This window comes from Periplaneta americana, chromosome 15 (assembly GCF_040183065.1).
Source record: "Periplaneta americana isolate PAMFEO1 chromosome 15, P.americana_PAMFEO1_priV1, whole genome shotgun sequence".
Classification (NCBI taxonomy): Eukaryota; Metazoa; Arthropoda; class Insecta; order Blattodea; family Blattidae; genus Periplaneta; species Periplaneta americana.
In genome coordinates this window covers 1,141,206-1,285,384 of record NC_091131.1, presented here as the reverse complement: position 1 = coordinate 1,285,384, position 144,179 = coordinate 1,141,206, and the positions used below count along the sequence as shown (strand labels likewise).

The 144,179-nt window shown below is 39.0% G+C and overlaps 4 protein-coding genes across 10 annotated transcripts; 2 read left to right on the top strand and 2 right to left on the bottom strand.

Annotated features, from left to right (window-relative positions):
- The first annotated feature begins 4,944 nt into the window (after positions 1-4,944).
- Positions 4,945-10,963, top strand: LOC138715797 (translational activator of cytochrome c oxidase 1-like). 2 transcript variants are annotated; one of them, XM_069848880.1, is made up of 5 exons: positions 4,945-5,412; positions 5,828-5,940; positions 9,022-9,155; positions 9,230-9,395; positions 10,702-10,963. In XM_069848880.1, the coding sequence occupies exons 1-5, from the start codon at positions 5,217-5,219 to the stop codon at positions 10,900-10,902; spliced, it is 810 nt and encodes a 269-aa protein (XP_069704981.1). In that variant the 5' UTR covers positions 4,945-5,216; the 3' UTR covers positions 10,903-10,963. The 2 variants fall into 2 exon arrangements, with proteins under 2 accessions (XP_069704981.1, XP_069704983.1); XM_069848882.1 differs by having other exon boundaries at positions 4,949-5,113.
- Positions 10,964-17,902: 6,939 nt separating this feature from the next.
- On the bottom strand, positions 17,903-37,987 carry LOC138715796 (ABC transporter F family member 4-like). Of its 2 annotated transcripts, XM_069848879.1 has the most exons (5): positions 37,893-37,987; positions 37,654-37,814; positions 36,619-36,741; positions 30,247-30,412; positions 17,903-20,668 (listed from the first exon to the last, which is right to left on the bottom strand). In XM_069848879.1, the coding sequence occupies exons 2-5, from the start codon at positions 37,718-37,720 to the stop codon at positions 18,769-18,771; spliced, it is 2,256 nt and encodes a 751-aa protein (XP_069704980.1). In that variant the 5' UTR covers positions 37,721-37,814; positions 37,893-37,987; the 3' UTR covers positions 17,903-18,768. The 2 variants fall into 2 exon arrangements, with proteins under 2 accessions (XP_069704980.1, XP_069704979.1); XM_069848878.1 differs by having other exon boundaries at positions 37,654-37,920.
- A 3,792-nt stretch (positions 37,988-41,779) lies between these two features.
- LOC138715795 (trace amine-associated receptor 1) lies at positions 41,780-84,064 on the bottom strand. Of its 5 annotated transcripts, none has more exons than XM_069848873.1 (7): positions 83,899-84,064; positions 64,365-64,700; positions 51,492-51,608; positions 49,578-49,847; positions 48,391-48,519; positions 43,345-43,470; positions 41,780-42,141 (listed from the first exon to the last, which is right to left on the bottom strand). In XM_069848873.1, the coding sequence occupies exons 1-7, from the start codon at positions 84,022-84,024 to the stop codon at positions 41,887-41,889; spliced, it is 1,359 nt and encodes a 452-aa protein (XP_069704974.1). In that variant the 5' UTR covers positions 84,025-84,064; the 3' UTR covers positions 41,780-41,886. The 5 variants fall into 5 exon arrangements, with proteins under 5 accessions (XP_069704974.1, XP_069704976.1, XP_069704977.1 ...); XM_069848875.1 differs by having other exon boundaries at positions 83,864-83,899; XM_069848876.1 differs by lacking the exon at positions 83,899-84,064 and adding an exon at positions 83,339-83,403.
- A 5,851-nt stretch (positions 84,065-89,915) lies between these two features.
- prom (prominin) lies at positions 89,916-141,128 on the top strand. The gene is made up of 16 exons (XM_069848672.1): positions 89,916-90,249; positions 94,900-94,955; positions 98,683-98,885; positions 100,328-100,515; positions 107,124-107,219; positions 110,722-110,960; positions 112,967-113,273; positions 114,546-114,645; positions 118,225-118,464; positions 118,736-118,961; positions 121,751-121,915; positions 123,529-123,663; positions 125,344-125,502; positions 125,661-125,794; positions 132,218-132,274; positions 141,045-141,128. The coding sequence occupies exons 1-16, from the start codon at positions 89,916-89,918 to the stop codon at positions 141,067-141,069; spliced, it is 2,664 nt and encodes an 887-aa protein (XP_069704773.1). The 3' UTR covers positions 141,070-141,128.
- Positions 141,129-144,179: the final 3,051 nt, after the last annotated feature.

The window sequence follows — 144,179 nt, the reverse complement described above, 5'->3', positions numbered from 1 at the left end:
TGGCCGAAATTTCACGAAAAAATTTCTTCCCCCATGAGGACTCGAACCAGCGCGCATTCCGTAACGCCAGTCTAGGCAGGACGCCACGGCGCGGGAGAGAACATAGTACAGTATTAATAAATATACCGTAACAAATAATAATATTATAACACAAAATTTAAAATTCTGATAATGTAAACTGTAAAAAAAAATACAATAATGGCTCCTCCCGTGACAAAATTCTGCGTACGCGACTGGTTTGCCGTAATTTTCCTAAGCCAACTCTGTTCTAAGTAAAAATTACATTTTGTAATTTTAACACTCGGAAAATTAATGTTTGCTGCATTGTGTGATGCTATTTCAAAATTCAACAAGAGCTTTGAAATGATTAACTACTTTCCAATATTTGGAGACATAATTTCTTCAGGAAGTATCACATGTTATTACATGTTTGGGTATTAGCATTTGGCAAAACACAAGTGACCACAAAAAATATTGAAAGCATTAACACACGAATGTATTGCATACATTTGATAGATATGGTTGGCAACATAATAAAAAGCACCGTCAACCAAAACAATTATTATGCATTCATTATTCATGAGAAAAGTTCGATTTCTTTTGCAAGTTAAGACAATTTTACTGTTGTCCACTACGAAAACTGTTCTCCAATGTCTGCAACTACATTTTCGACAGAAGCATGTTATAAGGCTTCATCGATGGAAGAAGAAACAGGAGAACGCATTTTACAAAGTTTCCTATAAACTGCCTGCTAGATCCGATCAATTTCAGATTCCCTCCCCCCCCCCCCCCAATTTTGGCGCTAATCGACTTTGGAAGTGACCATCAATACCTTTAAGATAAACGTTGATAAAACAGAATAGGCCTATCATGACGATTGGAGAGAGGTTTTAGAAGGTTTGATTCAAATAACTATTTTCTTTTTATCTTAGCGTAGTTTTTGGCATTCAGGAGAAGCAATAAGCTATTTGCAAAACAATGGCAACTTTTTCGGTCATGTGATTGTACAAGGCGGCCTGAAATAAGACCTGGTGATGGCAGAATAATCCAGCCAAAAGGAATTCACAGTCATTATGTGGGTAGGACTGTTCAAAATGAGCTTGAACAACTTCTTGGAATCCAACTAAAAATGAAATCATCAACAAGATTAAGAAAGCTATATATTTTATCAAGGATACTTGACTGTACAGCTGATGTTAGCCACCAAGAACAGTTGTCATTCACGTTAAGATTTGCTGATTGCACTAAAGAACTCATTCAAGTCAAGGAACATTTCCTTTCTTTCTGTCCAGTATTTGATTCAACGGAGAAGGGCTAGCTACTTCACTTCAAGAACAAGGTTACAATAATGGTGCCAAACATGGTTGGAAAGAAGAAAGGAGTGCAAAATAGAATTCTAGAGAAGTACTCCAAGGACAGTCTTCAATCCTTGTGTGTGTCAATCAATTAACTTAGTTATTGGTCATGTCGTCTCATTTTCAGTGAAGAACGTAGGCTATATCTGGTGTATTGTAACGTTTATTTGTCCTCGTCTATAATTCTACAAAAAGGTGGAACATTCTTAAGGATAGTGACATAACCTAACTCTTCAAGAGATTTGTGAAACAGTGTGGGAATGCAGTTCACTACCAACTGGCAGAACTATGCAATGCACTACTTCATATTCAAGAAGAGTTGAACGACCCAAAAACCACATCTGAAGCAAAATCTCTAGAATCACTATGATATCTTTTGATTTTATAGTTTCTTTGATGATTTTATATGACGTGTTGTTCCAAATTAATCTTTTGAGTAAAAGCATGCAAATGATGGACACGGATTTACCTGAGGTTTCTCTAATGAAGAAATGTGAAGAGTTTCTGGAAGATTATCGTGACTCTGGTTATGCCACAGCTATTACAACAGCCAAAGACACACTTGACAATGATCCAAGAAAAATAAGAGCCAATTTCATTATGAAGCAAAATGTGAAGTCTCTCTTGATCCTGAAATGCACTTCAAAACCACAGCATTTTATCCATCATTATCCTGCATGCAACGAATATTCGATCAGCTGGATACACACAGTGAAGTTTGGGGATTCCTGTACAAGATGCAGAAATTATCAGATCCTCAGTGTCTGAAATGAAAATGCCTTAACCTCAAAGAAATTCTTCTGGATCACACTTCAGGAGAAAGTGATGTTAACTGTCATGAGCTCTACTATGAACTAATACATTTATAAGCAGTAGTGAAGAATGACAACATAGAAACCTCCATTCAATCTTTGAATTTAATTTTCAAACACAACATGGAGGACTGTTTTCTCAACATTTGGATATGTCTCAGGATTTTGTTGACTATACTTATCTCAGTGGCAAGTGGAGAGCATAGCTTCAGTAAGTTAACATTATTAAAAAAATACTTGCGCTCTACAATGAGCCAGGACTGCTTGTCAGCTTTAGCTAGCATCGCTACTGAGTGTGAAGATGTAAAAAAATTGAATCTATCTTATATGATTAATACTTTCCCAGATAGCAAAACCAAGAGCTAACAATTTGTGTGACGATATTGGGTAGTTTAACTTTTTGTAGTGTGGCGAAACTGCCTCCTTTAAAAAAATCTTGACAAGAGCAAATTAAAAGGTAATGTAAAATTTTGAAAGTAATGATATTATAGGTGTTTTGGTTAAACGAGCGTTGAGCGGATTCCGCCGATTTTGGAATAGACACCGACGCACTTAGGTTAGGTTAGGTTAGGTTAGTTTAGGCTTTTATTATCCCGTCAAGATGAAGGTGAAAGCGATTGAGTGTGATTTTTTGTTTTCTATGTTGGCAGTTCAAGTACGTCGGTGTCTATTCCAAAATTGGCGGAATCCGCTCAACGCTCGTTTCACCAGGATGGAGTCTTCAAATGTGGTAAGTCAATTATTATAATGCATTATTTTAGGTTCAGTGAAAACCTTGAAAACCCGGGGGTGCCAACATCATAAGTGGTCCTGTATAAGAAATTAATTTGGGCCAGCCTGAGTAATAGTAGCAGTAGTAGAGCAACAGTAGCAGTACTGGTGAATGTTTTTACACTAATCCTAAACATCTTGACGGGATAATAAAAGCCTAAACTATCCTAACCTAAGTGCGTCGGTGTCTATTCCAAAATCGGCGGAAGTCGCTCAACGCTCGTTTAACCAAATTTTGTCGCACGGATACTTTGTTAAGTCCCAGAAAGGAGGCAATGCGCATGACCAGAGGACGAGCGACCTGGTCCCCAAGAGGACTAGTCGAGGTAATAAAATTAGTTTTGTTTCGTTGTATGTCTGATCATGCTCACTGCCTCCTTTGTGGAATATAGTATCTGTGCAACAAAACTTTTTTCTAAGGTTGTACAACAGCAACTATAGCTCTCTGAAAGAGTCTGTTTCCCGCCCCTACACTGTACTGCGGACTAGGTGAACCACAGCCCTATGGAGAAAACATAAAAAACGGCAGACCTATAGGCACCGTACTTCAGAATAATGCCTCACTTTACAAAAGCAAAATCCAGTCAGTATGCAATGTGAACCTACAGCACAGCCAAAGAAAATCTAATTTCAATATCGGTTATTACATAATATTTTGGAGCAGTAACTTATAGTTTCCGTATAAACAAAATAATTCATTCGATATGAAATAAAAATGTATTTCTACACATTACAGTTCTACTTACCAGAATAACTTGAGGTCGCAATGAAGTTTCCTGGATTACAGATATTACATTATTAAGACACATTTCGCAGACATCTCAACATGAACATCACACATCTACTATCTAGTGCTCTAATGGAAAGTCTGGTAGCAAGTTTTCTCCACATAATATCGGTTCTACTATAACTTGACAGAAAGTCAAAAAGTTCATTTGCAGAGTTTTTTCTACACAATAAAATTGTCGCCACTATAATTTGACAAAAAGTCAATAATTAATTTCCAAGGCACGTTAAAGATCTTATAAATCAAATAAGACGTTTTTCAGTCCCATTAATTCACGTCAGATTATAATTATACACCGCAAACACAATACCACTGTACAAGCTTCCATTTTTGAAACAAAACTCATTCAAACATGCGAACATATTTCAATCCCATCCAAAGAATAAGCGTTATTACAAAGAATATGAGCATGGGGGGAGAAGAAGAAGAAGAAGAATATAATTTGTTACTAGTCTAGATTTGTTACATAGACATCTTTTATTTCTTAGCTCTTGAAAGGAAAACAGTCTTGTGAGGAGCATAAGTTTCTATTTAGATAATAGAGTTGGCCAGATTTTATTTACTGTTTCAATATGCAGGAATCGCTGTAATTTACGGTTATGTATTATTCTCAGATCATGTAAAATAATAACAGGAAATATTACTATTAAATACACCGACCTTCAAATGATATAACACGCAAAAGTGGCATATGTGTTAGCAATTGAGTCTATCTATTAATATGTAAAAACGTAACAGCTGTACCGTAGTAATGGAACACGCACAATATGCATTGGTCAAAGCGGGGCCAAAGCGGAATCTTAATGAAACAATATTTTTTTCGCATAATACGATGTCCACTACACAATTCAGAAACATTGTATTTATGGTTCAGGAAAAATTCTCGTTTTTTACGAAAACATTCGTCTTGTTGTTAACTGATTTACAGTACTTAGCCTTGACTTGGCCTATAAATATCAAATTACATTAATTTGGAAAAAGGGGGAGGGGACTTTAGAAAGTCACGTTCCCATGTACGTGTGTAAAAGGGGCCATACTATAGTATAGAGCTCACTGGCCATTGCACAGTCTTCTAGATTTAGGAGGCTGTGACCTGGCCATGGATTGCAGGCAAAAAGAATTAATTCTCTTGCTCTGTTAGAAAATGTGTAGTTCAGCATCATTCTACAGTTCTCTTTAATACGGATAAACGTCAATGGTTGGAATTTCATGATCACACTGATAAACTGGGCATTTGAAACGGAAAGAATTGATCGTTATTTATCGCAACTGAAAGCATAGGAAAAAAAAATATCCCTCGTTTTGAGAACTGAGAATGGACATTTCTTTCTACATATTCGATCGGTCAACACTTGTAATAGAGGTTATGGTGGTCAATCGTGTGTTATGTGAGATATTTTGATTCTGTATGCTTTGAATAGTTTTGTTTGTACATAGTAGAACAGGAAGATTATATAATATTCTTCATAATTTAATAAGGACATTTCTACAATGTTAAAAATAATACGTAGTTTTCCTTTTAAATCTCGAATTAACTGGGAAGAAAATTACTATAACCTCAAACAGTGCAAGCGGCATGCCGGACACAGTAAATGGGCTAATATAAAACATATTAAAGGCTCGAAGGATGCTCAGAAGGCTCAAACATTCCAGAAAATGTCAAGACTGATACGATTAGCAATTCAAGGAAAGTTTCATTGCAGCAACTAAAAATGTATATTCTAACCTCTAGTATGCACTGAATTACTGTCCGTCCGAGTGGTTATGTCGCATCCTGGCTCTGGATAACTTTCAGAACACGGATTCCTTCCTTTCCCTCTTATTTCAAAATTCCAATCTTGTGTACACAAAATAAATTATTGGCACTGAAAAGTGCCTTTTCGTAAGTATGATGATGCGCATTTGACAAACGCAGACAAATCTGCTATTTTTAGTATTTTAAGATATAATTAGTGAGGAATCCGTATACTGAAATTTTTCCGGCAATCTGAAAGTCAGACATTTAACTAGAGAAAGAATTAAAACATGAAGTCATAATATGTAACAGTTGTGTAAGAATTTAAGAAGAGGCAAAGTAAATTAAAATCATTTTTACTTTCCAGAAGGTGGAAATGCTGATCCCAATTTCAATGTGCAATTGGCGAACACAATTGCACAAGCCAAGAGACACAACATGCCACAGGTTTCCATACAAAATGCGCTGAAACAAGCCCAGGTAAGACTAAAATAACGATCGTAAAGCAGATGTGGCCACAGATTGTTAAGTACCTAGGCTGGCCTCTACAAAAATTAAGTCAGCAAAGTAACAAAATTGTAGGCCTAATGCATGAAGTGGAAGAGAACCATTTAAGAATGTTTCGTAAGTCCAATCCTCAGTAATTTATATATTATTTTAATGTACCAAAGTACATATGATATTTCCATGCAGATATTCCGCGTCATCATACAATGAAAGAGTAATGGAACGGAGAAAAATTCTCTCTGGCGCCGGGATTTGAACCTGGGTTTTCAGCTCTATGTGCTGATGCTTTATCCACTAAGCCACACCAGATACCCACCCCGGCGTCGGACAGAATCATCTCAGTTTTAAGTTCCAACTCTTGGGTTCCCTCTTGTGGCCGCCCTCTGCACTACGTCATAGATGTCTATGAACGTAGGACTGAAGTCCACACATGTGCTGAGGTGCACTCGTTATGAGTGACTAGTTGGCCAGGATCCGACGGAATAAGCGCCGTCTTACGCATATCATACATATTATTTTAATGTACCGAAGTACATATGATATTTCCATGCAGATATTCTGCGTCATCAAACGATGAAAGAGTAATGGAACGGAGAAAAATTCTCTCCGGCGCCGGGGTGGGTATCCAGTGTGGCTTAGTGGATAAAGCATCAGCACGTAGAGCTGAAAACCCAGATTCAAATCCCAGCGCCGGAGAGAATTTTTCTCCGTTCCATTACTCTTTCATGGTATCTCAGTAATTTAGCTTAATGCTATTAATGGGCTGCATTTCGGTGAACTAATCAAATCTGATTAGCTGTTAAACCAAGCACTTCAACCCACTTGGTTACTGCTACCGTAAGTCTCCCAACATAAACATGCTTTCCTCGAGTGAAGTCGATTGTTTTAAGCATTCTATAGATTTATGAAAAAGTCAGCTTAAATTCGGTTAATTTACAGCAACCAACTAGGCCTAATTTGTTTTATGGAGTATTTTTCATGCCATTTTTTCCAGATCTAACCTGATGTGTGACTAGAATGTTAAATCTACGGTACAATATTGTAAAGGAAACAAAACAATTTCGGTGTACAACTTACAACAGCATGTGCTGTGCTGACTCAGATTGCCACTTCCACCCGATTAGTTTCTCTCTCTTGCTTCTCCCAGTGTTGCTGTGGTTTCCAGCATCTTTGATTCCCTTTCCACCTTCATATTTTAAAGGTAGCAGAAGTATTGGTGAGTACACTTGTTTGGCTGTTGTCTAAACTTGGGTACTCAACTGGTGAGTGACTAGTGACCATTTCGATATTGTATAGAATCTATTTCTAATTTCAAAATCCAGCCATATCACTTATCCCTTCACTCTGTTGGCCTTTTATAATTATGCCACACAAACTTACGCACCGTGCATGTGTATCCCTCTCTGACCACCGTAGGCCATTGTCGACGTCATACACATTCATTAATCGCATACCAATATTGTTTTATTCTTGTTTGGTTTTTGGTTGAACTGGTTTATACTTAATTGCTTACATTCAATTACATAGTATGTTGAATTGGTTAAATTATAAGGAGACCAGGAAAGGAATAGCCGTGACTTAACACCTTGACAATAGGCATACATAACTGACACACAATTCTTCAATTGACCAACACACAATGACACTACCCTGTACATGTTTCATTTGCTGTAGCACAATCTAATAAAATTTCGAAAGCACAATTTCCCAATTTCAAACAGATTAACTCTTAGTGGAAAAAGAGTCAGAATAGGCCTACTGGCTTGAACCAAATCAATATCAGCATGAAGTTTGCACACCTTATTCATGTGACATAAAATACCGTCTCAGTATTGAAAGGCATTTCATTTTAGACTGCCATTCAGATAGTGAAATAATCAGTTTGAATGTTATTTCACTCAGGGCGATTGTTTTCAGGTTTGAAATGATTGGTAGGATTGTTGTAATTCTTAACTCTGCTATGATGAGTTTGAATTAATATCAAATTGTTTTTAGTGCTTCATAAAAAGTTTGAAATGATTGGTTTAAAGTATCACACATTGACAAAAGGTTTCAAACATAATGGTTTGCTGAAAATTTCTCTTCCATGTAAAATAACTTGTATAATTAAATTGTATTTAAAAAAATAAAAAAAATAAAATTGTATCTGAAAAACCTAATTTGAATTCTTTAGATCCTAAAAATCGGGAACTTAATCATAACCTAAAGATATCAGAACACAGCCATAGAATGTTCAGAAAATCTATCAGAGCATTAACTCTACCCAACTCTATCCAAATGTTCCGTCAGTACAATGGCAGACTATGGTTGCATGTTCCTGATGGTTCAGCTCGCCATAACTTGAGTATCAGCTTCTTCCCCAGGGGTAGAACTGCAGTTTGTTTACAATGCTGACTGCCACACGAACATTATCAGCAATTGTCTCCAAGGAACCTACGAAATATAATACTGCAACTGTTCTATTTACAATGATAACCAGTTTCTTAACGGTTAACATCACATACTTATCAATGGATGCGGAACACCTCAAAATCTGTGCTTCATTGGCTGACCATGATAATATCTTTGAAAAATATAGGAGTGGAAGAGGTCAAATGACTTTATTGTCAAACGCCTGGCATTAGAAAACAGCAACTTACCAACTAAAAGGGCCATGTTCGTAAAGGTCACATGATATGCTCTGGAATTAACAGCTGTTTCAGAAATGTAATCCTAATAAGGCAACAACAAAAAATATTTGTAATTTTTTCAAAAGCAGAAGAAAATGCTGACTGAATATGTATCTTATGATACTGTCTTTAAGACAGAAATACTGTAAAAGTTCTGAGTTCTGATGAAGGAGAGTTCCTTGACGATTATAAAGCAAGTAATACCTCTTTTTTTTTTTTCTTTTGCATTTCAATTTGGTAATATATCCTTTTTCTCCTATAACTAGCACCAGACTATAGTTAATAAATATTCATCCAGTCGATATGAGGAACCTTGCGATGGCAAACTGAAGCTGACCAAATCACTTCTCAGTGCTGAGCTCTGCATGTGCATCTTTACTTTCAGGTACCGAAGACAAATGCAAAAGCAGGCCAGTATGAAATCAGAGGTCCAGGGGGCTGCACCATCATAGTGTGCACCCTGACTGACAACCCTGCCAGAGTGAGGGCCACCCTCAACACGATCGTGAGGAAGGCAAAGTAAGTCTGACAACACCGTTAGAAATGCATGGATGTTCACTCTCTTGCGTGGAAGTTCAACAATATTTTGGCAGTTCTTCATTCGTAGATGGTGCAATTGGGGGACTGTTCCATCACAAAGGGGTGATTAAGGCAAGTCCCCCCGAGAACACGTCCCTGGAAACAGCTGTGGATCATGCCATAGAAGTCGGAGCGGAGGACGTGGCTGAAGTGGACTCCCTGGAAGATAGAGTCCTGCAGGTATGCATAAAAAAGAAAACACTTTCAATTCAGAATAATGTCATCATGCTCAATCATATCATCATTGTACCTTGGCATGGTAACATGATGACAGCATAACGAAGTTTGGCTTCTTTTTTTGTTGCCAAGAATTTAACTAAAGACGAGCCACCGGCGTAGCTCAGGCGCTTACCTGCTGATCCAGAGTTGCACCCAGGTGCGGGTTCGATTCAGCTTGGGCGGATTACCTGGTTGGACTTTCTCCAAGCTTTTCCCCAGCCATAAGGCGAATGTCAAGTTTTCATGGACATCCTGCCACCCAGACAGTGCACATGTTTGTTTCGTATACTATTGTTCATGTTCAGCATCTGCAAGTCACTGGTTGGATACACTACACCTACTGTTCCTGCCAGAGAGCTCTCTGTGGTCTAGCCATCTCAGAAGACAAGGTTTCTTCACAGGGAATTCTATAGAGCAGCAAACAGCCAGTTAGGGATATGCCACAGGCTTTCTTTCTTCCTGAAGGTTATTGGACCCAAGGCAAGCATGGTGCTCAGAGAGGATGAAGTGCGACAGAAATTAATAAAAGCAATATAGTAAATCTTCTTGCATACCTTTTTTTTTTCTTTAGTGCTGGCAAAATTCCTGTGCTTTCCATGTTAATTTGTTTCGTTTTTCTACACTTATATGATCATATTTTAAACCTGTGGAGATACAAAATGTTATTCATGCATTCTAAATTAATTTTCCTCGAAATTAGGTTTGCCATGAAAATGTAATAATGCGAAAATACAGCACATATTCATTGTTAAGATGCGACCCACTTTGAAATTCAAAGCTGCCCACACTTGCCTTCAACAATCCTGAGTCCTTTAATACACTGTTACTGTGAAATGCTTTGTAACACATGGTGATATAACTGAACAAATTATGGAACAGTTATGTTATTAAATGAAGATCACATGGTAACAACAAGATCAGTCAATGTCGTAAAATTTTCTGGATTGGAGTTTGAAATGTAATAATCAGCCAAATTTGACTCTAAGCTCCGAAGATTTCCTACAAATAATCTGACATTCTTCAAGAATATATGTTATAAATTTAAGTACTGTATTAGACTCAAAGATGGCTTAACTATGAAGTTACGAATTTCTCTACTAAATTGACTCAACTCATTCTCCCCATATAGTCTTCAAATGCGACAAGTATTACATATGTCATTTCTCTCTCTTATGCGTTTTTTCCTTCAGACCTCCATAAATGAAGTTGTACCATATGGATTACCTTCACTTTGCAGTGTACCATATGGATTACCTTCACTTTGCAGTTCCTGTGCGAGGCCAGCCTGCTGCACCGGGTGAGGGGCAAGCTGGAGAAGCTGCAGTACAGCATCAAGACGGCAGAGTGCGAGTTCATTGCCCTGCACCATGTTGCACTCAGCGACGCCGACCTAGAGGCTGTGGGCAAACTGTACAACAAGCTGGAAGAGGACCCTGATGTTGTGCAGCTCTTCGACAATATCGTCTGACATGCCTCAACTGATAATGTAGGAAAGAGTAATCAGTGTGGAATTGTATGTACATTTTGAAGACTGAAAAAAAAAAAAAAAAAAAGACAACAAATAAATAAATAAACAGGCAATCCTCAACTGTCTTAGATTATATTTTCATTCATTCTTCCTGTCCACCAGTTCCCATTGTGAATAGAATTCAAACTGCCGTTATCATGTAAGTCTACCTTGTGATAGAAGATTAATTTCAAACTGGGCTTCACCACCTTTTACTTTTCATTGACTTTAAGAAAAGATAGACTGGCGTAATTTTTTAGTTTTAAATAGTGGAGAAGAAAGCTACTCTTCGTCATGCCACACCCCTAGTACACTAAAGATCTGTGTGGAGTTTTAGGTCTACAAAATCAAGCAGAAACTTTTAATACATGCAGGATGTCCCAAAATTCGCGCACACAGATTACATCGTGTGAATCCTGAATTAAAATGCAGACGTTAATGACAAAATTTCGTCTGAAAAATATTTAATTGGACAATATTTTGGAAATAAGTGTTGCTCTTGTGATCCTAGCACAAGCTATCTGTAGATGAATACAAGACAGAAATTAATCAGCAATATTATCTATGACCCTCTGCCAATGCTGGGCAACTTTTCGATTCTGCATCTGAAGAACTCTGCTGGTTTGGAGTTAAAGAAGTCGTCAAGCCAAGCTTGTAAAGCATCTTCTTCTTGAAGATTGTTGGAAAGAGTCCAGAAAAGCTGGAAATCCGAGGGCACAAGATCGAGAGATGTGGAATCACTTCCCAACCAAGTTCTAGGATAGCTGCTTTCGTCATGTTAGCGGAGTGCGGGCTGCATTATCATGTTGCAGCAGCACTTGGTGCAGTCTTCCCGGTCATTTTTTATCAATTGCGACCACAAGGCGTCTGAATTGTTGGTAATAAAATGTCAGCAGTTATGATTACATGCCTTCTTTATCCCACCAGACGTACATATATCATCATCTTCTGTGGATGGACACTAACTTTTGTACGGGGTGTTGAAAAGACAACCATTTTCTTACAGGGCTTTCTCCCCATACATGGTACGAGCCACCTCCGCTGCTTTTGCTCCTCTATTCAACTCAAACAGAAGTGTTTGTTTTTTTTCCACTTAACACTCCATTTTTTTAGCCCACAAATAGCACAAACTTTCTTCAAATCTGCAAAATTCAAGGCATATTTACAAGCACAACACTCCAAATAACAAACGATAAAGAATTGTCTAACAACGCGGTGTTGTGATGAAAAACACGCATCAACCTAATAAATGTTCAGTTCGCTTATCAGGTTCTTCTTATCTGCAGTCTTCCTCCTAATCCGCCCAGTTTCCATCATTCTCCTTCAAAGTTATTACAAGTAATTCATAATAATTCTGAAAACGATACAGCTAGGTAAATGTAAACCAAATTGGAATGGTATAGAATTAAACAGCATTTAATTACAAACCTGTTCTATTTCAACACCACGATTTCAGTGTGGTTGATATGGCAGCAATCACCCAACTTACTGAACTGGCAGAGAGAGCGATGGTATAGTGCACACACTCTGTTGGTAGGAAAACTAACACACTGATGCATCCATTGTTATTTATATAGACTTCCAATATGTTTACTTGTGAACAGTGTAATGGGATACTACTGTTTCCTCTACCAATATTCCACCATAGCTCCACATACCATCATGCAGGGGTGGTTATTCAGGTGAAGTAGATAAAGTGTCACTTCACGTATTTACGTGTAAAACACAATTTTATGTCATATTAATAATTAATTCTAGTTATTACCTTTACCGTATTTCTAAAATAAAAAAAGTTTTCTTTTCAGTTGTTATAAAGTGTTTAGTTGTATAAATAGTATCTGTAACCGTCCGCTGAATAGAATAATGTCAACTGTTACGAGCGCCGAGCAGTGACTATAGGAATTTATAATACTGTAGAGGTGAAATTATTTGGGCTCCCATTCTCATACAGCACTTGGTTTCCATGGTAACGTGACATCAAGCACTAAAGAAAGATTGTATGAGTGAAGTGCGTTTCTGAGTCTTTCAGTTACAGAGAACTGTCAGACTTGTTGTAGGTGGAGTAACAAGTTTGCCGATCTAACGGTACTAATAATAAAGGAGGGTTGAAGCTTGTCTCCGAGGCTGGGGGCTATTGTTGAAGGGCAGTGAAATTTTACAGTATATACTACCTGACTCGGGAATAGTATCCTCATTCCTTGTGTCCAAGCAGCCACCCCTGCAGTGGTAAATTAGTTGGCTCTATATTATTTCATCAGGAATACACCTCACATGTTTTCGCAAAGTTTAAAAGCTGTTTTTCCGCGGCGTGTTTCTTCTCATGAGCTCATGACCTTACCTGTTTTGTTCCAGCTCTTGTATTTGAAAGTTTAATGCGCACGTAAGTGTACACATGTAGTTTAATATTGTGTACGTATATATTAACTTATTATTTAATGTATTTACAGTATATTAGTCATAAGTGTATATAGTGTATTCATCCTACATCATAGTGCATACTATATGTTTAATCACTATAGTGCTATTATACAAATTCTTAGGTACATAGAAAATGTTGATAAATGAGTGCGAAATATGTATCCCAAAAATGACACGGTTTGTAATTTATTAGAAATGTCGTTTTGTGGACTTAAATATGAGGATAAAAAAGATGTTTTAAATTCTGGACGACCTACGGTTCCATTTGTTATTTGTTTTAAAAAGTGCTAAGAAAATAGAGAAGTTGTATAAAATAACTTTAAAAAATTCTTCCGATGAAAAAAGCTTTTCTGTTTGAAAAGATAGAAAATTTCACTTGGAATGCTACATCACAGGAGAGACTTTCATCATTAGCCCCATAGCTTTGCATAGAGATATACTGTCCACCCTCAGTTAAACTCAGACATTTTATGAAGACATCATCGACAGGTTTGCTGCTTTAAAATGTAGGAGGATTGACTTGGTATGCAAGAAATTGGGTGAGTCCTGAAATAATTAATTTTCCTGTTTGCATGTGTTCTAGAACTATTAAAACTGAACGTAGTTTACGAATAGTAGGCCTACTTATTATATTGGTAAAACTCTTCATGCATTTGTGTATATGAACAGCACTTCACCCATTTTTTTTACGGCGAGCCGCTACTGCCATCACGCGATGCTATGCTATGTAGTTTGCACCAAGAACAAGGCTCAAGCGTCAGCTAAAACTGCAGCTCCACCGCACTACTCCTAGATGATGCATTGCGCTCTAAACAATCAGCTATCCTTATCTGGGTGTGAACTGAATGCCAGCAGTTGCTGCCAATAAACTTCTTCTCTATAATGGATACAACAGACACACAAACTTAAGAACTACGACTGATTTCTTTGCAACAGATACAGAAAACAATGCCACGCATAGGCTATGTTGTTATTATTGTAGTTGATTTGTACCTGTAGCTTCCCAATGAATGCCACACATAAGCATTCCCCTTCATGTTTGTTTGCTGTTGCCACATAATGGCGCAGGATTCAGAACAATTTCACACGACTGTCCACAAGTAGCATATGTTTACTGCACATGCGCAGTGTGTTGTATGCGAAACTTATACAAAAACGGAGCTCCAAATTTTATTTTCGTATCTGCACAAAAAATTCCGAGCAAGTGTTCAGTTTGCACCTACAGCACACCAGCATGATGGCAGCAGTGGGGATGATTAAATGAAATGGGTATAATGCCAATGGGGGGGGGGGGGGAAGCAAAATTGCAGGCGTACTTGCTGGGGATGGAATTAAGCAACTTGAAGCATCTCCACTTCTCATGATGTGCTTCACTACATAATGAACTCATTCCACCATAAGTCAGTTTATTAAAAGTGATCAACAATATAAATTATTCATACATAAATATAATAAATTATGTTTATTTCTTTCTTAGCTTCGATCTCCTGCATGTTGCTTGGGGTCCCACACAGTAAAAATTGCGCTCGTTTCATAATTTTCATACGAGCGTCTTAATTACCATTATAGGCAAGTTTCATATGACTTTTTAAGGTTATTTTAAGACGCTTTATCAACATCTTTGGTTATTTAGCGTCTGAATGAGATGAAGGTGATAATGCCGGTGAAATGTTCTAACTTGAAATTATTCAAAAGTAGATCATGTTATGGTTATGTAAGTGAGTAGTGAACTGACCTGAATTGTGAGATGTGCGCAGACGCGAAAGTATTGATTTTTTCCAAGGCCGAATGTCATTGACCTTGATATAACATAGAGAATAAGATTAGTCTTGATATAACCTTGAAATTGATTTAGAATTGAAAAACGAGATGACAAACTGAATTTATTTGAATATTATTTACAATTAGCGCTAATTATTATAGTAACAGAACATAACCATCTGCGAAAGTATTGGATTTCCAGCCTCCGTGACTTTTCGCTAATTGTCTTTCAATTGCATATCCGAGAATAATCGATACTTGCGGTTTTATAATGGTAAAAAGATGATTTGACATTGGCTGAACACCTGAACTTCAATGAATAGGTGTACTTTAATGAGGTGCATTAAAGGGCTACTACCAGGTGTATAATTACTACATTTTGGCATGGTCGAGCATAAAATCTTTTAAAGTTTTTCATTAAGTACAACAGACATACCAAAAGGAACCCGATAAAATTTTACAGAAACATACACATTTAATATTTGTCGAAATCGTTAAGCCTGGCAGCCCCCTTAGTGCTATTCGACAGGAGTAGGCTATGTGCTGGCACTGGGTTTCCCTTTGTCCCTTCGTCATCATCATCATTCACACCTATTCCCTACACTTACACATACACTAAGTACACGACACAACTCTTCACAGATACACATCATGCATAACATGGCCCACCGAAGTGATGTGTAACTTGAAAATGGGTCACAGTCCTGCCATCTATCCGCAGTATACAGAACCCGAAACACGAAAGTGAAGTGGGTAGGCATTACACACACACACACACACACACACACACACACACACACACACACACACACACACACACACACACACACACACACACACACACACACACACACACACACACACACACACACACACACACACACACACACACACACACACACACACACACACACACACACACACACACACACACACACACACACACACACACACACACACACACACACACACACACACACACACACACACACACACACACACACACACACACACACACACACACACACACACACACACACACACACACACACACACACACACACACACACACACACACACACACACACACACACACACACACACACACACACACACACACACACACACACACACACACACACACACACACACACACACACACACACACACACACACACACACACACACACACACACACACACACACACACACACACACACACACACACACACACACACACACACACACACACACACACACACACACACACACACACACACACACACACACACACACACACACACACACACACACACACACACACACACACACACACACACACACACACACACACACACACACACACACACACACACACACACACACACACACACACACACACACACACACACACACACACACACACACACACACACACACACACACACACACACACACACACACACACACACACACACACACACACACACACACACACACACACACACACACACACACACACACACACACACACACACACACACACACACACACACACACACACACACACACACACACACACACACACACACACACACACACACACACACACACACACACACACACACACACACACACACACACACACACACACACACACACACACACACACACACACACACACACACACACACACACACACACACACACACACACACACACACACACACACACACACACACACACACACACACACACACACACACACACACACACACACACACACACACACACACACACACACACACACACACACACACACACACACACACACACACACACACACACACACACACACACACACACACACACACACACACACACACACACACACACACACACACACACACACACACACACACACACACACACACACACACACACACACACACACACACACACACACACACACACACACACACACACACACACACACACACACACACACACACACACACACACACACACACACACACACACACACACACACACACACACACACACACACACACACACACACACACACACACACACACACACACACACACACACACACACACACACACACACACACACACACACACACACACACACACACACACACACACACACACACACACACACACACACACACACACACACACACACACACACACACACACACACACACACACACACACACACACACACACACACACACACACACACACACACACACACACACACACACACACACACACACACACACACACACACACACACACACACACACACACACACACACACACACACACACACACACACACACACACACACACACACACACACACACACACACACACACACACACACACACACACACACACACACACACACACACACACACACACACACACACACACACACACACACACACACACACACACACACACACACACACACACACACACCTGTCGAAATTGTAAATAGTTATGATGGCACATATGACATGAAGTTATAGTCTTGGTGTTCCAAACAACTGTACAGACGTAGCAAAATTGAAGATTTTTTAAATATATTTTTACAAAATATGATTCTTCAATTTAGACTACAGTTGACATTTTTGCGTATTTCCAAATTATTAGCAAAATTGAAGATTTGTATTGTATAATTTTAGAAAATTTAACTCTTTAATTTGGACTACATTTGATATTTTTGCATATTTACAAACTATTAGCAAAACTGAAGGTTTTTATTATATATTTTTACAAGATTCGATTCTTCAATTTGAAATACAGTTGACATTTTGGATATTTCCAAATTATTAGCAAAACTGAAGATTTTTATTTTATAGTTTTACAAAATTTGACCTTCAATTTAGACTGTAGTTGACATTTTTGCTAATTTATAAATTATTAGCAAGATTGAAGATTTTTATTATATATTTTTACAAAATTCAATTTAAACTAAAGTTGACATTTTTGCATATTTCTGTTTACTGTAATGATATAAATATGCAAAATTGTCAACTGTAGTCTAAATTGAAAAGTCAAATTTTGTGAACAGAATTATCATAAAAATCGTCAATTTTATTAATAATTTGTCCACGTCTGTACATTACAACCATAAACATTTGTCAGGAATAGTTTAACCAATTACCTGCAGGCTAGGATGGAACTTTGAAGAAATTAAATCCAGTGATTGGAGCTATCAAACCGTAAGTCTGTAAGTATAGTAAGCGAGGACAAATACTTTTCCATCCGCTGAAAACAATTCATAAAGTAAATTAATCTGAGCAGGACTGGGAGACATATCGCAGTACAGAACAAAGTAATACTACTGCAATGCATTTTATAAAGAAATGGATAATCAACATCAGTTATCAGCTGAAAGGGACTGACGACATGACCAAACAATTAGGTTCAGTTATTCATTCACAGCAAGTTTTGGTTTCATATTTCTTTCAATAAATTCTCATCCAGCAGCAATTCTCTCTTCTTCGTTTTGACGTCACCTCCTCTGGGGTGCTGCAGTGACGGTAGGGAAAACCTGCTTCACTTGAACCCCCTGTGATTTTTATATCCGGCACTCAGGCTGACTGCCCAGTTCTCATCGAAACTCCCTGTCCAAGCAATGAAATGTATTGCCATAGCCTTGCAACTTGTGCACGTTGGATCCCTTGAACCTGATCAGAGCAGGATCCACCAGCCTGGCAAACATGCCGGCTCTCATGTTCTTGATGCTGTATGAATCCCCTCCAGAGTCTGAAGACGGCTTACAATTCTCTACATTGTCGTTATGAATCTGCAACACTTCATATTCTTCTGTTTTGTGTTTTTTCTGCAAGACTTCGCTTTCTGTGCTGAAGGAAACTTTCTTCCTCTTCCTTCCCTTTTCCTCGTTGTCAGCACCAGTACCATCCTGACCACATTGCACCACTTGTGATAGTTTGGTTTCTCGCTTCATTCTCTTTGCTTGTTTTGCAGCATCTCGTTCTTCCGACTCCACCACTTCCATTTCAATGACATTTCCGACAAGTATATTGTTTTCACTATCTTCAGAAGATCCTTCATATTCCAGCAATTTCTCTTTCTCTTTCTTTTTCTTTGCCATCTTGGTTTTATACTCTGTACACTCATCAAGGGTTATGCTTTCATCTGTATTTTTATTCTTCTTCTTCTTCTGCTCTCTCTCCTCCACAGGAAGCTGCAGTGAAGTGTCTGCATTGCTCCTAGTTTCTTCTTCTACATTCTTCTTCTTCTTCCGTTCTCTTTCCTCCACAGGAAGCTGCAGTGAAGTGTCTGCATTGCTCCTAGTTTCTTCTTCTACATTCTTCTTCTTCTTCCGTTCTCTTTCCTCCACAGGAAGCTGCAGTGAAGTGTCTGCATTGCTCCTAGTTTCTTCTTCTACATTCTTCTTCTTCTTCCGTTCTCTTTCCTCCACAGGAAGCTGCAGTGAAGTGTCTGCATTGCTCCTAGTTTCTTCTTCTACATTCTTCTTCTTCTTCCGTTCTCTTTCCTCCACAGGAAGCTGCAGTGAAGTGTCTGCATCGCTCCTAGTTTCTTCTTCTACATTCTTCTTCTTCTTCTTCCGTTCTCTTTCCTCCACAGGAAGCTGCAGTGAAGTGTCTGCATCGCTCCTAGTTTCTTCTTCTACATTCTTCTTCTTCTTCTTCCGTTCTCTTTCCTCCACAGGAAGCTGCAGTGAAGTGTCTGCATCGCTCCTAGTTTCTTCTTCTACATTCTTCTTCTTCTTCTTCCGTTCTCTTTCCTCCACAGGAAGCTGCAGTGAAGTGTCTGCATCGCTCCTAGTTTCTTCTTCTACATTCTTCTTCTTCCGTTCTCTTTCCTCCACAGGAAGCTGCAGTGAAGTGTCTGCATCGCTCCTAGTTTCTTCTTCTACATTCTTCTTCTTCTTCCGTTCTCTTTCCTCCACAGGAAGCTGCAGTGAAGTGTCTGCATCGCTCCTAGTTTCTTCTTCTACATTCTTCTTCTTCTTCTTCCGTTCTCTTTCCTCCACAGGAAGCTGCAGTGAAGTGTCTGCATCGCTCCTAGTTTCTTCTTCTACATTCTTCTTCTTCTTCCGTTCTCTTTCCTCCACAGGAAGCTGCAGTGAAGTGTCTGCATCGCTCCTAGTTTCTTCTTCTATATTCTTCTTCTTCTTCTTCTTCTTCTTCTTCTTCCGCTCTCTCTCCTCCATAGAAAGCTGCTGTGAAATGTCTGCACCACTCCTAGTTTCTTCTTCTGTATTTCCCTCTATGCTACATTTTTCTTTTCTGCTCCTCCTCTTCGTTTCAGTCCCATAACCTTCTTCTAGCCTCTGTAATTTCTTCTGCTTCTTTTTCTCTTCATCTGAACTGCACTGCCTTGGTCTTCCTTCTGTTACATCATCCATTCCTTTTTCCCGGTCATCGGAGTCACAACTGCTCTTCTGCTTCATGCCAAGTATGCAGGCCAGGTCCTTGCTGGTGTAATTGCTCAGATCTTTTCCTCGAGTGAATTTTTTGTAACTGCAACAGCAAGATGACATTTGCTCAGTCACTCCTCAACCCACAGCATTGCAGTCCAGAGAAGGAATACAGCAACACAACTGGCCCTGCTGTAAGGACAAACAATGTGACCCTGCCAATGAAGGAGGGATGAACTGAGTTGAGATAGCACAAAGGTAACAGTTTCGTATCCCTCCTCTGGACCACATACAATCATAGACACATGTATTTTCAATGGATCCCTCTAAGCACACAATAATGAACCAAGATATGTACTCAGTATCTTAGTACGCACTTAGAAACACTTTTCATAATCTGTTGCAATATACAGTAGTTGAGATACAATGTTTAGTAGCAATATCTCAGCTTCTCCTTGTTATTGTTTTCCACTCAATCTCATCTAACAATGATGTATGATTTTGGTTTAAAAAGGTAGTGTACAATTATCCCAAGGAAAAATGGCCGGACTCTAGTTTGGGTCAAAATCAAAGTTTTAACATGCAGTTCACTCATTGTCGTTTCAAAGGAAGAAAGGTATGTGGCCTCCTAATTGATAACCGATAATCGAGGGTTAATAGGAGAAAAGTTTGAGGCAGAAAATAGGAAAGACTGGAGAAAGCTACGCTTGCAGTGGAAGACCTGCCCTTGGACAGAACTCTAAATGAATGAATGAATTAAGGGTTAATTGAATGTTTGTCACATGGACGATCATTGCAACACTCTGTGATAGAACTCTGGTCTCATGCAGCAGATTAGGGTTCAATCCTGACTGGAAGCTTTTTCTTTACTGTATAATTTTTTCATTCCCTGTGATTTATCATTTCTAAGTTTATACAATTTTTTTTTGTATGGCAACACAAGACAATTCTTTTAAGAATAACTCTATTACTAAATTACACTGGTAAAATCTTTTCAGACAGAACCATCTCTTGAAATATCTCTATTTATTAAAATGTGTTCTCTTCAACACCTTGGAAAAACCGGTCATATGCACCCCTGCCGATGCACAGTGGGTCAGACTGTGAATCTGGCTAGACAAAAGTATTTTTCATCATTAAAAAATCGTGATTTATTCCTTGTGTATTATTCACAAGTAACTGTTCCTCAATTCCCTGCACTACAAACGCACAGTACAGGCCCCAATCTGAGGTATCTCCACATCTTGCTGAGTCGTTCAGAGGGTGGAAGTGTGTGTTTGTATCTCTGTTCCTTGAGTGTTTCTTGTGGCGTTTTCAAATGAAGCATGCAGCTGAAGATATGGAAATTTATATTTTAACAGGTTTCAGTAATTATTTGCAATAAGTACTTGATAATTTTAATAATATTGCTTCTATAAGAAACTTAACAATTATTTTACATTTAATGTCTTTGGTGTATTCTTCAACATAGTATGTCATGCAACATCATAATCTAAATTGCCTAAAATGTTGTGCAAGATCTCTAGTTTATGGTAAGTATAAAATTATTTGCACATTGTTGCAATTTAATTAGATATTTTACATTTTAGAGGTCGGTGTGCAATCAGTTATCACGTGGTTACAATTATATGAAGAACTGGGTTTGAAGATTCTGGAAAAATAAATGCTTAGTAACTACATAAAAATGAAAATAGGAATGCAAGAATGTTCTAGGAAAGGGATGTAAAAGATATAGTAGATGAAAGCAGATCCATATAAGTAAAGAACAATTTCGTATTAAGTATTCTGATTGGTTGGAAAAGAAATACAATTTTCTAAATTGGTATATGATTCAAGACTCGCTAGAAAAACAGGCACTGTAATATTTTTCTGCCTTATCACATTATTAGGGAAACAAAAACAACTATTGCCCACTTCAGGAAACTGCTGCAACAATAAAAACAGTCACATTGCAAGGTACATATAAGACAAGGTACTAAAACAAACCATTTCTGAAAACGAAACAGTTTACAATAATATTCAAGTGGTGATGTGACTCCGATCTCTTTGTTGTTTTGATTGCTCCATTACAATTGTATTCTGAACACAATGGTGACAATGACAAGACTCGACTTTCGTCTACGAGACTGTGCAGGCCAGTTAAACTATTGTTTGAAAAGAAGACTACCAAACTGATGAGAAGGGAAGTTAGTATAATTGAAAGTTAAATAATATCCTTGAAACCAACTACAATAACAGTTAGTCACAAAGAGATTGAGGTACATCATAAACTGTTAAGGTTGACGCTCACTGGCACGAACCGACTGGAACGGAAATCTACAGCAGTCCGTTTTCCGCGGAAGCTCTGACGCTCACTGCTCGGAATATTCCGGTACAGTCGACAGGCAGTCTGGTTTAAACATGGAGTGGGATAGTAGTTCCGAAGATTATTTTATTTTACTGAGTCTTTAGCTGATGAGGAAGGAAAAAAGAAAAGAAAATATGGGTCCATAATTAGAGCCCGGATTTTATGTAATGTGAAAATGAGAACTATGTAGACTACATAAATATGAAGCTAAAAATGACGAAGTATGTAGATAATAAATAAAAAAAACGTTGGTAATTTAAAATCTAAGCTTTATTAGATGTATTTTTGCACACTAATAAAAAATTACAGGTGCACATGTGATTGAACTTCATTTAATTATTGTTTGGAGGCGCAATTAATAATTAAATATTTTTCCATATTTTCTGAGGTCATTGATCGTCTCGTCAACAGCAACCCATACGTACGAATCATCAAGTCCATCTCTAATCGTTTCCATTGTGTCAATGTAGCAGGAGTTCAAATATTTTTTCCGGAGTGTTGATTCATGCGAAATATTGAAGTTGCAGTATTTGCGTAGGAATGCTTGGAACTTTGGAACTCCAAGTTTATATACTGTACGTTTGCAGCAACCATTGCCATGCACAAATTTTTATTAAATTCACTTGTAGAAGACGAATGTTTCAGCACCACTTGTGTAAGAACAACTTGTTTCTTTTCGAAGGAGCACGTTTTTTATTTCTCACATGAAGTCCAATTTTTAAATGCTATTCTAATTGTGACTTCATGGAGCACCCAATGCGTTTGTCACACACTTTGGACTGCAGGATTTTACCATTTTAGTAAAGGAATCGTCAATTGAAAACCAGTCTTTTAACTTGGATGTGAATGGCAGTAGGCTTGCTACTTGTATTACCTGATGTCAAAATAAGTTTCTTAAAAAAAAAAAAAAACAGAAAAAACTATTGTTTTATTTTAGAGCAACTGATTGGGGGTGTTTGTGCGAAACAGTCATACCCACAGGGTAATTTTCATTCTTTCCTTCACTACGTTAGCAGTACAATGACCCACCATTCGCATTGGTATTTGTACCTACTTTACCGTTACTTCTCAAGGGATATAGCCTACAAACTATTAGCATTGCAAAGAGATGTCCATTTTTTGACAGAATACGTTATTTTTTCAATTATTAAATTATATTTATGCACTAGAGACGAAGGTATAAGCTTTATAAACAATTTTAAAAAATAACTTAAGAATTATGTAGAGAGAAAATTGGTGAAAAAATGTATTTATTCTTTCAAAATATGCAATATCCTTCAAAATATGTAAAAATATATTACACTTACTTACTTACTTATTGGCTTTTAAGGAATCCGGAGGATCATTGCCGCCCTCACATAAGCCTGCCATTGATCCCTATCCTGTGCAAGATTAGTCCCTATCCTGAGCAAGATTAATCCAGTCTCTACCATCATATCCCACCTCCCTCAAATCCATTTTAATATTATCTTCCCATCTACGTCTCGGCCTCCCCAAAGGTCTTTTTCCCACCGGCCTCCCAACTAACACTCTATATGCATTTCTGAATTCGCCCATATGTGCTACATGCCCTGCCCATCTCAAAAGTCTGGATTTAATGTTCCTAATTATGTCAGGTGAAGAATACAATGCGTGCAGTTCTGTGTTGTGTAACTTTCTCCAATCTCCTGAACTTCATCCCTCTTAGCCCCAAATATTTTCCTAAGAACCTTTTTCTCAAACACCCTTAATCTCTGTTCCTCGCTCAAAGTGAGAGTCCAAGCTTAACAACCATATAGAACAACCGATAATATAACTGTTTTATAAATTCTAACTTTCAGATTTTTTGACAGCAGACTAGATGACAAAAGCTTCTCAACCGAATAATAACAGGCATTTCCCATATTTATTCTGTGTTTAATTTCCTCCTGAGTGTCATTTATATTTGTTACTGTTGCTCCAAGATATTTTAATTTTTCCACCTCTTCGAAGGATGAATCTCCATTTTTTATATTTCCATTTCGTACAATATTCTGGTCACGAGACATAATCATATACTTTGTCTTTTCGGGATTTACTTCCAACCCTATCGCTTTACTTGCTTCAAGTAGAATTTCCGTGTTTTCCCTAATCGTTTGTGTATTTTCTCCTAACATATTCACGTCATCCACATAGACAAGAAGCTGATGTAACCCGTTCAATTCCAAACCCTCTCTGTTATCCTGAACTTTCCTAATCGCATATTCTAGAGCAAAGCTAAAAAGTAGAGGTGACATGCATCTCCCTGCTTTAGCCCGCAGTGAATTGGAAAAGCATCAGATAGAAACTGGCCTATACGGACTCTGCTGTAAGTTTCACTAAGATACATTTTAATTAATCGAACTAGTTTCTTGGGAATACCAAATTCAATAAGAATATTATATAAAACTTCTCTCTTAACCGAGTCATATGCCATTTTTAAATCTATGAATAACTGATGTACTGTACCCTTATACTCCCATTTTTTTTTCCAATATCTGTCGAATACAAAAAATCTGATCAATAGTCGATCTATTATGCCTAAAACCGCACTGATGATACCCAATAATTTCATCTACATATGGAGTTAATCTTCTCAAATGAATATTCGACAAAATTTTATACGACGTCAACAAAAGTGATATTCCTCGAAAGTTACTACAGTTAGTTGTCACCCTTCTTAAAGACAGGTATGATTATGGACTCCTTTCATTGTTCTGGTACAATTTCCTTTTCCCAAATTGCAAGTACAAGTTTATAAATTTCGCTAGATAATGTGCTTCCACCCTCTTGTATTAATTCTGCTGGAATTTGATCAATACCTGGAGACTTGTACTTTTTTAGATTTTCTATTGCAATTTCGACTTCAGAAAGTGTGGGTTCGGGTATAAATGGCTCAGCAGTTTGTATTTCAATTTCGTCCTGATCATTTCTATTTGGCCTATGTATATTTAGTAGTTGCCTAAAATAATTTTTCCATCTGTTCAAGATTGAATGAAAGTCTGCAAGCAAGTCACCATTCTCATCCTGATCACGTTTACCCTTGCCTGATATCCGTTTTTAAATTCCTTTATACTCTTATATAAATCTCGAATGTTTTTATTCTTACTATTTGTTTCTAACTCATTCAGTTTTTCCTTCAAGTAATCTCTCTTTTTATTCCTAAGTGTATGACTTGCTTCCCGTCTTTCATTGAAATAATTATCTCTATTCTCCTCAACTGGATCCTGTATGCCAAAATATTTATTATGCACCAAAATATGTAAAAACATTTAAAACTTCGGAATAATGATCCCTTTAATATGATTCGCGGACTTTTAGCTTTCCTTATAGCTACATATGTAGAAACGGAATATGTAATTACATACAATCCGGGCTCTAGTCATAACATTATAAAAAAGTGTTTTGATTAATTTAACCATCTTTTCCCAGATTTGTGTAAAGATCAAGTAATGTTTTTTTTAGTACTTTCGTATGAGCGAAGAAAAATGTTTAAAACTTCATCTGTTATTAGCACCTGAAATAATGAAGGGAAACATCACATTTCGAAGGCCAATCAGCACAGAAGCGCGATTAGCACTGTTAAAATTAACTTTTCATCACCCATTTTAAGAATAATCTGTCTGGACAACGCACCAGCACATGTTGAGTGGGAAAGTACTGAGAACTGCCAACACACATTACTCCAAAGACCAGCGAAGACATACGAATGCTGGCGATCGTCATCAGCCGTCTCGGAAATTCCGCTAGGGTCGTATCACGAGAACCCTGTCCGTCAGGACCGGCAGCCGGTTGCTTCCGTTCGGACAAGTGAGCGTTTGCCATTTAAATACATGCATATGTCTCTCGCAGAATATTTCCGGTTCGTTCCGTTCCGGTCGGTTCGTGCCAGTGAGCGTCAACCTTTAGTCATGATGGCAGATGGAAAAATCTGCAAAGCTATTACAGACACATTGGCGCACGTATGCGGTGCTGATCAACACTATAAATCTGGACTTTCAACTCTTCATTGCCAGATTTGGTTTTTCGAATGTCTCTTGTACACTTCATATATGAAATGAAAACAAATGACTTCGTCTATAAGGGGCCTTGGACAACAACAAATGGAAGCTATTCATTTAACATTATTTTATACGAATATAATTGCATGATGGGAATATCTAAAATATGTTTATCAATATTAACATAGAGAATGTTTCTGTTTTTGTATGAAGTAATCTCAGAAGCTAATTAACCGATTTGTATAATTATTATTTCACCATTGGAAAGTGTAGTTTCTCTAGATGGACATAATGCTATAATGTTATTACAGTAACTTCTGAGCGAATCGAGGACAGGTAAGATTAAAATAGATTCTTATGCACAGAAAACGTGATAGGCTATTCAGTATATTTTTTTCCTGTATTTCTTAAAATAAAGTTTATGTACCACATTCAGAGAATTAAAGAACAACGAGAGTGCATTGATTTTGTTTGCAGTAATAGTATGTTAGCTTAGAATCCCCTTATTTTATAATCCAAATTTTAACTATGCTCAATTGAATTGCGTTAAAATGGATAAAATGTATAAACTATGCAATAAATGCAGTGCAAAAAAAATTGGGTAATGAGCCAAGCACATTATGTTGCGCTGTTGTAAAAGTTGTTCCTCCTGAGATTCAAGAGCCCCCACAACAAATTAAAAACATACTTATTGGAGTACATCCATTATCAACATACTTTTTACGACACTGTATCAACGTCTTAAGTTATTTAGCGTCTGAATGAGATGAAGGTGATAATGCAGGTGAAATGAGTCCATAGTTACTCAGCATTTGCTCATACTGGGTTGAGGGAAAACCCAGGGAAAAACCTCAACCAGGTAACGTGCCTCGACCGGGATAGTATCAATCTTAAAAGTAGAGTTGACTGAACAACTCCAGGAAGTACTGCATGATAATAACAGTTAAATTCAAAGTTTTAAATATAACTTTCAAAATGATTCAGGAGCAAACAATTGAAGAGTCCGCTGCAAGAATGATGGATGTCACTTTCTTGTCGAAAATGAACCAAGACTGTCAATGCATAGCTTAAGACATACAGAATGTACATACAGAGTTATATGGCATTAACACTGATAGTCATTGTCCAGTAATGATCGGAAAATCACAGTTAAGCTTTGAGCGCTAAGCATTTCAAACTTTCAATTGCTTCTCCTGCAAAATGTATTCCAAATGAATCATCATTCTTGCAGTGGACTCTTCAATTTACAACTTACAAAAAGCTATGAATAATATTATAATTCACTAAGTAATTACAAAACTGTATTTAGGTTTGTCAATATTTAATTCTAAGAAGTGCAGCGAAGCACACGGGTATGGCTAGTTTACCATGAGAATAAACTCATTGTTGGAACTGAACTCCTGGTCTGAGATAGTAAATCTGTATTTAACAATAAATTGTTTTGGTGTTTTACAATGTACTCTTCACTTAGACAACTTGCAATAAACTGTATTTCCCCTATATATAATTATATACCCAGTAGAATCCCTCTTAATGGCACCAAAAGGACTAGGCCACTTCCGGATACGAGATTTTGCCAGATAATTAAATAAATATTTATAAAAGATTAGCTGTTCATATTTTATGATGCCAAATGTTGAATTGCAACTATGTAACACTTCTTTCTCAATCACCTGATCATAACTAAATAACATAAAAACTGTGTGGATATTCACACAACACAAATAATACACTTATTTTAGGTTCGAATATTAACTGAACATGAAATTTAGTACGAACTTCCTAATGTGGCAACACTGTTGGCCCAGGCTGAGACAACGTAGGAGGTTTAAACTTTTTTTTGCCCGGCTAAAAGTGCCGTTGTTTTGGTTAATTGGGTGCTGGTTACGAGGGGTTTTACTGTACATTTTAAAAATTACGTTAAATTGCTTGTGTCTGTAGCACACTGTCCCCCGGATGGTGCTAAACTAGCAACAATATCGGCATGCTTTACAAGTAATGAAAAATATCCAGCCAAGATGCAATTTTGAAAGGTCTGCAGTGGGTTTGGTGAGATGTTCCACACAGAGGTCGTCACCAATACATGGAGAGTATGATGTACCAAGTTTACCTTCTCTCTATAAATGCACGTGGACTTATAATGCGGTATAATTTTATATCCGACATTAGGAGGTGAATGTGAGGGTTAATCAGATAATAAAAATTAAATTAAATTGGAAAGCATGTGCAAAACTTCCTTCCTAGTACTTTTTCTTTTTTATTATTTATTACTGTTACCCCGGCAGACCTCCCATTTGTCACGCAGAAGGCCCGGGTTTGAGTCCCAGTCAGGTCTGGGCTTTCTCATTGAAAAATCCATAGTGACACTTGTGGAGCACAAGGTTGCAGTTGGGATTTTTCTCGGGGTCCTCCCATTAGGCATCTATATCATTCCATAGCATTCTCCAGTCGCTGGCTGGCCTAGGGACAAGAGAGGGTGCCTGCTCGAAACCTGTGTAAGCAGCAAACCTTAGTGTAGTCAGCTGGGAATGCGCCTAGCTTAAGGGTTAGCACAATGGATCGCAGTGCTGGGCAACAGTGCCCTCCTCCCGAAAATTCCATTCCATTCTTATTACAGTTATTATTTCAAACCTTCGATCGTGTACACATTGCATGTATTGTACGTTTTAAGAGAATGGCCGTTGCTCAAGTTCTAAAAAATTGGAGTCATATACTATAAGCCCAAAATCCATAAAATTGTTATAATAACAGAAATTTCGAAAAAGAAAATAGCCTCCTACAGATAAGCAAAGCTACATAAAACTGGACAATAATGTCCATTCTGGTCATTTCAGATTTATCTGTTTTGGAGCATAGTTCAGTCCCACACCATTTTATGGTGTGCAACTTGGCGACGGATGTGTTAAAGTGCTAATACACACGATTCTGGATGAGATTGGCAAGTCACTTTGGCAGTCTCGAAGTAAGCAGGTGAAGTTACTGTGATGCAGTTCCTGAACAGTGGGTCCCAACTGATGTGCAGAATTAAGACGTAAACGCCAAACACTTCCCAGATACAAGTACAGTGAGTGAACCTTATTTAAGTGCGAAAAAGTCTAGAACAAGAAATCCGTTTGCTTAGTTGGGATAAGTATATGCATTTTAAAATGCTTATATTTAATAATTTGTAATGGAATTGGTTGCCATTCTAGTACATCAACGAGAGCAAGAAGTTTACGTTGCAGCTGATCACTCAGTGCCCGCTCAGGCATCATTCATCAGTGTGTTGTTTTTACAACTATTTCATTGTTACTGATATTATTACTATCACGTGTTCGTAAGTGCAGTATTACTCACTGGACACGAGCCCTGGACTGCTGAGATCGCACCTCCAGCGATGCAGAGCTCTTGTCCGCACTGTCGGGTGTGGCAGCACTGTGTGAACTGCTGAGCTGCTCCAGGAAGCTCTCGAACTCGGACTGCTGCTCTAGCCACTTATCTCCAGTCTCCTTGTACCCAATACCTGACAACATGAAACAGCAACACTCCTCAGCAATGATAACTCGTGTGTGTATCCAATGCCTACCCACTTCCCTTACATGATTCGGGTTCGCTTGTGATTGTTGTTAATATTGAAATCATTATTGCTTTTTTTTAATTTCGGAGGATTAATAGAAGAATGCAGAATGCTAATAAATGTTGTTGTTGTTTTCTAATGCCAGGCATTTGACAATAAAGTCATTTGACCTCTTGCACTCCAATATTTTTCAAAGATATTGTCATGGTTAGCCACTGATGCACAGATTTTGAGATGTTCTGAATCCATTTCTTGATTTGAGTTGCACAATGGGCAGTTAGGGGACTGATATATTCCAATTCTATGCAGGTGTTTGGCCAAACAGTCATGGCCTGTTGCCAATCTAAATGCAGCTACAGATGATTTGCGTGGTAAATCGGGAATTAACTGTGGATTATGATGCAGAGAGTTCCATTTTTTCCCTTGAGATTGCGTTATCAAATTTTGTTTGTTGAAGTCTAAGTATGTAGATTTAATAAATCTTTTCACAGAGTAATACGTAGATTTAGTAACAGGTCTGCAAGTAGCAGTGCTGCCCTTCTTTGCTAAAGCATCCGCATTCTCGTTTCCCAGGATTCCACAATGGGACGGTATCCATTGGAATACAATTCTTTTACAATGTCACTATGGTCTTGAGAACATTTTAAACAAGAATACTTACTTGATCAATTATAAGGTCTGAAACAAGGTCTTTATCACAGATTGACATATCACATCTAATTATGTTTGAAAGGAAGATATTAAGGACAATTTTTGGTCCAGTGTAAGAACATGGAGAGTAGCGAAAAAGATATAATCATGAATTATATGATCCGGGAAAGTACCAACAAAGAAATACAGCCTTTAGATCAAATAGAGATAAAAGCGGCCATCTGTGCAACAAAAAACAAGAAAGCTTCGGAACTGGACGGTGTCTTCAATGAAAACTTAAAGAACAGCTGCGACATACTACTCCACATACGGACGCGATTTTCAACAAGTGCCTTATAACAGGACACGTGCCGGAAAGATGGAGAGAATCAAACATAAAAATTCTATACAAGGGTAAAGGGGACAAGGAGGCTCCGGACTCATACAGGGGCATTGCCCTCGGAAACAACATATATAAAGTTTATGCCAAAATCCTATACAACAGACTCAACGCAGAAGCGGATACATACATTCCAGAACAGTTCAGTATTAAAAACCAGCTAGGCCTGTAATGGCAGATCATTGTGCTGACCACACATTGCCTCCAGTCAGGCTGGATGATCATTCACCTCTGCTAAGGCATATGGATTTGAGACTAACAGCAAGCTGGCCATGGGCAGTCACAACACGAATTATGAAAATAATGCGAAAAAGAAAATGAATTGTACTCTGTTTTCACCTACCAGAACAAGTCGTTAATTAAACTTTGCCTTTCCCACGGCTTGTGACAGTCACAAACATTTCAGAAGTTTGGGCTCGCACTGCTTCTCGCCAGTTGTTCTGTGGGGTGAGGTAAAGCTCCAAGTCAGCTGAGTCTTTCTTCTTTACTACATTACATGCCCATCTTGGTTATGTGTACCAACGACTCAAGTATGTTACAATAATTCTGGACATCCACCATATGTGTGTATACGTAAATATATATTTGCATTCAAACTTTGTCAGTTGCGGAGATTTTTCTTCATTAGGCAAGCAGTTATTCGTAACTTCTAACCCACGAAAAGTCTCATCAACTCCATTCCTACCATCGCAATTCGTCTAATTTCTAATTAGCCTATATGTAATTACGATAATTTTAAAGATATGGTGCAAATTATGACGTCATTGGTGACATAAGTTATTACATTTAAGAAGGAGGTATGGCGAATGACACATCGATATGTAGAGTCGTGCGGTAGATCATAGTCCTTCTGACATTTGAAACTTTTTGACATCTGAAAGTTTGTTGGTTCAGATCTGGGCATGGCATGTGAACGACTGATTATTCAGTTCAGTTTAGCTCATAATTTGAGGAACATGGAGTGTGTTTTACTTTTTGAATGCTTTTGTAGTTTTTGGAGCGAAGTGTAAGGTAGTGGTCTGAGAAATATAATTGTTCCTGTGGATTTATGTATGTGAAAAGAAGACAATTACTACGAAATTTACATGGTTGGGTTGTTGGATCATTTCTGTTCAACAGAGTATTGCACTGATTTAGGCATAGCTGCATGGTTTAGTGTACATTGGAAAACACGTGTTCTGAAGTTCATTTCAATATTAGCCTAATAGAATAAATAATAGAAGAAAAAGCACTGATTCAATATGAAAAACTTATCAGATTACCAGGAAACAATTGGCATTCATACAGTCCTCTCTGTCGATTGAAAACTCAAAAAAGTTTCATATCCATGGTTCAAGAATTAAAACAGAAAATCAACGTCCCGAATTTATCACAAAACTTACAAATTAAACCAAACCCTTTAACTCTATTAAATATAGAATATAATCTAAATTTAACAGAAGAAATACTGAAATCAGAAGTAAACACTGAAATAATGAAACAATTGTCCTTAGAGACAATTAATATTAGGTACCCTCCACAAAACTGGCTTCATTTATACACCGACGGATCCTTGATCTCCAGAGAACAAGGTGCCGGTGCAGGTGTTACGTGCTGTCTCTTCTCACTTTATAGATCTCTTGGGTATGGAACAACAAGTTTTGATAGAGGAATCATTGCAATAAGTGAAAGTCTCAGGAATCTTCACTGCCACATCAATAAATTTAAGAATGCTGTTATATTGTCAGACTCCAAAGCAGCTATTCTATCAATAGTCTCTAGACACACACCTTCATCTCAGATAGGGTCAATTCCATGATAGGTTGGACATTGAAGTTAAAAATTAAATTTCGTGTTCAATATATGTTCTTTATATAATTTTCTTCAGGAAAGTTCAAATTTTCAGAAATTAACAGAAAAGTTCGATTTATTTAATTCATCTTTGTTTTACATACATCCGAAGTGAATATTTTTAGTGTGTACTTTTGATCTGTCAAATTTACTTTGGCACTATGTTGCCAAACCATAACTTAAAATTAATAAACAAGGCTGTTCTCTGTTGTAATTCTATTAACGGAAAGAGAAGACTTTAAAATCAGTGTCAATTTACTTTTTTGAATGTCAGTGAGTTTAAAAATTTGCTATTTTAAAATAAGTGTTTTTATGTAACACCCGTCACAGAATATGCTTAAAGTTACTCTCTTGCTCTCAGTTTTTTGTCCTGAAGGCAACAATTTTTGAAAGCAAAGTCAAAATATGATGCCAAAAGTACAGTGTTTTTAATTTTTTTTTAAACTAAAAATAACAAGTGTTTTAATGTGACGGGTGTTACAAAATTAGAGCATAGAGAACACAGGAATTCTGTATTTTGATTTATTGCAGGTAGTTCCCACAACACATTATTAAATAGGTTTCAAATGTTGGTAAATCTGAATTTTAAGTCGTCAATACCTGTTTCCTCCAAAAGCTTACTTGTCTGAAAGATTTCCCACCAAATTTACATTAAGCTGAATGTTTGGTCGAAAGTTCTGATTTACATAAAAATTATAGGCTACAAAGGTAAATGTACTTATGGTCTATTTTAGGTAATCATAGTACTTTTCTATTCTGTAACATTATTTCTTGCTTACTTAACAAGGAATGAATTACTGAAGATATTAACCACTAGCATAACCTAAAAATAAATGCAGATTAAGCTGCTGCATTTTTAGGATATACGAAGCTGCATGTTAACCATGCAATTATTTATTTTAACGTTTTGAGATAGCTGGATACCGTATATATTTATTGCAGAATGGGGAAATCAGCAGCTGAGAGGCAAGCTGAATGCCGTAGGCGAAGAAAATTAAATAAAGATAAAATTCTGTGGTGTTCGAGTAAAGGAGGATAAGTAATTTTTTGTATCGATGGAATTTTGTTCCCCAGATGAACACACAAGTTAAATTATACAAGTTAGTGTGCAAAAATGAAAAGAATACTAGCAGTTGTTGTGTTTTGTGTAGAAAAGTATTTTCAGTAAGAGTTCCAAGTTTAATTTTCATTTATCTCCAAGCTCATTTTATGACATCTCCCTTTACCCAACCAACACAGATATGAAGACTATTTGCAGAAGGAGAGAGAGAGAGGGGGGAGGGGGGAGAGAGAGAGAGAGGGAGGAAGGGAGGGGGGAGAGAGAGGGGGGGGAGGGAGAGAGAGAGAGCGAGAGAGAGAGGGAGAGTTAGTTTACTGCTCACAGTAGGAAAACAAAACTGAAAGTTTGAAACTAAAGGGCAAGAAAAGCTGCATTATTAAACACTAGTGTTTTCAGTGAAACGAAATTCCAGTCACTAGGAAAAGCTGTCCAAATAGTAAAAATTGAGACAGCTCTGAGTATGATGCTGCTTAAGTTGTTGTATTTTGTTTTGTAATTACAGTTTTAGTAAAATTTATTAAATTCCATTGTGAGAAATATAAATTTATATTTAGCATTTGTTGAAGTGAGCATATATACTAAAAAGTAAATTTATGTTAGGAACAACAGTTTAATATCAAAAGCGAATCTGTACTTCTAGCCACACTATTTTGATTTTATGGCTGTATTTTTTATTGTTTCTATTAAATATTTGTATAAATTTACTTTAGAGCGTCAGAAGTACAATTTTGAAGCTGTCAACATCATATATGTAATTTACTAAGTGAAAGTTAACTTAAAAAAAATTGCACACTTTGAAAACATATGTCTACCATTGATATTAGGCTACCAGTACTCTTAAGTCTATGTAGTGAACTACAGAAAATATATGTTCTATGATTGGAACCAAAAAAAAAAACCAAATGTGAAATTTCTTCAGACAAGTAACACCCGTCACATTATTAAGTAACACCCGTCACATAAGGTTAATTAAATTGTAAGTGTAGGGCTTAATATTTTAATTACATCCATTACATCACTCGATTCCTTGAACTTTCCTCTCATTGAAAATAGGTAACACAATTAATTCAAACTGTGAACTTCACAGAGTTATCAGTTAAACTGTATCATTAATTTATGCATGTCTTTTTCATGTTACACCCGTCACATTGTTTATTTCACTTATATCACCTGACAAATAATGTTTAGAAAAAAAATAATTACTTGTGTCTGACAAGCAAGAAGTGGAGATTCATTGGAGTATAAAAGAACTAGTAAAAATATTTTATTAATTGTTGTATTCCAATTAAATTTCGAAGAATCTCTTTCTGAAAGTAACACCCGTCACAGTGGAATTGACCATAGCAGAAATAAATAAAATGCTCTCTCAACTAATAACACTTCCAATGGATACCATCCCATTGTGGAATCCTGGGAAACGAGAATGCAGGTGCTTTAGCAAAGAAGGGCAGCACTGCTACTTACAGACCTGTTACTAAATCTACGTATTACTATGTGAAAAGATTTATTAAATCTACATACTTAGACTTCAACAAACAAAATTTGATAACACAATCTCAAGGGAAAAAATGGAACTCTCTGCATCATAATCCACAGTTGGTTCCCGATTTACCACGCAAATCGTCTGTAGCTGCATTTAGATTGGCAACAGGCCATGACTGTTTGGCCAAACACCTGCGTAGAATTGGAATATATCAGTCCCCTAACTGCCCATTGTGCAACTCAAATCAAGAAATGGATTCAGAACATCTAAAAATCTGTGCTTCAGTGGCTAACCATGACAATATCTTTGAAAAATATTGGAGTGCAAGAGGTCAAATGACTTTATTGTCAAATGCCTGGCATTAGAAAACAACAACATATTAGCCTAATACACTTTGTGATTATGTCTGCGATTTTGGATTTTATTATGGCTCTGTAATTCTTCTTAATTTGTTGTGTACCTTTTTAACTTTTGTGTTGTGTAAGATAGACGGCTGTGATTTATTGCTGATGTCGAGAACGTTTTTGTAGCCTACAGGCTTCAGTGGCCATATGGGATTAATCTTACACAGTCACCATTTTCCTAAAAAATTTTATGAAAATCACAGAATTTTTTGTGTTCTGTACGGGTTTTTTTAATTATGTTGTAGTATATGATGTCTCAAAGTTACGTTGGTGCAATGAATATTTTGGGATTTAGGAGGCGGATTACCATAACCAAACCTGATCATATCACAGTTCTCAACTCACACTTGGTGTCGCTCTTGTAGCGGACTTTGATGTGTTCCGTGATGCCCTGTTCATTAACGCCCAATCCACTTCCAGGCTTCCAGCCCATCTTCTCCAGCATGCGTTGTCCAAATTTGCTTTCATCTGTCAGAAAAATAGCGATGACAGATTACATTTTAAAAATCTACTGAATGGAACACAAAACATACAACACCAATCGGCTCTTCTCACCTATCTCACATGTAAATGTTGCAAATTGAGATAATTTTACGTTTCAGGAGTGTAACTCCTAGGAGACGTCTTAATACATGAAAAATCACCTTAATTACATGTGAAATCATTCTGAAAATAAAATGACAGCAAAAAAAGGCAGAAATTCTTTAAATGTAACTGTCACATTAATTTTCACAGTTTATTATATTTTATGTATTATTAAGGGCCCGGATACTTATATTTTTGTACATAGAAACTTAATCTGCCACAGAAATGGCGTCGTGCGCAATGTTCTAATTGACCTGTCCCGTATGGTTTGCGCAGTTACCGGTGTAGGGGCTTGGGTTTAACAGTGTGAAATCTTAGCCTAACTGTACCACCCCTACTTGTCTGTTATGTTTTTCAGCGGAGATTTTTGGCAAGAGAGCGAAAGACTATTTCATCAATTTAGCTGTTCCCCCGTTATTCGTAAATTAAACATATGCTAATTTTAGAGGTGTAATACAATTTTAGCACACGAAATCGATTTAGTTCTCAATGAAATTATGTTCTATGAATTCAAAGCCGAAACTAATTAATTCCCAGTCCTCAAGAAAAATACTTATAAATTGTTGCTGGAACAGCCTCCATATATTCAATGCTACTTTCTTAAAGTGGAATCCTCTTATAACAACATTTATATAAACAAAATTAGGGACAACATAACCTCTTCCAAGATTAATAGAATTTCTTTTACCCTTTTTGCATTTTATAGAAACATCGTAACTATTGTACAGCAGTTACAATAATATTTAATATATTAATTTTCAGCGTAAATGTAAAAGCAGAAATGAAGTAACGTACCTTGGCTCCAGAAATTACCGCAAGGATTCAATGTCCACTTGACACGTTTCTTCCTCTCGGCAAGCATTTTTAATTATTTAATTTCGCATTAAAGTTCAAAAATACCAAATTAATACAGTATGATGAATGTCACTGCTTCGCCTTTCTCTTCTATATCATTCCTACAAGCAACGGAACTATATTAATTCTTTTAGAAATTATACATTATTCAGTAAGAACTGCACGTGTTTTGTACCTACATTGCCAATCGTCTGTAGTCAGTGTCGCCAACACAGCAATTGTATCCCCTTCAATCTATAAAATCCCGAAATCCGTCAGAATCCGACAAAATTAAAAAAGAAAAGAAAATTAAGACAACTCGTATGTTAAAGATAAGAAATTGATAATACGTATGATAAAATATGATTAAAATCATTATTATAGACTAGTAATTAATTACAAAATGTAAGAAGAAAACTTACCCGGATTATAAAGTTGAGATCACTGTTTTCCAGTCTAAGAACCTCGCAACCAGTGATCCCAACATTATAGAACTCAATGCTCGCAACACCGAGTTAGATCAGCTGTTTGAGAATAAGGTGCTTATGAAAATATTTGGGTCAAAGAGGGATGAAGTTAAAGCAGAATGGAGAAAGTTACACTACACAGAACTGTACGCATTGTATTCTTCACATGACATAATTAGGAACATTAAATCCAGACGTTTGAGATGGGCAGGGCATGTAGCACGTATGGACAAATCCAGAAATGCATATAGAGTGTTAGTTGGGAGGCCGGAGGGAAAAAGACCTTTAGGGAGGCCGAGACGTAGATGGGAAGATATTAAAATGGATTTGAGGGAGGTGGTATATGATGATAGAGAATGGATTAATCTTGCTCAGAATAGGGACCAATGGCGGGCTTATGTGAGGGCGGCAATGAACCTCCGGGTTCTTTAAAAGCCAGTAAGTAAGTCCTAACATTGTTTCGAAAAATTGAAACTCGGCTACAACATGCAACAGAAAAATGAGAAAGTGCAAAAATATGTGTTTTAGGGATTGAATTTAAAGATTGTTTGAAAAGATAAATGATATCTTTTTTTTTACCTTTGAAAACATTGTTGAATCTCTGCATCAATTACTAGTGGCGCTGCGCTATTTTTCCTTTGGAAGTCCTAAGCATACTGAAAAGGATGGAAGATTTCGAAGGTGTCCATAAATCTACTATAAACCTATTGAGCATTGTACTGTGTGTGGCAGACAGTCTCCTGGTAAGATTTACAGATTGAAAGAATAATATAGGTAATAGGAAAACATTCACCAAAGGGTAAATACGTATGCGAAGCAACATGATACCGTACACAAGTAAATTGATAAATAGGCAGAAAGAAACTTACCAGTAAGCAAAAAGTAGATACATAAGAAATGAAGGAGTAATTGGATGTAAATTATCAAGTCAAAATACTGTAAAATGCGCTCCTTAAAAATATTATAAAGTAAAAATAAACTTCACAAATCTTGGTGCTCTTTCAATGGCTACTGTGACGTCGACACCAACCTGATAATTCCATTTGTAATTTTCTAGACGTGGAGTCACAGTTGGAGTGATCAATAACATTATTCAGAAGAGCTGCGTCATAAGAAGATACACTCACAGTTCATACTGGGCACATTGCCACTGTAAGAAACTTTTTCTTTAAGAGAAATCCCATTTTCCTCTCTTATGTACTCAAAAAATTGCAACAGATACTTAGATTTAAAGGAATTAGCAAGAATAGTGAAATTCCATCGGCTACAAAACGTGAAGACAAAAGTTGCAAACAAGGTAATTACAAAAGTTCATTTTTGAGAATTATCCATTTTATGCTTCACATCGCGATATGACCTACGGGCCATGTCAAACACTTACTGGTTTCTCCCATACAATTCTTTGTGGCCTACTATGGTTTGTGTACCAATTCTGTAAACTCTGAAATAAAATACACTTGATAAAACTTCTTCAGAAATAAACACAATGGAGTTCTGTACATATTCAACATCTTATAGATTTTTCACAACAGGCCAAGGCTACCCCACAACACAATGTTAAGGCCGGCAGCATACTGACGGTGCTGCAGCCTCATAAGAATGCGTCCGTCATATCGAACCTGTCCGAGACAATGCTGCCGGCCTTACAGTACCAACCTGGAGGAAGATGTCCTCAGTCCCTGCGGTGATGCACCGGGCCAATCCGAAGAAGACAACGCCGCTGTAGTGTTCCTCTTAAAGCACGGTGCTGAGGATCAGGGTGTTACTAGGATCTCTCAAAAACGGTATTCCTGAAATAGTCATCATCCTATGCATGCCTTCTTCTGCCTCGAACTTTTCTCCCGTTCACTATTCCTTTTAGTGCATCCTTCAGTAGGCAGTTATGTTTGCAGATTTAGGAAAGATAAATGCGGCAGCTTCCCATTGCTGTCTGCACACCACTCTCTCTTTCGCAATCTTAAAAGATCTCAGAGGCCCCAGCGTGGAGGTGAGGAGAGTGGATTTGACAATTAGGTCCTCCGGACTTCACCGAAATTCACCGCAAGGGTTAAATGTCATTTCTGTCAGGGTTTTTGACGCGATCAGAGAACGGGAAATCCCAATTAGCCTTTGCTCCCCAGTTGAAACAAACCCATTTGAAACATTGTGTGTATACACGCAAACATGGCGACACTGAAATGACTTTCATTGGATTCGAAATAATAACCAAAGGCGCAATAGGAACTCCTTATTTTGTTTTTGCTTCTCGAGTTCAATGACTATAAACGGAGATTGCATTTGCCCGGAATGAATGGCTTCGGTTTTTCAAGTGTTTCCTTGAAGTCATCTGGAGAGCCCGGCTCAGAGAAATGCATATTAACAGAGGGAAAAAACATGAAACAATATGAAGATTTTTATGTGGAAATATTATCAAATATGAACATTTTTGGGCGTCAACTGCATTCTACACCAACTTTCGAAGACAGGTATGAACCTCATAAGTGATACCAATAAGGAATGACTCATGAGGCAACTAGGCCAGAAGATGGAGTAGAGTGAATCGTGAAAATTCTTGTTCCTATAATGCCAGCAGGAATTGTTTTGAGCAGTGGTCGTCAGCACTCGCTGAAATGGGTAACGGGTAAGCAGTGCATCGTAATATGCTGTCGTGCAGCAGGAAGAGGGCGAGAGCATACCCGTCAGCTGCCACGGATGCACCACAGTGCAGTCTCTTATCTGTGGGTAAGAGACACTAGCTCGAGTCTGCATTGTGGCGATGACAGCTGCTTTAGAGCATGGAATTTCACACTTTGCCTGTCTATAGCTATGCCGTGAGATCCCACAGGCATTATTATTATTCATACAAATTATGACAACAAAACGAAGAAATGGTGGTTATAGCAGTGAATGGTGGGATAAAATCGTGCCAATATAACGAAGAATATTTCACCGCACACTGGGCAGACAAAGCTACGAATCTGACGCATTTCCAACTGAGATTTTGGGAAGCCACATCCAAGAAAAGCAATACTGTCAGCGACCAAAATATTTTTGGTGAAAAAAAAAAAAAAAAGACAACTGAAGTGCCCTGAATCCGAGTCCGTATTTAGGTTTTCTGTACCACGTCAGGGTTTCTGAAATTTAAAAAATTATAACCAAAAAAGTCAAAATTGGCATAGCAGTGTAATAATACTAACAACTCGAAACATTACGAAGCTAAGCAGACACCCAACACATTCAAAACCCAAAGCGCAACGGTAATTACAACGAGGAACTGAGTAACACCGCACCACTCATCTCCCGGTGTCTATTTCATTCCGCAATTACGCCGTGCTCTAGTGGCCGCAAACGCAACTAAGAACTGTCTGCTGTCTGCAGAAAACATCTGCTGGTGAGCAGGTTGCTATCAGCACAAGGAATGACTCTGTCAAGACAGTCTGAACCTCTCAAGTGATGCCAAGAAGACACCACTTATGAGGCAACTAGGCCAGGAGATAATGGGGTAGGGTGGCCAGTTCCTTTCCCCTCCATTGCCTACATCGCCGACTAGGTACATATTACATTAGTCAGACTTCAGATGCATAGAAACAATTATTACTACTACTGTTTCGATGTATGAAGCAAACGTGAATGACAGGAAGCCAGCTGCGTAACCAACCATTTATTGAGTAGTCCGGCTACAGCTGCACAGTGATATAAAAATAGTCGCTGTTACAGGCAGGCTCTAAAACAACATTGAGCATTCACACTAGCACATGTCGAGCGGCCCCAGCGCCGGGGGCGGCGGCGGCGGCGGGGGCGGCGTGGCTCGGTGGCCGTACACCCGCTGCAGCCGCTGCAGGCTGTTGGACGACACGGTGCGCTCCAGGATCTCGCCCCAGTACTTCTCGCTGAGGCCCTCCAGGTCGGTGCGGGCGGCGGGCGCAGGGGGGGCGGCGGCGGTCGTGACGCTGCAGCAGCGCGCCTTGGCGCCCAGCGCCTCCTGGCGCCGACGGCACGGCACCTGCGGAGGGAAGCAGAGCTGCGTCATACACGGGACGTGTGAAGGGCTTTCTCGGCCACGACGCTGAATAATAATAATAATAATAATTTATTTCCTTTTGATTAAACAGAAGCACGCCCATAATAATAAGTCGACTTAACACAACAACGTTGATAGAGAATTGTTTGCTGTTGGCCAGACACGAAGACTCTGCACATGGCACATAATATGTGTACTGAATTGCAATTGTGTATTAAATAAATGTGTATGTTATTGTGTGCTTGCGAACACATACACTATTTGGTCTCATAATACACGACATGAAAATAACCCTCCCACCATACACATCCACAACTAACGAAAGCAATGGCCGGAAATCAAGACGAGTGGGGCAGCAGTAGTTCCAAGGACAGATGATGACACCACACCGGTGTTGAAAAGGGCCGTCTGTCATTAAGGTGTATTACCTTTTTTATAATTCTTTCAAACAGTTTTATCATAGTTTTAATGTGTGTTAAAGTGAACAATATATATATATAAATTAGCGAGAGCTATAATGCAGGACAGCAGAACCGACAGTGTCGACTTGACATATCGTCAGAATTTTTAATAATTAGCAAAATAAAAATAAATTCATGGCGCTACAGCCCATGAAGGACCAAGACCGACTAGCCGGCTGCTGGCCTCACGTCCACATACCGAAGCAGAAATGGACGATCATCCAACCAGAATGGAGGTATTGTGTGGTTAGCACGATGATCCTCCCAGCCGTTATAGCTGGTTTGCGAAACCGGATTTTCGCTACCCATCGTAGCTCCCCAAGTGCATCACGATGCTGGGTGGGCACCGGTCCTATACACTGACCGAAATTTCATAAGGGAATGTCTTCCATCATGAGGACTCGAACCAGCGCGCATTCCGTAACGCGAGTCCTAGGCAGCATGCCTTAGCCCACGACGCCACGGCGCGGGACTTTTAACATTTAATTAACGGTTAATAGAAAATATGACATGAGACCTATAATTAACAGATACTTAATGCGACCCGGTATGGACAACGGCCATTTCTTACGAGACGGGACAGAAACGCCTGTTCCGGTCCGCTCTAGTCCATTTACAGTCATGCTAATTAAATTAAAAATTGTTTTAAAAACTGCTAGTGTGTTGCGGTATGCGAAACAGGCCAGTGTTGGAAATGTAAATGTTTACTGGCTTCGTATCTCACCTTGGACAGCAGCAGCTCCTTGCTGATCCGGCGGAAGTGGTTGTTGAGCAGCCAGTACAGGAAGGGATTCCAGAAGCTGTTGCTCAGCGCCAGCCACGTCACCACGAAGTCGATGAAGGGCGGCACCTGCGCAGAGACAAGCATGCAAAGGGACGAGAAACAGAGGATGACGAGTGAAACAATAGAGGGGGGAAAAGTTACAAAGGTGCCATATTCGTCCTCAAACGTTTATCACGTCCTGAATTATATTAACTTATTACTGAATTATTATTCGTGTCACTGTGCACAAAAGGTTTCTATCCTTATTTCGCACAACAAGCATACTTTCAAATCTTACAAAACATTCGATTTTACTCAAACAGCTTCAAATTGTATAATTTAAGTGGATAAACGGAGGATGTTCAATAAGTGTCTTGTACCTGCAAATAACAGTTTCGAGTTAGTGCACTCACATTGAATTGTCGTTGGTCTGGGCTGGGATCAGCCCTACTGATGAATTTATTCAGGAGTTCAGATGGTTCGAGAATGATTGGAAAATGAACATCTGTGACGAATTTCGAGTGAGATATTATGGTGTTAAAAAGGAACGAGTAAATAAAATCATTGAAGAATGAAGGCGTGAGCTGTCGCCCAGACCACAGTATAGAAAACATACAGTAAAGACACCTAAGCCATTTCGTGGGAACAAGTTCTGAGTGCGCATGTCACGAAACCGGGTGTATTATCTGGAACCTCCACCAGATGGATCTCCATCTACGCAGGGCTGGCATAATTTAATATTAACTGAAAACATTCATTACTCATCTTTTAATAATTTTAAAGACATGAGACAAAGGAAGGGCAATATAACCATAATAATAATTACTTCCGTATGCAATCATCATGAAAATATTCACTAATTGACGCTAACGTTCAAGTCACTGTTTATGTTGGTAAAATTGATCCAAGTACAACATAATACATCATGGCGTCCGTTGCGGTGAAGTGCGAAGTGAAGTGCGTCAACAATGGACTTCCTAGCGACATAATATTGATAGATAATATACATACAAAATTATTCGTATTACTGACCAATAAAATAAATAAATAAATATTTTACTAATATTTTGATAGTGGTTTGATACTAGCGACATAATTGGATTCATTGAGAACTAGACCTTACTGAACTTGAATTTAGTACCAACAACATCAAAGGTGCCGACAAGAGTTGTCCCTACTGATTCTTCTTATACTGTGCCCAGACCATGACCGCTCAGCTGCTTGGCAACTCGTGATCACTGCAGTGTTGCCAACCCGATCTGACCACTTATGAGAGCTGCCTGCACCACCACACTGTGGAATAACAAACGGCGCCACGACGACCTGGATTCTTCGCCGCTGGTCTCGTCCTTCTCGTGTTTTACAAGCACTGTTGCCAACATATCGCCCTACAATCTCGCTAAAATTTCAACAAAAAATAGGTAAATCTCTCCAAAGTTTGTTAAAAATCCCCAGAAATGTCGCTAAAAATTAATAATAAATATCAGTAAATAAAAATAAGAAAAACATACATATGCGGAGAAAAATATAATTTCCTCCTCGTCACCCTCTTCTGCGGAGTCTGGTTGTGTTGTTGACAGCTGTGATGTTGAGGTGGAAGCTGTGGGAACAGCTAATTGTGAATACACTGCACTTGATCCAATCATTGACACTACACTTTCTGGCAAATTGTAAGTGTGGAAATTTTCACCCAAGCGTTTGACCATTTTTTTTTTTTTTTTGTGAAATCTAACCCTTTTTAAATCTTATATATTAAAATATATTACAACCAGCTAAAACTACAGTCTCATTTGCTTCACACGAACTGTCCAAAACTCAATTGCCTCGGGTCGGTTCGGAGTGGAAAATCTCCGCGTTGCGGGGAAGAACCAAGAATTAGCTGGAGCTCGCGACTCGTCACGTGACAGTCACAGTTGCCACCGTTCATCGGTGTTGGAGCAGTAGCATTGAGAGAGACCTAACCGTGAGAATCATTGAATCAGCATCTTTCACCCCTGATCACTGATCACAAATATATGAGGTCAGGGCTTCCACGTATGAATCATCAGACTACTCAGTCATTCACTCATGCCTCTTCTAAAACTAAGAAGTGCATGACTTCAATTGAATGTTTTAACTTAAAAGAAAGGAAAAAGTGAAAGAATATAAAAATCAGTAGAAAAGTCGCTAATCGTATTTTTCAAAATTTGTCGCCGAGACCGATTCAAAATTCCCTAAATTGAGCAACTTATCACTAAATATGGCAACACTGTATACAAGGCTAAAAACTCCAGAAATGTCCTAACAATTCACCGACTATCCGCTGTGTGTGAATGACCCAATGGGAGGCAAGCTCGTTCCCGCCCTGATAATCGGATGTCTGGATTTCGTAAAACACCCTGATACCATATATTTTTGTGATATGCAAAAATATGATAAAAAACGAAAGTAGGATGGGATGGAGCTTGTACTGCTCAAGGAAAAGGGATAACCCCGAAAACAAAATCTCAACATGCCATTCACCATCGGGGATCGAACGATAAGCCCGCGCTCTGAGCGGCAGTGCATCGCAACTTGATACGACTTATTGGACATCCCTGCTGTTCGCACATTGTCCCAAAGTCCACTTCTCCACATTCAACATTGTACTACTGCTTCTGTGGACGTGCAGGCTGCATAGCCTAACATCACGTTTCTGAATTCCAATAAGGTCGTTTTTGTCAGCAGTCCGAATACTGGTTCGAACTTCGTGACACCAATTAGGCAACACTCATGAGGCAACTAAGCCAGGAGATAATTGAGTAGGGTGTCCAGTTCCATTCCTCCTCCATTGCATACATCGCATATCACACTAATCACACTTCAGATGTTCTTCTTCTAATAGGTATGGTCGGTGAGTTGTGCTGTCTGATCGTGTTGTAAGCACACAGCGAGGTTGTCCAGCCGCACGACGCTGAGATTCCCCCTCAAGCACAAGGCTATGGATCTGTGAACTTTCTAACTCCTACATTTTTAAATGAATTAATGTGAAACTTTTACCACATATTTCTTACAATGTGGACATGCAATACATAAATTTTCACCTTGATATTATAATTAATTTATTTATGATTAATTTTGTTTTTTTTTTAATACTGAATTATAATTGTCTCAATTTTCAAAGTTTACATAATTTTTTCTTTAAATTTATAATTATTTAATTTATTCCTGATAGATATATGTAAAATATGACACTTGCTTTGCTTATTTTTCCAATTACTTTTTGAGAAAAAAATATCTACCCTTTTAGTTGTTAATTTTTTCAATTTTTTTAAAGCTTATCAGGTTCTCAACACATGGTGATTTGAATACTTCCAATAACAGAAGAAAACACATGTATCAGTTTACTTCACATGCTTTTGTGTGGACTTCTGTGCAAAATTTCACTGAGATTGGAGGAAAAGTGCATTCATTAGAGCACTCTGAATGTTACAAAATATTGAAAATTGAGAAAACGAGTATCAAAGTACAGCATGTATATGTATATACTATCGATATCTTTCTTTCCTATACAGATCTACTACACACACTATTTCTCCTATATAATAGCGCGAAATATGAACTGAGTGAAAAATAAAATTAGTTAGAATGAAGAACAAAGTCTGTCAGAATGACGGCTGAGTGTCAGTTTAAAGGGCTGCAGCTCCACGCATGCGCTGGTCCCTTTAAATTCGTCCAAAGGGGCTTTAAATTGTTATAGGGCAAAATAAGTACAGATTTAGAAAACTGAAATATTATTTATTGTTTAGAGTTAAAAACAACATTTTCATTTTCTAATGGTTTTTTGGTTATTTTCACCGAACCATAGCCTTAAAGCCGAGTTCATGCTGGGCTTAACGATAACCAGAGGGAGGTGGAACAACAAAGACGTGTGGTCAATCAAAGGAGTTTATATCTGCCTTAAATGTTAATACAGGCATCATGTACAACATGGCGAATATTCTTCTTTGTAAAACTGTTCCATGAAGCCTTTGTTCCTTTACACGTAAACCGCCTACATTTAGTAGACTTAGTAACTACATTAGACGCATTACCGGTAGTTCATTGAAGTTATTAAGTTCACTGAAATGCCAAATGTTTGCGTCGGACGTCTATTAAGGTAAGCGTTCACTACATCGAATCGCACGCAACAGATATTTTAAGTGCAGTGCGTTCACTGTAACGGCACCACCTCATCGCCTCATGGGATTCCCCTCTCAGCTGTTTAAAACATGGCGTCGTACGATATTGACATTACTGAAAGCAGAGGAGTTGAGGTTAGGTCTATTAATTACGTCTGTTAGCGAATAAGAATTTGTAATTGCTTCATACGTCTTAATTGAAGAGGAAGAAAAGAAAGAAGTATTGGTTACATAATATATATGTAAGAAACGACTTGATTACTGTAATGGGAACGCCTCAAAATATATAATTCTCCGCAATTTTCTACAAGCGAAATAAGTTTTCCGTCTGCCATTTTGGCGCGACACTGAACATGGCACAACATAATAGTACAGTTCACCAATTAAAACTGATTTATTGAAGAAGGCCATGATCGCACGCATCGGAAAAGTTGCTCATCCGAGAAACGTGGACGGATTTGCCGAGACCCGATGCGTGCTATACGATGTAGTGAACGCGGTTACATAACAATTACAGCAAAGATAGTCTTTTTCCGATCCGTGCGATTCGTCCGATGCGATGTAGTGAACGCTTACCTTTACAGGTCATGCCTGAATGCAGACGGAGAACAACGGAATAGGCCTACTACTCATATGAAAACAGAATTATATGCATGCTTTTATTAATCAATAGGAAATTTAGGCTGCGAATTGACGACGGGATTTGATGTCCCCTGCTGGTACAGTTTCTTACTAATACAGTAAGTTTCCTCTTTAACTTGAGTCGGCCAATATTGCCAGTTGTTATGGACTGTGTTTAAAATGTTCATGTCACTCACTTTAGAAAGTATTCAATTCAGTATGTGGGGCGTAACAGTGGAGCATTCACCTTGGTGCCGGTGCAGGCGGCCACCACCTCCTGGATGGTCCACGGCGTCACCATCACGATGAAGCCCAGCGATATGGCGGCCATGGTGCGCGACGCGCTCGTGCTGAGGCGCCGCTCGTACGCCACCAGCTGCAACGAGATAAGCATAAGATTGATGACGTTTCTGTGTGTGCATACCACAGTCTACTATATACAGTAACGAAGCTTGAGTTTTGAGGGTGCTACAAACAATAGACTGTGACGGTACTATTTTGCATTGCCTGTAATGAGGCGATATTAGCGATCTTAGTGGTGAGCAACTACCTAATGTTTGCATATTTACTACGTATTGAGCTTCGCGACTGTATATACTAGACTGTGTGCATACGGACATCACATGGCTGAAACTCTGCGGCAGCCGTTGCAAATCATGGACAAGTAAACATCGCGAGTCAAGGGTACGAACGTGCTCTGTCAATTTTTGTACAAAATCTGCATCCTGGGGATGGTGAGCGAAAAGCTTAATATCAAATGGTAGACACAATTTAAATGTGAGCATTATGGGGGGCACAATTTCTTGCATGAAAAAAATAAATAAATAAAATAAACGCAATCAAAAATATCAAGGTCAAAATTTGTATAATTTTGTGCGATTTGACGTGGAATGACTCATATCTTGTGGGAGATGATTTTGTGGTAATATGCTAAACCTGCCTCACCTGCAGAACCAGTCTGGAATTAGATCACAAAGGAGCTCATGTTTCAACTGGATCGCGTTGTTCTGACTCACCTTCTCCATGTTGGCTCCATCGCGTTGTTCTGACTCACCTTCTCCATGTTGGCTCCATCGCGTTGTTCTGACTCACCTTCTCCATGCTGGCTCCATCGCGTTGTTCTGACTCACCTTCTCCATGTTGGCTCCATCGCGTTGTTCTGACTCACCTTCTCCATGTTGGCTCCATCGCGTTGTTCTGACTCACCTTCTCCATGTTGGCTCCACCGCGTTGTTCTGGCTCACCTTCTCCATGCTGGCTCCATCGCGTTGTTCTGACTCACCTTCTCCATGTTGGCTCCATCGCGTTGTTCTGACTCACCTTCTCCATGTTGACTCCACCGCGTTGTTCTGACTCACCTTCTCCATGCTGGCTCCATCGCGTTGTTCTGACTCACCTTCTCCATGCTGGCTCCATCGCGTTGTTCTGACTCACCTTCTCCATGTTGGCGTCGTCGGCGCACACGACGCGCTTGAGGCGCAGCTTGTTGACGTGGAAGGCGGAGCCGTAGCAGTACATGAGGATCATGGTGGTGGGGAAGTAGAAGAGGCACGACGCCAGGATGCGCAAACTGGGCCGCGAGAAGAACGGGTCACACGCCAGGAGACCGGTGGGGTTGAAGTAGTAGCCGCCGCGAGGCAGCACCATCACGGCGAACAGCGTCACGGACGTCACCCACGTCAGACTGATCACCGCCACGCACCCCTGCAAACAACATAACATACAGCTGAGGAGCAACCATGTAACAACCATAACATACGATTGAGGAGCAAGCATTCAAACACCCATAAAACGCTACCACCTTTCAAAATATTGAATGCCTCTTTTTTAACGGCCTGTATATCTTAAAAGGCACTATAGTTCAAAAGGCTCTGGATATAGAAATATGAATTACAATATACAGAAACAAAATAGAGAACTTCAATTAATTCTGAGAATGCCAACACGACAAGGGCAGCTCTGCCGCGAGACATCAGAAGCCCCGGTTTCATCTAATAAGAGTGGAACCCGCTTCGTACACACTGCCTTCAGCTTGAGCGCTGCGGAGGCACACTGAATTCTTGAGATGACACATTTTACTGATAAGCAATCTCAGACAAGTCAGTTCGATAGTTCACCGGACTCTTCGTCGTGACTAGCCTACCTGACAACCACGCAGCCGCCTGCAGTGCTTCGCCAGGATGGAGCAGATTGCCTGCCACAGGATCAGTAGTGCCATCATTTGTGATTCTTAAAATATTTCCCCGTAATAATGTCTTGACGGAGTTTTACTACAATTCACTTTTCTTTTTAATATACGTAAGCACATTACGCTACATCAGCCATGGGCATTCGTGACCTCGCAAGCATCCCCACTCCTCGCTCAGTTACTCCAGTGCGGTACGCCACTCGTTGTACATGGCGGTACGTTTCAAAACAATGCAGGGGCGGACGTCAGTTCCAATGGAGAGAGTAAAAAAAATTAAAGGTCATTTTTTAAAAGAAGAATAGAGAATGCATACTTTATGACTTCTAATTATGTCTCGTGACCGGAATATTGTACTCCGAAATGAAAATATAAAAATTGGAAATTTATCCTTTGAAGAGTGGAAAAATTCAAATATCTTGGAGCAACAGTAACAAATATAAGTGATACTCGGGAGGAAATTAAACACAGAATAAATATGGGAAATGCCTGTTATTATTCGGTTGAGAAAGTTTTGTCATCTAGTCTGCTGTCAAAACATCTGAAAGTTAGAATTTATAAAACAGTTATATTACCGGTTGTTCTGTATGGTTGTGAAACTTGGACTCTCACTTTGAGAGAGGAACACAGATTAAGGGTGTTTGAGAATAAAGTTCTTAGGAAAATATTTGGGGCTAAGAGGGATGAAGTTACAGGAGAATGGAGAAAGTTACACAATGCAGAGCTGCACGCATTGTATTCTTCACCTGACATAATTAGGAACATTAAATCCAGACGTTTGAGATGAGCAGGGCATGTAGAACGTATGGGCGAATCCAGAAATGCATATCGAGTGTTAGTTGGGAGGCCGGAGGGAATAAGATCTTTGGGGAGGCCGAGACGTAGATGGGAGGATAATATTAAAATGGATTTGAGGGAGGTGGGATATGATGATAGAGACTGGATTAGTCTTGCTCAGGATAGGGACCAATGGCGGGCTTATGTGAGACCGGCAATGAACCTCCGGGTTCCTTAAAAGCCAGTAAGTAAGTAAGTAAATATGAAGTAATGCAGTAATGCACTGTGTTCTGTGAAAAACAATTATCAGACATCAAACTGTTCAACGCAAAGAAGCATTACAAACCGCATGCAATACAAGGTGTGTATTCACAGGATAGGCCTACCTTCTTGCTGGAGTGCTTGTGGTAGCGCACGGGGTGCAGCATGCACATGTAGCGGTCCATGGCCATGCAGATCAGGATCACGGCGCTCTGCTGGCTGAGGGCGCCCCGCAGCAGCGACTGCAACAGCATAAAGTACATTACTGGAGTAGCACTTCACAACTAATGCAAAAGGCACGAAAATAAGGTCAAATTAATGCCCAAGAGTCATTATGTAACAAACACGACACAGTATGACAAATCACAGCAAGAATTCTGATAGTTCTGTGGTGGCGTGCTCGCTTGCAGACTACAAAGTCCAGGGTTCGGATACTGTTGAGAAACGAGTTTGTTTTTCATCAATTGACAGGTTGGGTGCAAGAAGGCCACTTCTATGAAATGTAAGTTTTGAGAAAATGTATATTGAAAATTCAAATTTGAATCATATTTGATGATAACGAGGCTTATGCCATAATGAATATAATTGTCTTTAGTAACTACTTATAAGAATATTTTGTCACTGAAATAAAAAAAGGAAATACTGAAAACGAGTAACATAATAGTAATATGTGTTACAAGAGCGGTATGTTGAAGTTTTCATGTTCGAGGAAAAGTTTGAAAAAGCGAAACGTAGTTGAGCTTTTTTAATTTCCGAGAATTGAAAGAAAACATACCGCTCGTGTATCGTACATTATTTTGTGCGAAGATCGTTTATTACATACCTGAAAGAGGAATTTCTAATTAGTTGCAATGAAATCTCCATCTTGGTTTCAATGACGGCAAACTTGCAAAACAAAAATATCTATCTTCAACATTGTTGCTTTAGAATGTTTTCTGTGTTTACTATACTCCAGCAGGCCGTGATATACGTCTGTCTTTTTTCCCCCAGTCTATAAATGCGAACTTAAACGGTAAGGTTATGTAATGATTTAGAGTTTACTTAATTTTTGCAAATATTTGAAAACAATAATTAACAGTGCAATTTAGGTGAAATTGCAGTGGTAAGTTTCCAATTTATAATTATTACTATATTGAACGTCTCTAAAAATAATATGTTACAAGCCTAAAGCAGTAAAATCAATATGTCACTTAAGCGGTAAGAAGAGGGAAATTGTTGTGTGTGTTAGGTTGGGAATGTGGAATTTTAGACTTTCCGCGGATTGGTTTTGTGCGGAAACCAAGCAAATACGCACGATCTCGCACAAAAGATCATGTAAGTGCTCTTCTTGCATAGGATACTTTAAAACCAGTAAACATCGAGTTTGTGAAAAATGCGAACAAAATGCTCATTTTAGCTTTCAATACGTTATACCAAATTAAGATACTAACTTCTATAACATTCTGTGACCTCATGGAAAAAAATACACGTACTAGGCCTCGAGCAAGTGAGGAAAAGTACCGGTGATATATTTGTTACTGTAAGCACTAGTATTACGAACCTTCATCACTGTCCGACTAAACCTTTATTTTGACATTTCTGTCAGTCATTTTGAGCACTTGAAACAAAAACATTCCTGTCACATCACTTCCTTTCTTCAGTTGACAAGAACTTCAGAAGATCTCTCAAGTCGTCAAGCTTGCCCTTTTTGATAGTTCCCCAGAGCCAAGACGTTCCGGCATATGGGCATGCCAATACTTCAAGGGCTCAAAGACAACTGTGTACGATTTATATGTACCATACATTATGCCGAAATGGCAAAGTTTTTAACCATACCAACCTGCAAAATGGTTGCGCAGTCCCAAATCTGCACAAGATGTTACAAATGTTATGTTTTATTAACGATGCTCGCAACTGCAGTAAAACTACTGACATGAGCCTGTCGCATTTAAGCACATTTAAATGCCATCGACCTGGCCCGGAATCGAACCCGCAACCTCGGGCACAGAAGGCCAGCGCTATACCAACTGCACCAACCAGGCTGACTGCACAAAATGCGATACAATATTCAGTCTGTACCTGGTTTCATCTCTTCTTACACACCCGGACGAGTTGGGCTATAGGATTAACGCGCCGAATATTACGAGACGGGCTATGCCCTTTTAGCCCCAATAAACTAGCCTGCTCCCACCGCGTCGCGCAAATCTTGTCAGTCGAAACTTTTATTATCTCTTTTACTGCACGTATCTTTTGTCGGCATTGTTCATGTAAGCTTACATTCCACAGTGAATATTATTTATTCGATGTAAGATTTGAAGTGGATAGTTGCTGACTCTCATGGAGTCGGTAAGTTTGAATACATTTTAAATATTTTCATCGATATTGTAACTATTTTGACAAAGACAAATAAAAAATATCGTTTTTTTTTTCCATTATTTTCTTCGGCTAATTTTAGCAAACTCGAGTATATTAGTCCACTTCTGGGTATTTCCCGGCACTGTTTTTTATTGTAATAGGTTTAGGCTTCTACTTCACGACTTCGTAAAAATCAACCGCGGAATCGCGCGTTTTTCCAAGATTTAGATTCATTAATCCTTTCCGAACCTGTCTGCACATCACCAAAACTTGGTTTTTTTTCTGCAATACGTGCATAGATTTTATAAAACTGTCTTTAATTTAGAATGCTTAAATATTAATTTATAAATTACTTTGTAAAAATATATATACGTGTTGAAGAAAAATGGAGAGGGAGTAAAATCATTTTTCAAATTTTGCAAGAAATAATTTTTAGTGCCTTACATGTCAACATATGAAGGGAGAGGAAGAAAGATTACCGGTATGTAAAAATGAAGGGATGAAGTAGGGTATTTGTGAAACGTAAAGTAGACCTGTTAGTAGAAATGCAGATTTATCGATCCTATGTTTATTTCTATTTTGTATTGTTCGTAATTTTAGGGCAACCGGACGTCAATACAATGACTCGAAGGACGTTGTGTAACATGATGGAGCTGCAAAGTTTACCAAACATTAACAAAAATTTTGAGAATTTGTGCAAAACTATCTACTACCCTAAGAAAATTACTGAAACGAACAAATAAAAGAAACAAAGCATCAATTTTCACATTTTAGATCTGAATTGAAATGAAGATGGACCACAGCATACATTCATCAAGAAAAATAGTGATTGATTCTAAGGAATATTTGCGACTCCTAAAGTAGAGAATCGACCGGGACGGCTAACGAAGACATTCAGGAGTTGAGTGAAAGAAACAAAAGAGAAAAGAAGATTTGCGTAGAATTACAGATAGTTAAGTATTGACTTAAATATGCTGCCCAGGTGAAATTAGGTACTTGTCATGTTTGTTGAAGAAGATAATACGAAACAATACAAAGTTAAGCTTCTATCATTGCTACAGTGTGTTACACAAGGTGAAATTGGATTGCTATCTGCACGAGTCATTATGATGCTAAGATAAAGTTACAGATCTTATTGGACTATACGATTACACACATTTGGAAGGAGTTGTAAAATCTTTAAGTGAAGACGAAATTACGTTATTGGTGTTAATTTGGTGGGGACGTGACGGATCACAGCAAGTTCAATATTAACAGAAATTTTAGAATTACAGTAGAACCCCGATTATCCGTCACCCTATTAACCGATTGTCGGATTATCCGACTGTCTTCCTCTCGTTTTTTTTTCTACAGAATATATGAAGTTCTGTGCATTATATTAGCACGTTATTTTTTTCGAGAGAGGATTATTACAAGACTTCGCCCTTACACAGTATGGTCTACTGTTCAAGTCGTATTGTATAACTTCTATATAAAATTTCTTCCACGGGTATCAAAATAAATCGTGTTGTAGGCTATTAAGTATCAAAAAGTGCAAATAGAGTGGTTTGGGGAACGAGAAACTGTGGCTCATCTCAGAATGTGGAATTGAAATCACAACTGTATGCAATTTAAGAAAAATCAAGGATAAAGTGTATAAAGTAAGTAAATCTACAACATGAGACGTCCACTCTTCCTATCTTTCAACAGACAGCCATTACAAGGAGTTTCCTTGCAACTAACAACCCATTGTTAACAACCAGACTTAAATCAGTGAAGTTCTGATCCACTACCTAGCGTATTCAATACAAGCCCATGGAGGAACTTACGAGATTGCAAACATTATCCACTAAATTTACGAAAATATTTTATGGTACGGGTTATCCGATTTTTTCGATTAACCGTTCAGCCCATCCCCCTTCATTACCACGGATAATAGAGGCTGTACTGTATATGATTCCGATACAAATATTTCTCACAGTTCTTTCGTACCACGTCAAGTACGGTAGTTTGTAGCAAAATAAAAGTTGATTTGGTAGAATCCAACTCCTTCGTCTTGATACTGTCTCGCTATTAGAAAAAGATTTGTCAAAGAATCTGCTGACATAACAAATGAATTATTCTGATGAACCGTGGCTCTCATCACCAATGTGAGTAAGAGTTTAAGTAGCAATAAACATGAATATTTAGAATTAATATTTGAGGAGAAAAATTCGCTCCTCAAATATTAATTGTCAATATTACAGATACTATTCTGTAGGACAAATTAATAAATCTATAATATGAATATTTAGGTTAAACTTATGTTTTGATTTTAATGAATGATTAAATGGTTTGAAGATGTAGAAATGCTTTCCTTCATAAAAAGTATAAAAATATAATAAATTAGTAAGACAGCACGTTTAAACTCAAAGTGCAAAGATAATTTTGGATGCCAAATACCCCACTGTGCATGACGTTACCCAAGATTCAGTTGGCATTGTGTGCAGAAAGAAGGCCAGTTAGTATCTGTCGGAAATACGAGGAAGAATGACTTTCCTTCAACTGTTGGCTAACGCATTAAACAGATCTCCTGTGATGGGAGCACAACCTACACGTCCGGCGTGCCCAGTTTCAAAGTCACTACACGGTAATGCGGAATTCCTGCACGGCCATATCATATGTATTTCGGTAATATAATAAAACTTTTCATTGCACCATAGCTCCCAGCCCTGCTCCTGACTTCCATGCCGTCCTCAGGTTTCGGATTCTGGGACGGGGGCAATTTTCGGTGGACTGATATTGATTCTATGCGACAAGCGAGTCTTCCTTAGGCGCGAAGTCACGCATGCGCAAGACACAGTATCTTCTGCTCGTCTGTTTGGACGTTACGAGGTTCGATACTGCCACGGTCACTGTGGATACCTGCACCGTGTTGTGTTCCCAATGAAGAAATTGCTACTCGTATCCACTTGAATAAATTGTGTCAGCGAAGTGGTACGAGGGGACGCAAATCAGCCGGCTGCACAACTGCGAGTGCTGACAGGGTAACATGTAACGAAGTGGGTCAGATCAATACTCGTGCCAAACGACATAAAGGGATTATAAGACATTGCAACCGCTGGGCTGGGGGTAGGGCTTCGAGCCATGGATTTTAAAGCCTTCGTATGGCTTCCTCCAGTAGTAAGTCCTGCCCTACACAACTCTAGGGAACATTCTCGCTCACGTTGAATAACCTAGCGACGTTAAAATGTAATAGTACCATTACCACTGCTGCTACTGCCACCACTACTGATACTACCACCACTACCACTGAGCTACTACTACCACCACTACCACTACTAATACTGCTACCGTCACTATCACTACCAATACTGCTATTGCTACCACAACTACCACTGCAGCTACTACTACCACTACCATTGCTATTACTACTACTACTACTAGTAGTAGTAGTAGTAGTAGTAGTAGTAGTATAGTAGTAGTACTACTTCCACTAATTTGCGATTTTGTTGGTATAAGTGACACATCTTGCACAGTAAGATAGATCAATCTATTTCATCCATTCTAGCGTAGTGATACTGGGATCAACTTTTTTTAATAATGAGAAGAAGCGTTTTCTTAGAGAAATGTGAAAAGTCAATATTTTCTACATTAAAATGGTAAAACGTTACAGAACGACGGCGATGACAAGAACTGGAGAATACGAGCATCAGCAGACAACGCAGAAGTGGAGACTATCCAAGAAGAAACAGAGGGGCATGTTATGTGGAAGAACAGAAACTTGCGGGGTGAGGGTGCTTATCACCACATGGGGTTGCAGGAACGAAGCGAACACGAGAAAAAGTGGTTTATCACGAGGGTCCTTCAAAGCTAAAGACAGCTCATTACATCTGACAAACGAGAAACTGTCTCGGCCTCCTGCATTCGTAAATAAATAATGCAAATATTTATTTACAAATGAAGACCTGAACTGAGAAACATCCGACGTCCAAAATTGACCGAATTTGACTTTTGCGTAACATTTTGTGTCTTGTATAGGTTACGTCCTGCAAAAAAGATATCCTAAATCCGACTCTAAGGCCCTTAGCAGCGCCATTAGTGGCTCGTTAGTGGCGCGTTTCAAGCACTGATTAATACACTAAATTTTTGTAGAGAATTTTTCAGTCTTCCCGTGAACATGGACGTAGAGAGATACTTTGCTCATACGGAGGAAGAATAGACGTAAAAATAGAAGAACCTGGGTCCAGCCATTGGTTTTGGACAGACAGAATCGAGGACTATTTCACACTTTATTTGATGATTTACATCAGGAATGTAATTTTTTTTTTTCGTATCTTTGCACGTTTAAGAAATCATTTTAGGAGCTTCTAGCAGAAGTCACCAATGAAATTCGAAAAAAAAAAAAAGTCCGTGGCACAATAGGCAGTATAGTACTGCGGCGGTGTAAGGCATTGGTGGCCAACAGTCGCCGCTGTGGCGCCGTGTGAAGCCTGCAATATAATAATTGTTGGCATCGCGACGAAAAGTGCTCGCCACCAGCCACTCAGAGCGTCTGAAGGGCTCTAAGCCAGTGTCTTTTAATCATGCAAATGCATTGTCATTTTAAGTAAGTATTCATTTTTGTGAAAACGGAATTTAATGAAGCTGGAATGATAATAATAAGGTAGGCTGGTACAGCGATATATGCCACTAAATGACTGCATTTCGATATGACCAGCTTTCCAGAATATCCGGTGTAACGAAGGTTATGGCATCTGATGCGACGTCTCAGTTGTCCAATATCGTTTATCTTTACCTTGCACACTTCAGGCTTAACAACCTTGCTGACCCCCATCATCCCGGAAATGTAGCATCCAGTAATCCCGGACATCGAGAGAGAAATGTGATGGTGCGTCATCATGCTGTGTCCACAATAGCAACTGAGGCCCCAGCATGTCGGTTCATATACCTTCGACTTAGCACCTAATATTTATTTTTTTGTCCCACCCACTTGCTACTACGATAGTGTTGTACAAATATTGAATCTTGCGCAATGACAAATCAGTATAGCTACACTAATACAATAATGTTGTACTATTACAACTGTTATTGATTTATACTGACAGTTAACAAGCCAATTAATAATCCTTTCCGTAATGTCACGGTGTTCCAAAATGTTAACTGTCATCTCACATCACGTGTCCTGAATCTCCGTGGTCGGTTACCACTATTTCCCCAGTATACTTGATTCAGCGATAAAAAAGAACCCATCTGCTACTGTAGCTCCTACCATGTCTCGTGCTTTCCTGTGAGAATTTCGAACCGACGCGCGACGAAAGAGACTGATAACCAGGCTTAGGATCCGAGACAGCTGACGAATGAAGTGGACTCAGTGCAACGGATGGAGTTCTGTTTACCTGTGCGTTAGTGTATACAATCCGGTTCGTGATCAGAGGTACAGTATTCTTCCGTCTCTCCCTACGAAAGAACTCGGGCCACCACAGGGCATTTTCAATTCATAGTGAACAGTTTTTTCGAACTAGTTGTAAGTATGTACATGGTAACGCAACCCCTTGAACGTCGCCGAGGGACATGAAAACTTTTTTCCACCCTCATTAGATTGTACTACTAACAGTAGAATATAACGCAGCACAGTGACGTCGTTGTTTACCTTCACAGCATGTCTGTGGAACTCTGGTTGAGTGGAAGAGAAGGCCTTATGGCCTTAACTCTGCCAGCGAAAATAAAACATTCTATTCTATTCTATAGTCAAGTTGTACGTACATTGGTTGCTAAAGTGTCCCGGATTCTAAGCCTGCTGATAACTATAGCGGTACTCTCTGGACAACATGGCGATGTGCCATAGACTAAAACAACCCAAACATAAAGAAGCAAATCCTCACAATATCCGAAAAATTATTTGTTGTTGTTTAGTCAACTGAACCTCACAAGTGATACCAACAAGGCAACTAGGCCAGGGGATAATGGGGTAGAGTGGCCAGTTCCTTTCCCCCTAAAAATTATTTATTCTTTAATCTATACTACTAATAAATCTGTAACCAAATTGATTCTGGTAATTTTCGCTTTTCCAAAAATAATTGGTCTTAACATGTATAATTAACCATCCTGAGATCGCACATCGCATTTTTTTAATTTTTTGTCTGTCTGTTACCTATTCACGCGATAATGGCTGAACGGATTTCTATGAAAATTATAATATAAATTCAGTTCGTTCCAACTTAGATTTTAGGCTATATGTCATTCAAAATACTTTATTTAAAAAGAGGGGGGTTATACGGGGGACTGAATTAAATAAATTTAAATATCTCGTTTATTATCCATTTTCATTAAAAAATGTTACATAACAAAAGTTTCTTTAAAAACGATTTCCGATAAGTTCTATTCTATGCCAAACTTTGACAGGACTGATATTCAACGAGATGCAAGAGTTTTATCACCTCAGACTAACAGGCATAATGAAATGAAAACAAATGAATCCGTCTATTTAAGGCGGCCTTGCACACAAACGGAGAACATTATTCATTGAACACTATTTTATACGGATACATTTCTAATCTGTGATGGGAATTAATACACAGAGAATGTTTGTATGAAGTAATCTCAGGAGCTGATTAATCGATTTCGATAATTCCTTCACTATTTGAAATTGTAGTTTCTCTAGATGGATGTAATGCTATATGAGGACTGAGGTAAGATTAAAATACAGTACATTTTTACGCACAGAAAACTTGATATTGTCGAAATATTGTACATCTTGATTATTTCAACTTTAATTGGTCCACATAAAATACTCTAATGTTATACACTTCAGTTTCTTTTTGTACACAGAACATAATAGTATTTTTAAGAGTTTTGTCGTAAAGATGAGTATTTTTACTGGACCAAAAATACAGCACATATGAAGTGAAAATAAGTATTTTACCATTGAGCTCAATGGAGCTGAGTTATTTTAAAAAGTGTCACGAAATGGCGTTCCTGCGCACATAACTTACCCATATTCATTTCCTGTGTTTCTTAAAATAATATTTATGTACCACATTCATTTTCATTTTTTATTTACATAAACAATGATGCATAACAGAGCGAGTTCGCTCAGACGGTAGATTTTGAGACTCGCATTCGGGAGGTCAAGGGTTCAAACTCTGTGGCTGATCAATCTGACTGTGGTTTTTCATGGTTTTCCTTAGACATAAAGGCAAATGCCAGATTGAAAATTTGCATGTCATGATTCATCACCGTCTCAATTACCAATACGATAAACATTAATCAAACTCTATAATCAGTTACGTGAACACAAGCCATCCACAACACACTATAGAAAAAGAAACTCAACAAAAGTAAAAAAACGGTCTACTGGTATACCTACACATTCTAAACACGCAACATGATCACAGATGTTAAAGCGGGTATAAATAAACTTATATATAGGTATCCCCGTAACATGCCATGAAGGCACTTGGGGGGGCATGGAGGTAGAGCCCCATGCTTTCCATGACCTCGGCACTAGAATGAGGTGGTGTGGTCGGCACCACGCTCTGACCGCCTTTTACCCCCGGGAAAGACCCGGTACTCAATTTTATAGGAGGCTGAGTGAACCTCGGGGCCGTTCTGAAAGTTTGGCAACGAGAAAAAATCCTGTCACCACCTGGGATCGAACCCCGGACCTTCCAGTCCGTAGCCAGCTGCTCTACCAACTGAGCTACCCGGCCGCCATAAATAAACTTAACAAAGGAAAAAAAAAGATGCACAGTGAGGTTAACATAAAAAATTAAGTTCGTACACAGTCCACTCTATATTGACATTAATTTAAAGTGATTTATTAAAGAATGCAGTCAAGACTAATTTAGAAAATGTTAAACGAATTATACTTGCACCATAAATAAATGTTCTCTGAACCAAATGATCCTATTTTAATTATTTGCATATAATAACAATTAAGAAAAATGTTCCTAGCAGGAAATGAGTGCTCTCTGGACCAAAATAATCGTATACAAGTTTTAATTAAGTAACATATTAAACGATTTATCCTTCTCTCAAACTCGGATGTTCCCTGGACCAATGTCCTATTTTAATTATGTAATTACTTTATATAAGGTTCTCAGGAAAATATTTGGGGCTAAGAGGGATGAAGTTACAGGAGAATGGAGAAAGTTACACAACACAGAACTGCACGCATTGTATTCTTCACCTGACATAATTAGGAACATTAAATGATTAAATCCAGACGTTTGAGATGGGCAGGGCATGTAGCACGTATGGGCGAATCCAGAAATGCATATAGAGTGTTAGTTGGGAGGTCGGGGGGAAAAAGACCTTTAGGGAGGCCGAGACGTAGATGGGAAGATAATATTAAAATGGATTTGAGGGAGGTGGGATATGATGATAGAGAATGGATTAATCTTGCTCAGGATAGGGACCGATAGCGGGCTTATGTGAGGGCGGCAATGAACCTCCGGGTTCCTTAAAAGCCAGTAAGTAAGTAAGTAAGTAAGTAAGTAAGTAAGTAAGTAAGTATTACTTTATATTTATTTCTAACAAGTGTAGCGAAGCGCACGGGTATGGCTAGTAATTCATAAAGTTATGTAAATAAACGATTTTACTTAAAAGAGTTATTCATATTTAGAACTATAACAGATGGTATATTTAAAATAATTCTGCCAAATGGTAATTAGTGAGATGTTAAGTTTTTGCTTAATTGCCAAACAAAAGTATTTTGAATTACGAACATGATGCAGATGGAAATAAGGCTACAGATTCCATGACATTTTATCTTTCGCTTCGTTTCGTTACCTGCACTCCGACCAAGGAATCTCCGCTGAACATTTGATACGTCTCTGTTGGTAACTCTGCCGTTTTGGAATTTTACGTCTCTTCCACGTTATATCATTATTCAGTATTTTCTATGTTGTCCCGGCTAATTACAAAACATTTAAGATTCAATTAGAATTTTGCTGGCATACGGAAATGCAAGAAAGTGCGACTCTCCAAATGCTTCCATTATCTAACTATAGTTTTAAGAAACAACACGATAATGAAATAACGGTCAATACACAAATTAAAAACAAGATTTCTTAAATACAGACATAAAAGCAAATATAATTACTCAATTTATAATATTTGAAACTACTCTTGCATCTAAAACCAGATCCCATTGCAATCAACGACAGAGCAAGTGAGATTGAGGCACATAGAACATGAAAAAAACAAAATAATGAAAATGATGGCAGATACAGAAAATGACATCCATGGTGGTGCAGAGTACAGGGATTATTGTGATATATAGTGGTGAAGAATACAGGGATTAATGTGGTAGATAGTGGTGAAGAAGACAGGGATTAAGGTGGTATATAATGGTGAAGAAGACAGGGATTAAGGTGGTATATAGCGGTGAAGAAGACAGGGATTAAGGTGGTATATAATGGTGAAGAAGACAGGGATTAATGTGGTAGATAGTGGTGAAGAAGACAGGGATTAAGGTGGTATATAGCGGTGAAGAATACAGGGATTAATGTGGTAGATAGTGGTGAAGAAGACAGGGATTAAGGTGGTATATAGTGGTGAAGAATACAGGGATTAATGTGGTAGATAGTGGTGAAGAAGACAGGGATTAAGGTGGTATATAGCGATGAAGAATACAGGGATTAATGTGGTAGATAGTGGTGAAGAAGACAGGGATTAAGGTGGTATATAGTGGTGAAGAATACAGGGATTAATGTGGTAGATAGTGGTGAAGAAGACAGGGATTAAGGTGGTATATAATGGTGAAGAAGACAGGGATTAAGGTGGTATATAGCGGTGAAGAAGACAGGGATTAAGGTGGTATATAATGGTGAAGAAGACAGGGATTAATGTGGTAGATAGTGGTGAAGAAGACAGGGATTAAGGTGGTATATAGCGGTGAAGAATACAGGGATTAATGTGGTAGATAGTGGTGAAGAAGACAGGGATTAAGGTGGTATATAGTGGTGAAGAATACAGGGATTAATGTGGTAGATAGTGGTGAAGAAGACAGGGATTAAGGTGGTATATAGTGGTGAAGAATACAGGGACTAATGTGGTAGATAGTGGTGAAGAAGACAGGGATTAAGGTGGTATATAATGGTGAAGAAGACAGGGATTAATGTGGTATATAGCGGTGAAGAAGACAGGGATTAAGGTGGTATATAATGGTGAAGAAGACAGGGATTAATGTGGTAGATAGTGGTGAAGAAGACAGGGATTAAGGTGGTATATAGCGGTGAAGAATACAGGGATTAATGTGGTAGATAGTGGTGAAGAAGACAGGGATTAAGGTGGTATATAGTGGTGAAGAATACAGGGATTAATGTGGTAGATAGTGGTGAAGAAGACAGGGATTAAGGTGGTATATAGCGGTGAAGAATACAGGGATTAATGTGGTAGATAGTGGTGAAGAAGACAGGGATTAAGGTGGTATATAGTGGTGAAGAATACAGGGATTAATGTGGTAGATAGTGGTGAAGAAGACAGGGATTAAGGTGGTATATAGTGGTGAAGAATACAGGGATTAAGTGGTAGATAGTGGTGAAGAAGACAGGGATTAAGGTGGTATATAGTGGTGAAGAATACAGGGATTAATGTGGTAGATAGTGGTGAAGAAGACAGGGATTAAGGTGGTATATAGCGGTGAAGAAGACAGGGATTCATGTGGTACATAGTGGTGAAGAAGACAAGTTCGGTGTCACCTGTATCTGGCAGAAGATCTCGCCGTAGGGCCAGCAGTGGTAGAGCGCGGGCAGGAAGCCGAAGGGCGTGACGAAGAGCCCGATGGCCAGGTCGTTGCTGGCCAGCGAGGTGAGCAGGTAGCGCGGCTGGGAGTGGATGTAGCGCGCGTAGCGGCGGCTGTTGAGCACCAGGATCACCAGCAGGTTGGCGCCCAGGATGCCCACCGAGAGCAGCAGGATGAACAGCGCCTGTGCCAGCTCCCAGGCACCCACCGCGGGCGGCGCGAGGAAGCGGGGGTGAGCGCAGCTGCTGTTGTGCAGCGGGGGAGGCGTGAGCCACGGCGACTTGGCGTCCATCTGGGGACAGAGATAACAGCGTGCAGGTCGGCTGGAAGCACGGTTTACTCTGAATTATCTGCATATAACGCGGAGTTCGTTCAAATATGAATCTGACTGTACAACAACGGAATTCGCACGTCGCCTGTGTGCTGAAATGTGTCTGTACCATACTCGTATGCAATTGCAAGGTAACAGCATAGGAACTTATTTGTAAAGTCTAACCATGTCAATTGATGTGCTAAGCTAGTATAATGTACCATGTAAAATTAGGAAGCAAGATGGACTCTTCTTGCATGCAGCTAAAGCAACCCTCAGAATAGAGTTTCTTGCAGGAAATATCCGGTACATATGTTGTGAGAGGGGGTGGCATAGCCTTTCACACGACCCTAAGCATACCTAATTCCCCTCCAGATTGTCGCCCCTTAAGAAAGCATTTTATTTCTCAAAGAGGTAATTAAAGGGTCAACCCAATATTATGAAAGAGGCGGGACATTGTATCCCGTGTGTGATTTCTCTCTGGATCTTGCTTCAGGCAAGTCCACTTAAAACTGTAACATTTATACCACAATAAAACATCTATCTACTGACTATTGATTCTTGTTACTGCTGTTCGTCGACGCCAGGACCTAAGGATCCAACCCACGTGACTAAAAAGTAAAGACTGTTCTACACTACACCACACCACACCTGGTTCGCTTTAAGGCTAAACAGGGACATCCCAGCCAAATGCTTCGAAATCTATCGCTGTAAACAGAGATGGATTAAAGATTTTGTTTCTTTTCAAATTCAGACGTGGACTGTTTTATGTATTCTATACTTAATAATACATCACCAGTGTCTCTTGAAGTGGCTGTAGTGTTTCATCTATTACATGGAAGAGGCAGACGAAGGTAGCCTCTGGTACATTTTCACTTTCCATCGTAATATTATACAAAGACAAAATATAGTAAAACCGTATGCGATATTTGCTTGATATTGTACTGTCCCTTCTTCGACTAATTATAACGAAGAGTATGAACAACGCGCCGCCTTAACAACTTAATGCGATAAAGCAATGTAATTACACTTTCAGTAGCGCAAAAACGGGGGAGTAAGGGGTAAGATATAGCCCCTAACAATTCAGAGGGTAAATAGTGTACTTTACACACTTATACACTCCTAAGGTATATGGTATAGTTTTACTCTTTTTTGTGGCCAAAATTTCAAGTGTACCGGTACCTATACGTAAGCGACTTTCGTCCGCCATGATTTTACAGTAAGTCCCCTACATTTTACAAATTGAAATTAAAATTCATGAATTCCTGCCAAGTCATGTCCTCGTCATGACCCCTGGGTGCATTTTGCAGCTGAGACATGAAAATGCGAGATCCTGACGCAATAATTGCGACATGCCAGCTAAGGGAGTCAACCCTGAAAGAAAATCCTGGTCCTCCAAGGAGGGGGTTAAGCACAGGGCTAGCTACCCGGTCTTATAAAAGTATAAACTGCTACGTTTCCCAAATATATTAAAGCCGGACGGATTAATTGAAAGAATCGAGAAGCGAACCCTTCAATGGTATGGCCACGTAAAAGGAATGAAAGAAGAAAGATGGCCAAAGATTATTGTGGAATTGTCACCTCGGGGAAGGAGGAAGCGTGCGAGACCAAGAAAAACATGGAAAGCCGGTGTCATGCAAATGATGAAGGACCGACATATGCAGGAGGAGGATTGGCGGGATCGAGGATGGCGGAAGGGAATCCAGGGCAACCGCTGAAGAGTGGAGAAGCCCACAAAAGTAAAGTAAGTAAAATTAAAAATATTGCATGGCCAGAACCAATAAATTATTGCTAATATGTGCGACTTAATGAAGCCAGAGGCGAAAAACAAACAGGTATGAATTGTGTCGAAATGTGTTCCCGAACATTCATAACAAACTCTCAGAAAGAGTGGCGTAAGAAACAGGAATCTTCGACAAGAATGTTAAATAATAACCAAAAGTGGTACACAGAAATAACATCATTTGACACGGAGGCAAGAAACCTCATGTTTCAAAAATATTAATGGACATATACGAATATGAGAATGTAATTAATTGACTTAATTCACGCGTAACATGTGTTTAAAAGGAAGGGTAATCTTTGGACAATGAGGCAATAGTTCACGAGAAAAGTCCTCAATTCGATTCTTATGTTGTTTAGTTTGAGTGATAGTTGTCAAGTTCGACGGATAATTTTTTTTTCTACAGCTGTCGCATCTGCCGTTTACTCATTTAAATCCATATTTATTAAGACGTCTCCATTATCCACTACGGAACGCAATTTCGCTTGTTTTTCAATAACAACATTCTATATATTTGTGGTGGTCTTCTGAAACGAAGTGTCAAGATTTTAATTTTCCTTTTCGTTTTTAGCACCACAAGGAAGGAGACGGGTGAAAATTTGGTAATTCTTGATAAAGAATCGCATTTCTTTTTAAGTGAAGCTACGACGCTACTTTACGCTTTGACGAAGTTCTAGAACCCTACGACGGTTGTGTCCTTAATTACGCCATCTTAAAAACACTGCAGTCATGGAGTTTAAAATGCACGCAAACTTTTGAACTCATTTTCCAGTACTTTTTCGCCCACTTCTCTGCATTCATGTTGCTAAGGAGTCCACAAATTTTACGCTAGGAAGCGGAAATTTTTACTGCATGTTCTTTAAAGTATACTTAACAAAGTTACGTTCGCATTTTTTCAAAAAGGAAATAGTTTTTTAACAAAAATAAAATTTTATATATTTTTTCTCGTACAAGGTAGGACTAAAAAAGTGAGAACATAGCAAAGATATTGTAAAAAAAAATCAGACATGATGCTTTCAATTTGGGGGAGATTCACAATTTTGAAAACATGGAAATTATTATTATTATTGTATTGTATTTTTAATTTAAATTAAACCCATTTTTTGTTCCACTCCACCATTTTAGGGATAAATAATACCGTATTCGTAGCATTGTTGTTTACCGCACCATGGCCACTTCAATTTATGTACTGTATTGATTTTACGTATTCCACATAAACTAATTCAGGAGAATTCTGGCGGTACAAAAGGGGAATATGTACTGCCAACCTAACAGCATAAATGAAAAAGTTCACTCACATTACGGACATCTTGAAGGGAACACGTCATTATGCACACATCACTCTATTTGGCTTGTTCGTGACCCAGAGATCTACTAATTTTTTAAGTAAATGATTTCAGTAAGAGTATTTAAACATAACTAGAGAGCGGAATCTAAGCAAAAACCTATTTTTTTTCCTTGATGCATACAGGCTTGAGATTTAATATTTACATTTTTTATGGATATATAGGTATAAATAAAGGGGTTATATAGAGTCTAAAATGCCTATTTCGACGTTAGTGCCTATTTGTAAGTTTTTTTTTTATTTTTGCATCATTTTTCGTAACTGTTTACTGTTTTTCTTAACATCCTGTAAGTTACCGTTTACATTCCAAGACGGATAACAGCAACTCCTTCCTAGCAGTGAACAACGACACAATAGAAAAATACCTCCGGGCAACCCTTTCTCATTCTTATAATCTTTCAATCCTAAAATTCCAACTTTCAGTCGGCCTGGATAGCGTAGTCGGTATAGCGTTGGCCTTTTGTGTTCGAGGTTGTGGGTTCGATCCCAGTCCATTTCAATGGCATTTAAGTGTGCTTCATTGCTACAGGCTCATGTCAGTAGATTTACTGGCATGTAAAAGAACTCCTGCCGGACAAATTATTATTATTATTATTATTATTATTATTATTATTATTATTATTATATCTTCCTCCGTCAGCAATTTAACACAAACTCGCTGGGTTGCACTCGAATAAGCATTCTCTTACATTCCAGACAGATAACAACCCCTTCCTAAGTACAGCAGTGAGCGACACGATAGCCACAATAGGTGCTGATCTACTGTGAAGCAAACTATGGAAATGTGATTGGTGGATGAAAAACACTAACTTAAAGACAGAATGTCTTCATTTTGTGTATGCATGTGTACCCTTGTAAAATATGAAATGTGTGGAATTTTCTTTTAATCCTAGAATTTTGCATTATATAAATGTTGAATCTTATGTTGTGACATTCTTTAACAAAAGAAAGTCTATTTTTTATTTTATAGAGCCTAAATAAAGGAGTCTATTTTAAGCGCCAAAATGCCATATTTTAGGACCTAAATTTCCGCTCTCTAAACATAACACACCAGGCTGCACAAGGTTGCTGACGCAGTGGATAGTTTCTGTCTTTGTGCCACGTAGGCTATCTGCTGTCTCTTATTACGCAACATGTGTCAAGCTGTACTGTCGCCAGCACTCTATTGGCTTGCTATAATCACTCATTTAATATTTGTGTGAATTTCGTCTGTATTATTTTCGTGTGGTTTTACTTAATTTATAGTTTGGTCTTTTCACTGTTGTAGTTGTGGAAGAGAAAGCAGAATGATCTTAACTACCCCAGAGTGAATGATTAGTTCAGAGTTCTCATCCCTTCTTAGTATAGAGTACTTGTATGCTGTTTTATTTCTTGTCATTTCTGATTGTTTCTAAAATAGATAAAATTCTGATTACTGTATGTAAACTTCCTTCATCTCATTCCTGGTGTAAAAAATTGATTCAGCTGTTTCTTTAAAGCAACTCTGCGATATTTAATCTTTCTTTCGCTGCCGTAGAGCAGAATCTGTATACTTCAGGCTGATGTATGATTAGGTTTGAAAATTTGATTGAATAAGACTTCTTCATCGTTCAAACTTTACAACTCGGTCTGAAATTGATTCAGCTTCTTGCCCAGAATAAAACTAATCACCAAACCAATTCTCTCTTGTGTAATGGGTTTGATTCTATCCGATCGATACAGCTCCAAGATCGCAGTTCCAGTTCGGTGCCCGGCACAGATGTCCAGCTCCGTCTGCAATGACACATTGTACGAAAACGACAGATGCTCACTCTTTGGAAAACTACTTGGCAGCGACGATCTTCTACCCGAAGTGGAAGTATGCGAAAAGTAAAAGTATGCGACATCGACAAATCTGAACAGAAGGCTACAAGAGTCCTGGACGTGAAAGTTGCTGCAAATCAGCATAAGTCATAAGTCAACCTCCACCAACAACTCCAGTCTTTACGCAGCCTGTGAAGCCCCCTCCTATTACATCAGAGCCTTTCGCCGGTGATGTCGAAACATGATCCTGTTTTGGGAACAGTTTGAGTAAATAAGCAGGTCTTCTTGAAGGGCTACCTAGAAGGCGAACCAAAGTTGCTAGTCGACGGAATATCCGTTGCTACTGGCACCTAGGAAGAAACGAAGAAAATTCTTCAGAATCCCTACGGTGACCGCAACCGTATTATAGAAGCGCATCTCGACTACTGAAAGGAAGTGAGCAAGCATACCAGCAGGCTGTAGCTGGTTACATATGGCAGAATTTGACTCCCAAGATATTACGCACATTCTCTCCATTTGTGGATTATACATGTTAAAATAAATGGTCGTTCCTAAAGGAGACGTCTTAAAACTTTTATTAGATTTTCTAGGAGAAGTGGACGGAGCTATTACTGCATAGAAGATTCGTTGTGAAACCATACCTACGCCACCTGCAAAGATAACAGCTCGAAGAACCAAAAGAGAAACTAAAATCATTTTGTGTCTTTTGCGAATCCCGCACTCATTGAGCATGACGATGACAGTTGTTGAAGACTAAAGACGGCCAACCGTTGTTTTTTTTATCGCTAAGCACTGCAACAAAAGGAGAAGGACTTCCTGTTCAAAAAGCAAGAACAGGCATCATAGGTCTATTTGCAATGAAAATACTCTGCAATGCTTTTGTTGGCAAGATTGACGTCAACTTGCAATCCGCTCGAGTATGGATCACCGGACCCACAGATTTAAGTAAACTCACCCGCTGTATGCATGACAGTGGAAGTCAGGGAAGCTTTGTTGCTAAGTCCATCACAGATGAACTGAAATAAAATGTCACAGAGTCGCGACAACACACAACACTGTGCATAGGGTCAATAGTGTAAACAATGTTTGATCAATGCAGGTCTAATTATTTAAATCTGCAGGGTCTTCAAGCCTCTAGTTACGCCACTGCGTTGGAGACGCTATTTTGCAACTCACATAGATCCGCCACTGCACGCTGCCTGGTCTGAACACCCACTCGGGTCCAGTATGGCTTCAGGCCGGCCTAGTTCCGTGTTGAGGGAGATTGAGTTTGTAGTAAATCAAAGTTTGTCTTTAGACACAGTGGGAAGTACAATTTAATTGTATGTATGTATGTATGTATGTATGGGCTATTCCATATGAAATCGATCAGTAACAAACCTCGCATTTTTTACACCCTAATTTTTTCCCTATTTATACAAGGTGCTGAGGAGAGTGCATTTGCAAAAATATACTATCGAAAGTCAAACGGTTTTCGTACTACTGAGCGATAAATTTAGCGTATTTTAGAAAAACAAGTTTCTTTCAGCGCTCACAACTCTGGAACCATTTACTGCAGAACATTGAACGAGAGCTCATTTTGAAGCTGACATTTGGTAGGTTATGATAAGTAGTAATCCTTATTTTTATTATATACAGAGAGACAGATAATCTGATTTTACTTACTTTTAGGCTTTTTGCCCATTTGTAAAAAATGTAAAAAAATATTGAGAAAAAAACCTTGAATTATTAAGAGGGATTCGGCATTGTTTGCTTAGTGTCACGGCAATAATTTTCGGGGGTATTAAATAAATTATTTTCACACGCCTAGACTTGAACGGCGCAACACAGCACGGACTGGCCGAGAGATGAAGATAAGCGAGCGTTGGGCGTCATTTTACTCCTATGTTTATGAAAACCTGTGATAAAGCTAGCCCAGCTATGCGCTACTAGACGAAACATCACGTGTTTGTCTCCTGGCCTTGGTTGTCTAGGCTAGCTCCCGCCTCACAGTCAGCTGGTTACTTCACGCGCGTACTATTTATTTTATTTGATATTTTCAATACTTTCTTATCAACGGTGCACCAGTAAAAAATATGTGTTTATTTGTACTTTCAATGCGGAATCTAACCATATATTTTAAAAATATTTTTCGTAGGCAAAGGTGTCTTAATTAAGAAAAATCTAAATTTCTCCATTTCCATAAAAAGTAAGAAAACTGTTTACACGCCAATATAAACTTTAACTTTTCAGCATCAAAATAAACCATGATTTTGATCATTGGGTGAAAGGGTTTCGGAGCCACAACAGTTTAAAGTTACTAATTTTATGAAAATACGATAAATTAAAATATTTTTAATTTAAACACTATGAAGTTCTGATGCCTCAAACTTTGCACAAAGCAATGTATCATAGTTGTCTACGGACAGAAAAAGTTTCATTGTATTTAAAAATTGCAAGGTCAATTTTCTCTATATTTCGGTCGATTTGAGATGGAATAGCCCTATGTATGTGTATTGCAGGTAGCCTAAGTTGTAGGTCACACAAACGCAGTGTAGTTCCGTGCTGTTAGTTCTCACTGTTTTTGTTGCCTCCTGCACGGTATGCAGACCGCTCTGCAAGCTCGGATGCTTCAAAAACATATCTATGTCGGTGACAGTTCGTGGCTCTTGCAAGAGAGGGGTCAGATGTAGTTGGAACTGTTTCATGTTTACGCGACCGAAACGCTCTCAGATTGCACTGTGCTGTATCATTACTACACAAGCAAACAGGACATTTCATATTCTAAACCATTCCTGTCAGCAGCTTGGGAACAAGGATTTTCAGGAATCACGAAACCAGATTAATGTTCATATTCGCATTTCTGGCTGATGTTGTAAATCTGATTTACGAATTCGCGTACTCCGCAGACAGAGTGCCTTGAAACCGGTTCGCTCTCCCGACACCAGCACTCCTGGCTGAAGTTCTTCGTGATCTTCCTCAGACACACCAGACAAATTCCGGAATTCTGCCTTACGGCCTGTATTAGATCACGATGGCAGTGGCACAGTCTATTGTTCCTAGTACTCACAGAGCTCCAAACGGCTAGCAACTATCGCGAGAAATTAAAAAAATCATCCCAAGCTTCGTGACTGTATATACTAGACTGTGGTCCAGTCCAGTTTCAATCCCATAGTAAATGCTCAACTTGCGCATGCGCATAAGATGGTACATGAACTGATCCATGAACCGCTTGTTGGAACGAACCTAGTGTCTAATTCCAGCTTCATTTGTCGCCGAAAATCAGTGACATTTACAACTCGTCTGGCCGTACACCTTCATTAAACATGTTCGCGAACCAATTATAAATACAGTAGGAAGGATGAAGTGAAATCGGATAGCCTACCAGATTGAAAAAGTGAAAAGCAGGAAATTTATCTAAAAGAGCAGCATTTTCCACGACAAAGCAGGACATAATAACAAGCTAGGTATATGCCTTAAATTAAATTTTACAAACTTAATTCCCTAATGGCCTCCAGACATAGACGGTCTCCACTGATGAGGCAGGGAAGAGGGAAAACTTCTGATTTGCTACAATCCCTGGCCGGAAGCAGGAAAGACACCTAAATGCCAGAACATTTTCGGTGAAATCCGGACGTCTGATAACTGTACTCTGACAAGCAAACATTCTCATGGGGCAGATAAAAAAGTTAGTTTTCTTCCACCATGTTAATATAGTCAAAACAAGTGCTTATACAAAGTTTGGCCGCTCAAGCGCGATTACAAGAGCCGTCCCGAAAGTAAGCGTCCCTGGGGTCGTTTACAGAAAGAAAACAATTTCACGGAAAGATTTATTGGAACATATACAATTGTTGAGCTATTTTTCAACATATTCCTCACCGGAACTGAAACATTTGTCATACCGTGGGATCAAGAGAGAGGTGCAGACGGCTGTCACACACTGGTTCCGATCCCAGGCGGCAGACTTCTACGACACAGGGATCAAAAGTTGATTCCACGGTATGACAAATGTCTCAGTTCCGGTGGGGAATGTGCTGAAAAATAACTCAAACAATTGCTGTCTGTTCCAATAAATCTTTCCATGAAATCGTGTTTTCTTTCTGTAAACGGCCTCATGGAAACTTACTTTCTGGACGGTCCTCATAATTGCGTTCGAGCGGCCAAAATTTATATAAGCATTTGTTTTGACAATATTAACATGATGGATTACTTTCTTATCTGCCCCATAAGAGCTGTTACCGTGGCGACTGCAAAAATTAAAAACAGGCGCAGCAGCAAACTTGGAGCGCTGAATAAATTATTGTGCTAAACGAGATTCCAGAAAAGTGACGTCATTATAGTGACGTGGCTGAGGCCGTCGCAACAGTTGCAGGCGGCCTACGAGTCAATCAATACCGCCCAGATAACGTCACAGCCAGCTAATAACATTTTCATTAGCGCACAAAATTGGCATCACGGACTGTGGCTAGAAGGGTTAAAGCTTGCAACAATATTGTAGCAAGTGTCCAGAGGTCTTAGGTCACTCGTCGCTGTTTAGATTTACGTTATTTTAATAATTAATCTTAGAGTTTCGTTAAAATGACGACGATCCTCTTCAAGTGACGCAATCGTTTATCAACAAAAATCCATTTCACGTGCAATGCTCTGAATGAATAAATTGTCTCATAGATAGGGCTACTGAGTATGAACAAATTCTGACCAATAATTGATGAGAAATGGTAGACAGCAAACATCTCTTTGACACAAGAATCAAAATATCCGAATGTAGGCCTATTTCAGCTTCTCTTCGTCTATCAGTGACTGGAGGTGGGCCTGTTACATGAGAACAGTTCCAATTACAATTTACCTACAGATGAATTACATATATTAACCTGAGATGTTGATACAGCGTCGTAAAAAAGTACGAATACAAAGCCGATGCGTTCACGCAGAGTGCATGATCTATCAACGACTCCTGTTTGGATAAATAAAGCAACCAGCATCCTGTCAGCTGGAGCCCCTGTCAGCGAGTGGGAAGTCACAGACTAGTGAAGAGCATCTAAGAAAAATTGCATGAAAAAGGAACAAATTAAAGAACCACAGAGAAGCAAATCGCGGAGGCTGAACTGTGCACGCATGTTCTCAGTAAAGAAAATTCCTCCGTAGACCTTAAAAAATGCTCACTTTTGAAATGGCCCAACTGTAGAGCAGTGTGCCGCGACTCGACTCGTACAATTATAACCTCCGCACCGCACACACTGTCAATTTAGAAATATTTTTACTTGCAATGCATTTTTTTTGGTGTGAGGCTGGTTTGCTACATTTCGATGCTTGCAGCACGTTTCTGTAGCGCAGGGATGAGACGATATTAGCTCCCAATCACGGTAGAAGAGCTCGACCTTGATCACGGGCGCATAGCGCATCCACTGTAACGTAGACATCAGGGATGTACATGCACATGCAGCGAATAAAGGCAGCAATTATTACAATAACTTGCGTTACTAAATTTCTGGCTATGTAATAGGGCTAATTACTCAGTTATTTAATATACATGTACATATATAAACAAATCGCAATGGGAAGGGTTTTTAGGAACAAAAAGAGAAATAGGAGAAGTTAATTGTATGTAAACCATTTTATTGTTAAAAGCAATTATTTATTATGTAAATACTTCACTTCATTGGTTAGGAGAAACTAATAGGGTCTACCTGCTCGACGTGTGTGATCTCTAAGTACTTTTGAGTATTTTTTGAAAAAATAATAACGACAATATTGATTGAAATAGAGTATATTGATTGTGTGATTGTGAAAATGTAGTCCTTACTCTCCAGTCGTGATTATGTAATGAGTTTTCTTAGAGTGATTTATGAGATGCACGTAACACAAAAAAACAAATTGATTAAATTAAGATATTGAGAGCCATCGTAATTTTTTTTTTCAAACTTCCACACTTTTCAGCCAAAAATTTGTGAAATTTAAACTATATAAACAGAGCTATAATAATATCTGTACAAAATTTGGTGCAATTAGGTATAATAGTTTTGAAATTATATTTTTAAGTATATTTTATATTGATGTTACTAAAAAAGCTCCTTGCATCAAAGTTTTCAAAATGTTTAGTTCATATTTGCTCAAAATCTTGAAAATAGTTGTTGGAATAAAAGTGAATTGGCTTTTTGAGCTTAGTAATAGTATAAGTTAAAGTGCAATCAAAGATAAAATATTATTTCTAAATTAAAGAAACACGTACTCTAATAAAAGTAAATATCCAGAAACAAGCAACAAATAAAATATCAACAATACATTTAAAATAAAGAAATAAAAGGAATCTAGATACAATCTACTGACCCAAATGTAAATTAATTTATATTCGATGTCAATTCCGAAATCAATTTATTTCTCTCCTCTCCTGAATAATGCCTATATATTTTTTTAACGTTGCGTCTCATAATGCCGTTTTATGTTGCTTTTTTGCAAATGATATTTTTTTTACACAAACACTGGACTTCATCACCATGTTCGCAGCATAAATATTGTATCTTCCACTCTTCCTTGAAACTTTATTGTATGAGCGCTTTTGTTCCCTCATGATGCGCTGTGTTCTAAGATCTGTACATCCTTCAGCAATGTTTACAGGTAAAAGAGCTCCGCGCGCGCGCAGCGGGCAGAAAATAGCTCTCGCCCGCAAATATTAGTCACCATCGCTGCAGCGTCAGCATTATCATCATAGGATTACTGGATTTATCTAACCAACCTTTAATCTTGAGACCTTCCAATCAAAAATCGATAAAAGTTTGTCTGCGCCATGATACTAATTGCCTCATTTTCTTATTCAGTGCAGGGCAGCTATGTCAAGATTCGAACGCCTGTCTATCAGATTGAACTTCGCGGCGTGCGTGTACGTTGTACAGAACTTCATACTGACCAAGACTCCCTAACAGCCCTACTGCGATTATTTATATAGAAAAATGTTTCAACCATCATAACAAATATTATTTCTTTGTAGGTATACTTAGAAATAATGCTTAGTAAAAATTATTTCACATTAAAATACAGTCAGAAATATTAAATAATTTCTGTAGAGGTATTGTCAATCACATTAATCATTCATAAATAAATGCGTAGTATATTCTGACATCCTGTAAAAATTGCTATACGTATTTTGACGAATTTAAACATAAAACTAAGCTAATTCCGATATCTTTAGTTCTTCTATACGCATATATACATCCAGGTATAAAAACACCTAAATTTTTTGTCCTGATTCGTGAATTTTCAAGCTTGCAATTTCTTGTAACTTTTCCAGGAAAAATTCTTGCTGAAAACTAACCTCATAATAAGCGCGAACGTGATCTTCTCGAGGTTAGTTTGTGACAGTAGAAGTGGTGCCAAACAATTTTACTTCTGCTGCAAGCTTACGGGTGTTTGGGAAACGAGATGGAAATTTAAAACAAAATAAACAATAACCAGACTGAAACTAAAAATTATAAAACACAGCATTAGTTAGATATTCAATAGACTATTGCAGCTTTTTTCAACACGTGGCACACTAAATTTGTAATTTAAAATCCCACGGCACACTTTTAGAACCCAAATCTGTGGTTTCTAACTGGGGGGGGGGGATTTTTCACAAAAACAAGTAAAAAAAATATATATACATATTTTTAAGTTAGTTCAAACTGACATTTGTGGCGGAAAGGCTACAGTTGGGGTTTACCTCGAGGTTCTCCATCCACATCATTCCACAGCATCACAAAGGAGGCTGACCTGGGACGAATGGGATCAGCACACCGTGGTGTGCTTGTAAATGCGCCTAGTGTGAGGGCTAGCGCAATACATCTAATAAGGTCGCCCCCACCCTAAATTCAAATTCAATTCCAAATTGGTACGATATTCTAACTTCACTGACGTGGCAACCCTGGCTGCTCGTCAGTCTGCCTTCTCTGCCAATCGCACACCTACTCTGTGTTTTGAATGTTGGTCGTTTGTTGAAAGGTGACTCTTGTGGACACTTTTTTTACCACGAACCATTACATCATCCTATAAAAAGTAGTCACTTCTAACATAAACCATAGCCATTATATCATCCTATAGAAAGTAGTCACTTCTAACATAAACCATAGCCATTATATCATCCTATAGAAAGTATTCACTTGTAACGTAAACCATAGCCATTATATCATCCTATAGAAAGTAGTCACTTCTAACATAAACCATAGCCATTATATCATCCTATAGAAAGTAGTCACTTCTAACATAAACCATAACCATTATATCATCCTATAGAAAGTAGTCACTTCTAACATAAACCATAGCCATTATATCATCCTATAGAAAGTAGTCACTTCTAACATAAACCATAACCATTATATCATCCTATAGAAAGTAGTCACTTCTAACATAAACCATAACCATTATATCATCCTATAGAAAGTAGTCACTTCTAACATAAACCATAACCATTATATCATCCTATAGAAAGTAGTCACTTCTAACATAAACCATAGCCATTATATCATCCTATAGAAAGTAGTCACTTCTAACATAAACCATAGCCATTATATCATCCTATAGAAAGTAGTCACTTCTAACATAAACCATAGCCATTATATCATCCTATAGAAAGTAGTCACTTCTAACATAAACCATAGCCATTATATCATCCTATAGAAAGTAGTCACTTCTAACATAAACCATAGCCATTATATCATCCTATAGAAAGTAGTCACTTCTAACATAAACCATAACCATTATATCATCCTATAGAAAGTAGCCACTTGTAACGTAAACCATAGCCGTTATATCATCCTATAGAAAGTAATTACTTCTAACATAAACCATAGCCATTATATCATCCTATAGAAAGTAGTCACTTCTAACATAAACCATAACCACTTTGCTAATCGTATAAAAAGCAGTAACTTCTAACAAAACAGTAACCACTCTACCGTTTACACAGAAAGCAGTCAATCATAACATAAAACGAAATTGCTATACCATTCCATAGCCAGTACTCACCTGTAACATCAACAATAGCCACTCATACAAAGCAGTCACTCCCAACATAAATCATAACCATGATTCAAAATGTGCGTTTAAGAACTATGAGGAGCAGCTGTGCAAATCCTGAGTTCAAATTCTAATAGAGAGACAGACATGGGCCGTATTCATAGACATTCTTAGCGCGAGCTTCCGGAAGATGATCAGCGAACTAACGTTTTTCGTATTCATAAACCAGTGTCAGCGATATGATATGATATGAATCCCGTACAAGTAACCAGTCGACAGCCGGGGCTAGTTTAGTACGCTCGTAGCGCTGGGTAGCGAAATGTCTATGAATAGCACCCATGGAGTTTCGAAATCGCTGATACCGTACTTCGCTAAGATGATTCACGTGGAAACATAATTTCACAAAAGAATGGAACTTAATTATAGAGAGTTCATGGTTCCCACAAAATACCTTTATGGTTTCGAAAACACGTACGGTAACTTACGTTTAATAAAACTCAGACACTTACAATGCATACCGATAGAAAGAAGTTCAGAAGTGTTTGTTTTTGTGCCTCACATGTGGTAAGACCGCTGCGTACTAATATCTTCATTGTTGAGACGAAATGGCTGCGATGGCGGACAGAAAAGTGTTTTGTATCCTTGAGTTTCATGTTAACCAGTCAATTATTAATGTCCAATGACATTTCCAAACTGGGTTTGGTGCAAAACCACCCAGTGGGCCTACAATTCGCAGGGTACTCCAATTTTAGGCAAGAGAATGCATTTGTAAGAGGAAACAACAGGATGTCCGCCAGCAAGCGAGAGAAAGTTTCTCACGTAGTGCGCGAAAATCTACCAATCTGCAAATAGTGAAGTCGAAGAGCAGAACAACCGACTACCAAACAGGTGGATTGGGGTACTGGTCGCAACGACCGTGAACTTTTTAGTTGGCCTCCACGTTCTCCAAACCTGACACTCCTTGACTTTTTCGTGTTCAGGTTGTTACAGATAGTGTCACCACAGACCACGTGCGTATCGTGACATGCTGGAGGACCTCGACTAAAGGTAGATAGATGTTTTATTTAACGACACTCGCAACTGCAGAGGTTATATCAGCGTCGTCGGAATTTTGTCCCGCAGGAGTTCTTTTACATGCCAGTAAATCTACTGACATGAGCCTGTCGCATTTAAGCATACTTAAATGCCATCGACCTGGCCCGGGATCGAACCCGCAACCTTGGGCATAGAAGGCCAGCGCCAACCAAGTCGACTCGACTAAAGGCTTCATGTATCCGTATTGCTATGGGAACTCACATAGAACATCTTTGAGGTAAGGCACTAAAACTTTTCGAGTTTCTCTTTCTATTGGTACCAGTTTTATGTAGGCTTATCCGAGTTTCATTAAGCGGAAGTTACATGTTTTCTATTTTACTGTTCAAGACGAAATTCATTTACTCTTCCCTCCGGGCTCTGCACATCCTGCGAAACGGTTTGAATTTACTGAGAACGGATCGCTTCATTCTCCAGTATATGGGGGGTGGAGAAAAAAAATATATTCCTTTCAGATAGCCAGACTTTGATCCTGCACGCCAAACCCATGATGTGAGGAGCCATCTTTCATACGATAATAACCTTGCAACAATTTAAAGCAAAGCTGTCCTTAATCCTTTCCCTTCCTTAATTCATTCAAAGAAGTGTGACATGAAACGACACCAAACAGAAACATCTGCATCATGTAGTCCTTGTCGACCAAATTACAGTATGCACTGACATTCCCGTCCAACTAGCAATGCTCCTCGTCCGTCCACAACATTTATTTGGCCACTCGCGTTCGTTTAAGTCTAAGCCTTGTCGGCCTCGATGAAATTAAAGGACACAGTTCGAGCATTTCGCTCATCTGAAGACGGCTCGCACACGTCTTTGATATTCCAAATTTTCCGTAATTTTCTAAACACCTTTAAAAACTACAGCGAACTCCATATGATGTTTAGGATTCTGATCTACTAGAACGTTTTTAACTCTCACGGAAGACACTCTTTAAGTTTTCCAACAAATTTCTAAACCATACCAGCACAAACAGCGCTCAACGAGCGCGTGCGCTCCTTCGGAGCGGGAGAGCCGTGTTTACCGCTCGCCGAAACGGAGAGGAAGATACGTCAGAAAGACATAGACTTGCTATAGGTAGAAGAGAGGGAAACGACCACTCAGCTATCTAGTGGAGTGCAGTGTGTAGGCCTATTCTCAGTAACTGTTTCACGTTGCTTACCTACTGCTACAGTACAGTATGGAGGAATCTAAAAGACGGAACATAACATTTAACATTTAACGATTTACAGCTCGAACTTGTTGATCTTCAATGTGACCTAAGAGCTAAAGATCGTTTGAATAATACTGGTTGAGTTTTACAAGACTAAACATTAGCAATAATATCCACGACTACACAGGCTGGCTGTGAAAATGATTGCTATGTTTGGCTCAACATTTATATTTGTGAGCAACTGTTTTCTACAATCAACTTTAATAAAGGCAGACATCGAACATCTGTAACTGATGTTTCATTACGATCAGTAGGCTACTGTTCCTTTCAGTTACCAACAGCATAAAACCTCGTTTTGATGTACTGATAAATAAAAATATAACAAAATGATAGGCCTATTGTACATTTGAGTAGCTATAGAATTTCTATTATTTCTGTAAAATAAATATTTCTTTATTAATTAATAATAGTCCAAGATAGTTTTACAAACACTGAACGGGAATTCATTCATAAACACTCGTAATAGTACTTCCTTTTGTGTATATTTTGTACGAGATTGCCCCTTCTTCCAGTCCACCCTTATACAGAGCGCAGCTAATATCTGCATTCCGCTCATGAGCTGTGAGCCGGCTCGGAGAGCGCAAACCTTGTGCAGGCCTGTTCTAAACTGACGACAGATTACAGATTCACGCCTCAAACTATTTGAAGTTCCAAATCCTCTGGAAAATTCTTTGCTACATCCGTCACACTGCATAAGACCGATCCACGATAATTAATTAAAGGCAAAGAAAATCATACCAATAATTCACAACAAGAATAACTTCACTTCTTACGTTTCCAGATAATAAGCAATAGGAAACAAGTGTAAACCCCTTCCAATGAATGAAAGTTACTCCAACCAAGTTTCAGTGAGCCCGTCCCTATACATTCGCACGTCTTACTGAAGTATCAGTACAAAGAAACGTATTAAACATGACTGAATATGTTTTAAGCACTCTGTTTAACAGATTTATTTATAATTTGAACATAGGCTGCTCGATGAAGTGCTGAGATGTTACTCCTCAGAACATCAATTTTAATGTATAACCTAAATTAATATCTCGGAGGAAAATATATCAAATTCAGTACCGATAGTTTTAATTCCGGACGTGAACGCAGTACTTCAGAAAAGTGGAACGGCAGGTAGAGACTACGCAGAGCAGGTAGGTGGAAGGATCGCGAGAGAAACAATCTGTAGGAGGGGACCAACCCACAAGGTCGAACCCCTGTCTCTGTTGGGCGAGCTAAGAAAGGGTCACATCCGACCCGGGCTTGAACTGCATGTGGGGTAGTGAGTAATTAAGAAATGTTGATTCCAAACTTCAGTACCTGCAGTTCTCTAGCAAGGACAAGTCCCGCCATGCCATTCAGCAGGGATCCATCTGTCCAGCTACTTGTGTTAGAACCAGAACGATAGCAAATTAAGGACACATTTGATACATCTTAAAAAAAAACTGTAGCCTATACAGCAGTTAACAAAATTAATAATGTCAACGAAATAGAGGACTTTAAGAAAGATATACAGAATTACATACCATAGAGAAAGAGAGAAAAGACTTGCAGCTTAGGAAGGAGATTTGTTAACGTCAGAAAGTTTTATAGAGTGGCCAACATTACAAAAGAGTCATTCAAGACGATTTAAATAAAATGTAACGTTGGAAATTATTATTATTATTATCATCATCACCAACGTCATCACCACTGTGCACTTAAGGACACCCAGCACTCATGGTTGCATTTCCTATTTCGTGGGGCAATACTAAGAAATAATTGCAACACGAATGCAAAATTTTCATCACTTCATGATTTCCAGAACGACCTCGGCATCTCTCAGAAGAAAACCTCGTAAAATCAACCGGTCCAAATTCACCTGAAAATTCGTATACGAAGACGAAAACTTAACACAAAGCAATACGAACTGTGACACACAAATCCTGCAGCTGACAACACAGTTCACAGTGGGCACTGGATCCATTGTGGCAACAGTCACGCGTCTGATCTGGCACAATGAACTGCTTGAGTACTGCAGACGGCTCTGTGCTGCACAACAGCGGATGTTCGTCCTGGTAACTCAGGACAGAAAATATCTGTAGAACAAGAGAGAATATAAACGGGAAGGGGGGGGGCAAAGTCTCGCTCTCCAACGTTTGTTGACATGAATGAAACTACTCCAGCCATTTGGACGGACGGACGGACGACGTATCGATTGTTTTTACGCGGATGTTTATACATCGGGTCCAGACCAATGTCACAGCGCGGGCCAAGAACTACGGCGAACACAACAAAGTACACCGGAAAACACTAGCCGCATGGCGCGGTGCTTACCCCGTCAAACACTCGCCGCATGGCGCGGTGCTTACCCCGTCAAACACTCGCCGCATGGCGCGGTGCTTACCCCGTCAAACACTCGCCGCATGGCGCGGTGCTTACCCCGTCAAACACTCGCCGCATGGCGCGGTGCTTACCCCGTCAAACACTGGCCGCATGGCGCGGTGCTTACCCCGTCAAACACTGGCCGCATGGCGCGGTGCTTACCCCGTCAAACACTGGCCGCATGGCGCGGTGCTTACCCCGTCCAACACTCGCCGCATGGCGCGGTGCTTACCCCGTCAAACACTGGCCGCATGGCGCGGTGCTTACCCCGTCAAACACTCGCCGCATGGCGCGGTGCTTACCCCGTCAAACACTAGCCGCATGGCGCGGTGCTTACCCCGTCAAACACTCGCCGCATGGCGCGGTGCTTACCCCGTCAAACACTCGCCGCATGGCGCGGTGCTTACCCCGTCAAACACTGGCCGCATGGCGCGGTGCTTACCCCGTCAAACACTGGCCGCATGGCGCGGTGCTTACCCCGTCAAACACTGGCCGCATGGCGCGGTGCTTACCCCGTCCAACACTCGCCGCATGGCGCGGTGCTTACCCCGTCAAACACTGGCCGCATGGCGCGGTGCTTACCCCGTCAAACACTGGCCGCATGGCGCGGTGCTTACCCCGTCAAACACTAGCCGCATGGCGCGGTGCTTACCCCGTCAAACACTCGCCGCATGGCGCGGTGCTGGACGCGCCGTGTGCATCGCCATCTCGCCGCTGCCTGCCAGCAGATCACTAACTGAGCCTGGAGCAGCAGCATCCCGCCGCACACGCCGCGCATGCGAGCTGCAGCAGACAATGTTGCACAAGAATTGCCATCCAGTGGCTATCGATAAGGCGGACATGTGATCGGGGCGAAGAATGCAGGACGGGATCAAAATAACGGGGAATGCGCAAACCGAGTGACGAGTGAGTCAGTGACGATCGGGTAACTGAGTGTCCGCAGGTCCCTGTACATGTGAACTGCTTTGTTTTCTTCGTTCCCAATTTTATTTTACTCCCTTCTGCGTATTATTTTTTCGCTTCTCTTTCTTAAGGTTGCATCTTGTTTTTCGTTTGTTTCTCAATACCTTCAGACCTTATAAGGCCGGATTGCTTATGCTCGCTCATATTTATTAATCCTAGATTCACTAACTTCACCGAAGACGTAACCTGGGCAGAGCACCGCGAATGAATGAGTACTACCCCCACAACCGTTATACAACTCCTTATTCTGAATGGCATCGCTTGGTGTAATAGCAATACACGAAGACAATTTTAAAGATCAAGGGCAGGCTTATCATTTAATTGCAAGTCTTGTTGTAGCTCTCAGTTCTCACAAATAGGTCTATATTTTCTTTTAGACGCTGACCTATGTTATGTTAAGTCTAAAGTAGTAATATAATAAACTAGCCGTACCCGTGCGCTCCGCTGCACCTATTAGAAATAAATATAAAGTAATTACATAATTAAAATAGGGCATTTGATCCAGGGAACATTCGTGTTTGATAGAAAGATAAATCGTTTATTATGTTACTTAATTTAAATTGTATTAAAAAAATTAAAATGCGATCATTTTTATCCAGAGACCACACATTTGGTCATAAAAATTATTTTAGGAAATACAGGAAACGAATGCGTATGAAGTTTTCTGTGCATAAGAAGCTACTTTAATCTTACCTGTCCTCGATTCACTCAGAAGTTACTGTAATAACATTATAGCATTATGTACATCTAGAGAAACTACACTTTCCAATGATGAATTAATAATTAATTATACAAATCGGTTAATTTAGCTTCCGATATTACTTCAAACACAGAAACATTCTCTGTAGGCTACCGTATGTTTCATAGCTTCCGATTGTTATTGTCCAAGGCCCCTTATAGACGAAGTCATTTGTTTTTTTTTTTTTAACATTTCACCGCCTTAGATGGCGTTGTTGTTGTAATTTTGAAACTCATTTATCTCATTAAATATCAGTCCTATCAAAATTTTGCATAGATTAAAACTTATCGGAAATTATTTTTAAAGAAGCTTTTGTTGTGTAATTCTTTTCATGAAAATTAATAATAAGGGAAATATTTCGATTTATTTAATTCAAGCCCCCTTATAACCCCCCCTTTAAATAAAATATTTTCAATGCCATATAGCCTAAATTCTAAGTTACAACGAACTTAATTTATATTCCAATTTTCATATAAATCGCTTCAGCCATTATCGCGTGAAAAGGTAACAAACATCCAGACAGACATACAAACAAAAATTTCAAAAAAGCGATTTTCGGTTTCAGAGTGGTTAATTATATATGTTAGGATCAATTAGTTTTGGAAAATCGAAAATTACCAGAAAAATTTCGGCTACAGATTTATTATTAGTATAGATAATCCGGGGCGCTAGAGCCCTTTAAGGGCCCAGACCGGCTTCACATCCACATGCCGAAGCATCATCCATCCAGTGTGGTTACCACGATGGTTCCTTCCGCCAATAAAGCTGGCTTTCGTAACCTACTATGGCTCCCCATGAGACTCGAACCAGCGCGCCTTCCGTAACGCGAATCCTAGGCAAGATGGCTTAGATTAGACCACGACGCCACGGCGCGGATAGTCTAATGTAGCACCAAGATTAGAACTGGAATTGACTGAACAACTCCTGAAAGTACTGTATGATTAACAATAGTTACATTATGCAAATCTAGTCTGTCAGGTGAAGCTCCCTGTAAAGCAGATTTGAATAATTTCAAGGGAAAAATTATTCCGGGGCCGGGTATCGATCCCGGGACCTCTGGTTGAACGTACCAGCGCTCTACCACTGAGCTACCCGGGAACTCCACCCGTCACCGTCTCAACTTTTCTCTTTATATCCACACAACTCGCGTGGGCTGACGAAACGCCAGAGACCCACAACGAGTGCACACAATCTCTGTGTGACTTGTAATTGTGGTTTTCTGAGACGGTGTCGGGTGGAGTTCCCGGGTAGCTCAGTGGTAGAGCGCTGGTACGTTCAACCAGAGGTCCCGGGATCGATACCCGGCCCCGGAACAATTTTTCCCTTGAAATTATTCAACAGTTACATTCATATTTTTAAAAACGATTTTGAAAATAATTCCGGAACAGATGGCTACACCTTTTAATAAGCTAATTTTTCAATAAGTAATAAGAAATCTGTGGTCTATTCGAAAATATAATGGATTGAAGTCAATGATAACATTTGTAACAAGTGCAGCGAACCGTGCGGGATGGCTCCTTATTAGTCGGACCATCGGATCTGTACCCCGTAAGATATGCGAACTGAACCTAATTCCTTCTCAGCCTCGGTAATTCATTTCTCTCCCTGCTTTCCCATCCCTCTCTCTTTCTCTCCCTCACTATTCACAATTTTGAGCCTTCTTGCAGCACAGTTTATTTGCACTTGCAGTCCAGTGTTGTCAACTCAACATGAATATTGTACGATGAAAGAGTATAATAAAATAATATATATAATATATAAAATAATATATATAATTAATATATATAAATAATATATAAAATAATATAATATTAATATATATAAATAATATATAATATATATAAATAATATATAAAATAATATAAAATAATAAAATAATATATATAAATAATATATATATGAATACTGTAGCACGGAGTGGTGAAAAAATATTAGCTATTAAGCAAATGATAGCATTTTGCGATGAAGAGAAACAAACAGATCAATATCTGTTTCCTACAAATCAGGCAACGAAAATAGCAGCTGCGATCACGGGTGAGGATTATTTTATTTCAATTGATTACGTATTAAAATTACTTACTTAACTAATATTGATATAATACAACATTTTATGTAATTTATATAGGCGGGTCAGAGCGCCTAAGAAAGAAAATCAGGAGAGAGGGAGTCTGTGCAGGAGATGAAAAGCTAGAATCACCAGGGAAGAACAAGCCAAGGAAACCTTTAATTATTGTAGATGATATGAACCTATGTATTTTAAGAAGAAAGATACAAGAGAGAAAGAAAGAAAGAAAGAAAGAAAGAAAGAAAGAAAGAAAGAAAGAAAGAAAGAAAGAAAGAAAGAAGTTCCGACATTGAAGAAATTATTGAAGGTTGCGAGAGAAGCAATAAATTTCCAAGGTGGGAGAGAAACGTTACGGATTAATAGAAGAGGAAGTAGCTAGATATGTTATCAATTTGGGTGAAGACAGCAGCAGCAATAATAGTGACTCAGATTCAGATATGTATATGTAATTTCATCCATAATACAAGTCTTGGTCTTTTGTAAACATGTAAATTATTTTCATAAACATAAATTAGAACGCCCGCACATTATCAGTATGTTCTGTTATATAGTATGTAAATATGTATATAAGAGCATAGCATGTAGTAACTTCGCTATAGCCGGGTCCTAACCCGGATGAGAAAGAAAGAGGGTACATGACTGTGTGTCCTTTCATTCCTACGATTTTATTAGGACTTCAAGATCACGTTCTAAACCTTACAAAGTAAGATAATGAGGTGAAGGAGAAGTATTTATGACGAAAACATTTCTCTTTAAAAACGAAATAGATTCCCTTCACGTAGTTTCCATTTAACCAACAAATAACCATTGTAATCTTATAAATATCTCCAAATAATCGTAGAAGTGAATCAGCGTCATTAGACCTACTTAAATTAAATTATGAATAAGTAATAATTAACCTCACATTATTAATAAGCAATATGACATGACACTGTTTGACGGAAGTTTGGCAACATCCCTATTTGACAAGGTTCGTGGCCTGCTGTTTGGCGTGGTGGGAGGAAAGCGGGTGGAATGGAATGAGTAGAGGCGTTAACTTTTCCAAAAACGACGACAGCGATGAAGGTGCACAGATCCGATGATCCGACAAGGAATCCAGATAACAATAATTGTTGGAGCAGACTGAGTTTACGAAGGACCACGTCACGCAGCATCTCGAAATACTTTTAGCATTCCTGATGGCATCGAAAATCCGTCTGAGATATCCGAGAAAAAGGCATATGAAATAAAGTAAAGTAATTTGTGGTCTCTATTTGAAATAAAAGCACATATTAATAACAGAAACTTCAGTTACTCTATACCAGGCCTGCTCGTACAAAATGTACACAAAAGGAAGTACTATTACGAGTGCTTATGAAATGAATTCCCGTTCAGTGTTTGCAAAACTATCTTGGACTATTATTAATTAATAAAGAAATTTGTATTACAGAAATAATATAAATTCTATAGCTACTTAAATGTACAATATCATTTTGTTATATTTTTATTTACCAGTACAAGAAAACGAGATTTCATGCTATTGGCAGCTGAAAGGAACAGTAGCCTACTGATCGTAATGAAACATCAGTTACAGATGTTCGATGTCTGCCTTTATTAAAGTTGATTATAGAAAACAGTTGCTCACAAATATAAATGTTGAGCCAAACATAGCAATCATTTTCACAGCCAGCCTGTGTAGTCGTGGATATTACTACTAATGTTCAGTCTTGTAAAACTCAACCAGGCTAGTAGTATTATTCAAACGATCTTTAGCCCTTAGGTCACATTGAAGATCAATAAGTTGGAGCTGTAAATCGTTAAATGTTAAATGTTATGTTTTAGGCCTATTTAACGACGCTCGCAACTGCCGAGGTTATATCAGTGTCGCCCGTGTGCCGGAATTTTGTCCCGCAGGAGTTCTTTTATATGCCAGTAAATCTACTGACATGAGCCTGTCGCATTTAAGCACAATTAAATGCAATCAACCTGGCCCGGAATCGAACCCGCAACCTCGGACATAGAAGTAATTAAGAAAGTACCTCTGATAAGACAATGTATTTCAAATTCATAAAAAATAAATACCGACTGTAATAATGCAGCTTTCAAGTCCTGAACCTTTTCTTCAGCACAAAACAATCGTAAGTATCTTTATGTCTGGACTCGTAACGACGCATTATGTTATGTTTCTTTCCACCTTTCAAAATGTTGTGGCAGATAAGGCACTGAGTATTTACTCCAGCAGCTATGAAAAAATAAGCATTTTCCCATGCAACATTGAAAGAATTTGCCTGATGATCACTTTTCCGTCTTTTAGGGCCATATTCATAGACATTCTTAGCGCGGGCTTCCGGTGGATGATCAGCGAACTAACGTTTTTCGTATTCATAAACCAGTGTTAGCGATATGATATGATATGAATCCTGTACAAGTAATCAGTCGATAGCCGGGGCTAGTTTAGCACGCTCGTAGCGCGGACTAGCGAAATGTCTATGCATAGCACCCGTAGATTCCTCCATACTGTACTGTAGCAGTAGGTAAGCAACGTGAAACAGTTACTGAGAATAGGTCTACACACTGCACTCCACTAGATAACTGAGTGCTCGTTTCCCTCTCCTCTACCTATAGCAAGTCTATATCTTTCTGACGTATCGTCCTCTCCGTTTCGGCGAGCGGTAAACACGGCTCTCCCGCTCCGAAGGAGCGCGCGCGCTCGTTGAGAGCTGTTTGTGCATCTATGCTCTATACAATCCAGAAGAAATTTATTTAATAAACCTTATCCAAATTACGATATAAACTGTCATTTCTGTATACTTTTAGTGTGTACAGCATGAACATTATAAATGAAACATGTGTCTCTTTGACCAGATTATAATTCTTTCCCCTAATAGGAGGACACCGTAGGATATGTTTGCATGCAATTAACATGTCAAGAGAGGTTAAAGCAGAGTTTAAGAATGTGTACCGTCAGCTGAGGCGAACTACCCTACATGTGCGATCTGTTGGTCTGAACACATTTCTCCCACTCTATAGCAGCGGCGCGCAGCTGTGGGGCTTCCTGAAGGGGTCGGAAGCCTCAGAGCGCCCGGATATGTCGGCGGAGCGGGTTCTGGCGCTGGGCTCTCCCGTCCTCGAGTTCCCGGAAGTGCCCGTGGGAGAGAGCTTCCGCATCCAGGACCTCGGCTTGTCCGACGGACTGTTCGCGTTCCGCTACATCAGCCGCTTCCTGTCCTGGATCCAACCCCACGACTTCCCCGTCGGTGAGTGCAGGACAACAGTGATTTGCCACTTCTGTATGGTTCGCAACCCCTCCTAACCTACAGTACGGAACCCCATTTTCGTTTTCTAGTATTATTATTATTATTATTATTATTATTATTATTATTATTATTATTATTATATAACTGCAAAATTGGAATTTTGTTAGTAATGCACATTTATATTGTCAAAATACTGCATTTTCAATTTCACTGAAATGATAGATTTGCTATCATCAGCAGGTACTGTGAACTTCTAAATCAATCATTTTTATTAAACAAAATGGATTACATCTCTATTAGCTTTCATAATTATGATGAGAATCACCTTACAAGCCCTTATGAATACAAAACCTACATTAAAAGCACAGTTAATTAGGAAATTGAGTCTGGCAACATAGCGCCTCTTTCTTCTCGTAATACAGTTGTAAGAGATAACGAACTCAGATCTGTCTGCCTTAGTGAACTACCTCCCATCTTCCTTTCTGGCTACAATGTTGCAAGCTGGTCGCATCGGTCAGTGGCTTGAAATTAGTCGTTTTTAAATTAAACTTATTCACGCTATTGAAATACCCCAGAGGGATAAATGATCCTTTATTAGATTTTATATCGATATAGACAAAATCAAGATCCTACTCGCAACAGTAACCAATAAGAGAGCGTTAAACATTGGGAGGAAGAGAAAGCTATGGACTTTGCACATTATGGTACTACACTTCTTCGTTTCATACAACATGGACTACTCGTTCTGAAAAATCCGCAGAGTTATTTCACTTCAGCGTAAGTAATGTCAATAATTTCAAGGAGTTATTCTTTGAGATATTTCAAACAAAAAAGTTGAATACAATTTTGCTCGTTTTTGCTTCCTTTCAGAGATAAAAATTGTTTCATAAGAAATATTTCACAGCTTGTTTCGAGAAAGCCATTTGTTCAATTCCCAATATACTCAATCAATTTAAGAGAGCAGTGCATTATGATAATGAATGATTGAAAGAATTTTACTTTTGTCCTTTAAATGTGCAGAAATTTGATCCAAACAAATGTGTTTCGTTCTGCAAAGAAATGTTAAAATATTACATTTGTTCAGATGAAATTTCTGCACATTTAAAGGAGAAAACTAAAACTCTTTCAGTCATTTATTATCATAATACTCTGCTCTCTTAGATTGATTGAGCATACTGGGAATCAATGGATTTCCCAAAATACGCTATGAAATATTTCATATAAAAACATTTTTTTTTCTGGAAAAGGAAGCAAAACGGAGCAAAATCGCATTGAACTTTTTTGTATTTCAAACAATGACCCCTTAAAACTAACAACATTACTTACGGTGCACCCTAAGGGTACGTCTTTCACTGCAAACCCAGCATTCTCCAATCTTTCCTGTTTTCTGCCTTCCCCTTTGTCTCCGCATATGATCCACATATCTTAATGTCGTCTATCATCTGATATATTCTTCTGCCCGAAGTCTTCTCCCGTTCACTATTCCTTCCAGTGCATCCTTCAGTAGGCAGTTTCTTCTGAACCAGCCAATTCCTTTTCCTCTCCAGAGGTCCGCAGAAGATGCTCCTTTTTCTATTAAAAGCTTCCTTTCTCATTGCTATCCTCCTTTTGACTTCCTGGCAGCAGCTCCTTTTACTGCTTATAGTACACCCCAAGTATTTGAAGCTGTTCACTTGCTCTACTGCCTCATTTAGAATTCGCAAGTTTACCTTCTTAACTTTTCTTCCTATGACCATGGTCTTCGTCTTGTTTGCATTTATCTTCATCCCATACTGCTCACAGCTGTCATTTAGCTCCAGTAGCATATCCCTTAGTATCATTTCCTCTTCTGCTAACAACGCCGTTATCATTAGCAAATCTTATACACTTAATTCTTCTTCCTTCTACTTCACTCTTTTCACTCTTCCCGTGTTCTGAAAACGGTTCTTCACTAAACCCTCCAAGTACATGTTGAACAGGGTAGGTGATAAAGGGAATCCTTGTCGTGCTCCTCTCCCTATTTCACTTCTTTCTAACATTTCTTCTCCTATCCTGACTTTGACTCGTTGTTTCATATAAAGGTTACTGAACAGCCTCCTCTCTTTCCAATCCACACCAATTTTCTTTAGAATCTCCATCAGTTTATTCCCATCCACTCTGTCAAACGCCTTTTCTAAGTCCATAAATACTGTATACACTTCTTTATTCTTCTCTATCGTTCGCCGATTGTCCGTACTAGTCCAATTGCATCTCTCGTACCTTTCCCTTCCTGAAGCCAAACTGCTCTTCTTCCAACTGTTCTTCCATCTTAGAATATAGCCACCGGTGTAGCTTTGTCGGCTAAGGCGCTTGCCTACCGATACGGAGTTGCGCTCAGGCGCGGGTTCGATTCCCGCTTGGGCTGATTATCTGGTTGGGTTTTTCCGGGATTTTCCCCAACCATAAGGCAAATGTCAGGTAATCTATGGCGAATCCTCGACCTCATCTCGCCAATTATCATCTCACTATCTTCAGTCTCATCGACGCTAAATAACCCTCGTAGTTGATAAAGCGTCGTTAAATAACCTAGTTAAAAATCTTAGAATATAAACGTCGTTTTAGTATTCGCAGACGAATTTTCGCCGAGAGGGATATCAAGCTGATAGTCCTGAACTCGTTACATTTCTTGGCATTATTTTTCTTCGGTATTGGCAGCAACACTGTCACCGTGAAATCTTCAGGCCATTCGCCTTTCTCATATATTTCGTTGCATAATGATAGAATTTCCTTCTTGTCTTCACCCAAGCATTTCACTAACTCAGTGGGGATTCCATCAACTCTGTTGCTTTCCCAGCTTCATTTCCTTAAGCGCCAGTTCAACTTCTTCCCTTAAACTAGAAAATTCTTTTTCGTCTTCTGATACGGCTGCTTCGTCTTCCATAGCCAAGTCATCTGCACGATTCCTTGTCGCCCATCTGTTCACTATTCCTTTTTTGTCTGTTATTTCATTTCCGATTTCGTCCTCTATCAACAACATGATTTGCTTTTCATATTTGTGAAGTCCAATCATTTTACTTCGCAGTACATTAAATCATATCTTCCTTTTCTCTCTAGATCTATTTCTTGACACTTCTCTTTCATCCAACCTTCCTTTGTCTTATTAGTTTCTCTTCTTAGTTCGTTGTTAAATTTCCTGTAGTTCCTTCTACCTTCTTCTGTGCTGAAGTTTTTCCATTTTCTCTTTTCCTTCACCTTCTCCAACATTTTCCCTGTGATCCAAGGTTTCTTAATTCTCACACCTTCTGTGTACCCTATTGTTCCTTCTGCTGTTATCTGTATACAGGTTTTTAAATGAGTCCAGTACTCATGACTAGACTTCGTGGAATTGCCACGAGAATCCTAAGGTTTACTGCGCACGCGGTATAGACTGTATGAGAAGGGGACGTGCAAGGGATGGAGTATGCCTCTGATGTAAACACTGAGCAGTATACTGCGGTTACAATGAAACCTGTATCCTGCAGTCAAGAAATATAATGAATGATCATTGAAGTAGGAAATGTCTAAACATGTAAATACACAATTATTTTGTAGTGAGATATATTAACTCTTAAAATGTAAAGTAAGATACTCACATCATCCTTGAATATGTGCATTGCAGTGAAGAATTACGTACATTTTGAGGGACTGCAAAGTAACCTCCTCAAACAGTTTTTATATTGGGAAAATGTACGTTCAACATCACACGTTGTAATAGGTGCATATTTAGAGAACGGAAAGTCACTACTTTTTAGTACACCAACTTCAGACATCTTGTCGTGACCTGATAGTACATCATTAATAATACGAAGTTGCGAATAGGCAGAATTTTCAGCAATAATGTTTCTCAACTTACATTTCACTTTTTCTGAAATTAGTGAATTGTTATTTTGGATAACGGTTTGTGATACTTTATACACTATATTAAGGGCTTCTGAGAGTTGTACTGGCTGCGAGGTAAGGATATTTCAGGGGCAATTGTTTGGAACAGCAACACTCTCATTGTAGTATGTTTGATTGAATTCTTGTCTGCACTAAACAAATGTTAAGCTTTGACTATTCCAACCACAGTAATGCAAAAACAAGTGCTTACATAGGTATACATTAGCTGTAGCTGCTCTATCTTTGGACCGGTCACATCTCTTAACATGAACTGCTTATACTAAGGGACCGGGCGGTCGCTCACCTCTTCTATACTACCGTACATCGGCAACCTGATTGCATGCTGCGTGTGGCAATTCAACGAAGTCTACTCATGACTATTCTCAGGTGTGGATTCTAATGTAGGACTTTCTTGAAAACATGATCTGAGGACATGATCTGAGTTAATATCTGCTTCTGGTAAAGTATTCGCATTTTTTTAAGCAATTTCAGAATCTTTCCTGTACCAGTATGTAACCTATCTGGTATCTGCTTTCGTCCCTTGGGCTTGTCCATGTGTATCTTCTTCGTTTATGTTGTTGCAATAACATACAGGAATTGACTAATCTAGTCAAATATGTTCCTTCTAGAATTATAAAACGTCATGTGTTTGAAATCAAGAAAAAGAAAGTTCATTTCCTCATTTGAACACACATTTAACTTTTAATAAGAAACCATACCTACACTGTAATATAACGCATCACAGTCACTGTTTGTAGCACGATTCTGTTCCAGAGCTGCTGCGGGACGCCCTGTGGAGCCGGATGACCGTGCTGGAGCTCATCGCGCAGGTATGAGGAGGAGATCAAATTCTGCATACGTGGACAAGAGAAAAGTCAGGGATCCCGTATCGGAAATTTACAGCACATAACAAGTTACGAAAATATTTTCAAAATACATAGGTCATTCGAAAATTGGTGGCAATACAAATGATCAGCTCCCCTAGCGGTGACTGATGTAAGCTGGCGGTATGAAATGAAGTGGTGCCTGATATGTGTTATGTTTGCTTTGTTATAAGGTAATAATGTCATTTATAATCTTACTAACCGTACCCGTGCGTTCCGCTGCACCCGTTAGAAATAAATATAAAGTAATTGCATAATTAAAATAGGACATTTGATCCAGGAAACATTCGTGTTTGATAGAAGGATAAATCGTTTAATATGTTACTTAATTTAAATTGCATTTAAAATATTAAAATGCGATCATTTTGATCCAGAGAGCACTCATTTGGTCATAAAAATTATTTTAGGAAATACAGGAAACGGATGTACAGAATAGCCTATCAAGTTTTCTGTGCATAAGAAGCTATTTTAATCTTACCTGTCCTCGATTTACTCAGACGTTACTGTAATAACATTATAGCATTATGTCCATCTAGAGAAACTACACTTTCCAATGGTGAATTATTAATTAATTATACAAATCGGTTAATTTAGCTTCCGATATTACTTCATACAAACACAGAAACATTCTCTGTAGGCATGTTTCATAGCTTTCCATTGTTGTTGTCCAAGGCCCCTTATAGACGAAGTCATTTGTTTTTTATTTCATTACACCACCTTAGATGGCGTTGTTGTTGTAATTTTGAAACTCATTTATCTCATTAAATATCAGTCCTATCAAAATTTTGCATAGAATAAAACTTATCGGAAATTATTTTTAAAGAAGCTTTTGTTATGTAATATTTTTCATGAAAATTAATAATAAGGGAGATATTTCGATTTATTTAATTCAAGCCCCCTTATAACCTCCCTTTCAAATAAAATATTTTGAATGCCATATAGCCTAAATTCTAAGTTACAACGAACTTAATTTATATTCCAATTTTCATATAAATCGGTTCAGCCATTATCGCGTGAAAAGGTAACAAACATCCAGACAGACAGACAGACAGACATACGAACAAAATTTTCAAAAAAGCTATTTTCGGTTTCAGGGCGGTTAATTATATATGTTAGGACCAATTATTTTTGGAAAATCGCAAATTACCAGAAAACTTTCGGCTACAGATTTATTGTTAGTATAGATATGCAGTGATGTAATAATAGGACTGTTATCTGCAACGCGCTAAGGCCAAAAGAATTTAAAAAAAAAAGCAGGACCCACTCAACGTTATGTTTATGATTATGTAGGCATATTAATCACTCATTGGAATGCACCTGCATACTGTATACTAGTCACTTTATGAAGCAACATTTACGACCAGGAATGAGCCGAAATCTCCCCACTGTGCTTCACGGTGGTGCCAAGTGGGTAATCTACTTGACAGGCGATGCAAAGCACGAGACAGAACTGTAATACTTGTATGTAATTATCTGGAATTGGAGTAAAAATGCAAACTTGATGTAAGCATTCCAACTAAGTACAGCTTACAGACGGCAGGTAAAAGTGTAAGACAAGTTAAAATTGAGGCGTGTAGTTGCAAAATCACTTCTTTTCGAAATGAGTTAATGTTATGTTTCATATCTTCATAAGATTGTACAACTGCTATAGCACTGTTATGCTCCAAAGCCAGATACGTCACATGGATTTGTATTTTTTTTTTTTATTTTAGTAGGTTATTTTACGACGCTTTATCAACATCTTAGGTTATTTAGCGTCTGAATGAGATGAAGGTGATAATGCCGGTGAAATGAGTCCGGGGTGCAACACCGAAAGTTACCCAGCATTTGCTCATATTGGGTTGAGGGAAAACCCCAGAAAAACCTCAACCAAGTAACTTGCCCCGACCGGGAATCGAACCCGGGCCACCTGGTTTCGCGGTCAGACGCGCTGACCGTTACTCCACAGGTGTGGACATGGATTTGTATGATGAAAAATAGTATTGGTTGCAAATCCTTGGTTCCTTGCAGACGTTTTTCCTTCAAACTGGAAAATTATGTTTCAGTGATATATCTGGTTTTGCAACTAGGCCTAAACGCCTCAGTTGCCACAATAAACCGCACATCAAAAATTGAACCCAACAAGGGCGTGGCTAATGGCTTCTAACAAATAAATAACATGTTTGCATCGAATTCATGTATTAGGTCGCCTCATAAGTAATGTTGGTATTATTTTAAGTTTGGCGTTTTGCAAGATTTTAATGATCTTTAGTTGCACAATGCAGATCACAGCACGCTAACTCTGCAGTAAATATTTTTGTTGCATTTTTTACAGCAAGTTTAGTCTCTTTTTTTGCCAGAAAATTTGGAGAAATATTTAGTTGTGTATTGTAACAATAACAACTGATCAAATGATCATGAAGTGATTGGTGAATGATATTTGATATAATGAATATAATGATTAATGACTAATGAGAATTACATAAGTAGATCTAATTATAATTTAATTATCAAATAAATTCAATGAAAGAATAACATCATTCCATTTTTATCATTAACTGATTACATTTATTACTTGAATAAATTTATGAGGAAATTGTGAATTTCATTGAGAATCAACACTCTTTTGGTGCATATTTCCTGTTTTTAGAGGATATTTCCAACGTTTCTACTGCATAAATGCATGCATATATTCACTAGTTTTAGTGCAAACAAATTCGCCCTCTACTCATGTAAGACACGGCATCTCTTGCACGAAGCTACTGCAGACCAATTCACGCATTCTTATCCGTTACAATGATGACTACAGAACTTTGTCTGCAATTGAAATCAACTCTCATGAAATGATACGGCTGCGACACATCTGACACGAATAGCCGCATTTCTCGTAACCAGAAAGTTAAGATTTTGATGCACCGATCCGCTACTACGTGCTTATAACGGTTCTATGTAAACGACATGCATTGGCATTATCTTCCCCAAATTACACGTGCAAAAAGAATGGCATCCTACGCGTCAAGACTAGCCCAACACGCAAATAAAGAACATTTGTGAAAACTTAATTTTCCTGCAGAAAACACATACCGGTACTTTCAAATTCTATACAGGGTCTTTCGTAAGTAACTGATCAGTCGGAAAATGGACAAATGTTGATTTGTAGATGTGTCATACAGCTATGCCAGTAGGGACCTTTATGTGCCCGCTAGAAGGCGCCACTTGTCCAAACAATCGTTACTGAATTCAAAATTTAGAGTAATTGTCATCAAAACATGAACAGACACAAACTGGTTATGTCCAGACTACAGTTACCGCACAATAATCATGGCCCGCACACAAGTGCAAGCGACGGGTTATCTCCTCGTGCATGTCAAAAGTGACCACTTGTATCGTGTGCACGACAGTTCCGTCAGTTCGTGGTTTAGTTCCGTACACACGATCCTTAACAAATCTGGAGACCACGGAGGTCAGAGGATTTTTCTTCACTAGGTACATCGGCAAACGCATACCATGTATATGTCCCACAATAATATCTGTCGGTAAAGTTTGAAATAGGTACACTGCATTTCTTATTAGATATAGACTTTTGGTATTCCACCGTGCCCACATCTCCTACTGCAGAACATCTAAAAGTCTGCTTGTGAAAACAATCGCCGTAAACCGTAAAATCTCGTATCTGCATTTCTTTTGGTTGCAGTCGCTGCGCGTGGAGGCGGGGTTCGTGGCCTGCCTGGTGATAGGAGCCCTGCTGGCCGTGGGCGCCCCCTGCGTGCTGCTGACGCACGTGTGCTGCCACCTGCTGCAGGCTCGCGCCTGGACCGGCCAGCCGGGGGGCTGCGCCCTCACCTGCCGCCGCTGCTCGCTCGTCTTTGCGGTGCAGCTCGTCCTGCTGCTGCTGGCGTGAGTACCGGAGGACCAGCAGCGGCACTTACAATGCTTGCGGTCAGCACGTGTCATTAGGAGTGTAATTCCACCTGGACTTGGGAAGTCAGTTTGCTCTTTATTGACATTTTCGTATTGATATGTCTCGCTAGCTGGCTAGGTGGTAAAAATTACGCTTTGAAAAAATTGCTGGTAAAATTCATGTTTTGGGAATAATAAGTTAATTAGGTAGTAAAATATCGCTGCAATTGAAAAGTATTGGGAATAAATTTGAATAGGAACAAAAAAAAAGTTTCCTTCCCAGGTAGGATTCGAACAACGAAAGTCTTAAGGTACGGTCACACGTCGCTACTTTTGCAGCGCTGCAGTACAAAAAACTGCGCAACTCTCAATACTGCGACGTGTGAACAACGGTGCAACCCGAAAAGTAGCGCTGCCGAACCTGCTGCTCGCTACTTTTCCATGCTGCGCGCAGCTTAGAAGTAGCGACGTGTGAACAGGGTTCTCAGGGTTGCAGCCGCAGCATTTTTGATATCGGTTTTGTTGAAACTTTTGCAGCGGTTGCAACCAGTGTTACCACCCAAATGTGCCAATGATACTTTTATTGTTTGGATATATTTTAATGTTAGATGTGATGAAAATAAATTATTTGTAACAGTTATTAAATGCACAACACAGTCTGAGCATAATTGCTGACGATATAATTCATTTTTTAAATTTTCCGTAGCGTAGATCCAAACAGGAGGGTTGCCAACATTGATTACGTGAATATACTGTTGGTTATCATTTAAGTATATAGGCGTTTTTAAAAGCTTTATATAAAAATAATGTCAATTTCTGAATACTAGTTACGATAGAAAAGCAAATAATAGATAAGGAAGCTTTCGCATGAGTTTCTTAATAATGCGAACATAACCACAAAATGTATATTGAGAAGTCAACACGGAGATGGAAACCTGCAGCATGACTGCGGCTGCAAAAGTAGCGCCTTGTGTGTGAACAGACTCGCAACCTCCAGTTGCAACTTTTGCTGCACTCGGGTTGCGCAGCACGAAAAGTAGCGTGCAGCGCGGTACTTTTGGCTTACGTGTGAACACGACACGCAACTTTTGCAGCTGCAGTACAAAAGCTGCGCTGCAAAAGTAGCGACGTGTGACCGTACCTTTAGTTACCAATCTATCGTGCTCTGGAGTGAACAAGGCTCGGAAATCAGCTACGAGGGTCGGTTCGGTTTTTTTTGCCACTACTGTACAATAAATTAATGAATAATGAGGGAATAAACGAAAAAAATAAATTAATTAATTAAAGAAACAAGAAATTAGGCCCACTTGCCAAATTTCAACGTACCATATGGCACAATGTGACCATTCTCAGTTTCCAAAAAATTTTTAGAAAGGGGATTCAATTCACCCTTACGTGCGGCAGCTTCATGCACACAGCGGACTGCTGGTTCGTTGCAGGGCCGGGGTCGTGGCCATGTTCGTCACCAACCAGCAGGTGGCCCGCGCGGTGCAGCACACGCCGGGGGTGGTGCACGCGGCACTCAGTGACGTCACCACGTTCCTGCGCAACTCGCAGCAGCAGCTACGCTTTGTCGTCACCAAGTCCCTGGACAGGGCTGCGGACGCGGCGAGCGCCGACCTCGACGGTGAGTCTCGCTACACGGTGAGCCGTGTTGGAACTCTTCCATGTAAAGGCTGGTTCACAATAGACCGGAAACGAGAATCTGAACGAAAACGAAAACGGTAAAATTGTTGAAATGTGTACATTTGAATGTGAGCATTCACAATTAACGAAAAGCTTGCCGGAGCCCGGGATCGGGAACGGAGAGTTGGCCAAGTTTCAACTTTGGCGTTCACGTTTCCGATCACAGCCCACTAGATTCATTCTATTGCCATCTAAAAGCTATTTTGTCGTCGTATATTTTGTAGCAAGAAGACCGTGACATAACCTATGCATTATTTTGTTCTGTGCTGTGCATCATGGAGCAAGTTTTATTTGATGAGATTCTAATATTGAGTGTTGAGGAAAATCCTCACGTTTACGATAAGCCTCGTATAAAGATGAGAAAATGAAGGCGAATACGTGTCTTTCAATAGCTGTATCTTTGAACACCGATCGTAAGTGAATCATATTTTATTACTGTATTGGTTGTATTACACACTACATATTCATGCTTGAATTCAGTAACTACTGTTGTGCTCATTTTTATTCTATTACAAATGTTTCTTCTCTAATTATTTTACGTTATGGTAGACTTAAAATAAGTTGTGATAATAAAGATGCATGGGCATATTTATAGTACCGTGCCTAATGAAATGTTTCAGTTGAAATTTCAAAGTTGGTTGCCTTGTACTCATGAGAGAACGCCATTGGTCAATTATACACAAATAACATCAGAATGCGTAATATCGACTTTACATATCGTTACTGACATGCATATCGATATGCATAGTCGTCTACGTTCTCGGTTTATTGTGAATCAAAAATTTTCATATTCCCGTCCTCTGCTTCTCGTTCCCTGTTTATTGTGAACCAGCCTTAAATAGTACATTAACGGGAGAATGTTAGCTGTTTAATTCGTTCTAAGATTCTTAAGTGTGTCTCAGAGTACAACAGGTGACGATATTGTCACACAAAATTATAGGGACCGGTACGTTAGGCATGTTCTAGATTAGCCTCTTTTGAAAAAATGTACAAAACTGCTGTCATATATAGTTCCTTCAAACCAAACTTGTCTAAATTGTAATGCAGCTCCACTATGCACTTCATACTGTACATTAGCATTAGCCTATAATTATAATGTAATTATATTTTAGGGAAATGCGTGCTAATGTTTTCTGATATTTAAAATATATAAATATAAAATATAAGCAAAAACGGTAGAAGTGTTTAATCTCTTGAACGAAAACAGCTTCTGCAAAGCTATGTTCTCACCTGCAAGATTGGAAAATCAATTAAGTCTTTTACAGGAGGAGAATTAGTAAAATCTTGCATAAACGATGTCAATAAAATTGTCTAAAATTTAGAGAAGAAAAGGCAAGATTGCAAAATTGACTGAAACCAAAGTCCACCAGTCTGACATCGGACGACAGAAGTGACAAAGCTCAATTCGTGAACGGAAGATGGAGACCTTGTGAGGATTAACGTCGTTTAAATGCTACACCTATCCCTGATAAGTATCCAGTTCCTCATAAACATGACGTAACTCAACGGCTAAACGGTTGTACCATTTTCAGTATTCTTGACCTTACCAGAGCCTATCACCAAGTACCCATAGCTCCAGACAGCAGTCTTTTCGAATTCAACGTCATGGCCTTTGGATCACGTAACGCTGGATAGCGCACTTCGTGAACTTGACTTACTGACGGGGAACAGCATGAACTACATCTTCATCTTATTTTCCAGAGGTTGCGTGAACATGGACTTTCTATTAACTTATCCAATTGTACTTTCAGCGTCGGTGAAGTTAACAACTTAGGCTACACAATCAATAAACGTGGTGTAAGGCCGCTTGAAGATCGTATTAAGGCAATTGCAGACTACCCCAAGCCTAAGACCACTGCCGACTTGCGCAAGTTTCTGGGTACTATTAATTTTTACAAACGTTTACTCCGTAAAGCGGCGCAGATAGGCCTACAAGCCCCGCTACATATCCATCTTCACGGTGCAAAAAAAAAAAAAAAAAAAAAAAAAAGTGACAAGCGTCTTATTACGTGGGATAGAGAGGCTGAAGAAGCATTTGAACTATGCAAACAACAATTAGCTAAAGCAACTCTCTTAGTTCACCCACGGGACAATGCTACTCTAGCTCTTCGCACGGATGCTTCTGATCTTTCTTCTGGTGCCGTGCTCGAGCAGTACAATGTCGGTCGTTGGGAACCTTTGGGTTTTTTTCTCTAAGAAGCATGGCAATGCGGAAATTAAATACAGCACATATGATCGTGAACTGTTAGCAATTTACAAAAGCATTAAGTATTTTCGTTGTATGGTTCAAGGACGAAGACTGATTATTGTAACTGATCACGCTTTTAATCAAAGTGCAGACAAAGCTTCGCCTAGGCAGCTCCGTCACTTGGATTTCATTAGTCAATTTACGACGCAAATCGTCCACGTTAAGGGTGCACAACACTGTAGCAGACTGTTCGTCACGTATAGGTGCCCCAGACATGCCGACGCTAATATCTGCAGAAGAACTCATGGCTGCACAGGCTGCTGATGAAGAACTTCAACATCTTCTTCAATCTGATTCGACCAGCTTACAATTAACAAAAATTCCGCTGACTGAATCAAAGGAAGAAATTTATTGATGTTTCGACGCAGGTCATTCGACCTCACATTCCACCTTGTCTTCGCAAGAAAGTTTTCGATAACATTCACAACCTGTCTCACCCTAGCGGTAAAGCAACTAAGAAACTTATACAGGGCAAGTTTGTTTGGCCTAGAATGAATAAAGAAATTATGCTGTGGGCTCGTATGTGTCTTCAGAGAAGTAAAATAAGTCGTCACCACAAAAATGTGCCCCCACACATTCCCATGCCAGCGCGCGGTTCGCTCTCGTACATGTAGATATCATTGGTCCGCTTCCGGTTGTCAAAGGTTTTCAGTATTGCCTTATAATGATTGCCTTAATATTTCTGGGGAATTACCTGTGATACGTGTTTAGAACATATTTTTAATATATTAATAGTTGGTTAGTAAATTATAATTTACAAAAGTGGGTATAACTATAGGTTAATTGGTAACTAACGTAGTTTTCGTTCCCGATCACGCCACGTACATAAATTACGGATTGGTGAAAGACAAATAAGTATTCTAAGCGTTTTCCGCCCCTGATTTTAATGGGAGATATTTTAAGTTTGCAAAATAAGCTTTATCAAGACCTTAAGTATTGACTCAATTTTTTTTATCTTGTTAGATCTGATGAAATTTTTTAAATGCCTACCTAACATACCCATGGGGTAAATTGAGCACAGTTAAACTGGGGTTATTATTATGATAAGAAGAGGCTAACATACTTGAAAATGCAATATTATAATCATTCTAGAAGGTCACAGTGCTAACATAAAAAATTGACTGCACATTTTTATCATGGTAACAGGCTATGGATCTCTAAATTTAAAAAAGACTATTTTTATACTCAAATTACCCCAATTCATCCTACTGAATAATATGTTTGTGCATATTTCCTAAATTTCATGATAGTGGGGGTATATTTAGTGGTTAGTGGCATATTTCGCACACTGATTATTTCGCGAGTTCGTTTTGCTTGAATATGGCATATCTAGAAAGGTAAATGTAACAAATAAAGTAATTATTGTGGAAAAATATGATCCCTAGTAATGCAGAATGACACGAAAATGTGCAACTATATGTCCTAGCTACAGCAAGGTGAGAAGGAATAAAAACCCGAAAACCTGTGGTACAACAGAAGGTCCTACCAGATAACAGAAACATTCATACAGTTTGTATTGAATATCACCCCAGCAGGCAATGCAACCGGGTTCAATTCACGTGGCACGTGGGTCGCATTTGTCCCCTCCTGCAGATTTACGACGCGCCTCGCGACAATAAAGCAGCATCAATAGATCGTTAACGACACCCAGAGCGCTCTTCAGTCCGAGCACAGCTGCGCTTCATAAGCATGCCAGTGTGAACACCGCTCGATAAGGCAACAAGCCGGACCCGAGTTTTAAAACGCGAAACAGATGTCCACAGAGGTAGGGAGGTAGAACTCCCATTCTTGCTATACATTGGTAGGTGATAGCAGGTCTTTCTTCACACTGCTGGACTCTAAAAAACTACAAACAGACCGAACACCTACAAAGGTCTACCGCTGTGGATAACGGTTAGCATGTCTGACCATGAACGAGCGGGTCCGATTTCAAATCCTATAGTCCCGTCGCTCTAATGTACGGCAGCCAATCGCGTTGCAGGTCGGCTACATTTAAACGTGTGCATCTTGTGATTCGCTGATGAAGACGTTATTCATTTCTTAAGACTCGATAAATACTTAATATAATCGCCCGCCATTTTGGCTCTTTCGTTGGCGTTCGCAGAAAGCACACGAGGACGTTATTTGCCGCTCAATTATTTGCTTAATTACAGTGCGTTTGATTTATTATCATAGGAGCTACGACATGATAATGTTTAACGGTGTGGCAAATAGATTCCTCGTATGGTAGCTCGGCAACGAAAGAACAAAAATGGCGAACCTACACTTTATAGAGCCTTCACTTCCTAAGACGTAAGCAAAGAGGAGGAGTCACGCCGGGAATAACAGCGTCGCGACTATAGTTGGGTTTTCCCTCCTAATTACTTGAAGAAGAATTGCTATTGCTCGGAACTTACAGCGTTGGCCCTCCGACTCGAAGTTCGTCCTACAATTAACTGTAACGCTCTATTATGAATGGTTCTTCTTAATACTACACATAGGGCTGTGTAATGTAGATAAAAAACACTGTAAAATTATGCTTACATTAAATTACAGTTATCACGAATCGGCTTCTAACTTCAACGTACCTAGTCTACGATTTCTTAGTCACTGTCCTTGCTATCTGTAGAATCGTCAATCAGAATGACGATGATGTGAGAACAACAATTGCGCGACATGAATGACTGCAGTTTTCCTCACCGCTACTATAGTGTCTTGCAGTTCAAGCTGAAGAAGAGACGTAGGTCCACGGCAGACTGAGTTAACACCACGGGAGCCGGTAGAGCTAGTCTGCCACGTCACGTGCTGGTAGTAATTCGGAAAATTTGTTTCGCTAAAACGGACCAACTTATTCTCGTTAACATTATACAAGCTGTTCCAGTAGAATGTGACGGTTTCCATAGTCTTATTGAATTAACAAATAATATTGTTGTAGAATGCAATAATTTATTAATCTGTACCTCCATAACATCGAACACATCCTTGCAATCTGCTCATCATAAACCACGGCCAAAGGCTCTAATTTCAGTATGGTGCGGGTGTCCCCATGAGAAGAGTCCACTGCCAGGCGATATCTCCGAATCGTGAAGTTATGCGTCCACGAAACAAGATTCACAAGCAAAGTGTGCTGTTGGATGTGATCCATCTCAGGCAGTTCCACTGTTCCAAACATTTTTTGGTACCGATCTGCGTTGACAGTCACAGTGTGGTTGTTACCTTCTCACTGTGTACTGGTTGTTCGTGCACTTGCACTTCAGAACCGGAAATTCTGCTTATTAACGAACCCAGATAGGTGGAAGTCTGAGTTTGTTCAGGATATCCGGATTTAGACTCAATATGCTGTTACTGCAAATACACGTTCTGTCATCGTCCAGTTAGCCATAACATCATTCCCTGCAATCACGGCACAAATGGCATGTTTTGAAGGTCGCATAGCAACCAATATTTCCTCCAAAGCACAAAATTGCTAGAAACCGGAGTGTTCTGAAAACCGTGACCTTCTGCTTCTTGAACAAAGTTACCGCTGAGCTGCGAGTATCAGAGGAGAATGAAATGCACGGAGAAGTCTCTCCACAAACAAATTAGAATGCAACAAATATGAACAAAGGAAAGGTATTTCTCTAGAAGAAGTAAACCATAGGAGGCACAATTTTTTATTTTGCCTTCTGCGAGGCCTATACACTGATGATATGTGGTTTCAGTTTCCGCTTGCAAATACTTCCCACATAAAAATAAACAAGTATTCAAGTGAATGTTGGTAGCTGCGCCATACTGCTGTAGCACATCGCCATCCACACCAACAAGAGATTGGTCATCACGTCATTCGCGTCACGATGCAGTTCCACAACGCACTTCACAAAGGAAAACATCTCCATTCGACTTCGGTATTATCACAGTCTACTATATACAGTCACGAAGCTCGAGTTTTGAGGGTGCTAGAAACAATAGACTGTGACGGTACTATTTTGCATTGCATGTAATGAGGCGATATTAGCGATTCTAGTGCTGAGCAACTATCTAATGTTTGCATATTTACTACTTATTGAGCTTCGCGACTGTATATACTAGACTGTGGTATTATGTCATAATAAGTTGCTTTTGCAGAGGTCCAGCGCGGTTTGCTGCAGAATGGAAAAAATTCATTTCGCATAACCCTACATTACTCCATCCATCCTCCACGGACTGTCTATGCTAATTACCCCCCCATCAAGTCATTTTGACAACATACATTACTTTTCCTTGGACCTGCAAGATATAAGGAACATGTGATTTTCCTAACATCTGGTTAGCTACACTCACCAATGGTGCCGTGCTTGTTGCAGACGTGGAGGAGCTGCTGGGGCGCCCCATCCAGGAGGAACTGGCTGCAGAGACGGGCGTGGACGTAGCCATGGACGCCCTCGTCGATGTCGGCCTAGGTCAACACATTAACGTTATGCAATTTTAGTTCAGTTCAATTACAATGGAATTTTAAAGGCATGTTGGTCCGTTAAGTACAATATCAATTAATGGGTCAATACTTAACAATATTACATACATTAAATCTTTATGTTACTACATGAGATAACATTTACAAATAATGACAAACGTTTTCACCAATAAATTGGCATCTTCAGGTCAAAGTCAAACATATTGACATAAAATGGACACTTGAGATAGTCTAGTTAAAACAGTCGTTAAAAATTTAAAATGGTATAATAGGCAATCTGAATAATATGCCATTAAAAACAAGTGACAAGATAAAGTTATCCAGATATCATAGAGTATACTGGGGACGATGTATTAACATAGAAGTATATGTGACGAAGAAAGAAGGCATGACCTCTTCAAGTATTGCAAGTACAGTTCCAAAAAGATGAAAAATGCCACAATATAGGACGATCGTGTTGCTGAATAGGCTGTCGTGTTGCCGCTTCTATGGACTCAAGTCAACCTCTTCTCAACCTTCTGGCTTTATTCCATACATCCATATTCAATTACAATGGATTAGGTGGGGTGGGAAGGGAGGTTCTCGTGAGGTGAGGTGAGGTGAGGTGAGGTGAGGTGAGGTGAGGTGAGGTGAGGTGGATACGATAGGATAGAGTTGGGTTGGCTCGGTCTAGCTTGTTTATTTTAATTGGTTGAAATGTTAGTTGGCTATCTGGCTGGATAGTTCTGTACAACTTGATTGGTTATTTAACAACACTGTATCAGATGCGAAGTAAATTGGTGCTAGCGAGATAGTCCTAGAATTCGTCATGACTGGATGGTTTGATGGATCACGAATGGCTAGACGAATGGAAAGACAGAAGGGAGAGTATTTTTGTTAGTTGGTTTCCATTGTCGAGCACAAGACAGTCACGTTATTGGTGTCTATGTACAATTTGCGGACCTCCATGGTAAACACTGCAACATATGTACAGTCTTAGATATAAAAAATTACCGCTCTCCTAAGTCCATTTCAGACAGCGCCTGGTTCACTAAGAAAAAGATGTTTATTGTGCACCTAATTTACCACTGAAATATATCTCTGTTGTAGATGACTTATATTCATAACACTTGATTTATAAACGGACAAAGCAACAAACAAACAAATCAACACAGCGGAGTCTTCCATAAGAAATTCATTCACATGTAAACCTAGGCTCTTCCGGAATCAACAGCAGTCTTAACGCAGGCCTATAGCAGCCAGCCAAGGTGATACAGTACACGACCGCCTGTCTATTGTGTATATATTTATTCACATGCAAACGGGTATATACCCGGTGGCAGTGGTAACTAATTACACTCAATAATGGCAATAATAAACACAATTAATAAAAAATGCAATGAATAATAAATTATTAATAATAATAATAATAATAATAATAATAATAATAATAATAATAATAATAACAACAAGCATCCTAAATTAAATGAAGCACAATCACTTAAAATAACATTTAAAGTAAATCTAATTTGTATCTTAACCCTAAGTTCGAACTAAAACCCACGAGTATGATATGTTCATACCTGCACAAGTACCTTTCAGCACTACACTCATTTCGCTAACAACTCACTCACTGCACTGGAACTACGACACATTTCACTGATTCTATCCTGATTTCACTAACACTTCAAAAACATTTCACTGTTCAAATACATTGCACTGCCACTATAAACTACAAAACTTCAGTGACACAACACACTTCTTCACTGATACAATACTTCAAATAATAAAACATCAATTACACCCTTTGAATAGTGTGTAGACCTATAATATACTACCGTCTATTAGTAAAGTCCTTAAGTCTATTTTTAAATACATTTTTGGTTATTGGTAAAACCTTTGGTCAGTGGCGGCCGCTCTTTATGTGCTGCAGCACACAATTAATTTTCTGTCCCTAGCATAATCTTCTTTATGTTTTCTTTTTTTCATTCGTGTTACGCGTTCCAATGCTCGAAGAATCAGGAACTGCTACTGCCTATAGCTTGTGCAAGTCCCAGTCGGTAATGCGTGCTGCAATGAACTGCAGCGAACCTTGCACATGCGCAGACAGCTTACATTCTCTTGTTGCATGACGTAATCTGTGGTTTCCCATTATAAACAGTGTGAGCTGCAAGGAAAAGCAGCGAGTTGAAATGCCGCGTTCGCATTGGCGTTTTATAAAATCTACAACCAATCAGAAGTGAGTAACTATTTGTATAGATGGGTTGTACAATTTACAAACAATTTCGCGGACGTCAAGACATCTCTGAGGAGCAGCAGTGTGCTGTTTCTGAGTTTGTATCTATTTTACAAGTTCTGATCACAGAATGAAGGGACGACTATTTTATTATTATGCTAATTATTAAACTTTCCTGTGAAACTGAAACGTATTGTTTATAACATTTATTATTAGCTTATCTATATGCACTGTATTAACACAGTTTAATTAAAAGATGCTGTACTCCTATTCTGCTCCTTCAACCTTCCGACAGAATGCACCGGAATTCTATTAGCACTTAAAATTTTGATTGCTGGTTGCCGACATGCAGGGGTTCAACTCCAAAGCAACTGGCAGCAGTGTTGCAAACTGTGCGGAAATTACGATTTACATCGTCTCTTGACTTTTTTAGCTGCTGTTTAATTTTTGGGGGAACGCAGACCAACCCAGCACATCAACTGCAGAACTAGAGGCAGATGATGTGGATGAATTGTATTATTATTTTAATCAGGATTGGTAAGGAAGTTGCGTTAATATTTGCTTTCATTTGTATATAGATATGTTGAGTGGGTCTTGTTTTTTTTTTGACGGATTCTGACCACTTCCAGGTGTTAGACTGACAGGGTTGCAATTTATGTGTTGGTAACACTGATTGACAGCTTCAGCTGCATGGACTTCGCACTACTCCACTAGTGAGTAGATCAACCAAATTTTAACGACTTTTTTAAAGTGAATTTCCCACATTGTAGCACACTCTCATTTTCAGCCACGAGTCGCCACTGCCTTTAGTAAGTCTGCAGGTAAAGCATTCCAGTCCCTGACAGTACGACTGAGAAAAGAAAACTTTCCAGTGTCCGTCCTCTGTCTTCTTTCCCTCAGTTTATATGAGTGGTCGTTCCTTGAAGAGTAATTTGGCGGCTGCAACCTATTTTTTATTTCTCTCCAGGCAGGCTCACCTCTGTATGTTTTGAACAGTGCGCTTAATCGAATTCACGTTCTCCTGTCCGTGAGTCCCATTTTAATGGTGAATTATTACAACACTTGAGAGCCCGTTTTTTAATCTTTTCCAGTGTCTTAATATGTTCTAATCTGTAAGGATCCCAACATGCACCACCATATTCCATTACTGGACGAAGTAATGACTTATATGCAATCTCTTTGGATTTATCAGAGCCTTTTCTTAGTACCCTCATCACAAAGTGTAACGCTCTCCATGCTTTTCCCGCTGTGTCAGTAACGTGTCCCCCCCCCCCAGCCGAGATCGCTGCATACTTTTCGTTGCTGCCTGCAGAGGCCCGCTCGCTGTCAGGCAAGGTGGACCTGCTGCTGGCGTCCTGCGCCGAGGCGCGCCAGGCCATGGCGGAGGCCAGACAGAGCCTGGCCGACCTGCGCCTGCAGGTGGAGGCATTCCGACGCCAGTGTCCATCACGCATGCGCCCTCTGTGCGACACCATAGACGCCACTGGCCTGGACATCGTGCTCCGTCTTGACGCGGTCAGTAAGCCAAGTCCTCATCCCAAAATATTTTTTTTTCGCGTCGCCTTTGTCACGTTTCGGTATTCTTATTTCATTTCATTATACTATTTAATCCGCCTTCCGAAATGCCGTCTAGTCTAACATACACTAATGTCTGTGGAAATTGTAACACCAAGAAGAATACATGTGACTGAAATGAAATTGATACCACAGATTAGGTACATGACAATACACAAATGATTAGAATTACAGAACTGTACCTGATCTGTGACCGTGAGATTTCAGTATGGTGCAATGCGCTGCAATCAGAGCCTCTAAGCGTCATGGCATGGAATCAAAGATGGCCTGGATATGTCCCTGGGGAATCTCCCTCCACGCAGTTTGTATGCGAGCCCACAAAGTGTCAAGAGTGGGTGCTGGAGGACCATGACGAACAAGTTGCCGACCAACCATATCCCAGACACGTTCGATGAGTGACATGTCTGGCGAACGTGCAGGCCAGGGAAGCAGTGATACCCGTCGTTCTTCGAAGAAGGCTTGCACAATCCTCGCCACATGTGGCCGGGCATTGCCCTGCTGAAATATGGCATGTGGAGTTGCCTGAAGGAGGGGCAGTACCTCGGACTCTAAAACCTCCCTAATGTAGCGGCTGGTGTTCAGATTGCCCTGAATACGTAGGAGGCGAGATCGCACATTGTATCCAATGGCGCCCCAAACCATCACACTAGGCGTTTGTCCGCTATGCCGCTCAACAATGCAGGCTCTCAGATTGCGTTCACCACGATAGCGTCTAACTCGTATGCAGCCATCATTGTGGGACAAGTTGAAGCGGGATTCGTCCGAAAACACTTCATTTTGCCACTCAGCACGCCAGTGACGGCGTTCACGTGCCCATTGCAGTCTGAGGCGTTGGTGGTTTCTGGACAATGGAAGCCGACGCAATGGCATGCGAGCCACTAGTCCAGCCCTCAGAAGACGGCGACGAACCGTTGACGCAGACAGATCCACACCCGTTGCAGTACTCCAACGTCAACTCAACACTGTGGATGAAGCTGTACAGGCCGTCACGGCCATGCGGACAAGATGGCGGTCATCCCGTGCTGTGGTCACATTACGTGGTCCAGTACCCGCTCGCCTCTTCTATCCACTGGCTCCACACACGCATCACTGTCGCAGCAGCATGCCCTGCACGAGCCGAAATGTCACGGTCTGACAAACCTGCTTCCCGGAGACCAACCATTCTGCCCTGTTCAAACTCACTCACATGCTCATATTGCGTCCTTCCACGTTGACGAGGCATACCTGCACAGCTTTCACGTTTCCACTTCGTTTGGAGGCTCTGCACTGACTGAGCAAGGCATAACACTGACCTTGCTGGTGACACAAGAGACCTCACTGTTGGGCCTCTGTGTACGCCATCTGTCTGGAAACGTAATCAATTACTGACGGTACACTGTTCTACACATCTCTCGAGTTTGGAGTCGTTCCAGCCTTTCTTTCTGGGTGTTGCACTTTTCACAAACAGTGGTGTAGATATTCACCATTCATTTCAACCCTCATGTATTCATCCATTCACTATACATTTCAACTCTCGTGTATCCATCCATTCACTATTCATTTCAACCCTCGTTTACCCATCCATTCACCATTCATTCAACCCTCATGTATCCATCCATTCACTATTCATTTCAACCCTCGTTTACCCAGCCATTCACTTATTCACTTCAACAGGTGTACTACTGACTTCGACCTTTGTTTAACCAATCACTCAGCTCGTCGTCTCATCAAGATATGAACATGCTCGGCCTCCACACTCATCAGATCCCAACCTACTGCACTTCTTTCTGTGGAGCACTTAAAATCGTCGCTGTATTCCTCCTGTGGATAATGAAGGATTGTGCAAGGCTCAGACAGTAAGAACTGTGCCGGACTTTGGAGTATGTTCGGACCTTGATGAGACGAGGAGTGCTGCATGCATTCAGGCAGGGGACAGCATCATAATGATTGCTCACGTCTGCTCGCAGCTGGCGGGTGACGAGCTCCTGGCAGCTCTCAGGGACTTGCGAGGCAGCAACCTATCAGCCGCGACACAGCAGGCTCGTGGTGAGTTCCAGCTCATCCCGCAGCGCATGGGGCAGGCGACGCGGGGCGCTGTGGCTGGTGTGCGGGGGCAGCTGGCAAGGCGCCGGGACGCTCTGCACGACGCCGTGTGGGCGCTGGACGTCGTGGCGCGCGACCTCAGCTACCGCGTGGAGAGTGCCCGCGCTGACGTGCTGCAGGCCGTGGATGCGCTGGAAGGCATCGAGGAGTGGCGCTGGCTCACTGGACTGGGTAACACGACCTTATCTAAGCCTGACTTTCTTATCTATCTAGACTGGAGCTTGATCTACCATGTTCTGATCTCCTAGTCTGTCATAGACTCATTTTGAGTCTCCACTTTTCTATCACAGACTGATTTCGATCTCTCTTGGTCAACAATGATTTTATTTTGGTCTGTTCTGTCCTGATCCCGATCTTCTTTAGCAAAACATTGTCTGGTTTTGATCTTTCTTGGATTGTAATTCCCTAAATGTGTTGTTGTTGTTGTTATCTAATGCTGGGCTTTGGCAACGAAGCCATTAGCGTTCTTGCTCTCCAATATTTCTCTGTGGTGGATCCATCAGGTAGAACTTCACAGGTTATGAGATGATCTTCAGTCATTTCTTCTTCTTTGTTGCATAGAGGGCAATTTGGATTTGTGTAAATTCCTATTTTATTCAAGTGTTTGGCCAAATATTCGTGTTCTGTAAGCAGTCTGAATTTTGCTACTGCAGATTTACGTGGGATTTCTGGAATAATTTCTTGTTTTTTTATTAAAATGCTCCATTTTTTATCTTTGGCTTTGGTACATAGTGCTTGGTTTTGCTTGATTTTATATTTATTTTTAATTAGTCTTTTGATGGATGTAAAAGTTAGGCTTGTATTTGTAATCTTCATTAAATTGGATCCTTTTTTGGCAAGAAAGTCGGCAGTTTCATTTCCAGCAATTCCACAATGTGCAGGTATCCATTGCAATTGAAGTCTTTTCTGTAGTTTTTGAAGTTGTTGGATCATTTTGTGACATTCTTTAATTTGGATTGACATCATTTTATATGAATTTATTGCATATAATGCTGCTTTAGAATCAGAGAGAATGACAAATGTTGATACGTTCAATACTGTTGCAAATTCTCGCAACTAAATCTTGTTCACAAAGTTTACAAAATTTAGTAATTCTGAGGTTGTTCCAATGATTAATTCTTATCAATGATATGTCTCCTATCAACTGTGATTTTGTTAACATGCTATTAATGGCATGCAAGTATACCAAATTTACTTGAACTACAACAATTTGGCAGCAGAAATGTGAATGTTGCTGCAGAATTGCAGAGCATTACCTCAATGTCTTGCTTGCCTTATCAGTCATGCTAAGGTTTCTAGCCAGCAAGAATGTTGGGAATCACTCAGGCTTAACATGGTTTATTCTTGTTCACTCCTGATTTTCTGGCATAACATGACCTGACCTTGGTCTTCTCTGATCTTGTTGTCCCTACCATGATATATACCGAGATGTGTCTGTTCCAGGGGCGGCGCTGCTGGTGCTCCTGGTGTGGCTGCTGCTGGTGTCGGGGCTCAGCTGCGGCTGCTGTGGCTCCCCCCGGCGCGCCGCCACCACTCTGCTCGTGTCAGTCAATGAGCCACATTAATAACTCGCTCTACCTACTTTTCCCAAAGTAGCTACATGTTCAATCACTGTTGCATATTTCATTAATTTTCTTACACGTGATGGTTATTACCAGCACCAATACTACTACTAATCACAGTGCTGTAGTGCCTAGTATTTTATCAAGATCAGAAACAAAATTCGTTAATTTCTCAGAACATCAGAGAGGATTCACAAATTCTCCTGGCTGTCTTATAAATACTTCTACACTGGAATCCATTCTCTCCTCAGCAGAAAGTCAGAAAAAAGACCTTGCCTTAGTATTTCTTGATATAAGCAAGGCCTTCGATAGCATTGGCCATAGTCACCTGGAGCAAACATTATCTTTCCTAAACATATCTCCCAAATTACCTAACCTCATCATTGTCTTGCAAAATGGAAATTCCACACAAATCGAGACTAACCATCAGAAGACGAAGCCTGTCATTACCAAACAAGGAGTTTTACAAGGTTCGCCCCTCTCTCCTTCATTGTATAATTTATCAACAGATCATATCTTGAGAGATTTGTCATCTGATGAGAATTTAGAAGAGTTTGGATATTCTTTAATGCCTGGCCTCCCAAATATAAATATAATGGCATTCGCTGAAGACATTGCCATTGTGAGTAAAGATGTAGACTGTGCTATACATCTCACTGACCAGGCTATTTCCAAGTTTGAAGAAATTGGATTACAAATTAATCTAAGCAAATCCAAAGTCTTGTCCATTAAAATGGATCTCTTGAATATAGCTCTTTAACCTTAACTTCGTGTCACTTAATACCATCCGTAACTCCACATGCAACCATGGAACCCACTGCCGACACTGTCGCCATGAGAAAGAAACACTTGCTCACATTCTGGGAGCTGCCCTCTTGGAGAATTACTGAGGAACAGTCGTCACCACAAGATTCGTCCCTCCTAGCATCGGTCCTAAGAACAAAAAGCTACAAAGTAGAGGAGGAGGTCCATGGTTTGTCCACAAACAGGTCTACAAGGCATATTGACATCATCGCTATCCCGACAAGATCAACAAGCGGATTCATAATTGATCCAACTGTACGGATGGAAACATGAAAATCAACCTGCAGAGATACATCAGGAAAAATGCGATATGTACAATCTCACTATACCATACTATAAAGAAAAATATCATCTAATATCGATCAAAGTTATTAAATTACTGATTGGGGCTAGAGGAACCATCACAAAAAATTCGCGCAGTTTGGTCTAAGACAAACTCTTGTTACTGAAGTACCTCTGTCTGCAGTGAAGGGATCTATAAAAATTCTAAGAAACCATCTCTACACTTAAATAGACTGACCTCTTTCCTATGGCGATCTGCCCACTTAAGTTGGGTCCTGCAACTAATGCTGAATAGATGACTGTGATCACCTGATAACAAACAGATACTAGGAAGATTTGATGTTTCTTCTAGAATTAATGATGACTTGTTTAATCGTTTTCAATTATTTGTAATCGTGTTATTTCTTTTTCTTTCCCTTCTTCATTGTTTTCTATTTTTTTCATTATAACTGTTTACCTACAATTTATTATATATATATATATATCGTTGCCAAACTTTCAGAACGGCCCCGAGGTTCACTCAGCCTCCTATAAAATTGAGTACCGGGTCTTTCCCGGGGGTAAAAGGCGGTCAGAGCGTGGTGCCGACCACACCACCTCATTCTAGTGCCGAGGTCATGGAAAGCATGGGGCTCTACCTCCATGCCCCCCAAGTGCCTTCATGGCAAGTTACGGGGATACCTTTACCTTTACCTTTTTATATATATATATAAATATATATATATACATATATATAATTTTATAGTAAGCTTTGTCTTGTAGGCAGCCTCCACTTGGAGAAAGCTGAATGAATAATAGTTTATTATTACTAGCCGTACCCGTGCGCTCCAATGCACCTGTTAGAAATAAATATAAAGTAATTACATAATTAAAATAGGACGTTTGATCCAGGGAACATTCGTGTTTGATAGAAGGATAAATCGTTTAATATGTTACTTAATTTAAATTGTATTTATATAATTAAAATGCGATCATTTGGTCCAGAGACCACTCAGAAGTTACTGTAATAACATTATAGCATTATGTCCATCTAGAGAAACTACACTTTTCAATCGTGAAATAATAATTAATTATACAAATCGGTTAATTTAGCTTTCGATATTACTTCATACAAACACAGAAACATTCTCTGTACGCTATGTTTCATAGCTTTCGATTGTTGTTGTCCAAGGCCCCTTATAGACGTAGTCATTTGTTTTCATTTCATTACACCGCCTTAGATGGCATTGTATTTTAATTTTAAAATCATTTATCTCATTAAATATCAGTCCTATCAAAATTTTGCAAGGAATAAAACTTATCGGAAATCATTTTTGAAGAAACTTTTGTTATGTAACATATTTCACAAAAATCAATAATAAGCGAGATATTTCGATTTATTTAATTCAGGCCCCCTTATAAACCCCCTTTTAAATGACGTATTTTGAATGTCATATAGCCTAAAATCTAAGTTACAGCGAACTTAATTTATATTCCAATTTTCATATAAATCGGTTCAGCCATTATCGTGTGAAAAGGTAACAAACATCCAGACAGACAGACATAGAAACAAAAATTAAAAAAAAGCAATTTTCGGTTTCAGGATGGTTAATTATATATGTTAGGACCAATTATTTTTGCAAAATCGAAAATTACCAGAAAAATTTCGGGTACAGATTTATTATTAGTATAGATAAATACCTTCATTATAATTTAGCATATTTCTATCTAACTATCTTAGCTACCGTCATATAATATTTTTATTTTCATCCCACTCAAATTCTTCTTCATTTACTGTAGTCATAAATTTAATGGCCTACCATCTCATATCTTAGAAACAGTATTACTGTACTGCCCTACATATTTCAATCTAGCCTTATGGTAACTACTCATTATTTCCAATAAGGATACTTACTTCGTCTAATAACATCAATTTTATACCTTATCAACCCTACACACTATTTTTAATTCGAGCATTGTTGTTTCAATGCAGATCAACTTATGTACACTTTCTTCATGCCCCCAGTTCACTTTCCTTCTTATTTTTATTTAATTTCCAATGTGTTTCCTTTTATTACCAAATGTTTCCCCCAATCCCAACACCTGCCTTTTATCACACTATTGTGATTCACTTCAGTTTCCTTACTTTTTATTACACTTCTCCCAGTTCTGCTTCATTGCCCGTTTGTCTTCTCCCTCCTGACTTTTCCTTCTCTAACAATTCAGCTCTTATGTCATTCTCTATTCTACCTCCCCTCTTATTTATCTCATGTTTCTCCTTCAGTCTCTGTATTTTCCTCCACCAGATTGTCGTCCTCGACTTGTTTCTTGATCATTTCCCGTTCTCTTTACCTCACTTATCAACTTTTCTCTTTCCACACTGATTCTCTCACAAGCTTCTAATTTTGCTCTCCACATCACTGCACTTGTTCCCGTATTGCTCATCAATGGCGTCATCTGGATTGTTTGTTGTTCATTGTTTCCACGCGTCGCAGGTCGCTGGTGCTGGTGTCGCTGCTGTCCGTGGTGCTGTGGGGCGTGGCACTGAGCGCCCTGCTGGTGGGGGGGCACGGCGAGGTGTTTGTGTGTCGCCCGCTGTACGACGAGCCCCAGTACTCAGCACTCACTCGCCTTGTTGACCACCCCGGAGTGCTCTTCCAGCACCGTGGCGGCTTCTTCTCCAACCTGCTGTACGGCAACGCCACCCTGGACGTGCCAGTGCGCGATGTCCTCCAGTGAGTGACAGTTTTGCATCCCACTTGATTTTTATAGTTGTATTTATTGTTAAGTTTTTTTATGTTACTCTGGAAGCCGAATATTGCCATGACTGTATCCACAACTGAAGATATTTGCTTTGACAATGTCCAAATTTCTTTTGTAGCATGTATGAAATTCGGTCACTGTGCCACCAATTATGGCTTGTAAGTAACTGTATTGTGACGTCAGTGTTTTATTTGATATGTTTTGTCCTTAAATAACAGTGATCATGTTTACAAATTGTATTAGCAGGGCCTGCAAAGACAACAGTTCCACATACACAGCCTTCCGGCTGCAGCAGGTGCTGGACGTGGACACAGCGACTGACCACCGGCGGTGGGACGCTCTGCACTCTGAGCTGCGTGGCCTGCAGGTGGATCTGTCTGACCTGCAGCTGCTGACCCCCGACCTGCAGCGCCACCTGCAGGCCCTCCTACATGCCACCGCCGTCAACCTCACCAGACACCGCATCCAGGTCAGTTTGGTAAATCATGACCAATCCATTTTTTTTTTTTTTTTTTTTTTTAGATTTAAGCTATGAAAGCAAAGCATGGACAATAAGAAGAAGGATGAAAGCAGGATAACAGCCAATGATATGCGATATACAAGATGGGACCATAAACGAAATGAGGAAGTAATGGAAGAACTGGGTCTAAAGCCAATTCTCCACTATATACAAAATTACCAGGGAAATTGGATGGACCATCTACAACAGATGTCATCGCACAGAATCCCAAGAGCTATGCTTCGTTATCTCCCTCAAGGAAAGAGATCACTGGGACATCCTAAGAAACGCTGGGCCGTAACAGGCCACATGACCTAATACTTGGAGGAATGATGATGATGATGATGATGATGATGATGATGATGACGATGATGATGATGATGATGATGTAAAAAGTAGAGATCCAAGAACTGAACCCTGTGGTACACCAGCACTCATGGTACGCCAGGAAGAAAAACGATCGCAGACCCGCACACATTGTTGGCGTACTTGAAGGTGGGAAGTAAACCACGAAACTGAATTTTCTAATAGACTAAGAGCTCGGAGCTTGCATACTAAAAGATCTATGCCAACTGAGTCAAAGGCTTTGGTGAAAAGAAGAAGTGTCAATAGTCAATTGTTGTTTGTTGGAGGCTTCCCATATGTCTTCTGTAACTTTATGTAATGCTGTATTTGTGCTATGTCCAGTTCTGAAGCGTGTCTGATACTCATCAAGTAAATTGTGTACATTCAAGAAGTCCGTCAGTTGTTTGTGAACAATGCGTTCCAATGCTTTTGACAGGGTGGGCAGGATGCTTATAGGTCGATAATCATTTGGGTTTGGAGGATTATTATTTTTAGGAAGGGGACGTACATAAGCTTTCTTCCATAGTGTCGGATATGTCGAGGTCATAGCGAGGCATTAAAGATGTGTGTCACAGTTGGCAATATTACGTATACGGGCCACTAGACCCAATACACGCAAGGATGATGATGATGATGATGATTTTATGCAATAGGACAATGCTGATGCAGTCAACTCCTCCAGCTTTTTTACTTATCCGTTTTATAGCTTTCTTTACGTCTGTTACCAGCGTGCTCCTGTCAAGAACCATCATGGGTGTAGAGTAGGTATTACAGAAATGGTAACGGACATTTTTCCCGAAGTGGTGCCCACTTCAAATCTCTATGTTAAAAAAATACAATGAAGGTCGCACAAGTCAAATTTCATAAAGCTACGTCGATACCAATCCTAATTAAACATCTGAATAAGAGTGAGTCTTTATTTTTAAACGAAGCTGAAAACACTTGAAAAGTGGATGTCTCTTGTTTCAGATGAAAATGTTAGAGAAATACTGTGTGGAATTCCAGGTAAGAACATAAGAAGCTTTGTTAAACACGTCACTTAAATTAAAGACCCTGTCAACTTAAAAAATGCACTTTTAGATAGAAAATGATTCTCACAGAGTAGATGTAGAGATTGGTTTCTGTGAAAACCGGACCGTCGTACAATTAATAGAATGGTGACAATCCACATTTAAAAATTCCCGGAGTTACAGAAGTGACGTCACAACTCCACTCGGCGAGTATGCCAGCCGTGAGTAGCAGCAACTGGGCTTTATACGGTACAGTAATTGTAAGCTTCTTCCCGTGTCAGTATCTTTCTATTATTAGTGTAAGTTTCTGGTGTCTGGTGTCGTGTCTTATATGAAATAGTTATTTCCACGAATCATGGCTGGAATCAGGCCGTATCTATTTGAGCCTAGGAAAGGCGAAATTATAAGAATATGGAAAGAAAGCAGTGAGAATGCAAACCAGCTAGGAACCACGGACTGGTGTTTCTGTGGTGAATGTGTTTCTTCAGCAACTCATCAAGAGTGTTTCTGTTGCTGTGAAAGTGCAATGGTAAGATATGTAAAGGGAAGTGCTGAGTGTATTATGAGTACATTTCATAATGCATTTCACGCTGTTGTACCAAACAGAGACACGTTGAATACTGCTAGGCATGTTACGATGGTGAGGATGGAGTTTCATTTTGAAAGGGAAGAGTTAAGGGAGGTAAATAACAGAAACATATGCTATGTATGTATCAAATATGAATGAGGTCTCGCCCACCTTATTATATTTTGCTCGACTAGTATGACTAGTCAGTTTGTTTTTATACCATTAAGTACGAGAGGAGTTCGGCCGGCGTCGTGAATCGGGTCCCGGCATAGCTCAGTTGGTTAGAGAGCACTCAGCGCGCACAGCTGAGAGGTCCTGGGTTCGATTCCCGGTGCCGGTACGAATTTTTCTCGTACTTAATGGTATATGCTATGTAGCTTACAGTTTGTTTACTGGATTAATTCTTGAAATCTCCTCGGAAGAGGAAGCAGAAAAGTCATACCTTCACACATAATAAAAGAAATTCGTTGCGAATACCCCAACCCTGATAATGAGTACAGAAACTTTCAAACTGCTGATAGAAGGGAAATTTAATATTTCGGTTAATTAGAAATTGTTTTTAATTTTAAAAAATTCACCACAATTTATTATATTTTGCAACCAACACTCAGATCATTAAAATTATCTTAATTTTTACATTTTTTTTTTTTTTTTTTTTTACCAATTGTTCCTTCAAAGCTTTAAAATGGTATAAGATAGTAGATATAATGAACAACAACCATAGAAAATTTCAATTCATTAGAGCATAAGGTTACCTGGTGGCAGAATTTTTAAGATCACTAGTATTTTACTAGTCAAAGGCGCATGGCTTCAGTTTCTTTTTCTGGGCACAACAGATCACAGGCCAGGTGACTGGCAAGGACCTCTCATCATTCGCGGACCAGATGACGAGCGTGGCTAACCAGATCACAGACAGAGCTACGTTGTCCAGGTTGGACACACTGGCCACCTCCACACGCCAGCTTGTGGCCACTCACGTTCAGCCTTTGGAACAACGCAAGGTACCGACATGCCCCTCCCCACACAAATGAGGAAGATATTCTGTTTGCCTTTGAAAAGTAGGGCACGAACAAAAATAATGGCCGTCCTAACTCGGTGATTCAGTGACTCAGTCTTATTATGCGAAGTGTGCACTTAAAATACTGTGATCCGGCAAAAATTATATTTTGAGATTTTCACGAAAACTATTGGCATATTGTTATTCAACAAGCCAGTCAGTTTGTCTATCTGTCTCTCTGTATAATTATTTACAGCGATTTATTCAACTGCTGGATGGGTTTTGTTCACATTCAGAATCTACAAGTTAAACTGGAATGAACACATGCAAAAAGATGATTTTACTAAAATAAATCAATTGGTCTTTATTTGAAAATGCATAAAATGGCGATTACTAGAAACTGAAGATATCTACACGCATTACTTTATGCAATTAGCATAACCCAATGTTACCATCCTGCCTAAGTCCTACATTTACTCAGAATTCCTTCCTCGCTACAAACAATTTAAAAACAATGCAAGACCACGTGACAATTCCAGGTCAGTCATTATAATCACACTCGTAGACTATTGTACATTACGTATAGTTTTTCTTTCGAATGGTCTGTTTTCAAAGTGCTGTTGATTCATAAGTAGAATGCCCTTCCAATGCTTCTACCAATATCGATTTAAGTAAATATTGTCAAACATGACAAATATTTACAGTATCTGAAAATTTGTGCACAACTATGTCTGTTTAAAACGTGCGATTTTTAATTGAGATCAGAAATCTTTATTTTTATATGGAAAGAATAAATGTCTTCTCTGTGCAACCCATAAAATGAAAGTTTATCTTGTTAACTGAATTCACAGTAAATGGCTTCATTTTATGGAAGACTTTTGAATGAAAAACTATAGACACGAATATCATTGAATAATTTCGAGGGAAAAATTGTTCCGGAGCCGGGTATCGAACCCGGGACCTTTGGTTTAACGTACCAACGCTCTATCACTCGGCTACTCGGGAACTCTAACCGACACCAATCCAATTTTTCCCTCTATATCCACAGACTTCAAAGTGAGCTGACAACCGTCAAGCAACCAACTTCGAGTGCACACTAACTCCGTGTGACTTAAATCGTGGTTTTCTGTTAACGAACAGTGACGTGTATTATGCAAATCAAGATTTTCAGGTATAACTCCCTGTAAAGTTGATTTGAATAATTTCGAGGGAAAAATTGTTCCGGAGCCGGGAATCGAACCCGGGACCTTTGGTGTCGGTTAGAGTTCCCGAGTAGCTCAGTGGTAGAGCGTTGGTACGTTAAACCAAAGGTCCCGGGTTCGATACCCGGCTCCGGAACAATTTTTCCCTCGAAATTATTCAAATCAACTTTACAGGGAGTTATACCTGAAAATCTTGATTTGCACGAATATCATTAGTGATATTAAATGGGTGTGATGTATAATTACACGTGTCACTTGTATGTGTAGACAACAGCAATGCTAGACACAGAATACGACTAAACCAATCAATGTTAATCTAACACATCAACTCCTAGTTGGTAACGCAACATGGCTCTTCAACTTAGTTCACGTTGGTTTCTAGAGTAAGCAAGTTTGTTTGTTATACTGTATGCAGGAAGATTTGGTGTACCAGTTGACAGCCCTGGAGATGCAGATGATGCCGCTTCAACGACAAGTGAACCAATCCCTTTCCCACCTCAAGACCATCCAGTACTTCATCAATAACCAAGGCAGCAATATCGCCTATGAGGTATGACCACAGTCGCCATCCTACACCTTATTATTTTCATCATTATTTTTCCTATCACCAAAAGTGTTGTTGTTGCTGTTGTTTTGATGTTGTCCAATGGTTGTCCTTGCGCCATTTTCTCTCTTTCTTCTCACTACTTCTTGAAGTTGTTTTCTTGTTCTGTTATGTTTGTGGCAGTCAATTGTGTTGTGGTAATGAAATGTTATACTGGCAGTGATAAGTTTCTGCAGTGACCGTGAAAGGTGTCGTAGTGTTGTGGTATATATGCATGCTGCAGGGATATATCTTGGACTCTAGTGGCTAAATGTTGTATTATTCCTTATATGAATGCATCCTTTTTTTCCTGACCTCTGATTGGAGCTTTTAAACCATGATGGTTGATGGAGATCAGCCTGCCTAGCTGGGACGAGAGCCAGTCTTGGAACGTTTACAGCAGTGGCCCACCTCACTATTGGACTCTCTGGTGCACCCAGCCTGTACATCGCAAAGTGCACGACTGCCCTGTTAACTGCACAGGAACGAACTGGACTGCACTGCGGCATTTTTCTTGACGGCGCTTCCTCGATATTAAGGGCCAGCTACGACGTATCTGCTTGGGAAGCAGACCAGCTTGCAGGTCTTCATTATCCATTATATGCTGTGTGTTGATCATCATCATTGTGGAACGTGGAAGAAGATTCTTGAGCCCGAATCCTTGTGTGGTTTGGTAGTTGTACGATGTGTGTCGTCGTTTCTATATAGGCCAATATGTGCATCGTTTCAAGGTTGGAGTTGTACATTTAGTTATCATCATTTGACCCAGTGTTTGGGCAGTGTGGAATTATTTCCCTATAGTTTCACGTCATTTGGCCTCCCGGTGCAGATATCGTTATTATCTATTATTCTTATCTTATTGCTAATTATATTCTTTCTCCCTCAGAGAAATATTTTTTTATTGTCTTAATCTGTTTTTTTTTTCTATTACATTTTTTGGGCCACCAGGCTATGTATTTTGTGTGCCATCAGCACTAGATTTCCTGTTCAATATTTTTGGTTATCTTGTGTGTACTTGTTTTTCTTTCACCATTCGTTATTCTATTTGTAAGATTTATAATTTTTGTTATTTAGTAATACTCTCTGCTTTGTTGTTTTCTGTAGTTTATTAAATTGTTAATATGATGGTGACTTTTCTTTGCGAGATTGTTAGGGGCAACCAGATACCTTTACGCTAATGATCCGTGTTTCCCTCCTGGATTTTGTCCAGGCATTCTGACATATCAATGTGGAGGTGAGAGTGGCAAATGATTGTTTTAATTTATACATATGGTTAATGTTGTAAATCTGATTTATGTATATTACATCTGTATTATGTGTCAAGATCTACCAAGCATGATAGTCCTGGAGTCAGAGTGCTTTGAAATCAGGAGGTCTGGAGTTCGATCTTCCAAGACCAGCAATCCCGATTGAAGTTTTTCGTGGTCTCCCTCAGTCACACCAGGATTGTTCTGCTGCTATGCTGATAGCCCCTGTATTCCAGGAAAGCATTCATAAATGTTGTTTCGAAGCTCACCACCATTGTAATCCATTTTTCGCGACCTGAGGAACACTACAAGGAGGCAGATTATGTTGTTCCTCGTTATCAGGTTATCACCAAAAGCAGTGAGTCCAATTTCTTGATCAAGCTGTATCTGTATTCCTCAGAAATCTGCCAACTACACAGATCGCATTGTGAGCTACCTGGACCAGTACAGAGCGCACGTGCTGAACGCCACGCAGCACGGCGTTGCTCCTTGCCGCCCAGTGTGGGACCTGTACCACAACATGCGCCTGCTCTTCTGTCGGCACGGGATGGATCCTCTGGTATGTGGCGATGATCTGGTTCACACTATTCGTTTCTCTGCTTCCCAGTTTTTTGTAAAGGTCCACGTAACTTCAGTTACAGAAAAATAAATCATGGGAAAAAATTTGCATGACAGTCTTACCCCACTACGAATAGCAGTTATTTGTACCTGTCACAGAATGGGTTCTGGTTCGCCACCGTGTGGTGCCTGCTGCTGTTCCTGGTGGCCACGCCCCTGTGCCTCAAGCTGGTGGGCCACTACAAGCAGCTGGCCCGCAGCGGCAGCGGACTCCTGCACTCCCGCAGCTCCGAGTAGGTAGCCCCACTCTTGCAGGCACGCCCCATAACTTCACACAGGGACAGCTGAACCTGAAATTCAATACAACATCAAAATGTAATTTCGTTCACACGCTGGAACCTTACTCACTTCCATAATTCTAACTACAGATTTCTTACACTTTTCGTGTCGGCATGTTTTCCTTGGCATCTGAAAGTTGCGAGTATTTCCTGCCACAGACGCATGAAAACACAATATCTCAACATTAAATGATAAGTGTCACGTTCCTCAGTTGGTAGATCCTAATCACCAGGGAAAGGATTTATATGTAAATACATATTTACTTATAAAGCTAATATAATTTATATTTTGCATTATCTTTATGTTTCACAATGTGTAGGGTTGAAAAATCCTACTTTTATTTTCCATATTTTTCCATATTTTAGAGTTTAGTACATATTTTCGTTAATTTCCATATATTTTCCATATTTCATATAAAACAGTCCATATTATATTAGGTTTAACAATAAAACAAAACAAAATTCCATTAACTTTTAAAAATACATTTCAACAATAGAGATTTAAACACATGTTCAGTAATCCCTTTAACATCAGAGTTATTTGAAAATTAGCAGTCCTATCAACAATGGGAAAGTAAGTTACAAAACTGTATTAATTTAATTTAAAATTTTTAACAGACTTCAGTTGTGCAGCTCAACAGTTAAATGCCAGTCAGAGTACACATAGGTTCAGTTTTGTAAATCATACTATAAAGACGGTAAATATGCCAAAAGTACGTCATTCAGTCAATTTAAAATCAAAACTAACAAGTTACATTTCAGAATTTAAAGAAGATGGTTTATCAACTGACAATAAAATATTATTTTGTAATTTGTGTCAGTGTGCAGTATCATCTACACAAAAGTTCCTGGTGCAACAACACATTACAACTAGTAAACATCAGGCCAACAAACAACTAAATTCCAAGCAGAGACAATTGTTTTTAACACAACCAACAACATCGAATGTAAGATCTGAGTTTAACATCGACCTGTGCCGTTCTCTCATCTCTGCTGATATTCCTCTCTACAAACTAAAGAATAAGGTCTTCAGGGAATTCCTTGAAAAATATACTCAACATACAATCCCGGATGAGTCAACACTTAGGAAGACGTATGCTCCATCCATCTACGATGAGACAATACAGAAGATAAGAGATGAAATTAAAGATAGTTCAATTTGGGTTTCCATTGATGAGACTCCCGACAAAGAAGGTAGACTTGTTGGTAATGTAGTTATCGGTTTGTTAAGTGAACAATATTCTGAACGAATTCTTTTACATTGTGATGTTCTAGAAAAGTGCAATAACAAAACTATAGTTAAACTGTTCAACGAAGCTATGGGTATCCTGTGGCCAAAGGGTATTATGTACGATAATGTGTTATTCTTTATTAGCGATGCTGCCCCTTATATGGTCAAAGCTGGACAAGCATTATCTGTTGTATATCCTAAATTGACTCATTTTACTTGTGTGGCGCATGCATTTCATCGTGTGGCAGAAGTGGTCAGAGACAATCTCCCTAAAGTAGATTTGTTGATTTCATCAGTGAAAAAAGTATTTCTCAAAGCTCCCAGTAGAGTTAACGTGTTGAAAGAAATGTACCCTGAAATTCCATTGCCACCAAAGCCAATTTTAACTAGATGGGGTACATGGCTAGAAGCAGTTGAATATTATGCCGAACATATAGACTCTATTAACAATGTTCTCCTTGCATTGGACTCTGAAGATGCAGTCTCAATTGATACTGCGAAAACAGTTACCTGTGACATAAGTGTGAAGAATGACTTAGCTCACATTCAGCATACATTTTCATGCATCATAAAAACGCTCAAAAGTCTCCAAAATAGGCACCTTTCACTATCTGAAAGTTTTGAAATTATAAATAGTACTGTGGAACAACTGAATCGTGGTAGAGGTAAAGTTGCAGATGCAGTAAGAGCTAAGGTGGACACTGTACTTTCAAAAAACCCTGGATATGAAGAACTACAAAAGGTTGTTGCTGTGATGAGTGGTGAATCAACAGTGAAGATTAACTTGGACTTATCCCCAGCAGACATTGTGAAATTGAATTATGTACCAGTTACTTCTTGTGACGTCGAACGCTCTTTTAGTCAGTATAAATCTATCCTCAGAGACAATAGAAGAAGATTCACTTTTCAGCACTTGAAAGAAATGTTTGTAACCTATTGTTATGGTAACAGACAATAAAAATTGTGTTTTGTTGAAACTACATTGGAAGATAAGGTACGTCCATTATATTTTTTGTTTAGTTTGATTAAAATGTACCAATATTTAACGTACATAGTCATTTTTTTATAATTTTAAGTCCATATTTAATTCCATATTTTGGTAAAAATCCATATTTAATTCCATATTTTGGTAAAAATAACTACATATATATTTACATATTTCATATATTTTTAGTCCATATAAATCCGTTCCCTGCTAATCACCAACCAAAGTTCTAAACCTAGGAAATGTACATAGGCCTACTTAATACTCGTTCGGAATGGCACACCAGTACCTAATATTTGGCCTGCACGAATGGGAACGTTAAACAAAAAAACTTTATAATTATAACCTGTATAGGATGGAAATCAAAAGTGAGGTTAACAACAAAGCATAGCCTACTTTCCTAGGTTGACCAGATGTTGAAAATAAAAAACCGGGACACTTCTTAGACGGGAGATATCAAATACAAATTTTACAAACTAAAATTCAAGCTTTACAACTACAAATTTATGCTGCTCTGATAAAAGAAATAAGAGTACGGTAACTACAGTCAACTCCAGTTATAGTGAACCTCTGATGATGAGCATATTTCGTTCACTAAAACCGAAGTGTCTGTTTTTATACACATAGTACTGTTTCTAGCAATAAATAAAGAATAAAGAAATAAACGTTCAATTGAGAAGAAAGGAAACTAACATAACTAAAATAATACTGTACCCTTATGCATGCAATACAGTACTTATTATCTTAAAAAAAAATAAACAGATACAGTATAGCAAATTTCATAGTACATTCTCTCTTCTCTGAGCCTGACATGTTAGCGCACGTCCACAATGCCACCGTATATTTAGAGATTTTACCAACAACACGTTTTTCCCCTTTAAACTTCAATGTTTTATCTGGCGCTAATTGATGGAATACTCCAGTCTCGTCACCACTGAAAATGTCATTAGGCGAATAGTCTTGGCCTCTCCGAAGTCAACCACTCTGACATCATTTCTCAATCCACAGAATTTGCCTCCTTGTTAATTCTTCCAACTAACATTCTATATGCATTTCTCAATTCGCCCATATTGCTACATGTTCTGCTCCATCTCAAACGTCTGGATTTAAAGTTCCTAATTATGTCAGGTGAAGAATACAATGCGTGCAGTTCTGTGTTGTGTAACTTTCTCCATTCTCCTGTAACTTCATCCCTTTTAACACCAAATATTTTCCTATGAACCTTATTCTCAAACACCCTTAATCTCAGTTTCTCTCTCAAAGTGAGAGTTCAAGTTTCTGTATACTTATACAGAACAACCTGTAATATAACTGTTTTATAAATTCTAAAAATCCAGATTTTTTGACAGCAGACTAGATGACAAAAGCTTCTCAACTGAGTAATAACAGGCATTTCCCATATTTATTCTGCGTTTAATTTCCTCCTGAGTGTCATTTATATTTGTACTGTTGCTCCAAGATCTTTGAATTTTTCCACCTCTTTGAAGGATAAATCTCCAATTTTTATAGTTCCATTTTGTACAACATTCTGATCACGAGACATAATCTTATACTTTGTTTATTTGGGGTTTACTTCCAAACCTATCTCTTTACTTGCTTCAAGTAAAATTTCTGTGTTTTCCCTAATCGTTTGTGGATTTTCTCCTGACACATTCATGTCATCCGCATAGACAAGAAGCTGATGTAACCCATTCAATTCCAAACCCTCTCTGTTATCCTGGACTTTCCTAATGGCATATTTTAGAGCAAAGTTAAAAAGTAAAGGTGATAGTGCATCTCCCTGCTTTAGCCCACAGTGAATTGGAAAAGCATCAGACAGAAGCTGGCCTATATGGACTCTGCTGTAAGTTTCATTGAGACACATTTTAATTAATCAAACTAGTTTCTTGGGAATACCAAATTCAATAAGAATGTTATACAAAACTTCTCTCTTAACCAAGTCATAAGCCTTTTTGAAATCTATGAATAACTGATGTACTGTACCCTTATACTCCCATTTTTTCTCCAATATCTGTCGAGTACAAAAAAATCTGATCAATAGTCTATCTATTACGTCTAAAACCGCACTGATGATCTCCAATATGAGTGAACTCATACACAACAATTTTCATTGACATTTTCTGATAATGCTTTACACTTTCCACTTCATCCCACACTAATTTCTTCTTGAGAGTAATAATCTGAACTTCGTCCTGTTGGTCCATCTTGATGTACTTCGCACAATTAATGAAACAAACATCATTACAAGTTTCTATTTTTCTACAGTGATGTTTCCCTTACTTTAAAATAGCGCACATCAGACAGAGCAGCCTCTTTGTTTTCTACTGTATACGTAGTTTCAAATCAAGTTGACCATCCTCTGATAGTTGCTATAAATTCTGGAATCTGAATGCAGCTGCCAACATACTTTCAGCAAATCGCATTACATTTCACAGAAAAATAAAATCACTCTCAAAACATTTTCACCAGCGCAAGGAAACCAGAACATGTTTCACCGTGCAAGGAAACCGGGGCATTTTCGCATCCCAAGAAAACTTTCCGGAACACCAGGATGAAGTATCAAATACCAAGACTGTCCCAGTAAAAGCAGGATGTCTGGTCACCCTGCCTAAGATCTCCATAAAAAAAAAGACTTCAGCTTTTTCTGTAATCCCTTACCTTCCATAGTGAAACTCCGGAGACATTTCTATTATTATTTATAGGACTATGATGATATTTTAACTTAATTGACTAGTTTCGACGTGATGTTCGTCATTTTCATCATATTTAAATACATAACTTAACAAATCTTTAGTATTTATGAGGAGTCACAAAGAGCTCATCTCATCTTCCAAGTAAATCAGCTGAAACCTTTTCTCGTGTCTGGTTCAATGCTTTGAGGAATCCCCATTCCTCATGTGTAGGCAGATGTTATCAACAATTTCCCTGCCTTTTCTTCCTCAAGCTTCTCTTCTTCATCCAGCTCACTCTTACTTTTGGACAGCTATCCAATACGCCTGCTGAAGAAAAACTAACAAAGTTTTAAACCAATGTCGATTGAAACTATACGCATAAGTCATCCTAAACATGCTGTACAAAGTGTACGATTTAAATGTAAATATGCAATCATCCTACGTGGTTACAAAAATACTTAGACTTCAACAAACAAAATTTGATAGCACAATCTCAAGGGAAAAAATGGAACTCTCTGCATCACAATCCACAGTTAATTCCCGATTTACCACGAAAATCGTCTGTAGCTGCATTTAGATTGGCAACAGGCCATGACTGTTTGGCCAAACACCTGCATAGAATTGGAATATATCAGTCCCCTAACTGCCCATTGTGCAACTCAAACCAAGAAATGGATTCGGAACACCTAAAAATCTGTGCTTCAGTGGCTGACCATGATAATATCTTTGAAAAATATTGGAGTGCAAGAGATCAAATGACTTTATTGTCAAACGCCTGGCATTAGAAAACAACAACAACAACAACAACATTTTTCCATTTTGCAATACAAACTGAAGTGTTTTCTAAGTTCATAACAGCAGAATCTAGGCTGGATGCCAAGAGCAGACATGTTCGTCTCCATTTGTAAGTCTTCCTCCTCCACTCGATGCGATGTTCACCAGGTTTATATTGCCAAACTAGAAGAAACTTCCTATCATAATAATCATCATCATTGTTGACTTCTATGAATTTAGAGTTATACTTTTAACCTATTCTATCTACAAATAATTTTAGGTAACTATGTGGTACGCAGTGGCCAAGCCAACTTCTCGCAAGGCCAAATATATACAGTACATTATATACTTTAATTAAATGTTCAACGTTTTCTTCTGAATGACATGTTGTTAGGCTTTTTACACTCTAACAGGAAGTATGTGCTCTGACCTCTATTGCAAGAGATGTACTACATCATTATGTGGCTCTTCAATCAGCCTGTCAAAGATTCAATGAGAAATGTAATTCTCTAATCCAAGCCAAACCACAACTTTATACAATTCAGCAAATTACGATTTACGAACAACAAGGCTTGTTTCCTACATCACATTTACAATAATATACTAGATATGTTGTTAAGCCTGAAGGCTTGAAGTTATGGGGCTGCTGCTTGTAGCAAGTATCAATGCATTATCTGTCTCACAGAATGTTTTAGGCCTACTTATATTGGTTTCAGGAGTCCATCGGAAACTTTGATGATTTCTGAGCAAGGAGCACCATGGACGACCCCTGGGTAAGGACTGCCAAGGATAATTTTGACTCTGAAAACCGGGATTGTCCTAAGGAAGCAATAGTTCTTACCCACACCAGTCCGAAGATGCGTCTGGACCACAATGTGGACTTATAGGCCTGTTCGCTTCTTACAATAATAATGAGAAAATAATTTTGTTTTCCACCGAAATACATTTTTATGTCCCCTGAACACGTTTTGACGTTTTGCAATGACTCTGAGGTAGTATCTCCCAATATTAGCTGGACCAAATTCTCCCAACTGATATTTTTAGCTTTGGAACAAAGGGCTAAGGGTGTAACATTCACTTGTGTCACTAATCCTACCTAACTTTGGCCCTGATTGGGTTACTTGTCAAGCAACGAACAGACGTCTGACAGTTCCATAATGTCTATTTTTGAACTCCCATCTACCCATTTCCATAGAAAAAGAATTCGTCACAGTGCCACAAGGCAAGTGAATACAGTGTTGCCATATAGGTCCTTACCATCATAATATAAAGTGATGTCTCTGAGGAGGGGAGGGGGAGCAATGCTGCTATAAATGAACTCAGAAAATGTAGCTATTATGCTGTCGGATCAAGAGATTTTGGCAGATGGATTTTGTTAATTTGAACTTAAGAGCGAGTTACTCCCCAGAGCAAGATCGACTGATGTCTTGGATGGGTCATAAGAGTAAACATACAGTCCCCAGTAGCCGTGTACAGTCACCTCCAAAAACTATGCAGACATTGCTAAGTACAGAACTATATTATGTTGTTCTTATGTACACAATGTATCACTTTGCACGAACCATAATTAGATAAATCTTCGTTTGCCAATTTAGATTCTAACTCTTCCATTCCTGATGTCCCATCATACATATATGCTTTCAAAAGTTGTTCAGGGATGTTGGCTGAGTGTTTTGATATAATGAACCTATGGTCTCCGGTGACTTACTGCTGAGTAATGTGTTGTCGATGTGTTTACTTGTAGCATGTCGTTTGGGCAGTGATTAGATGGATTCTGATAGATTACAAGGAAAAATTAAAAAGTAATCAACTAAGTTCTGAAGCAGGTACTGTAATATCATAAACTGTAATACAATACAAAAATTACATGAATAATGGAACAAACCTTAGAACAAAACGCATACTTGTTTGTTAAACACTTCACTGCACAGTACACTGTGTACTCTTCACTTCGTTTAAAGCAGTTGTTCAACATGTCGACTGCCATGATCTCTACAGACTCCAGTCGACACTGAAATGGATCTGGTTGCAAGGATTCTGAAGAGGTGCGCCAATCGCCTGGGAAGCTAGAGCGTATGCGACAGTCCATGGTGCGTCGCTGTACAGTTTGTAGAGATCATGGCAGTCCACATTTTGAACAGCTGCTTTAAACTAAGTGAAGAGTACACAGTGTACTGTACACTGAAGTGTTTAACAAACAAGTATGCGTTTTGTTCTAAGGTTTGTTTCATTGCTCATGTAATTTTTGTATTGTATTACAGTACCTGCTTCAGAACTTAGTTGACTACATTTTAATGTTTCCTTGTAATCTAGCAGAACCCATCTAATCACTGCCCAAACGAAATGCTACAAGTAAACACATCGACAACACGTTACTCAGTAATAAGACCATAGGTTCCTTATATCAAAACACTCAGCCAACATATATATGGCATATGAGCCAGCAGGAAAGGTACGTGGTGTGAGGGGTGATTCTGAACAAAAAAGTTTATATGAACATATGTCCAGTTCTTAATAGTATCGGACATACAGCTGTTTCAAAATCACGGGCGTCAACCTCAAGTACTTCATCAGCACTCGTACGCGGACATTAGGTTGTAGTATTGTTAAAACCTAAAATTACTTAGTTATACGTTAAAAAGTATTAAAAATTTAAAAAAGGTATATACCTTCGACAGACGGTACGTTTCGACGTTATGTCACATCTTCTTGTGTGTCTCCTGAACTACTGGTGATCTTGAATTCTGCGATGTGCATTTGTCAATAGTAGGGGTGGGGGTATGTTGCTCTTATGGTGGGGGCTGGTTGTTTGTGTGTTATGACGTATCATGACGTCAAATAAAAATGCAATAGTTGCCCACATTTTTACATTGGACAGACAGGAAGATCCTTTCACACAAGATATAATGAATATATTAAAGCTATAACCAAACCCTACATCACATCAAATTATGCAGACCACATTATCAACAATAACCATGACTACAATAATATAGAAACAGATATGGAAATTTTACACATCACACCAAAAAGTTCACAGTTAAACATCTTAGAACAATACGAAATATATAAACATACATAACATACCCACAACATATACTTAACACACAATTATAATTCAATACCCACACATTATCTGACGTCATGATACGTCATAACACACAAACAGCCAGCCCCCACCATAAGAGCAACATACCCCCACCCCTACTATCGACAAATGCATATCGCAGAATTCAAGATCGCCAGTAGTTCAGGAGACACTGAAGAAGACGCGACATAATGTCGAAACGGGCCGTCTGTCGAAGGTATATACCTTTTTTAAATTTTAACACTTTTTAATGTATGACTAAGTAATTTTATGGTTTTAACAAACAAAGTGTTAACGTGAACTTTAATCAATGTAGTATTGTCATTACTGGCCATTCAATACACCATGGCCATTGGATGTCGCGGTGGAGTCGTTTCTTGGCCACTGAGGTCACCCGACCTTACTCTATGGGACTACTGTGAGTGGGGTTGGCTTAAGAGTGAAGTCCACAAGCGCAAAGGGGTGAACTTCTGCTCGTATTTTACATGCTTGTGCTCAAGTAAAGGAATGTCCGAATCAGCTCAGATCAGCAACACAGCAGCTGTTGACGGTCGACTTTTTGAACATGCTCTGTAAAGAAAACTACACAATTAAATAGGACATAAGGTAACAATGTTTTAATTTACTTTTCCCGTTCCTCATTGTTTCCATTAGTTTTCTCCGAAACCGTTAAGAACAGTACATATGTTCATATAAACTTTTTTGTTCAGAATCACCAACATTATCTCCCCTCACACCGTGTACAATTGCTCCTCACTCACCCTGTACATAAATGGTTAAGGCTACCGCTACATTTAATCTGATTACAAACTATTACACAGACTTTTTCCATTGTCTTATTTATGCTGCAGTCTTGGAAATCCAATAGAACTCTAGAAATAAGATAATGGCTCCAGAATGCTGAAAATAAACACGATAGCAACATGCCCAGCAGTCTGGAAGAGCTCTCAGCTCAATGACAAAATTGTAACTCAAGTTAGAAATGCTCATATTACTACGGATTTCTGTTGATCCAGTTACCTGCACCATCGCTGCGTCTGTGAGACATGCTGTGCTCTGGTACGCTAACAGAAGAGAAAAAGAAATTGAATCTCATCCCCACAAGCCTCTGCTCAAAATTCTAAGTGGCGAATACACGTGACTTTTTTCCCGTGTTAAACCTTCTTATAACTGTCATATTATTATTATCCCTATGAATTTGGGGAAGTGCATAAAAAGTGACGACATGACCAACTTCCCGCACTATTTAGGTTAAATGTAAAGAGACTGAGCATGAGTCTGTTCATGCAGCACAATCTATATGAAGATCGTGTTGATTCAGACCTGATGGAAGTCTTGACTGTGGGACTCTGCTTGGTGGTGCTTATGGTCATATGTAATACTTACATTTTTCATATCAGCAGGTTCAACTTGTACAAGTGTATTTTCCTGTTTAACTATACCACGTCCCACAGATAAATCTCCTGGGAAACTAGATTTACCTTGAATTCTATACTGTATTGTTCTAACTGAAAAAAATTCACGCAAGCTGTATCTCCAGCTCTATGGAGCTGTTAAGGTAAACATCAGCAGTGACATCTCTTCGTTCCAGATACCCTAAAAATCCAGTACATCTTCGCTGTGCTTGGACTCCTGGGAGTAGCCAACTTGTCTGCATTGAGAGTAAACATGTCAGTTGCTATAGTAACCATCACTTGCTGCCCGATGCTTATATGCCCGCTCCCATTTGCACTGCATGTGCCTCCACATTGTGCATTTCCTTCCTTCACTCACCTTCGCTCACGAATCTTTCCGATTTAACTTGTCAACTGCTGATTGTTGCTCAATTGAGATTATAGCCTTGTTCATTACGAATCATTTGACACCACTGCGAACATTCTATCATTTCACATTCTCGAGTTGCACTGCTTCAGCAGCCATGCGACCTGACAGTTTGTGCCACAAATTCCCCTCTCCCGGTATCACTAGATGACGTCACCTGCTCCAACATTAGATACATTAATTCTTTGTTTGTCGATCATTGAAATATGTCGCGTAGTTTGAGCGACAAAACTGGCCTGACAATGTGTCATTCGACATTCTGGCCTGGCACCCTATTCACGGCAAAAGAACATGCTGGAAATCCCTGTATACAGTACAAATATATAGTTCAGTTATCGTTTATGTAGGCTACACGTATTTACAAATAATAATCAATGAACGAAATCTCTAAAATTTTATTCACCTTCTCTTAATAAAACAGATTTCACACTGACAAATTTGATAATCAACTAAACTGTCAATGCTGCACAATACAGTATGAATATTATCAAATAGAAGTAAAGAGATGGTATACTATAAAAATACAGTGTAATATTTAAAAGGTAAAATAGAAAAAGACATTGTTGAACAAGTGAAGAAATTTAAATTTCTAAGTTACATGCTATCACACACACCATAATTAAAAATGTGAAAAATTTAATGCATATCATTTGCATTACAAGGCAATTGAAAGCTAGAGGATATACTTCTGCCTCTATCAAAATTATTATATGGGAATGTCAGTGAAGCAGGACCAAAATCCAGACAATTAAACATAAACTTTTAAGAATAAATTGTAATAGGATACAGGAATCAGTTACGAAAAAAACACAGATATTCGAGAATTAAAAATCTTTAACTCACACAACAACATAAAACAACAGAGGTAACTGCAAATCCCACGCACATCGAGACTAACTTAGCAATGGAAGCACTAGAAATTATTTGGTGAAAGGCAAGTACGAAAAAAACAGAGTTTTCAGAAGTAGCGCATAATTGCAATTAAAATTTAATGAGGGCATTTTGGATGAAAACCTCAGAGACGTCAAATCTTGTACTTAAAAAAAATATATTTATTTTCATGTGTTAAAATATAGATGACCTTCGTAACTGTATAAATACTGAAGGGCACCAAAACAATTGATATTGTTTAATTGTTATTGTTTCTACTGTTTCTATGTAACTTATTTCAGGTTTTTTTTCGAACATTAAAGTTTTTTTAAGTAGGTTATTTTGCAAAACGTTGTATCAACATCTCAGGTTATTTAGTGTCTGAATGAAATGAAGGTGATTATGCCGGTGAAATCAATCCGGGGTCCAGCACCAATGGTCACCCAGCATTTTCTCATATTGGGTTGAAGGAAAACCCCTGAAAAAATCTACCAGGTAATTTGCTCAGACTGGGATTCGAACCCGAGCCATCTGGTTCCGCAGCTAGACACGCTGTTACTCCACAGGTGTGGACACACATTGAAGGTTTTACAGATATTCAAATAATAGTAATTTATAGTACAGGAGAGTAAAACTAGATTTAATCTGTGAGAGAAAAGTTTAGCACCTGAGGCAAAGTCGAGTTTGCTCTACAATCTTTTATCCATTACTAGTATCAAAATTTAATTTTAAATTGTAGGCCTTGACTTTGTAATGTATTAGATGTGACGAAGTTATAAATGATTGAATGTGTTGATTTTATTGTTGCTATTGTCATTGTTGTCATGGAGAGAGAGACTTAAAAACATTTTAATTCACCGCTGTGAATAAAGCCATTGTTCAGGTTGCTAAACACGGTGAAATGAAGCCCAGTCATGGATAAACTAATTAATGCTTCATTTAATACACCTCAAGTCAAATCAACCTACTACATTATGGAAGCAAAATATGTTTGTAACTATTGTTCCGCCAGTTATGACGTTACCGAGAACATTTTTAAAAGAGACCCTATAGTTTTTCTAAATATTATTATTTGAACGAGGAATTTTTTTATGCAGTAGTACTTCAATTGTTTTGTACAGAAACACTATGGTTATGGATGCTATGGTAACAAATTGATTGTCGATACATTTTGTTGGTTCCTGTGTTACGAAAGCAGTTTAACATTAAACAAGATGTTCGTAACAGAAAATGAGAGAATTCTGATCCTGATGACGATAGAATTTGGTGACAGAAGACGTACACAAGTGGTGTGCATATCTTTCTCCAAAATCGGCCACCTATTTCAGTCAACTATTAGTAAAATAGAAGCGAAATTCAGAGAACATGAACTGCGTCTGTCAAAGTCGTGTTCCATTAACTTCTGCAAGAGTTGGACTTTACAAGGATGGTATCAATTTGTACCAGTCTTTGGCATAATCATGTTCTTTGAATTTCGCTTCTATTTTACTAATAGTTGACTGAAATAGGTGGCCGATTTGAATAAGTTTCGTTAAACATCATCATCTGAATTACATCTTGTTTTATGTTGATTTCATAAAAAAACTGCTTACATAACAGAGACTAACAAACTGTAGCAACAATAACATTATCACCATAGTAAACATAACCAGAGCGTTTCTATATAAAACAAATGAAGGGCTGTATAAAAAAAATAGTTTTTTTTTTTGCATGCCTGCTGGATCGCATCCTATAGCTGCATAAACTGCCTGCTCAATCAAAGTTATTTTTCCCTAAGTGGCAGGCAGTACCCACCGCTATTAACATTATCAGTATATGCAAAGTCACTACCTGCCACCTAGTGGCTCTCGCACATAACAGTTGGTTGGGCAGGCAGTGTAAACAGCCACAGGGCGTGATCCAGCAGGCAGTGGTTTTTTCAAATGATATTAAAAACTATAGGTTATTTAAAAGTGTTCCTGATAACGTCATAACTAAGACAACAATAGTCGCCAAAATATTTTGTTTCCATAACAAACATTCCTATCTAAATAGCTACAGACTTCACGTCCAAAATGTCTTCATTCAGTTTCAATGACAATTATGCTTTACTTTGAAAGACCCTGTATGTACTACTGCCAACAGGCATCTAACACGAAAGTGGTGGTTATGATGGCTGAGCACATGCTAAAGTGAAAATGGGTTGAATTAAGTTTCATTGCTTCCTCGTTATGTTGCGTTTTCCACAGAGAATCTACTGCCCATGTCTCAAGTCCTGAACCGAGAGTTCCCTAGTGCTTATAACCACGCCTCTTAGGTCTGCTCGGACCGGCACGTCAGCTGCAGCATGGCGGCACGGCAACATATTACATGTTCTGGAAACATTATCCTATGCTATCGCAGGGGTCTTTACTGTTTATAATACTGGAGACACTAATCGTGGTTACCACTATCGCTATTATCTCTGATGGCGATTTCCTAAAATATATATACACACTAGGCCATTCTTCGTTGAGTCTGGACAATTGCTGAATTACCACAGAGCAGCATTTCTCAAAGTATGTTCCGGGGTTCCGTGAGCCCTATATGAATTTAAATATTTTATTTTATACTTTTTTACTTGGTTATTTAACGACATTGTATCAACTACTAGGTTATTTTGCATCGATGGGATTTATGATAGCGAAATAGTATTTGGCGAGATGAGGTCGGGGATTCGCCAAAGATTACCTGACATTCGCCTTACGGTTGGGGAAAAAATCCAACCAGATAATCAGCCCAAGCGGGAATCGAACCCGCGCTCGAGCGCAACTCAGGATCGATAGGCAAGCGCCTTAGCCGACTGGGCTGCTCCGGTGGCTATTTTATACTTAGTGGATACTATAAAAATATATAAATGTTACGAAAATATGAATCAGTAATAACATGAAACCACCGATGATGATGATGATAATAATAATAATAATAATAATAATAATAATAATAATAATAATAATAATAATAATAATCTAAGAATATGCGTAATAATATGTTTAATGAACATCTAAAACGGAAAATACCCATAATACTTATCACTTTCACCACTGGATTCTCTGCGTATGTGTTCACTAAAACAAAATATCGAAAAGACAAAATGCAGAAGTACAGTAGAAATGAGACTACAACTTTCCGCCATAGAACCAGATTGCAGGCTTAAAAAGCAAATACATTCGTCCCACTGAACAGAATTATTGAGATACTAGCTTTCACTTGTCTGTTAACTATTAAATACTAATAAAATATTACAAGGATTCTGCAATTACACTTTAGATTAAAAGGGGTTTCGCGGTGGAAAAAGTTTGAGAAACACTGCCACTGAAGAAAGAGTTTACAGATGTGTACACATGACAACCGTAATCGCGATTAGGTCGATAATCTCGAGTAGAGACTGAGTGTACCACTGGTATTAGTGTTTAGTTACAGGAAATGATGAGGACATAATCTGTTTTGTGAAGGGATAGCCTATACATTTCCTTGTCCATGGCTGATCTTGCTCCATAGCTGACTCTTTCATCGCAATCCTGAAAAGGCCGATGTGTTGTACGTAGGGTAGTAGGCACATGCGGTACCCAGCACCTCCTACTCCCCCCCTCTGCATCTCGCCCCGCAAAGAAACAGCTCAGGAAGTGAGGCACGGGCAGTAGTGTAGGCTAAATCACCCACTGAGATATATTTCTTAAATTTTTCATCACCCAAATGCTTTCCTGCTCTTTATACCAGTAATTTATTACATTTTTACTTTCCAGGGCTCCTGAACCTGATGGCTGGTAGTGATTTCAATTTATCTATATATTTATAACGGAAAATTAAACAGTCTACATACCTGCAAACTGTGTCCAAGTCTATCTCTGCCCTAGACACTCACAGTCATTAGGAGAGAGCAGATGAAGAAGACACTATATCTATGGACGTGATTCATTAAGACAAGACATTTGGGATAATAATTCTGGGGTTTGGAATACCACCAAAGAGGATTATGAAATAAGTTAAGCTTTAATTATTGTTATAGAAGTAGAGCACCTCTGGGGCTGAAGTGCACATGGTTAATCCAACGCAGTCCATACTAATACTGAGTTACGAGCACAAAATTATGTTTTTCATCCTCAAACCATGGCTAATTCAGACTTACTCTTCTCATTCAACAGCGACCTACACCGCCTCATATCTCGTACATGTTTAAAGTGGTAGCAGGGTTAGAATGACGTCACCGACTGCAAGGGGTAAGCAACTTGTAGGGTGATTAATTCTGGCATGACTGACGAACAATAAATTAAATGTAAATTTCTTAAATCAAAGACATTTTGATAAGCTCCTATGATGTGTTATGAAAGCTATTTTAATCTCAATAAACTAAATATAAGAATGGCGAGCATTACAGCAAACCCTCCAGCAACAATCTTCAATTGAAGCAAAAATCAATTAGTCGCAGCAGTAGCAGCATCTCACGAGCTGCAACTCAATGCTAGAGGCAAGAGCATCTTGCTGCTCATGGCATCAGAGTAGCCACGTTAAGAAACACAGCAGTAATGATGTTACTTTAAGCCCGAAAGTATTTAAATACCCATATGCCAGTGCTTTTAAATGTCCCCGCAACAAAAAATGTTCGGAGGTGGCAGCATGTGACATAGGAACATTATTATTTTTTGCCATGAATATTAGATGAAATGCAATGTCGAATGGTTAAGAATTCACAGTCATATTACAATTAGTTTTTTCGCTAATATGAACAAGCGCATGGCAAGCATACTAGTCCTACCACCATGCTAAAACTTCTCCTTTTTAGGTTAAACCTTCCGCTGATAAAGTGTCTAAAACAAGTTCAATTAAATGATGAATATTATGAACTTTCAAATAATGACTATTTTACACACAGAATTTAATTGCTTTCCATCAAAATGTTAGGAGATTACCAGCAAACTATTATCAGGCAGTACATCTCACTAGAGGAAGAACAATTGTTTGTAATAATAATAATAATAATAATAATAATAATAATAATAATAATAATAATATTAAACTGCCCCCCCATTGAGGGTAGCCCTTAAGGACTCAGTATATGCTCAAAAAAAATTAACATACATATGTAAACATAGATATTAAATTTTAAAGAAGGGAAACAAAGCAAAGGTCGTGAAAAATTACAATTGCTATTACTGTGGCACCATGTGATTAATTAGGATTTGGCAGGATTTTTTAACACAATTATCACAATGTCATCCCTCAGAGATGTTGGCAGAGCAAACTGCCGTCGAAATTCTTCGAAAAAAGCTGGTGTAGTCCCTCGAGCACCTATGAGCAAGCCGAATACCTCAACGTGAATTAGGCATATTTCAGCTTGAAATAGTTGACTGTAGGCTCATAGATCGACTTCTTCTCAAGGTGGACCTCGGCTGACTGATGACATCCTACTTCAAAACGTATCGTGGGGTCCACAATGATGCCCTGTTTAGTGTCAGCATTGTACGCTAAAATATCTACTCGTCTCATTGACCATTTTCAGCTAGACAGGAGATTTCTTCTTCTGCTAACCAGCCCTTATTTCTTAATGCGACAGCAATTTTGGATCTTACAAGATGATGTCTAGAGTTCCTCAAGAGCAATCCCTGTTCACAGATTCCCAAGACGTGTGCTAAAGTTTCAATCTCCAGGCAGCCATGTCTGCACCGGGTACCGTCGAGAGATCTGCCGGAAACGGAACGAACAGCTGCGACTAGTCAGCGATGTATGCAATGGAGGGGGAAAGAAACTGGCCACCTCATTAGTGATACCTTATTGGTGTCACTTATGAGGTTCCAGTCTTCTAAATAAACATACCAATAAAACAAAAAACTGATGAATTGATCTGATCACTGCTTTTAGTATCTCATAATCATAAAGTTCACATAGTACGTCTGACTCAACATCATATGAAACAACAAGGAATATTTCAGCTGTCTTTACATGGATACGTATTAGGTCCAAATTTCTGTAGACATGTCTTCCAAATAGGGGGTAACAATAAACATAGTCAGTTATTCAAATATCCCTGCTAGAAATTCTAAATAGAACAAAGAAAAGCATTTAGCTATTCTTACTGATTCTATTTCAGCTATTCAAGCAATAGAAAAAGTTGAGAGTCCACTTGAGTCTACTGTCATCGAAGGAGTAAGATCTAATTACAAAATACTCCACACAAAATTTCAGCAAATAATTCTGCAGTGGATTCCTGCCCATATAGGACTGCAGGGAATGAGGAAGCATTACTGGCATGAGAACAGACACAGCTCACTCAACAAAAAACTAGTCAATGTGGAGCAGAAATACTGCTGTACTCTCAACACAAAGAAAAGCTATCAAACATAAGGAAAACAGTTGAAGTCATCCAACAAAATTTAAGAAAGGAAGCATTTGTCCCCTTTAGACTAGCTACAAGACATGACTGCTTGGGAGAGCATCTGCAAAAATTCGGACTTATAGACGACAATTTATGCAAATTCTATTCCACTGACAAAATATTAAATGGAGGACAAGCCCGACGTTGAACGAGTGTGTTCTGTTCCTGACAACAAGCTACATACTGGCTGGTAGGGAAAATTGATGCAATCAAAATCCCTCACGTTAGACTGACAACAAAATAATAATAATAATAATAATAATAATAATAATAATAATAATAATAATAACAATAACAACAACAACAATAATAATAATAATAATAATAATAATAATAATAATAATAATAATAAAGTCTGAAAGTTAGAATTTATAAAACAGTTATATTACCGGTTGTTCTATATGATTGTGAAACTTGGACTCTCATCTTTGAGAGAGGAACAGAGATTAAGGGTGTTTGAGAATAAGGTGCTTAGGAAAATATTTGGGGCTAAGAGGGATGAAGTTAC

What these genes read in the sequence shown, in the direction of transcription:
- LOC138715797 (XM_069848880.1), top strand. Translation starts at nt 5,217, where the DNA reads ATGTTAAAAATAATACGTAGTTTTCCTTTTAAATCTCGAATTAACTGG. An exon ending in ATGCGCTGAAACAAGCCCAG is followed by an intron (nt 5,941 to 9,021) that starts GTAAGACTAAAA and finishes CTTTACTTTCAG; the next exon opens with GTACCGAAGACAAATGCAAA. An exon ending in TGGAAGATAGAGTCCTGCAG is followed by an intron (nt 9,396 to 10,701) that starts GTATGCATAAAA and finishes TTCACTTTGCAG; the next exon opens with TTCCTGTGCGAGGCCAGCCT.
- LOC138715795 (XM_069848873.1), bottom strand. Translation starts at nt 84,024, where the DNA reads ATGCGCGGCGTGTGCGGCGGGATGCTGCTGCTCCAGGCTCAGTTAGTG. An exon ending in TGCGGCGAGTGTTTGACGGG is followed by an intron (nt 64,701 to 83,898) that starts GTAAGCACCGCG and finishes CTCTGTCCCCAG; the next exon opens with ATGGACGCCAAGTCGCCGTG. An exon ending in ACAAGCACTCCAGCAAGAAG is followed by an intron (nt 49,848 to 51,491) that starts GTAGGCCTATCC and finishes TGTTGTTTGCAG; the next exon opens with GGGTGCGTGGCGGTGATCAG.
- LOC138715796 (XM_069848879.1), bottom strand. Translation starts at nt 37,720, where the DNA reads ATGCTTGCCGAGAGGAAGAAACGTGTCAAGTGGACATTGAATCCTTGC. An exon ending in CGGTAATTTCTGGAGCCAAG is followed by an intron (nt 36,742 to 37,653) that starts GTACGTTACTTC and finishes TTTTTCTGACAG; the next exon opens with ATGAAAGCAAATTTGGACAA. An exon ending in CAGTCCAGGGCTCGTGTCCA is followed by an intron (nt 20,669 to 30,246) that starts GTGAGTAATACT and finishes TTGCTGTTGCAG; the next exon opens with TTACAAAAAATTCACTCGAG.
- prom (XM_069848672.1), top strand. Translation starts at nt 89,916, where the DNA reads ATGTCAAGAGAGGTTAAAGCAGAGTTTAAGAATGTGTACCGTCAGCTG. An exon ending in TCGTGCTCCGTCTTGACGCG is followed by an intron (nt 110,961 to 112,966) that starts GTCAGTAAGCCA and finishes GTCTGCTCGCAG; the next exon opens with CTGGCGGGTGACGAGCTCCT. An exon ending in CCAGTGCGCGATGTCCTCCA is followed by an intron (nt 118,465 to 118,735) that starts GTGAGTGACAGT and finishes AAATTGTATTAG; the next exon opens with CAGGGCCTGCAAAGACAACA.